Below are 136,071 nucleotides of genomic sequence, written 5' to 3'. Positions count from 1 at the left end.
CTCTGCTCTGGTTCTGGAAAAGCCGCCCCCAAGCCCCGGGGCGGTGCCGCGGCGGAGACGGCCCGCCGTGTCTGGGCTTTCGTTCGCTCCGTTCCTTCTGGTGTCAGCCGTGCGTGCAGGAAGGCGGCTGCGGAACAGCCAACAGGCTGATAATGAGCAGCTATCCGCTTTCCCAGCTTTGTCTGAAGAATTCCCGCGTAGGAGCCTCCCAGAAACGAGTCTCCCTTCTCCCGCCCCAGGGTGCTGGCCGGCGACCAGGTACGCCGACCGAGGGCTGCGCGGAGGGAGCTGGTGATGGAAAGCGGCACGGTTGGTGGCGAATCCAGTTTGCTGGTGGTTAGAAGCAATGGCAGCAAACACGTGGAATTCCCGGGGTCTGTGCTGGCAGCCGAGCAAGCCGTGGCATCCGGTGTTGAGTGGCACGTGGCACGTGGTAGTGGTACCACCAGATGGTTTTGTGGCCTGGGTTTGGCTGTGGCCCTGGCCACCCCAGACACCCCTGTTCTAGCCCAGCCTCTAGGCTTGGTCTGCAGTGTTCCTGATGACGCTACCGGCTGCCCAATGCCATTTCAGGACATTTTCTGCCAATTGCATCCTCCAGAGCTGTTTCTGGTGCTTAAGGCTAAGAGCCCTGGTGGATGTGGAGACTGTTAGCGGCTTAGAGGAGGCATGCACGTTCCCCTAATGATGGAGGACACCGAGAACGGTGGCCCGCATTTCACGGCATCTGGTGGAAGGCCTGACCATGACTTCGGTTGCCTTCGGTGGGAGGTAAAATAGTTGTAGTTGTGGGTGAGATGTTTGAGTTGAGTTCAGCAAAACCAGGTTTATATGGAGAGAGACAGGGAACATGGGTGTCCTGAGCATCCCAGGGGTAGAGTGTAGTGGGCACTTTGGGGAATTAAGCCCTGCCCATGACTCCCTCTCCTTTGAGAACTGTACCTTTTAGTAAAATGCCACATTTTAAAAAATATATTTTTATTGATTTCTGAGAGGAAGAGAGAGAGATAGAAACATTAATGACGAGAGAGAATCATGGATCGGCTGCCTCCTGCACGCCCCCTACTGGGGATCGAGCCCGCAATCCGGGCATGTGCCCTTGACCAGAATCGAACCCGGGACCCTTCAGTCCACAGGCCGATGCTCTATCCACTGAGCCAAGCTGGCTAGGGCAAATACTTTTTTTTTTTTTTAAGTACAGACTTTGCATCTTACTTCTTTAGTTCGAAGCACTTTATATTTCTTTCTTTTTTAAAAAATATATATATTTTTTATTGATTTTTTTACGGAGAGGGATAGAGAGTTAGAAACATCGATGAGAGAGAAACATCGATCAGCTGCCTCCTGCACACCTCCTACAGGGGATGTGCCCGCAACCAAGGTACATGCCCTTGACCGGAATCGAACCCGGGACCCTTTAGTCCACAGGCTGACGCTCTATCCACTGAGCCAAGCTGGCTAGGGCAAATACTTTTTTTAAAAGTACAGACCTTGCATCTTACTTCTTTAGTCCTAAGCACTTTCTATTTCTTATTGTAATTCTGAATGGAGTGTCCTCCCATCGTGTTTTCTAAGTTGTGAATGCTGAGAGACAGGAAAGCTGTAAGATTTTCCAGACTCACTGTGCACAGCTATGGGTACTGTATGTACAACTACACGTATCGCCCTGAGATTTATAATGGAAACATGCACATCCATGGGAACACAGCAGCTAGCGTGCGACCCGGAGGAACGCTGAGTAAATGTAAGACGCGTCCCACGGCGGGATGTCGTGCAGCTCTTCACGTCCGTGAACATGAAGACTTGCCACGGAGGTGCTTGTTCTCTCAACAAACTGAAAATGAAAGCAAGACGCAACGTCGCCGGCAGACCCGCGTTCGTTAGACGTGTAACTGCGCGTCAGGTGGAGGGGGTGGCGAGGAGGCACTGCCATTGGCGAGTGGAAGGTGGAGATCTTTCTGCCTGGATACGTTTTACTCTCTACAAGCCTTACTGGATCGTTAACGGAAAGAGATTCTAACCCAGGCCAGGCAGAACTTGTTTGCACAAACCAGCCATTGTCTCTTTGTTCCCACCCGTTGAGGCGTCTGATCCGCTTTTAACCGTAACCACATCGCAGAAAGCCAGCTGGGAAAAGGGAGGACGGAGGCGCCGTCACCCCATCCTCCGGCCGTAACTGGAGTCGTGGTGGCCGAGTCGCGGTATTTCACATGCAGCGTGTACACAGCCCGTGGCAGGCCCACAGCCCGTCACCTGATTTCGTTCCTGAACATCCGGTCATGAACGTGCTCCATGACCTCACCTCCTCCGTCCCCGGCGGCCGATAACACACCGGCGGCGGGGACGCCATCCGCGCAGGCCCGGTGGAGGGTGAGTGCGCTCAGTTTCTTTAGAGGAAACACGGCCCAGACCGCGTGTTTGTTCTGAGCCCCTCCACCTCGGGGGTCATCTCTTTAGGACGGAGTCCCAGAGTCGGGCGAGCGGGTCAAAGGGCACGCGCGGCTCCCGGGAGCCCCTCCCTCAGTCGGCTCAGCCGCCTGCCTTCTGGAAGGACCCGGGCTCTAACCAGAGGCCCGAAGGCCTCGGGTCCCGGCCGTGTGGCTGGGGGAGCCCCGGGCCTCTCCCAGCCCCGCCGACGTGCTAAGCGGCAGGGTCGGGCAGGGAGTCGCCGTGGGCAGTGTTTTTCTAAAAGGAACTCGCAGTCCTTTGCGTTGAGTCATGTTTTAGGAAAATCTGCGTAGCTGGGAGCCTTACGAAGCGTCTGCTTTGCTTCGCCGGGAGCGGGCCCGGGCCTCTCGGACTGGGGCTCGGGGGTGGCCCCTCCCGCCTACAGCCGGCGGCAACGAGAGTTTATGAAGTGCCCCATCGCTCTGGGCCTCAGTGGGCCCCATTCTACAGACAGAGGAAACCGCGTCTCAAAGCGGGGAAGAGACTTCAAGTAGCAAACACTCCAGGAGCTCAGAGTCGGGGAGACGACGCCGGCCGGTGCCAGGGAGGCCGAGGGCCGCCGGGGCAGGTCTGTCCGTGTGGCCGCAGGAGGGCGCCAGGCAGGTGCCAGGCGGGCAAGGAGAGGAGCGAGCAGGACGGGAGGGCCTGCGGTGCGTTCAGGCAGGTGAGCCGAGCCTGGCTCTCCGGAGAGTCGGCTCCCACCTCCTGGATAAAGACAAACGTGTAAGCACACCCCGACGGGGCTGGATCAGGGCTCCCTGTGCGCACAGAGCCCGGGACTCGGCCACCTGGGTCGCACCTGGCTCTCTCCTGATGGCTGAGCTCGGCCCTCAGCGGCCTCCGCACTGGCCGGAGGACCGGAGGCCAGTCACTCGCCTGCTCTGGGCCTCATTCTGGGGTTGGGGGGTGGAGCGGGGAGGAGCGGGAGTTTCTCAGCACGTGGAAAGTGGTAGCTATGACGAAGGAGGAGAAGGGGGGCACGGGGGCGGGGAGGGGAGTCTCGGGAGACTTCGTGGAGACCCTGACCTTGAGCTGGGAAGCGGATGAAGAGTTCCCAGGCCGAGAAGAGAGGGAGGAGGCGCCCGAGGCTGGAAGAACAGCAGGGTTTGGGGAGAGGCCGGGGCCCTGCGCGTGGCCTGCCGTCTCCATCGCTGTGTTTAGCCGTGTCCCTGTACGTCTTTGTGGGGCCCGGACCCAGGGCCGGAGGGATGTGCCGGGACACCGCTCGCTGGGCTCTGTGGGTCCCGTGGGCTGGAAGCTGCCATTCCCAGAGGCAGGCGCTGGGGTCAGTGCCCCCTGCGCCAGGCGCACACCGTCCGGGCCCAGGTGGCTTCCTCTGGCCGGCTGGCCCCTGGCCTTCCTTCCGTGCCTGGGCTTCGCTCCCATCTGTGTGGCCACGGGGTGGGTGTGGCCAGGAGAGGCTCGCAGGCACCACGAGCTTTACTGCAAGGCCCCGGAGGACTGCGGTGTCGGCGGCGTGGCCGTGGCCGTGGCCGTGCCCGGGCTCCAGCCCGCCCCACACCACCCGGGGCAGTTGGGCACCAGCAGAGGGACTCGCTGCACCGCTGCTGGCTCCCTGCTGTGGGCGGTCCACGCCCGGGGCCTCCGGCTGCCACGTGAGGCCCTGGGACACGCGGACTGTCGGTTTTCTTCTGTTTCATCTTCGGTTCTTCTCTCTGCGCATCCGGTGCGTTGCTCACTCACCCAGTCACACAACACGTGCTTTCCTGCACGCCTACTGTGCGCCAGGCACTGTCCTAGCGCAGAAGTGACCCGGACAGACAAAATCCTGCCTCCGTGAGGATGATGCTATGGGGGCGGAGTTTCCATTCGCCTGAAACACCCTCCCTCCGCCTGTGGCTGCCGCTCCCTGGCCTGGCTGGCCCTCCCCCCAGCGGACCCTCCCCCCCGGCAGGCCCTCCCCTCCTGGCGGGTCCATCCCCAGGTGGCCCCGACTCTCCGGAGCCCTGTGCTGACAGGGTGGCCCACTCAGCATTGCCCGTCCCAACCGCCCCACGCGAGCTCCGGCCCCCGGTCCGTGGCGCTGGTTTCAGCCTGCACGTAACAGCGCCGGAGTCACCGAGCCGGGAAGGCGGCCTGCGTCTTGGGTTCCGGTTTATGAGGCTGACTTCACCATGACCACATTCCGGTGATCACCAAACACCTCTCCTTCCCTCCGGGATTTCGGGGTGACGCGGGGCCCGGGCTGGGTGGTCTGTGGGGCACGTCGGCTGCTGGCTTCCCCTCCCATCAGCTCGTCTGACCTCTGTAGGCCCCTCTCCCCGGCTCTCGCACGGCCAGCCTGCCCGGCACTGACTGTTGCGCCCCCGCCCTCCTCTCTCCACTGGCCGGGCCGCCCTTTCACCTCAGGGACCCCGGCCGGGGCTCGCCCGGGCAGGAGCGCCTTTGTCCTGCTGCACCCACACAGGGTGTCTCGGGCACGTGGGGGATGCGCGGCAAGCCTGACCGTGCGCGTGTCTGATCAGATCAGCCGCCTGCCCGGGCCATGCGCTTGTCCCTCCAGCGTGGCCTGGGCCTCCGCAGCCGCCGTGGGCTCACGCCGGGGTCTCCCGGCTCAATGCAGACCAGCCGAGCCCAGCCGACGGCCCGGGCCTCCCACAGCCCTGAGACGGGAAATCGGCCACGGCTCCGAGGAGAGGGCTCAGCAGGCCCGTGCGGCCGGGGGAGGCCAGGCCTGCTCCCCTCCCGGCCTCCGGGCTCCACGTCTGGAGTCAACCCGCTGAAGCACAGAGTGGCCAGGAGGCTCGCCTGGGTCCGTGGTTAACCTCCCAACTCTGTAAGGCCTCAGCGAGGAGAAAGGCGGGGCTGGGCGGGGCCAGCCTGGGTATGGGACTCTCGCGAGAGCAGGGCATCGCCTGGGGTGACTCAGGGTGCACAGTGGGGAGTAGGGGACAGTAGCCCCTCAACCAGAACCTGGACACCACTCTGCAAGCCTGGGTTTCCAGAGTGACATTTGTGGAAATGCGGTAAACCGCTTTGTAATCACATGAAAGGAAGCAAAACCACGGAGGACAGTGCCGTCCCACCTCCCGCCCCCCAGGCTCCTGTGTCCACGCCGCCCTGGCTCCCACTCGCTTACCCCGAGGGCTTCCCCCAGGTGGTCACGGCAGACATGCACCTGTGTGCTTAGCGTTTCCATGCCAGCACGGTTTTATACAAAGCAAATCCATGGGCAAACTTGGTAGGACATTCTTTTCCTACTTTGTATTTATTTATTTTTAAATATATTTTATTGATTTTTTTTTTACAGAGAGGAAGGGAGAGGGATAGAGAGCTAGAAACATTGATGAGAGAGAAACATCGATCAGCTGCCTCCTGCACACCTCCTACTGGGGATGTGCCCACAACCAAGGTACATGCCCTTGACTGGAATCGAACCTGGGACCCTTGAGTCCGCAGGCCGACGCTCTATCCACTGAGCCAAACCGGTCAGGGCATCTTCCCACTTTTTAAATTGGAGTAAGCAGCAGATCATCCATCCCAGGTCAATATTCCCGTCGCATCCATTAGACAAACCTGGGTCCATTGCAAACACCCTATTTTAAGGCCTCGCAGAGCCGGGGAAGCGCCCAGGATCAGGCTAGATGACATTCTAGTGTGGGACGACCTGAGGTGAGCTGACAGCCTCCAGCCATTGCTTGTTCTGAGCACTGAGGCCTGGGCTGCTCTGGCCGTGAGCCTCTGCCCAGGGAAAGAGAAGGCGGCGGCGATTTGCATGGTCACACGGCAGTGTGGCAGGGAACACGAGGGGGTCCGGCCCCCTGTTCCTGGTGGCGCATTTGCTGGTTCTGGCGCTGTGCGGGGACCTGGGAGCCAGGGGGACGTCAGAAAGGCAGAGTGGGGCTTCGGGCACAGACCAGCCTGGGAGGAGACCTGCCTCAAACCCACCGCAGTCGCCTCTCCATGTATTTGCCAGATGTTGAAGCTACGTGGGCAGGAGGTGGGAGAGCCAGGGTGGGATCTCGGGAGGACAGAGCTGGCTCTCCTGTCGTCTGCCAGGGATGAGGAGACCAAGTCCCTCCAAGTTCTCAATAAAAAGCTCAGGAGGGCACTACCTGGGTATAAATATTTCTCTCTTTTCCGCATCCAGTGTGGCTAGAGAGCGGTCCGGTTCCTGAGTAGGGGCGGTTGGGGATTGAGAAAATGAAAGAAAGAGACAGACACAGAGATAGAAGGAAAAAGCTGGGGCCGGGTGGGACAGCTCTCCTCCGTTGGAGAGGCAGTGACCCAGCCGATACAGCATGTTTATTTTATACAGCAAAAACCAGGAAGTTTTACTAAAGCCCAAGACAAAGGAGATTATGTGCAGTCTTGTGGCTTCTTTGTAATCGTCACTTCTGGGTGGGCCTGGATAATGGTGTTTGTTCCTGGTGCTTGGCTGGATTTAGATAATGAAACCCAGCCCCTGGCGCCTGAGCTGAAGGTCAGGCTGACAACACACCTGCCTCTGGCAAGGTATGTTTTCAGGGCATGGCACTGCTGGGCACCGCTGGATTCAGATGACAATCAGCTCAGGGGCCTTTCCCAGGTGCTCTCTACACCTGGGGACAGGGATGCCTCAGAGACAGACAAGTTATGCCTGCAATTGCCACCAAGCCCCTCCCCCACTCCATTTCTGGTTGCATTGAGATGAAAAGCCCCTCAAGTTATTTATTCACAGGGACAGTTTTGTGTTTAGATTTTTGTCACTTAAGCGGGAATATTTTCAGGAGGTAAGGAAGAACCAGCTCCAGAGGGGCAGAGGGTCACCCAGAGCCTCCTGTTTTCCGTGCACAATGTCCAGCATTCAATCAAAATTACTAGACATGAAAAGAGTCCAGGAACTATGACAAGTAATGAAGAGAAAGACAGGAAGGATGCACAATCACAGGCGACCCAGATGTTGCAGTGAGCAGACTAAGACTCTGAAATAATAATGACTCATATGTCAAAGGGAATAAAGGAAAGTGTAAGCAAAATAATGAAAGGTAGTTTTTTCCAATTGGAATCTTCAGAGAAAAAGAACCAAATAACCAAACGGGACATTCCAGAAATGAAAAATTTAGAACCCAGTGGAGAGGTTTAGCAACAGATTCAGACACAGCAGAACACAAGGAAAATGAACTCAAAGCAAAGTCAATAAAAATATATGTATCTTGAAACAGAAAGAAAAAACAAAAATGGATAAAAAAAACAACAACCAGAGGCTAAAAGGCCTATGGGACATAATCAAAGGCCTAACTAGCATCCATATCATTGTAGCCTCCGAAGAAGAGGTGCAGAGGGGACAAAAGCAATACTCAGATTATGGCCAAGAATTTTCCCCAAACAATGAAAGACGCCAACCCACAGATTCAAGAAGCTCAATTGATCCCAAACGGGGTAAACACAAAGAAAACCACGTTTTAAGCACAGACTAGCAGAAAAGCAAACACAAAGAAAAATCTTGAAAGCAGCTGCGGGTGGGAGGCGGGTGAGGAAAATGCTTTATCTTCAAAAGAACCTTGGGGTGGGCACAGGCAGGGCAGAGGGGGCGGGGGGGGGAGGGGCGGGGACATGAACACCCTGTGCTGACCACAGGGACACGAAAATGCTTCAGACACGGTCCGTCCCACAGGAGCTCACAGGCGAGGCACGAAACAGGGCTGCCATTCTTGTGGTGAGTGCACGCCAGGTGGACACACGGGGGACAAGGAGACCCACAGGAGGAGAGGAGAGTGACTCAGACTGGGGTGCAGCAGAGTCTTCCCACAGCGAGCCTCCGCCTGGAGTCCTGAGGAGCAGGCGAGGGCCACCTGGGAAGAGAGAGGGTGCCCCGACCGACGCCACCACTGCCCCCAGAATGCCACCTCCGCCCCGCAGCCTGGGGCCCCAAGAGCGGAAGGCCCCTTTGCTCAGGACTCCCCAGAACGTCTCCTGGGAACCCATGGCCCCCAGCAAGCTCTGCGGGAAAGGGCGGAGCCCTCTCCTCCCGCACTCGGGCTCTCCCTGCTAGCAAGGCAGCTCCTCGGCTTGGGAGGCCGGCCAGGCTCAGAGCTACCAAGGTTGACTTTGGAAGCGAAGGAGGGCCGGCCTCCTTGGCCTGGAGGCGTGGGCCGGACTCCAGGAGCCAACGCCTCTGACTGCCAGGCAGTTCCAAAGAAGCCATGTAGCTGACAGCCTCCAGGCACCCAAGGCTGACCAGACAGTGAGCGGGGTGGGGGGGGGGGGGGGGGGCTGAACATGAGGGAATGGCCGGTCCCAGGCCTGCCCTTGGCGAAGGTACTTCCTGAGATAGATTTGGGGCCACCGGCGGGGTGGGGGCTTTTGCAACGCCCTTTCTTTGTTCCCTCCCCACAGGGCTGACTTTGCAAGCAGGCTCCCCACCCCACCCCCTCACCCAGCCTGCCTGCTCCCGGAGCAGTTCGTCGTCCTGATGAAGGAACACTGGGCCCGGCGGGTAGCTCTGGTGGTTAGAGCGTCATCCCCCTTGACACCAAGGTTGCGGGTCGGGTCCTGGGTCGGGACACACACAAGAAGCGACCATTCGATGCATGGATAAGTGGGACCACAAATCGATGTTTCTCTCCTTCTCTAATCAATAAAAAGCAATTTAGCCCTAGCCAGTTTGGCTCAGTGGATAGAGCGTCCGCCTGCGGACTGAAGGGTCCCAGATTCGTTTCTGGCCAAGGGCACATGCCTGGGTTGTGGGCTCAATCCCCAGTGTGGGGCATGCAGAAGACAGCCGATGGATCAATGATTCTCTCTCATCATTAATCAATAAAAAAACAAATTAAAATAAATAAATAAATAAATAGCAATTTAAAAAAACAACGTTGGAACCACGGTGGTCCAAAAGGCACGACACAAAACTGGTACCCAAGTTCCTCATCCGATGCCTCATCTCAAACGAGGCCGTTTTCCAGGTGTCAGTTTTGGCAATTTACCATCATGGTGGGGGCAGAGGCCAAACAAGCTGAAAACAGGCCCCCACTGAAAAGGGGGGGATGTGTGTGCATATTAAGGACTGTCGTGACCAAAGCAAAACTGAGCCCTGTTACAGAAAACCGGAGAAGAACCAAGCAACACTTAGAGAGATGGAGTTACATTTATTACGTGCGGATCCAGAGGAAAATGTCTCTCAAATTCTGGGCCCCAACATGGAGGAACTTTCCCTATTTATATGTTTTACCTTCTTTGTCTCCCAAATATGGGGTGTTTCCGGCCCCCTTTGCAAGTTCTTAAAGAGCCCCTATGTGCTGGGGCCTTGAGACCTCAACCAGAGGCCTGGCCTGGCGCCAGCACTGATAACCTTGTCTGGGGAAGGTTTAATGGCCTCTCCGAAGTAGGAGCAGTCTCATTTTCCTTATTATTTAAGCAAGCAAGCATTTACAGAAGCCAAAATAGCAGGGTTAACATTTCAAACAGCCGTGTTTATAGAAGATGGATGCTTCAGCCCCAGGCCCAATCCGAGGCCCGCCCCGGAACGGCGTGTGCTTCTCACGGCCGGCCCACGCTGCCTGACCTTCCTCCGGGCATGACCACCCCTTCAGTAAAACCTCCCACGCGCTCACGTTCCAGCAGGCGCACATCTGTTGGCAATCCCTGGGTCTTATGACTTCCCTGTGGAGCCAGGGGAAACGCAAAATACACTTCCTACACTTCGCCGGGAAAAGGAAACAGCCATAACGAGAGGAGGTCTACTTTGGAGAGACACGCACGAATTTGTTCCTAGGTACACAGAGTTCATGAGACTTCGGATCCGACCCAAAGCCAATGGTTCTGAACACGGCGTCTCCAGCGCGAGGGCCGGGCCCCCTGAGCTGGGACACAGCGGGCCGCGCCCCTCGGAAAACACTCAGTCCCAGGCCAGCAATTTCTCCCCGACGCTGAGGCTCCTCCCTCCCAGCAACGGGCCTTCTTTTTCTTATTTTGACAATTTTGAGCGGGAAGTTCCAAAATGTGGACGGCATTCCCAGGCCTTTAGGTACAGGGTGTGCGCTCACTGCCTCCCGTTTTTCTTGCGTGGTTTCTTTCTTTTTTAATATATTTTTATTGACTTCAGAGAGGAAGGGAGAGGAAGAGAGAGAGAAACATCAATGACGAGACAGAATCATGGATCGGCTGCCTCCTACACACCCCACACGCTGGGGACCAAGCCCGAAACCCGGGCCTGTGCCCTGACTGTGAATCGAACAGCCATCTCCTGGTTCCTAGGTAAACGCTCGACCACTGAGCCACACCGGCCGGGCTAAATATATTTTTATTTTATTCCAGAGAGGAAGGGAGAGGGGAGAGAGAGAGAAACATCAATGATGAGAGAGAACCATGAATCGGCTGCCTCCTGCACGCCCTGCACTGGGGATGGAGCCTGACCGGGAATCCAACAGTGACCCCCCTGGTTCACAGGTTGATGCTCAAGCACTGAGCCACGCCGGCCGGGCCCCCGCGCGGTTTCTGGCCCTTATGCCCACTGCGCAGGCCGGAGGCTTCAAGGGCGGGACTGTATCTGCCTCATTCCTCGGCCCGTGGCCACGGCCCAGCCCGAGACCCACATGCAGAGGAGGTTTGCTAATTGGCCCTGCTCACGAGGGAGACGAGGGAGATGAAGACACAGGGGGCGCGGCTCCAGGGTCCAGGGTCCAGGGTACGTGACGGCACGTCCTGGGACCTCTTCTCCGTGAGGCAGCTCCTGGCACTGGGGGTCTGAGCCAAGGCAGCGAGACCCCCAGAGAGAGGACCCCAGAGAGAGGACCCCAGAGAGAGGACCCCAGCGCACGCACGCGGCCGGCTGGCACGCCCGGGAATGCTGCCCCGCCAGCCAGAATCCTAACTGGACGGGCAGGCTGGTGACAAGGACGCCAGACTGACCCCCTGCCTGTGCCTTTGGCTAATCTCCACGTAGGATCATAGATTTGCCTATTCCTCCCTCCGCCCTCTCGCATACGCCGCCGCTCTGTGCCGTGGTGCGTACACGCTGAGGATCGGAATGTCTGGTTGGCGGGTTTGCGCTTTTGTCGTTAGACAGTCTCTCTCTGTCTCTGGCCCTTGGCTGAGACGTCTCTTCCTCCGGCATTCCCAGAGCCACCAGCTCTCCTTTGAAAACAAGTGCACAATACATCTTTCTTATGTTAACTGCCTATCTCATTGCGAGTTTCTTGCAGGCAGCATGTAGTCGGATCATATTTAAAATTCATCCTGCCCATTTCTGCCTTTTCACTGTGGGCAAATGGTCCAGGACCATCTAGTACATTTAATGTAATTATTCACAGATTAGGGCTCAGGCCTGCCATTTTGTTGTTGTTGTTGTTGTTTTAATTTGTTCTATTTTTGTTTCCCTATTTTATTTTTCCCGTCATCCTGGGTGTTACTTGAACATTTCTTAGAATTCCGTTTTCAATTCTGCAGTGCTTCGAATCCATTGCTTTGTGTAACTGCTCTAGCCGTTGCTCTGGGCACATTATATGCACAGAACGGACCACGTTCTACTGGTGTCATGTCACCAGCCAGAGGGAAGTACAGAAATCTTGCCTCCCTGCGGTTTCTCTACTCTCCTATTTGTAATTGTCTGAAATGCTTCCTCTGTATACATTTAAAACCACATCTGATAGCGTTACACTTTTTGCTTCAATGTCAAACATAATTTAGTAAACTCAAGAGAAGGGAAACATATTTTCCCCATTTAAAAAAAATATTTTTTTTTTATTTCAGAGAGGACGGGAGAGGGAGAGAGAGGTAGAAACATCAATGATGAGAGAATCATTGATCGGCTGCCTCCTGCACGCCCCGCACTGGGGATGGAGCCCGCAACCCCGGGCATGTGCCCTTGACCGAATCGAACCTGAAACCCTTTTGTCTGCGGGTCGACGCTCTATCCACTGAGCCAAACCAGCTAGAGCAATTGTCCCCGTATTTTTGCTTATTTCCCTGATTTACAAGGTTTCTTCTTTCATTGTTTCCTTTCTGTTTAGAAAACTTGCTTTAGTAATTTTTAAGGATAGAGCTACTGACAACAATATCTCTCTGTTTCCCTTAATGTGCTGGCTTTCCTTTTATTCTCTAAAGAACAGTTTCCCTGAGTCTAGAAGTCTGAATTCCCCGCCCCCAGCCCTGGTGAAATGTCACCACTTCCCTCCGGCCTCCAGGATTGCTGAGGAGCAATCTGCTGTCACTGTAATTGTCCCCCCTAGAGAAGGTGCTGCTTCTCTCTCGCCGCTTTCAGGGTTTTATTCTGTCTCTCATGGTCGGAATCTGGGCTCTGAGGTGTCGGGGGGGGGGGGTGTTTATCATACTTGGGATTTACTCAGCTTCTTGATGCTATAGGTTTATGTCTTTTGCCAAACGTGGGACGTTTTCCGTTCTGATTCCAGCTCCACCCGCGTTCTCGCTCCTTCCAGAGCCTGACATCACACACATCGGCTCTCACGCTGTGGCGCCGGGTCCGAGGCCCTGTCCCTTCTCCCCGGTGCTGTATCCGGGTTGTTCGTGTGAAGTACTTCCTGCTGTTCCATCTCTGGCTCACAGATTCCGCTGAGACCGTCGCTTTCTCCCTGAGCTTGAAGCATCGCCGGGCGCGTGCCGGGGCGCTGTTCCCGCGGCTGCTTCGGGGACTGTGTCCGGCACCCCATCTCCCGCCCCGTCCTCCCGCTGAGGCCTGCTTACTGCCGTCCTCCCGCTGAGGCCTGCTTACTGCCGTCCTCCCGCTGAGGCCTGCTTGCCGTCGTATTCCCTTCAGGGGAGAGCTTGCTGGTTCTCGGAGTGATGAATGATTTCCACCCGAAACCGGATGCTCTCCGATTACACGTGAGACAGACGGGGTCTGCTCTGAACCTCTGTCCTGCCGGCCGCCCTGCACCCAGGTCGGGGCCCCTCGTTCCCACCGGGTGGGGTGGGGTCTGGCTCCCCCAGGGGCCCCTCTGAACCCTCCGGCGGGAGAGACAGAAGTGCTTTGTTACTGCTCCCACCTGAGCCACAGGCAGGGGGAGGTGACAGCTGGGCCACGGGGACCTGGGCCTCCTCTGACCCCCGTGGGGAGAGGAGGGGTGCCTGTCACGGCCACGCTGGGTACAAGTCTCCACTCCCCGCGCGTCTCTGCTGAGCCGTGGGAGAGGGGCCTCCTCGCGCCCGGCTCCCCACCCAGCCCCCTGGGGTGGGGGCCCTGCCCGGAGGGGGTGGCGGGTCCTCCTGTGTGCGCCCCTGAAGCGGGGCAGCTACTGCGTGAGCTGGGGTCCCCCGTGCGGATGGGCTTCGGGCTGCTGCTCACCTGCCTGTGGGTGTCCGGAGACACTTCTCCAGCCCCAGCCCGGCCCCCGAGAGGCAGAGGGCACCTCAGGGACTCCCTGAGCCTGCTCTGTGGGTCTGGAGTCAGCCCACCTGCTTCTCTCTGCCTTCCAGAACCTTCTTCCATTTGTTTTGTACAAAATGTGCAGATTTCCTGTTGTACTGGAGGGAGGGAGAGGGAAGGGACTTCCGCCCACCGTCCCGGAAGTGGACGGGCCTCCTGGGGCGGTTTGCACTTCCTGTGAATCTGTAACTGCCTTGCAGTTCAAAGTTCAAACGAAGTTGCAACATCGGAGTCTCACCTATTTGTTCAAGTATCAGAATCCGAGGAAGATATTTACCCAAAGGCAGGGCAGGCAGGGGAGTGGGGGCAGATCTGGGGTGGGGGTTAGGTGGTGTGTGTTGGGGGGTTCGTGCTGGCCTCCCCGGGAGGGGGTATCAAGGCAGCTGGAACCAATAGCAGGACCCCCCCCCCCCCAGCAGCGCCCAGAGAGATGGGGCTGGGCAGGCAGCTCGGGTCAGACTGGTGGGGTGTTTCTGAAGATTGTGAAGCACTTTTCCAATTAAAGGCATCAGGGCTGCTAGCCCGGGGCGGGGGGGGGGGGGGGGGCGGGGGGAGGGCTCCGTGCCTGGCTTTGATTCTGGGCCGTCGCAAGCCCGAGGCACATGTGGAATGCTGGAGCCGGAGGGCCTGGGGACCCTCTGCCTGGCCCCGGGCCCAGCAGGAAGCGAGCCGATGCGCACAGCGGGGGCCAGCGAGCAGGGGAGGCCGCTGGAGAGGCCGCCGCGGGGCCCTGGCGGGGACTCTGGCTTCGGAGCGGCCGCATCTGGAAAGCATCACTCCTTCCACCAATCGGTGTGCAGAGGCCAAACAAAGCCGCAGTGAGGCCGCCAGGCGGCTTCTCCCCTGCCAAGCGGGCGGGCGGGGCGTCCGGCTTAGCTCCCCGCCGCGGGCCTCCGCGGACGGCCTGGGGGGGCGGGGGGGGGGGCGCCAGGGTTTCCAATCACAGGACACAGTCACCGTCTTTAACTCCCAGAAGGTGGGCTGATTCCTGAAGACAGAAATTCTCACCTGCCTGGAGTATGTCCGTGTTCCAGTCTCTTCCGTGCCTGAACCCTGAACCCGCCCTGGGGTGGTGCTGGGACTCAGAGCAATGCTAAGCCTCTAGTCCGACGCCCGCTGTCTTGTGGCGTCAGGAAACGGGGTTCACACCGATGGGAAAAAGGCACCCACCCCCACGCGGAGGCCATGCCCCTGGGACCACGCCCTGGGACCCCTGAGGGGACGCCACCCTCCCCGGGTTGGGTTCCGGGTGCTTGGTCCTGGATCTCTGCTCTTCCCCCCACCCCCTCTCCTGGACCGACTCCCCCACGCCTGAGGCTCCACTTCCCATCTCTGCCTCCCCCTCCCCAACTCCCAGCCCCAGCCAAGCCCCTCCCTGCACCCCAACACGTACCCAACATCGCCTCTCGGGTGTTTCCGGGGTTCTCAGGACTCGTCCTCCTCAAACTGCAATGCATTCTGGTAGGGGCTGAGTCACCCCACCCATTCCCCAGCCCAGGACCTCAGCAGGCACTGTGGGGGGACTCTGAGGGGTCCCTTCATTGAGGTGAGGTCTTCAGGGTACACCTTAATCAGCCCTGCCCGGCTCCTTATAAAAAGAGAAAATGAGGGCACAAAGGGGCGCCCCCGTGAGGGCACAGGGAGGGACTACACGCCGCGGGGAGAGGCCTGGGAAGGAGCCAGCCCTGCCCACACCTCCATCCGGACGTCCGGCCTGCGGCTGTGAGGCCGTGAGTGTGTGTTCAGGGCGCCGGGCTGTGCTCCCGTCACGCCGGGCGCTGTCAGTGAGCACACGCGTGGCCGGCTTTCCCCGCACCCTGGTCCCGCCTGTGCTCCCGCCTGTGCCAGCCCCCACCCGGCCGCCGCCAGGCCAGAGAGGAGCTCGAGATTCACTCCCGGCCCCGCGGTGTCGCCACAGCGAGCCCAGAGCCGGGCCCACGAACCGGGCCGCGGCTCCGTGTGGGGCTCCCCTGCAGCCTTGGCCCCGTCTCCTCTGGACGGTGCTGGTGCCAGCAGCACCCACAGCACCTGGGACACCAGAGCTGGCAGGGAACAGGCGGGGGGTCGCTAGTGTGGCACAGAGCGGACACCCCGAAATGCCACCATGCCCATTGGGGGGGGCGGGCAGCACAGCGCTTTCTACGCCCCAGAGATCAGGGGGAGCAGTCATGTCACCAGTGTCATGTGACTCGGCGGCAGCAGGAAAAGTGGGTTCGGGGGTGTGAGTGCCTGACGGCTCCCCAGGCGGCAGGGAAACTAGGAAATTGAAAAGGCAGCCCAGCGGCCCCCGAGGGAGAGGAGGGTCCCGTGAACGGAGCGGCGCGGAGCGGCCTAAAAATAGCCGCGGGCCTTTCTGTTGGGGCTCAGCCCGGCGGGACGGAAACACCGCTTTGGCCCAAAGCGCGCCCGGCCCTCTGAACCCAGGTGGCCAGCCGCCGGGGCGTCCACTGAGGGAGTGTCGCCCCATAAACCCAGGCCCTGGCGCCGCGGCCGGAGGTGCGGGGGGACAGGGCTCAGCGTGCCCAGCCCTCCCCGTCCATCCAGGCCCCGGCCCCGCAGGGCCCCGTCCTCCCGCCTCCGAGGGCCTGGCTTGATGTGCATCTTACAAAGGAAGCCCGAGCAGGGCTCCGCCAGGGAAGAGGCGGGATTTGGTCACAGGAAGCGGCTAATTGGGAACAGGTGGTGGGGGGGGGGGGCGTCCGCGGGGAGTGGCCACGTGATCTCCGACTGCGGGCCTCCCCCCGAATTCTTTCCTGCGACGTGGACAGAAACCAGCACAGCTCCATGCAGAACCAATTACACCCCCTCCCGGGCCCCTCCGTGCGGGGAGGGGGGGGATGGGGGCGCCCCGGTGACCCGCCCGAGCCCAGCGCCCACGCCTGCTTCCCCACACAAACCCCCATCACTGATCATGAGTTCACGGGAAGGTCCAAGCGTGTCGTGGGTGTCCCACAAATTATTGCCCAAGGAGTGGGAGCAGCCACAGTGTGAGCTTTGGAAAGGGTGAGGGGTCCGCTTACAGTAAAATGAGAGGAGAGCGAGGCCTTCTCCTCCCGGGCATGGCTTTACAGCCGCCCGGGGCCTTTGGTGCCGGCTCCCTGGGGAGGGCAGCTGCGGGTGGGGCGGGAGCCGTCGGTGGGGAAGAGGTTGGGCTCCGTGTAAATGGCGCTCCTAGCTTTCAGCAGAAGTCTGCAGAGTGCCCGCCAGTCCCGACCTCGTGCCGGGCCCTGTGACCTCCTGCCGGGCCCTGTGACCTCGTGCCGGGCCCTGTGACCTTGTGCCGGGCCCTGTGACCTTGTGCAGTCTCCGCCCCAGGGCTGGGAGAGGAGAACGTGCCGCCACTCCCCGCGCTGGGCCTGCCCGGCCTGGTCCCCGCTGACCGGCCGCGGGCCCCTGGGCGGGCGCTGAGCTGGCAGCCTGGTGTGAGCTCCCCGTGTGGGGATTCCAGGACCGAGGGGGACGCAGCCAGCGTCCCTGTCCCCCCACCCCGTCGGGATTCCCAAGCACAAAGCCCAAGCAAAAGGCCGCTGCCTTTGGGAGGGGGTGTGGGAGAGCGTGGGGCCTGCTTAGGGGCCTGACGCCCAGCTCTGCCCCCCGCGGTCCTGCGAAGGCTCTGCCCGCGTCCCCAGCCCGTGGCACCCGCCCCACCGTGGGCCTCCTCGGGGCTCAGGGTGCTTCTCTGGCTGGCCCTGCCCCCTCCGGCCCCTCCTGCTGGTAACTCTCCCTTCGGTCGGTTACTAACTACCCACCCTCAGAGCCCCTTGGGCCGGGACTGCGTCTGAGTCACCTCCATGCCTCCGGCCTGGGCCGCCCCCCAGTTTCATTACCGGGAGGTGGTGGACAGGAGGGAGGGGCACGTCCCACCCGGACGCCCTGGCGTCGGGCAGGCTCTGGGCGGTCCCTCCTCTTACTAGAGCCCAGCCCAGTGGTCGGCAAACTCATTAGTCAACAGAGCCAAGTATCAACAGGACAACGATTGAAATTTCTTTGGAGAGCCTCATTTTTTAAACTTAAACTTCTTCTAACGCCACTTCCTCAACATAGACTCGCCCAGGCCGTGGTATTTTGTGGAAGAGCCACGCTCAAGGGGCCAAAGAGCCGCATGTGGCTCTCGAGCCGCAGTTTGCCGACCACGGCCCTAGATTGAGTTTATATTGTTGTTATTTGCGTTTTCTTGGCAGGTGGAGTTCGGTGGAGGAACTGGTGGGTTTGGGTGCCAATTCAGGTCCCAAACGGGCCGCAGCCAGGGGGGCTGGGTTCTCCCGAGGTCCCAGAGGCTGGAGGGAGGGGGGGCGGGCCGTCCAGGGCGGGGGGCAGGAGGCCGCTGCAAGTGACCAGACTCTGAGGACCCGGAACCGGGCCGGGGCCAGGGCACACGGATGCAAGAACCCAATCGGTTCTTGATTGACGTGGGCGGCGTGGGGGTGGGGAGACAGGAATGGCTCCCAGGTGTCCGCCCGCCCGCCGGGGGCCAGGTGGTGCTTTCATCACGGTGGAATGTGCGGATAGAGCGCGGGTTCGGGGAGATGAGGAGAGCAGTTTGGACACGTTGAGTCCGCGATGCCTGTGGGACATCCAGGTGGGGATTCCAGCGGCAGGAGGGGCGCACGGAGGAGAGGTGGGCTGGCGGTCTCATGGGGCTGTGGGTAGTCACTGCCGCCCGGCCGCAGCCCCAGCCCCCCCCCGCCCCCCCCCCCCCCGCCCCCGGGCCTGGAGAGGGGCCGGGAGAGGGGCCGCAGCAGGAGACCGAGTGTTGCAACATCGGGGAGATTTATAGGCAGGACGTCTTGTGTGTTTGCTTCTCAGCCCTGCCTTCCAAGAGGCAATTCAAAACCCCACATTCTCGTCCTCGGTGTAATTTCCAGTCATTTCCCCCGACAACATGTGGTTCTTATTATCCCGCGATCCTCACCCAGATGCAGCACTCAAACCTTGGCTTCCCCGAGAGAAAACAGGCTCAGCGGAGGGATTGCAGCCGCCTCAGACGGTCACGGTTCCAAGAAATGGCCGTGGCCGCTCCCCCGGAGAGCGCGCTCCAGTGCGTTTCTGGGCGGGGAGAGCCAGCCACTTGGTACATGTCCTGGGGCCTCCTGATGGCGAAAGCCTCAGGGACAAAGGCCCGGGCGCCCCTCCCACCGTCCCCAGACCCCACACCCAGCCAGGCACACAGATGGAGCTCACCCAGGGTGAGCCGGATGTCACGAGTGAGGACACACCGGGTTTTCTCACTGGCAGTTCCTTCCGAAGGGTCCCCGGCCCGTCACAGGGAAAGGGGCTTCTCTGAGGCAGGAACGCAGATGCGCTGACGCAGAACTGAGGCTCTGAGCTGCGATGGAGCGGCTTGGCCCCCCGCCCCTACCCCTCCGGGCCAGGGTTCACGCTCGTGGTTTGGAGCCCTCTCAGATAACATTACTGGTGTGGGGTTCTCCACTCGGGAGTCCTGGGTGGCCCCGAATGTGCATTTTTTGCACATTAATAGCAGACATTTAGGAAGATCATCTTCTATGCCAAGCACTTTAACCAATTATCTCATTTAATTCTCATAATTCTGGGATGAGAATGTACTTATTATCCCCGGTTTATAGACGTGGAAATGCGGCCTTGGGACACAGCTAGTGACAGGCAGAGCGGGGAGCTGGGCCCCGGAGTGTGACCACGCCCACCTACCCACCGTCCCTGAGTCCTTCTGCGAGCCGAGGTGAGCCAGGGCTGGGCCCCTACCTGTACCCACCCACCCACTCCTTTCGGGAACCCCGAGGGGCAGGTCAGTGTCACGTTCCAGCTGGGGAAACGAGCCTCACCGACGGAAAGCCCCGTCTGACGTCCCGGGAAGGGCCGCCCGCCGAGCCTGGGCTGGAGAGGGTGCCAGCACTGCCCCCCGTCCCCCCAGGCCCCGGCCCTTCTCTTCCCTCTGCAGCCCCGGTCCCTGCCCGGGCATGAGGACACACAGGCGCGGACAGACAGCGGGTCTCCATCCGGTCCCCGGCAGTCCCCGCCCCGGAGCCTCCCAGACCTCGGTGAGGCCGTGGCTGCGCCGGGCGTGGCTCGGGGGCCCTGGGGAGGGGGCAGAAGAGACGGGAGCACGTGCGGCTAAGTCCCCTGCCGGGAGCCCAGATCCCACACCGGTGCTCCTTCCGCTTCTCCCACAGCTCCCGTGCCCGTGGCCCCCAGGGATCGACAGGGGCCCCACCCTGGCCCTCTCCCGGGCTGGCTTGCGTGGCGGGTCCGAGTACAGGCCCGGGAGGCCTCGACCGACAGTGCCCAGGGGCACTTTGCCCTGGCAGCTCCTCCGTCATCACACGACCGGGTCCCGGGGGACCGGCCCCCTGCAGGTCCCGGGGGACCGGCCCCCTTGCAGTCTGGATGCCCTGGGCTTGTCTGAACCGGGTGGACCCGCTCCGGCTGGGCTCCGGCTCCGTGGGAAAGGCGGTTCTGTTCTCTGCGTCTCAGGTCCTCGTCTGGGAGGAAGGGGGCGATGACACATCACAGAGCGCGGGGGTCAGTCACATGGCACCCGGAGTCCGTGTGCTGGGCTCAGGGAGCCGCTGCCCCAGGGGCTGGGATTCCGCTGGGCGCGCTGGTTGTTGCTGCAGGCCCACCCCGTCACCACCCCGCACCCGAGGGCGTTCCCCATGGATGTTCAGTGAGAGGGGGAGAGGGAGGGAGAGACAGAGAAACATCGATGTGAGAGAAACACAGCCACTCACAAGCTGAGCACCCCAGGACAGCAGGACCCCGAGTGAGAGACTAACGCGTGGCGGGCTGGGTCCCGGCCGGTGCCAGGAAGGCCGATGGCGGCCAGTCCTGTCCTCCAAGGTGTGTTTGCCGAGCCCCTGGGAACCTGGGCGCGGTTCGTCCATTGGAGGGAGGCCCAGCAGCGTTCTCCGGGGCTTTGGGCTGCCCCAGCCCCAGCGGTGGGCAGCGGTGGTCTCTCCGGCCCTGTCAGAGCAGACGCGGGTGGAAAGCTTCCCCCGTGGCCAGACAGAAAGGCCCACCGAAGGGCGGCACTCCAGCTGCCCGCGCCCACCGCGCCCACCGCGCCCACCGCGCCCACCGCTGGGGCCGTGGCCGCCAGGCAGCTCTCCTTCATTTGGCAAACGGTAAGGAAGGCGGCCCCAGACCCAGGACGGTGACACGGACCGTGCCAGCTCTGCGCAGAGGGGTGGCCAGGTCTCAGCGAGGGGGCAGCGCGAACCTGCGGACGGGGTGGGCCAGGGTGTGGGGCAGGCCTGGGCCCGGGCTGGGCGGGGTGAGCCCAGAGGAGGGCCCCGCGGCCGCCTCGCCCTCACCCTCCCGCTCTCGCTCGGCTTTGCAGCTCCCTTCACCCCTGTCTTTCAGGACCCGACGCGGTGCAGACGGCGGGGGAGATGCCACTTCTGGGAAATGCACTCTGGAGGCTCGCTCCATTCCCCCCACCCCTCCCCACCCCGCCCGACGTCCCCACCCGTGACCACGAGAGGAGCGTGGGCCCAGCCTCCAGCCCCTCTTCCCCCCCGCCCTACACACACACACACACAGGCCTCCTCTAGGGGCCTGCAGAGACGCGAGGCGCACGTGCAAGCACGGTGGCTGGGACTCTGGAGCCTGCAGAGGCGGGTGCACGCGAGGCAGAGACGCCACCTGCTGGTAGACAAGCGCACAGCAGGCAGCGACACTTGCTGGTTGCAGGTGTGTTAGGGCCCAGCCTTTGCTGTCAGGACACGGCGAGCGGGGGCGGCTGGGGGGGGGAGGGAGCATCTGTTTTTTCCTGCACATTCCCATCAGCCCATACGAGTTACCTCATGCTCCATGCAGTCAGCCCCACCGCCCCGTCCCAGCAAACCCTTCAGTGTGGCACACACAGCAGTGTCCTGTGTACACCCTGGGGGCAGGTACAGTGTTTCTGATTCCTGCCATGGGGCTGGCCCGTGGGGTGGTGGGGCGCTCACTGGAGGGGGGCGGGGACGAGCAGGGCTTTGGGCTCAGGCCATCTCCTTGTAAACCACGCCCCACTCCCATGTGTGACCTGGCGAGCCGGGAACTGCTCTGGCTCCAGCCTCCTCCTGTGAGAGGAGAAATACCCCGTTTTGTGCCGATTTGTGGGGTGTCTTTAGTGAGCAGTGCATCCCTGGAATCCTAGGGAGCCGTCTGCAGAGATACGCGATGAAGCGAATATTAACTGCACAATCTAGGGAGTGGGTGTTTGGGCCTAGACTGTACGGTGCTTTCCGTTTTCCTGTAGGAGTGAAATTTTTTGTAATAAGATGTAAAAAATAAAAAAGTGAAACAAAACAGAGCCTCTGGGCTGCGTGTGTCTGTGTCAAACCGTAACGGGGCGTTCTGAGGAAGATGGGGAGGGCGACACACCTGGACGCCGGCTCTGCCGTCCAGCCACGCTCAGTCAGAGCCGGCCCGCACCGGGCCTGCGGAGGGTGGTTTTAATCTCGGGGTTCATTTCCCTAAGAACCACAGGGAATGTGCTGTGCCACTGGAGACCAGCAGGGGGCGCGCTCACAGCTGGCCGGTGTCCACAGTTTTCAAGCCTGGCTTTCCTTCTGGAACCTTTTTTATAACGATGCAACATTCCCGGTGAAAGCAAGCCTCGCCACGCCGGCCCGGCGATCCCGGGCGGTGACCGTGTCACTGGCGCCCGCCGCGGCCTCGAGCGTCTCTGTGTGATCCCGCCGCACGCCCCTTGGCTTCTGTGCCTGCTTTTACATCCGTCCGTGTCTCCTGCGAGAGGTGGGGGTCCTGGCAGAGCTTCCCGGACATGAATGAGCCGACCTCGCCTCCCATCTCCCCCCTGACCCTGCCCAATGCGGGGGGTTCACTGCACCCCTGTGCTCCCCAAAGCTGGCGTATCCAGCCCCGGCACCTATGCTCCTAATGGGGTCATCTGGGAGGCGAGGGAGCCAGCTGCCCCGCTGGGTTCCCCCTTTGTGGGCTGCATCGTGTCCCTCCAAAAGATATGACCGCGCCCTGGCCGGTGTGGCTCAGTGGATAGAGCGTCGGCCTGCGCGGTCAAGGGCATGTACCTTGGTTGCGGGCACATGACCAGTAGGGAGTGTGCAGGAGGCAGCTGATCGATGTTTCTCTCTCATCGATGTTTCTAACACTCTCTCCCTCTCCCTTCCTCTCTGTAAAAAATCAATTAAATATATTAAAAAAAAAAAAAAGATATGACCGCGTCCGAACCTCCAGTCCCTCAGACTGGGACCGTGTGAGGAACGGTCAATGCAGGTGTCACTCGGGCTAATCGGATAGGCCTGGTGTCCTCATAAAAAGGGGAGATTTGGGCACAGACCGGCACACAGGGAGAAGCCATGTGGAGACGGGGGGTGGGGGCGGGCAGAGATGGGAGATGAAGCCAGCGGACCCCAAAGATCCCCAGCAGTGACCAGGCGCGGGGTTGGGGGGCTGGCAGCCATGCCCCCCTATGTTCTGGCCTCGACTGTGAGCACCCACACATTTCTGTGGCGTAACCCCCAGCTTGTGGCCCTCTGTCATGGCAGCCCCAGGAACCGGCACACCTGCACCCGGCTTCCCCAGAGGGAGTGTCCTGTCGCTGCTGACGGTCCAGGACAGGCCGCGGCTGCTCACGGAGCGGGGACCTCCCCGACCGGCACCTGCAGGGGCGGAGTGCGTGGCAGGGCGGCAGGGAGCTGCGAGCCCCTGCGGGCGGCAGACACAGCTCCGGGGGCATCTGGGAGCAACCGGGGAGCGAGCGCCCGCCCCGCTGCCTGTCTGACCGGGCAGAGCCCTCTCCGCAGCGTCCTCCTGGCGCAAGACTCACCGAGACCGTCTGCCCGGGCGCCCGGGAGCCCCACACGCAGGAGATGCTAAGGAACCCACTTGCCCGCTCCCTGCGCTCCCAGCGTAACATGGAGAAGCCGGTTTTAGCTGGAGCACCGAGGCTGCCCCTCCCAGCCCCACCTCAAGCTGGGGGCGGGCGCTACTAGGTTAACTCTGGGTGCGAGCCCTGCCCAGCTGGCCCCTGACCACATGCTTTGCCTCTGGGAGCCCGTGTGGGCCCGGCTTGGGAGGGAGGCGGCGACGTCTGTCTTCGGAGTTGGCCTCTCCCTCTCCCTCTCTCCCTCTCTCTCTACCTCTCTCCCCCCTCCCCCTCTCCCTCTCCCTCTCCCTCTCCCTCCCCCTCTCCCTCTCCCTCTCCCTCTCCCTCTCTCCCTCTCTCTCCCTCTCTCTCTCTCTCTTTCGCCTTCACGTTTCTGAAACGCACATCCACCCCTGTTGCTGCCTGGCCATGAGCGCTCGGTTAAGTCCTCCGCCTCCTGGATCTGTCCCTGCCTGGTTCTCGGGCCACAGCCACAGGCCCCCCTCCACTCCCCCCTGAGCTGCCCCAGGCCCGCCCTCCACGTGCCGACCACAGCGGTAACGCCGTCACTTCTCCCTCAGCCCCGGTGCCTGTATGCGCCCGGAGCCCAGCCCCGGTGGGAACCTGGGCCCTGCCAGTCCTCAGGCCCGGTGACATCGGCCAGCGCCCGGTGTGAGCAGGGGCAGGACGCGAGCTGCGCTTAGTGGGGGGTGGGGGGGGGGGTAGGGAGAGCTGGGTGGCCAGCACGGGCCTATCCGGCTGTCGTGGCTAACGATAAACTGCCACCAGTCACCGGCCCTGCGCATCGGGCCCTCAGGAAACCCCCGGGGAGGAGGGGTGCCTGGCAGAACCCAGTCATCCTGGGCCTTGGAGCTGGAGACCCCATTACTGCAGACACCCCCCAAGTGCAAAGCACCCCCCTTCACCGCCCTCTGGCAAACTCCAAGTCGCTCTTCAGGACGAGCCCACGGCCAGTTGTCCCTGATCTGCATCCGTCCATCTTCCGTCCGTCACAGAGTCACTGCCCGGGCAGCCACCAGCGGGTCTCCCAGCCCGCCCTGCAGCGGGGCGGTCTCATGACGGAAGCCTGCCCGTGGATGTGACAGAGGGAACACCTTCCCCAGTCTCACAGCGGGGAGCACAGACCCCCTCCCCCCTCCCTGCTGCCCGAGGGACGTGGGGGGCAGCGGGGCCTCCTGGGGGCGCAGGCGGAGAGACAGCACCCAGCACCGCGGTGCGCCGCTCACCTTGGGGTTTCACAGAAACACGAAACGAACTTGTTTTGCTGAAGCCACGCCTGTTTTGGGTCTGTTACCAGGAGTGGGTGGGTGGGGGGGCTCCACCCCGGGTCCCCACTGCCCAAGGCGTGAGCTGGGCCTACCACTCAGCGCGCACCTCCGGCTCCGCCCTGGAGTGCGAGGAGTCCAGTCCCCACCCCGGTCCCCAGGGAGCGGAGCTGGAGCCCCAATGCCACCTCCCACCTCCGCGGCCTCTCTCTCTGGGATGGCCCTGGGGGCGAGGGGGGCGCTGCCCCCCCATCCCGGCTCCACCGCGCCCAGCGCCGCTCTAGAGCTTGGAGCCGCACTGACCGGCTCCTGGGGAAGGCAGGGGAGGTGAAGCTAAGGGGACTCTGGGCCAAGTAGTTTGTTATTTAACCTTCGCCTGAGGTTATGTTTTTTTATTTTTGAGAGAGAAAGAGAGAGAGAGAAAAAAACACCAGTGAGAGAGACATCGATCGGGGATCGAACCCTCAACCTAGGTATATGCCCTGGCCGTTAGTCACACTGCAGCCTTTGGGGTACGGCAGGGTGCGTGTGTTTTGGGATGAATGTGACTCTCCAAGGCGGCGGCGTTTATATGAATGATGGGGGGCGGGGGGTGTCTTTCTCATCATCGACTCCGGGTGTTGAACTGCGTGAAGTACTCGTCCGAGGCGTGGTTGGTACAGACTTCCTTCATGTACTTTTTCCTGGTGACAAAACGGGGAGAAGCCCTCAGCAAAGGCCTGGCGCCCCCGCCTTTTTGTGACAGAGCCGCCCACTTGTTGTTAATCCTCACCCCAGACTATGTTTCCCTTGATTCTTAGAGAGAGTGGAAGTGGGGGGAGAGACAGAGAAACATCGATGTGAGAGACACACCCCGATTGGTTGCCTCCTGCACACGCCCCAACCGGACTGGGACAGGGATCCAACCTGGGACCTTCCAGTCTGAGGGCCGGCGCTCTAACCACTGAGCTAAACCAGCTAAGGCAGAGCCCTCCCACTTTTTATCCCCAGGGGGCCTCCGGACCGGCTGCCGCTGCGTTTGGTCGCCGCGGAGCATCCAGACTACGGACCCTCGCTGATTCCAGGGTCCCGTCTCCACCGGCGTGACTGGGGGGCATCTGCTGTCCTAGCGCCCCGTTAGTCACAGAAGCGACGGAGGGACCCACATGTCTGACTGGAGGAACACGGGCGGGTCCCTTCTGAGTTCAAGCCAGGAGCGTGGTGGGTGGACGGAGACACAGTCCCCTGCTGACCGGCACGGAAGCCCGCAGCCGGAACCTGAGCCACCCTCGCGGCCTGTGCGTGCCTCCCCATGTCTCAGGCCCTCCCAGGCCCTGCCCTGGGCTCCTGGCGCCCTCCCAGGACCCATCACCAGCGCCGTGTGCCAGCCACTGGGGGGGTGTCCGCAGTGCCAGCCACTGGGGGGCCCGGGCCCAGGCGAGGAGCCCCAGGGAGGGGTGTCCGCAGGATACCCGCCGATGGCATTGCGGTCCCTGGTCTGTGCTTCCCAAGCCCTGAATTTCTGGCTTCTTCGCGCTGGGCCTGTCCCCCTTGCTGTTGGCACTCTCTGCCAGGAGGCCGTGCCAGAGCCAAGCCGCCGCCGCCACCACGGGGCCTCCTGTGGACGACGCACCGCGGACCCGGGACCCTCTGGGTGGGAAAGATCTGGGGCCGGGGGTGAGATGGGGGACAGGAGCCCGGGGAAGCACCGAGCCTGCTCCGTGGCCCTGCCGGTCAGCATCCCTGCCCTCCCCCCGCCCCGCCTGGCACCCCCGCCCTGCCAGCCCGGGCACCCACTGCAGGAGCTGCTCGGCGGCCAGGCTGCGGTTGCTGCTGTCCAGGGCTCGGCGCAGGTCGCGCTGCTGCCGCCGCTGCTGCCGCTCGCACAGCACAGCGGCGCGGGCTCTCTCCACCCTCTGCCGGTCCCAGTCCCCGTCTCGCTGGCGCTCTTCCTCCTGGAGCCTCTGGAGAGAGGCGACTCGTCACCACCTGTCCCCACAGAGGGGCCCCGGGGACGGGCCGGGAGAGCCCGCCTCTCATTGTACAGATGGGGAAGCTGAGGCTCTGCAGGAGCAGAGGAGACCCCCCCATACAATCCAGGTGGCCCGGCCCCTTCCCACACTTCGGAGGCACCGGGCACGCGAGTGGGCAGGCTGCTGCTCCTGGCTGAGCACTGGGACCACCTGGTTGCTTCTAGAACCTTCTGATGCTACAATGAGTTCATGATCTCAGGGGTACATTTCTGCATCTTAGCTCATTCTTCTTATTTTTTTTAATCCTCACCCGAGGTCATTTTTTCCATGGCTTTTTAGAGAGCGGGAGAGAGAGAGAGAAACGTCAATGTGAGACAACACATCGATTGGTTGCCTCCTGAACGAGCCATGATCAGGGCCCGGGCCTGGGGAGGAGCCTGCAACTGAGGTATGTGCCCTTGACAGGAATGGAACCTGGGACCCTTCGGTCTGCAGGCCGACTCCCTATCCACTGAGCCACACCAGCCAGGGCTCTCAGCTCATTCCTCATTGCCTGCCAGACCTTCTCTAAAGCCCACTGGCTCTCAGGAGAGGAAACTGGGTTAATGCCGCTGGCGGCGGGGGGGGGGGGGGTCAACCTCTACACGTGGGCAGTGTCATCGCCAACCTGAGAGTTACTTCGTCAGCTCCGCTGGCAAAGGTGGGGGGGGGGGAGCGGGCTGGGCCTGCAGCCGAGCCCTCCTTCCCTCCCTGGGCTCAGGGCAGGGCCTCCTCCCGCCAGAGAGAGGGCCACCAGGGCCCAGGCCTCACCCAGGGGCGAAGGCAGGCTGGGGCCTGGCGTGGCCAGCTGCAGGGCGAGGACGTTGGCCACCACGTGAACCTGCTTCCTCACCTGCACGTGAGGCCTCTCCCGCCCTGGGCCTGGCTCAGGTGCCTCATCCCCAGCTCCCTGCAGAGGGGCTGCGGGCTGGGGCAGCCTGTTCGGCGTGGTGAGACTTAATGTGTGTTTTTTCCCTTTTGTGCTTTCCCGTTTGCTGGTTTTTCATGAAAATCAGTGCAAATTGCTGCTTTCAGGACAGCGGCCCCTTCCCGCCTGGCGGCTGGGCTGCGGGAGTGGCCCTGGTCCTGGCCGCTCACCTGCCTGGTGTCCTTCCCCGGACGTCTGCATGCTCACTCGCGCTCCCCCCACTCAGGTCTCGGTTCCAATGTCACTCCTCAGGCCCCTGGTGACCCACTGGGCCCAGCAGCCCCACTCCCAGCCTCACTTTCCTCCCCAGCACCCACCACCCACCACCCTAGCATCTGGCTCTTGTCACCGCCCCTGCTGCCAGGTAAACCCCTTGAGGGCAGCTGTGACTGGCACCCGGGAGGGAGGGGGCTGTGGGACGGAGGGAGGGGGCGGGGGAGGGGGGAGGGGGCTGTGGGAGAAGGGGAGGGGAGGGGGCATCTGGGGCAGCACCATCTTCTCCTGCATCTGCTGCTGCTGAACCAGGCGGATGTGCCCCAGCTGGTCCTGGGTCATGCCCTTCCAGCGGTCGGGGACCACGCGGTGGGGCCCGAAGGAGCTGGCCGCCTGCTGCGGGTCCTCGGAGAGCAGGTCCCCGCGCAGCAGGTTGGAGATGTGGGCCAGGTCGTCCTCTTGTTCTTGTTTTTTCTCTAGACTTTTCCTCTCCGCCAACTCCGAGGCCTGGGCGGGGGAAGACATTAGGGAAGATGCTCCGAGTGACCCCAGGGAGAGGCACCGCCAATGTCCCCCGGGGCGGGAGCAGGGAGAACGGCTCCAGGGACGCAGGGACGCGCTGCCGGTGCTGGGCCTGCGGGCTGGGCTGAGGCGCGCCACCTGCTGGCTGTGTGCAGAGTTGCTTCAGGTCTTCACCGTTTGCAGCCTCCCCGGGAAGGCCATCCTCACCCGGGGCTGGGCCTCACCCACCGCGGGCTCTGTGCCCCGCCCTGTGGCCGGTCACCCTGATGTGGCCGCAGGCCGCAAAGAGCACCCCAGAGTGACTGGCTACAGCGGTGCCTTAAAGGTGAAAACACATTCCGCCTCGGAGCTCCCGGGGCCGCCAGCCACGGGCCCGGGTCCCGGTAAACGCCCGGCCAGAGCCCTGCTCCCGAGGGTGCGACGGAGGGGACGGCCTGGCCCTGCCACCTGGAGCCAGCCACCCGCTCTCCGGGCTGCAGTCCTTTCTCTGCCAAGTCAGGAGGTGGGCTGGACGTTCCCCAGCGTTACCAGGTCTCTCGGTGATGGGCAGGCGGGGCACTCGGCAGGGTGCGGGGCACGCCGCGGGCGCCCAGGAGGTGGCAGCTGGAGGCGCCACATGAGCACCTGCTTCGCCGGGCAGGCCGATCAGGCCCTGGGCCCGCTGGGCTTGAAGGCCCGTTCCCAGACTGGCCGGAGCAGGTCAGATCAGCGCCGGGTGTCCCTACGAGTCAGTCCCCCCCCCCCCCCCCCCCAGACAGACTCTACCAGCTACGTGGCTGGCCCCGCCCTCTGCAGGGCTGTTGAGCGCAGTGACGGATGAGGGCGGCTGCCTGTGGCTGGGATTTAAAATAAAGGCCAGGCTGATGAGTCCCGATAACAGGCCAGACGCCCCAACACGTGACCCGCACACCTGGCTTAATCCCACGACCTCACATTGACAAAATGGCACTACGAGACCATAAATAGCATGTGCTCCATGGTCACACCCAGGCGTGCGCACACGTGTAAGACAATGACCGGGTTGTCCTGGCCAGCATGGCTCAGTCGTCAGAGCGGCAGCCCACACACCGAAGAGTCTCGGCTTCAGTTCCCGCCAAGGGCACGTCCCTGGGTTGCAGGTTCGAGCCCCACCCCGGCCGGGGCATGTGCTGGAGGCAACCCATTGGTGTGTCTCTCTCTCATATTGATGTCTCTCTCTCTCCTCCTCTTCTCTCCCCTCCCCCCTTCCACTCTCTCTGAAAATCATTGAAAAAGTCTCATTGGGTGAGGCTTACCCAAACAATAGATAAAAAGACGAGGTTGAGAATCCACGTGAGCAGCGCTCCAGGTCCCCTCCTCCTCTGCAGGGACCGTCTCCCACGCTCCACGCAGACCGCTGTCTGGCCAAGCAGCTCACCCGGTAAAGGCAGGCAGGCTGACCTCCCGCCCACCCAGGAATAGAGCTGCGTCTGAGAAGAAAACCTGGCCCCAGCCGGTGTGGCTCAGTGGATAGAGCGTCGGCCTGCGGACTGAAGGGTCCGGGTTCGATTCCTGGTCAGGGCACACGCCTGGGTTACGGGCTCGATCCCCAGTAGGGGGCGTGCAGGAGGCAGCCGATCCATGATTCTCTCTCATCACTGATGTTTTCTCTCTCTCCCTCTCCCTTCTTCTCTGAAATCAATTTTTTTTTTAAAAAAGAAAACCTGGAGGGAAGTCTAATTTCCAAAAGGAACCAGAGAACCCCAAGTCCCTCAGCATGGGCCGGGCGGGGAGGGCTGAGGGAGGAGGGGCTGTCAGGAGACCCCCGAGTGTGCACCCCTCGTCGGCACAGCTGCCCCCGCTCCTGAGTGCTGTGCGCCTGCTCCTGGTGAGGGGTGACGTCGAGGCTGGGAAAGAAGAACCGAACCCAGACCCGGCGGCAGGGCCGTGCCCGCGGGCACCCCTCTGGGCAGATGTCACCGTCCTACGTCAGAGCAGCCCGAGGCTGGAAAGGTGAGCTGCCCCCGAGGCTGGAAAGGTGAGCTGCCCACCCCAGTGCGCAGGCCCTTTGCGGTTCACACCCGGATCCAGAGCTCAGGGGCCGGGCTGGAGCTCAGCCGTTTCTGTGGCTGGGCACCCCCTTCCTGTCGGGGTTCCGGTTCGTGTGAACGGGCCGAGCCCGGGACCAGGGGAGCTGGGCGCCCGGTGAAGCGGTGGGGGTGGGCCCCCCACCCGAGCCCGGGTACCTGCATCTTGTTGAATTCTTTCACGGCCGCACAGACCGCCTTCCTGGCGGCGTGTTCCCGGGTCTGCAGGTCCTTGGCCGTTTCATCGAACTGCAGCCTGGTCTCCGTGTAGCGCTCCTCTGCAGAAGCAGGCGGCAGAGCTGCGGCTTCCCCCACCCCCCCCCGCTCCCTCCCCAGGGTGCGGGGTGACCGTGTCCGCTCCCATCCGCCCTCACCCACAGGCCCGAGGGGCCTGAGGCTGCGGGGAGACCCCAGGAGGTAATTCAGTAAAGCTCCCGTCAGTGCCCGGCCCCGAGTGCCAGCAGTCACCACTGTGGACTGGCAACGCCTGCCGTGGGTGGGCAACGCCTGCCGTGGATGGGCAATGCCTGCCGTGGGTTGGTAGTGATGGCTGTGGTCCTGGGACAGGGAGCAGAGGGCTGCTTGGCCTCCACTTCTCAGGCCACGACATCCTCACAACCGCCAGGGACGGTGGGAGCCCAGCAAACAGGGAGCTCTGCCCGGGGACCAGCGGGGGCTCCGGAGGGGGCGTCAGGGGCAGCAGCACCTTGACAACGAGGAGGACCCGGGGGAGAAGGGTCAAAATTGGAGCCCCGGGCGCTCTCCCGTGAGGAGGGCGGTGACCCTTTAAAGAGTCAGCGATGAGGAAGGGTCTCCCACGGCGTTGGAGCCTCCACGTCTCCGAAAACAGGCCCGTCTACAGGGGACGGACCGTACAGTGCACGCCTGAGACCCACACAGCTTATTAGCCAGTTCACCCCGACGAATTCCGTTTAAAAGAAAAAGGACCAAACTCTCTCGCGGTGAATGCTGGCCTCTGCTCACCTCCAGCTTCTCCTCTCACCGGGCGTTACCGTCCGTTCAGTTAGCACAGAAGTATGGAGCGCCTTCCGTGGGCCGGCCCGCACCCCGCTGGGAAACGGGGTGGGGGGTGCCTTCCGGGAGCGTACAGCCCAGGAGACGAGCCAGATAACAAGCAGGCAAGCGCCGAAACAGACGCATCGCTGCGGCTACCGAGCGGAGGGCAAGGCCACCGGGAGGGCGGGGCGGGGAGCACCTGACCGGCGGGTGACGGTGGGAGTCGGAGAGCTTCTAGGAGGAGGTGGCACTGGAGCTCAGCCCTGAGGGACACAGGGAGCTGGGTGCAGAGGGTCGGAAGTGGGGAAGCATTTGTCAGGACCCGGAAGTGCACGTCAGCCAGAGTGGCTGGGACACAGGGAGTGGGTGACATCGGAGGGCTGGGCAGTGGCCCCGCGTGCAGGGCTCTGCAGGCTACGGGCAGACTTGGCATTTTATTCCAAATGTAATGGAAGCACTGGAGGGTTTAAACGGGGCTGGAGGGACTAGGGGTGACGCTGTTCACGTGACATTGTTTAGAAAGCAGCACTCTGACTGCTGTGTTGAGAATGGACCAGAGAGGAGCAAGAAAGAAGGGGGAACGAGAAAGCCTTGGTGTGGTCCGTGCAGATGAAAGAGGCGGGGCTTGCATCGCAGTGGCGACAGCAGGGATGGGAGACGTGGACAGTCCAAAATGTCTGCGGGAGGTAAGAAGGGACAGAAGCTGAGGAGACAAGACGGGGTCCAGGAGGACCCCAGGCTTCTGCTTGACTAAGGGAAGGAGGTGTCATTGCGGGAGGGAGGGAGGGGGCGGGAGAAGTCCAGGGGGAAACGCAGGGTTTGTCCCCGGGATGGTGGGAGATGCGCTGCGATGTCCCGGGGTCCAGCGCGAGGACCAAGCCCGAGGCTGAGGCAAAGGCCCAGCCAGAGATGGCCAAATGGAGCACCGGGAGACGGGTGAGCTTCGCAAAGCCCTGCGAGCGGTCATTCCAACAGATATTTCCCCATGTGCCAGGCACTCCGGAAGGAGCAGTGAATAAAACAGACACAGTCCCCGCCTTCATGGCGCTCAGGAGATGACACTGGGGAGAGGGTGGCAAACACAACCGGACAGCATGCCACTGAGCAATGCGACGGGGAAATAAAGCAAGGAAAGGGGGCGGGAACGGGGGTGGGGAGAGGACACGGTTGCCCTTGACAATGGCGGTCAGTGGCGGCCTCACCGGTAAGACGACATTTTAGCAAAGACCTGAAGGAGGAGGGAGGCAACCATGCAAATATCTGGGGAAATACGCTTCCAGGCAGAGGGAACCGTAGGTGCAAAGGTCCTGAGGCAGAAACTTGACCTTTCGGAGCCCCTGACGCACTTACATTCTAGGACAGCGAGGACGCCAGTGTGGCAAGGATGAGATGAATGAAGGGCAGCCGAGTAGGAGATACAGCCAGACTGAAGGCCTTGTTGGTCCTTGAAATACATCTGGTTTTTACTGAGTGAAACGTGAAGCTACTGGCAGACTGTGAGCACAGGAGCTAGCTTAACTTTTAGCAGGTCATTGTGGCTGCCGGGCTGGAGAGACGAGGTCCCCAGGGGACACGGCAGCAGCAGGGAGACCGGCAGAGGCCATGGCAGTGCTCCAGCTGGGACAGCTGGCCGCATAGGCCAGAGCGCTGACGGCAGAGGTGGGGAAAGGCGGTGAGATCTGGGTGACTGCCTGCTGGACTGGATGTAGCCTTTGAGGGAAACGGAAGAGTCAAGGTGACGTGGGGCTGGGGCCTGGGCAAGTGCGAGAACTCCCCGTGGACAGAGGTGGAAGGCCAGGTGCGGACTCGCCCTGACAGAGGCTGGACCCTTGTGGGTCCCCTGGTCTCCCCGCAGACGGTAAACAGCCCGAGGGCAGGGGCTGGCTCTGAGTTACGGGGGGCCCAGCACCCACAGGAGCTCAGACAGAGCCCGAGCTCAGGAAGTGTTTCCTGCATGACTGCCCTGGACCACAGGTTCTGACGCCTCTCTCCCTCCACGGCCCAAGCAACACATAGTAAAACTCAAATAGAACAAAAATGGGAGCTGGTTTGCTAAAGGACGCATTGAAATCAACGCGTGTGCTTTGTTCCCTCACCTGCGCGTTTCTGGTCGGCCCGAGCCTTCTCCCATTCCCTCTGCTGCTGCAAGGACCACTCTCGGTTTTGTTCCTGCTGGAATTTCTGCCTCTCGTGGAAGTTTAAATCCTCTCCCATGAACCTCTGCATTCCCGACACTGTATTCCGAACATCGTTATCTAACTGCCGTGCTGGGAACTCGCCCCTGCGGACGAGGGGGTCCGACAGGTCAAATTCCCGGCGCATCTCCGGCTTTTGGAAGCTCTGCTGGAAGTCGATGAGAGCTTTGCGGAGATTCCGCCTGCCCCTTCTTTCCCGGTTCTCTAAGATGCACATGGTTTTGTCATTGTGCCTCAGTTCAGCAGCTAGAAGGGACAGAGATTATCCGTAAGCTTAAGATTCGGTGGGAAAAATCAATTGGATTCCACTTTAAAAAATAATTTTTAGTGATTCTAAAAGGAATACAACCCTCCAAAAACCTAACATCCATTCAAGGATTAGAATCCTGAATGTACAAAGCGCACCTATAAAGCAACAGGAAGAAACACACAACCCAACCAAAAATGGGCGAAGGATAGGAACAGGCCAATAAAGAAACCTGAACAATCAATAAACTTGTGAAAAGATGACCAGCTTTACAAGGTGGTTAGAAACACCCCAAAATTGGCAAAATATTAAAAATGCTAATAGCACGTATTCAGAGGTGGGGAAATGAGATTCCTCATTCACTGCTTGTGGGAGTGTGACCTGGAGTGTACGCTTATCACTTTGGAAAGCCATTTGCCAATATCCCATAAAAATGAGAACACGTGTATCCTGTGACCTAACAAGCTGACTTCCAGGTCCCTTCAGTCAGGCACCCAGGGACATAGCGCATGGGGAGTCATTGCAGCGGTGTTTGCAATTATAAAAAACAAACAAACCCACACATAAAAAAACAACAGGAAACATCTAAATCAGCCATCTGTGGGGGGAAAGGATAAAGAAACTGTGTTTAATTCATATAACACAATATCAGAGAAAATTAAAATGAATATTCTATATGCAGGTCATGGATTAAATTTTAAAATACAACACTGAGCCCTGGCTCGGCTGGTTAGAATGTCATCCTGTACACCAAAAGGTGTTTGTTTTTTTTAAACAAATTTCTTTTCTTTTCTTTTTTTTAAATATATTTTATTGACTTTTTTACAGAGAGGAAGAGAGAGGGATAGAGAGTTAGAAACATCGATGAGAGAGAAACATAGATCAGCTGCCTCCTGCACATCCCCTGCTGGGGATGTGCCCGCAACCAAGGTACATGCCCTTGACCGGAATCGAACCTGGTACCTTTCAGTCCCCAGGCCGACGCTCTATCCACTGAGCCAAACCGGTTTCGGCAGGTTTTTTTTTTAAATTTCTTTATTGATTAAGGTATTACATATGTGTCCTTATCCCCCCCATTTCCCCTACCCCCACCCCCTCACTCATGCCCTCATCCCCCTGTTGTCTGTGTCCATTGGTTAGGCTGATATGCATGTATACAAGTCCTTTGGTTGATCTCTTCCCCTTACCCCCACCCTCTCCTACCTTCCCTCTGAGGTTTGAAGCATCGATTAGACCACCAAAAGGTTTTGAGTCCGATGCCTGGTCTGGGTACATACCTAGATTTCAGGTTCGAACCCTGGTCGGGGCTCATATGGGATGCAACTGATTGATGTTTCTCTCTCTCTCCCTCCCGCTTCCTCTCTCTCTAAAAAAACCCCAAAATGAATAAAAACATATCCTTGAGTGAGGATTTAAAAAAATACAAAATTGAATATTTTTAAAGGTCACAAAGGATCCATTCACTATTACACGAGTTATGTAAAATTAAAAAAAAAATTTAGACGGTCATGGGTACATACATAAACGGTACCAGTACAAAAAACAGGCATGAGGACGGTGCGCACCCCTGAAGAGGCAAGAAGAGAAGAACGATAGGGTGGGGAATATACATGTATTTTTAAAAACGTTCTTAAAATATATCTAAAGCCCATTTGGCAAAAAGATAACATCTAATCTAGTGGTGGGTGCATATGTATGTGTCACATCATTTTGTAAGTTTGACTTATTTTTAAACTAAAAACATAAAAGGTAAAACATTAAGAAAACATAGAACTGTATAAAGAAAATAAACTTCACTCCTAATTTAATCACTCCAACATTACCACATTACAACATTTCTGCATATTTACTTTCTTTTTCTAAGCATATCTTTCATATATTTAAAAACTTAATTGGGTACCCACTGTATATAAAATTTTGTACCCTTCTTTTTTTTTCTCTTTTTTTTAAACAGGAAAAAATAACCACATTTATTACATGTGTATATATGGGAGTTCTGTAAGAATATGGGGCCCCCTCTTCTTCCTATTTTAAAAATTCTTACAGTGCTTTACTAACATAAACGGAAAGTGTTGCACATGATGAGAATGCTGTTTGAAAATGTTATCTAAAAGCTCGAACACTATTATTTGAACTGTGTCTACTTCTGATTCACCTCGGGGGCGCGGGCTGGGAGTCTGAGTGTGTCATCTAGTGTAAAGGGCTGTCCCTGGCGGAAGGTCTTGAACGCTTGGGAGAGAATGTGTGTGTTTAAAGTTTTTCATATCCAGTTGGTGTGTTTTTTTAAGAAAACAGAGAAAACACGCTTCATCCTCAAAATATATTGTTTAGAACTCACATAGAATTCAATAGCTGTTTTTCTTTTAACAGGGGAAGAATTAGTGGATTAAGTTAACTGAGCACAACCAATTGTGAAATTTTAAAAGGAGGAAGAGAGTAAAAATGACCAGCTTTCACACAGGTGAAGAATGAGGGCTGGAGTCTAAGGCATGCAGCCCTACACTGCTAGACAGACATTTAGGCAACGCTCACCAAACGTTTCATGTCTGGCTTTTTCAGTGGCTTCTCTTATCTTCTGGTCACACACCTGAATATCCCAGGTTTTTGTATCTCCCTGGAATGGAAAATGAGGGGAGAGGAGTTAAAACCAGATAAATGTATCCCGTTATTTTTCTACTTATCTCTTTATCCTCGCCCCACTGTCTTAGTTTCACACCAGGTCTTTTCATACCTGAATGCCTCTGCTTATAGTTGGTTCTTCAGCCTGTCCTCTTAACTTTCCTCAGAGCTTCCTTCCAGCTTACCTTAGTTAACAGGTACTCATCCTCATAACACCGCTTAGGCGTCACCTCCTCTGGGAAGCCCTCTCTGATTCCCTCTTCCAGCCCCAGTCTGTGTTCCCCTCCTTCACTACATTTTAATGTGACCATTTTAATGTCTCCACTGGGCCATAATCCCTGAAGGTCAAGAATTGCCTTACTCCTCATCTCCTGGGCCCAGTTCAGGCTTGCCACAAAATAGGAATTTTGTCAAATGAATGGACTGGAAGGAACCCCTGACAATGTAGAAAATCTGGCTCAGAGAGAGGAGAGCCCCATTCTAGTCTCCCCTTGGCCACAAACCCCGGGGCGACTCCCTCTCGCTGCAGGACTCCATTTGCCTGTCTGGCAAGTGGGAGGGAGTATAATTGTTCTGTTAAGGTTTCTCTCATCTTCAGCAAAGTCAATATATCCTCAGCCTGCTGCCATTTGCAGCTGTGCCTGGATCAAGTTTCATTCGAGGGATTCATCTCTTCTCCTCTCCCACGCCCACCTCTCGCTCCCACCTGCCCCTCCACGTCCCCTCCTGGCCCCTTTCCCTGTGGGCACAAGCGAGCGTCTTACCCCCAGGATCCTGTTCCTGGCGTTGAAGATCTGGTTCTGCCTGCACAGCTCCGCATGTCTCCTCCTGGCCAAGCAAAAGGACTGTTCCAGGTCGTCCGGCTGCACTACATCCATGACTGGGAGTCCTCAGGAAGCTCTAAGAGCCTTTAAAACGCACGAGTTAAAAAGAGAAGACCACAAAAATCAAACAACTGCAGCCCGATCGATGGATGGATGGAGGCTGGCTCCCTAGGAGGTGAGCCGGTGGGGTATGAGCCTGCTCCCCAGGCTTCCCACACAGCCTTCTGCGACCGCGTCCTGACGCCGCGTTTCCTCGGCAACGTAAACAGCCCGGTTGCTAAGGAACGGCGCTGCTCCCCCGCGTTCTCACTATCCTCTCGCGAGATGCTCTGAATGCCTTCCCGCGCTTTTCCCGCCCGGCGTGTGAGGACGCCGCTGAGGCGCGGAGGACGCAGCCATGGGCCGTTTGGAGCTGCTGCTCGTGGAGAACTTCAAGTCCTGGCGAGGCCGCCAGGCCATCGGCCCTTTTAAGAGGTTCACCTGCATCATCGGCCCCAACGGCTCCGGTAACTGGGACCCAGGCCCCCTCCGCCCACCCGAGGCATCCGGGCCTCATGTGGCCTGAGGGGACCTGAGGGTGGCCGCTCGGCCTGGACTCGGGCACCTGCGGCCCGCAAGCCTCGGTCTTCTCGCGGGCTCGGCCGCGCCCCCCCACCCTTACCCCCACCCCATGGTTCTGCTGAGCCTTGAACAGCACTCGGGGCCCAACCCTTGACCTCGCCCCACCCCAGGGTCCGCCGGACCCCACCCCACGCCGGACCCCACCCCTCGCTGTGGCCCGGCTCCTCCTGCCCGCGGCCCGCAGGCTGCCCTCCGCCCTCATCACCTGTGCGCCCCGCCCTTCCTCACGGAGACACAGCGGACCGGACCGGAAGTCCTGGTCCCACCCGGGACTATGGCGGCCATGACGCAGTTCGCTGCGCTTTGGCCAAACTCCGTGCTTTCGCCCTCACGAAGGGCTGTTTGTTGCCGCCTTTTTACAGTCGAGGCAGCCGGGTTCGGCGGCTCCTGGGCCTCCCGGGACGGCAGACATGCCTCGGGCCTCTCAGCCCGGACCGGCCTCCCGCGTCCACGGGCCTGTGCGGGCGGCACACGGCGGGCACCTCGGCCACCAGCGCAGGTGCGAACGGGCCGGCAGTGGTGCCTCCGGCCCCGGCGCCGCGGTCGGACGGTGTGCGCCGCCCGTTCCTGCCGCTCCGGCGCCGTAAATGCCCTCGTTCCCCTGTGTTCGCGTGTCCGCACTCTGGTGCGCTCTCCACCCGCCTGCCCGGTCCGCCGGGAGGTGGCCGGCCCACCCACAGGCGCCTGTCGCCCCCGACTGGTGACTGCGTGCGGGGTGCCGGTCCTCCGCCGGGCTTCCCGCGGAACAGGCACCTGCCGGCCCTCGGCCCTTCCGCCGCCTGAGCCGGGAAAGGGCGGGGTCTGCGCGTGTTGTAACGGGTTTCAGAAAACCAGTGCTTTTCGCAGTTAGAAACTGCATATTGTTAGCGACAACCTATCTAAGGTCACTGCGAAAATACCTTTACCAGCCCCCCCCCCCCCCCCGAGAGCCCATCCCCGGGAAGCTGGACCCCCCTTTCCGCACCCCACGAAGCCGGTCTCGGACTGCGGGTGCTGCCTGCAGTACCTTCTGGCAGGCAGCCGGCTCGGGGTTACATTTCCCCGGAGCGCTGGGCGCCTTGAGCCCTGTGAGGGCCCAAACTCGGTGTGTCCCGCATCCCTGACTCACTCAATGAGCTACTGACGTTCATCTGAACGCTTGTCCTTTTCTTAAACCTTATGGAACCACTGAAACGTTCCGACAGCTTTTATGTTGTTTATACAAATAGCTCAGGCACATGAGGCATTCTTACCAGAGGAGTGGAAACCCTCCCCGGATCCAAACCCAGGTGCCGGCAGGCCTTTCCGACACGGCAGGCTCGGACTTGCGATATGATTTTCCTTGACCACCAACGCGTACCAATCACACATATTCTAGCTGCTTTAGTCTAGCGCTGGGGAGAAACCCGGATATAGTTAGCCCTTTAAAAAAGGTGACAGTTGCCTTGACCGGTTTGGCTCAGTGGATAGAGCGTTGGCCTGCAGACTGAAGGGTCCCAGGTTCGGTTCTGGTCAAGGGCACGTACCTTGGTTGTGGGCACATCCCCAGTGCGGGTGGGTACAGGAGGCAGCTGATCGATGCTTCTCTCTCATTGATGTTTCTAACTCTCTCCCCCTTCCTCTCTGTAAAATCAATAAAATACTTTAAAATAAAAAATGTGACAGTTAATATTTATTAAATGGGTATAACTGAAATTAGGGAAGTTAAATGATTTGCCGTGGCATAATGCTTAGATCTATATATTAAGATTCTTAAATTTAGACCGTTTAATACTCGACCATAGCTGCATGGAAGAAACCAGTGATCTTCGTAAAGTTGTCCAGTCACATGCAATTTGAATGTAGACAAGAGAGTGCTCTTTAGATGTGTATTGGCTATATTTCACTTCCATTGGCGGCCTGGCTTCTTTGCCTCTGGGCAAGGTGGGGATTTTTGTTTTAATCATTAAGAGTGAATAACTCCTCTCTCTCCTCCCCTTTCCCCTCTTTTTGTCCCCAGGAAAATCTAATGTAATGGATGCACTTAGTTTTGTAATGGGAGAGAAAACAGCTAATTTAAGAGTGAAACATATTCAAGAACTTATTCATGGAGCACATATTGGAAAGCCTGTTTCTTCTTTTGCAAGTGTAAAAATTGTATATGTGGAGGACAATGGAGAAGAGAAGACATTTGCGAGAATTATTCGAGGTATATTTCTGTAGATGTTTGCTTATGAGTTACTTGATTTTTCCAGAGTTAAGTCAGATTACCTGTTCAACTAGCATAGTGAACTAGACTTTTTCCTCTTGGATAACAATTCTCAGAAGTAATAGAACCTGTTTGGTTCTCCACTGGGACTCTTCTTTAAGCAGATATATTTGTTCAAACTTCTCCATTGTTAAATAGCATTTTTCTACCTGGTTATTAGGTTAAAATAAAAGAGAGCCCACCTTAAAGATAGAGAAGTTATAAAAGTCCTTCCTGGGGTTATTTATGCATATTTATCGTTTTTTCTTAATGGTGAACTAATTATATGCATATTTTTGGTTTGTATAGAAAGTTTTTTCTACCATCGAAAAGCAACTTCAGTGAAATATTTGAATTTGTATTTTGTGATTTATTCATGAAATCCCTGTTTCCTGAGTAAACAATATGTATATGCTAGGAGTTTACAGAGCCGCTATATATAAGTGTTTCTTGGTGGGTTTTGTTGTTGCTCTTTTCATTCTGGCCTACTAGAACTTGGTTTTAATATTCTAATATATAAATGCTGTTTTATTAACTTTCCCCAAATTTAATCACAGGTAATTTTAGAAATACTTATATACTTGTACCTTAATGTCTAATTTAAGCATTTCTCCACTTTATACCTAAATATCTTCATTTTCTCAGTTTCTTTTGGATTTTACTAAAAAGTTTCCCACCTCACTAAGGATTCCTTAGTCTACTCTATTTATTTAATAAGCCATCATAAATTTATTTTTCCCCTCTTTATTAAGGTATAATTGATAAAATATGTGTATATTTAAGCTATACAACTTGATGTTTTAATAAACATTGTGAAATAAGTGACATAATCAACCTAATTAACATATGTATCACCTCACCTGGTTACTGTTTTCTTTTGTGTGTGTATGGTGAGAACACTTAAGGTTTACCCTCTTAGCAAATTTAAAGTGTGCAATATGTACAGTATTGTTAACTGGAATCACATTGCTATGCATTAGATCTCCAGAGCTTACCATCTTGCATCTTACCAACTGTGTATTCCTTGACCATTTCCCCATTTTCCTCTCCCGCCAGCCCTGGCAATCACCATTCTATTCTTTGCTTCTGTGAGTTTTAACTATTTTAAATTCCACATATAAGTAAGGTCATGCAGTATTTTTCTTTCTGTGCATGGTTTATTTCACTTAGCATAGTGTCCTCTGGATTCCTCTTTGAAATTGCAAATGGCAAGATTTCCTTCTTTTTTTAGGTTGAATAATATTCTCATGTTTTCTTCCTTTACTTACCCATTGATAGACATTTAGATTATTAGCTATTGTGACTAATACTTCAATGAACATGGGAGTACAGGTATCTCTTCAAGGTACTGATTTTCTTTTCTTTTCTTTCTTTCTTTCTTTCTTTATTTTTTATTTTTATTTTTTTTTATTTTCTTTTCTTTGAATATATACTCAGAAGGGATTGCTTGATCACAAGGTAGTTCTGTTGTTTTTTTTTTTAATATATATTTTTATTGATTTCAGAGAGGAAGGGAGGGGGAGAGAGAGAGAGAGAGAGAGAGACATCAATGATGAGAGAGAATCATTGATCGGCTGCCTCCTGCACGCCTCCTACTGGGGATTGAGCCGGCAACCCGTGCATGTGCCCTTGATCAGAATCGAACCTGGGACCCTTCAGTCTGCAGGCCCACACTCTATCTACTGAGCCAAACCAGCTAGGTAGTTCTGTTTTTAATTTTGAAGAAACTTCATATGGTTTTCTATAATGGCTGTACTAATTTATATCCCCACCAACAATATACAAAGTTCTCCTTTTCTTCATATCCTCACCAACACTTGCCTTTTTGTCTTTTTTATTATAACAGGGTTGAGTTGATATCTCATTATAGTTTTGATTTGCATTTTCCTAATATTTCCTGATATTGAGCACCTTTTCATATACCTGTTGGCTATTTACCTGTAATTTTTTGAGAAATGTCTATTCAGGTTCTTTTCTCATTTTAAATTGGGTTATAATATTTTGGTTTTTTGCTACTGAATTGTATGAGTTCCTTATATATTTTGGATATTAACCCCTTGTCAGATATGTGGTTTGAAAAGATTTTCTCCCATGCTATTGATTTTGTTTTACACTCTGTTGGTTATTTCCTTTTCTGTGCAGAAGTTTTTTATTTTGATACAATCCCATTTATCTATTTTTGCTTTTGTTGCTTGTGCTTTTGATAGATGCAAAAAATTACTGACCAGAGCAAAGTCAAAAAGCCTTTCCCCTGTGTTTTCTTCTAGTAGTTTTACAGTTAAGTCTTTAATCCATTTTGAGTTAATTTTCATATGTAGTGTGAGATAAGGGTTCAGTTTCACTTTATTTGCATGTAGATACCCAATTTTCCCAATACTGTTTATTGAGGAAACCATCTTTCCCCCATTATATGTCTTGGTACCCTTGTCGACGATCAGTTGACCGTAGATGTACAGATTTCTTCCTGGACACACTATTCCGTTCTATTGTTCTGTATGTCCGTTTTGATGCAGTACCATACTGTTTTGATTACTGTAGCTTCCTAATATATTTTCAAATCGGGAAATGTGATGTCTCCAGCTTTGTTCCTGTTCCATGCCCATTTGTCTTAGTCCATTTGGGCTGCTGTAACCAAGTATCACAGAAGGGGAAGCTTATAAACAATAGTACTTTATTTTCATAGTTGTGGAGGCAGGATGTCTGCGATCAGGGAGCCAGCATGGTCGTGATGAGCGCTCTCTTCCAGGTTGCAGACTTCTTACTGAATTCTTACATAGAGGAAGGGACACGGGAGCTCTATGGGAGCTCTTTTATAAGAGCACCTTCCTAGCCCTGGCCGATGTACTCAGTGGTTAGAGTGTTGGCCCACCCACTGAAGGGTCACGGGTTCGATTCCCAGACAAGGGCACGTACCTGAGTTGCAGGTTCGATCCCTGGCCCTGGTCAGGGCGAGTGTGGGAGGCAGCCAATTGATGTGTCTCTCTCACGTCAGTGTTTCTCTCCCCCTTTACTCTCCCCTGCCACCTCCCTCCCTTCCATGCTTTCTAAAAATACAATCTCGGGTTAGGAGTAACAAACAAAGAGCACCTATACTGTTCATGAGGACTCCACCATCATGACCCAATCACCTCCCAAAGGCCCTACCTACTAATATCATCACCTTTGGGGTTAGGATTTCAACATGAATTTGGGAAGGACACAAATATTCAGATCATAGCACCACCCTATTTAAATTTGCAAATGCGTGATTCCAGCATCCAGAAACTTTCATACCATCTTCCTAACTATCTTACTTAAGTCATAGCACTTACCAATTTCTTTCATATTTATTTTACTTGCATATCTTGTTTTTGTCTGTCTCCATTACTGGGATATAAGCTCTTTGAGGTCAGACTTTGGTCTGTTTTGTTTACTGCTGTAGGGAACTCATTGGTATGTAGTATACGGTATTTGTTGACTGACTAAATGCTGTGTTAACATGTATATTATTGCATAACTGGCATTTTAATAAAAATAATTTTTAAAAAACTTTCAGCAGTTGATATATGTCTGACATTTATACTTCCTATAACAGCCTTTATTTACTTTAGGGGGATGCTCAGAATTTCGTTTTGATGATAATCCTGTGAGTCGTTCCACTTATATAGCAGAGTTGGAAAAGATAGGTATAATAGTCAAAGCACGGAACTGTCTAGTTTTTCAAGTAAGTAGTTGTAAAGTTTATTTGATTCATGATTTTGAAAATACATCACTATATTTTACATGTTGGTGTGCTTTACTGTTTTTAAAAGGGAACTGTAGAATCGATTTCAATGAAAAAACCCAAAGAAAGAACCCAGTTTTTTGAGGAAATCAGCACTTCAGGAGAGCTTATAGGAGAATATGAGGAGAAGAAAAAGAAGTTACAGAAAGCTGAAGAGGATGCACAGTTTAATTTTAATAAGAAAAAAAACATAGCTGCAGAGCGCAAACACGCAAAATTAGAGAAGGATGAGGTAAGGTGTCATGAAGGTATAACCAATCAAGTGTTGGATACAGAAACTGCCAGTATTGCTAGATAACAGCTTGGGGTTACTAATGAGACTCTCTTAATACTATCAGACAAATAAAGCCCAATGTTCATTAAAGATAAGCCTTTTGAGCCCGGCTGGAGGGGCTCACTGGTTGAGTGGCGTCCCATGCACTATGAGGTCACCAGTTCAGTTCCTCGTTGGCACGTGCCAGGGTTGCGGCTAGGTCCCAACTAGGGGGCGTGCAGGAGACAGCCGATAGATTCATCCACGTTTCTATCTCTTCCTCTCCCTTCCTCTCTAAAAACCAATAAAAACATATATTTTTTTAAAAAGATAAGGCTTTCAATATGTTTTTCACCATTTGGGTATGTGTGTTTTTTAAATAGGTCAACGTGAACTAGAAAAATTATTTTCCCAACTAAAAATAAGCATCAAGAGTTTATACCTTTCATGGCAGTGGTTCTCAAACTTGTGCTTCTTTTTCCCTTATATTCTTAAAAATTACCGGGGCCCTGGCCGGGTTGCTCAGTTGGTTGGAGTATCATCCCATACACCAAAAGGTTGCAGGTTCTATTTCCAGTTAGGGTGCATATGGGAAGCGACCGGCGGATATTTTTCTCTCACATAGATGTTTCTCTCTGCCTCTCCCTCTCCCCCTTCCTCCGTCTCTCTCTAAAATCGATTTAAAAAACAACATATCCTCAGATGAGAATTAAAAAAAAATATTGGAGACTGCAAAGAGTCTCTGTTCATGTGGGTTATACCTATCTACCAGTATTTATTGTATTTGAAATTAAAATGGAAATTTTAAATATATATTTTAATGATCAATGTATAAGTAATAATTGTGTTATATGTTAACAACATTTTAGTGAAAAAACTGCGTTTTTTTCCTTATTTTATTTGGGTGACATTGGTTAAGGGGATCATATAGGATTCTGTATATTGCATTATGGGCCCACCACCCAAAGTCAAATCATCTTCCATCACCATATAATTGGCCCCCTTTACCCACTGCTACCGCCCGACTCATTTCCCCCTGGTAAACAACACTCTGTTGTCTGTGTCTGTGAGTTTCATTCTATATCCCACATACGAGTGAAATTATATGGTTCCTAGCTTTTTCTAACTGACTTATTTCACTTAGCACAATATTCTCAAGGTACATCCATGTTGTCGCAAGCGGCAGTTTTTCATCTTTTCTTACAGCTAGCTAAGTAGTAGTCCGTGTGTGTGTGTGTGTGTGTGTGTGTGTGTGTGTGTGTACTCAGTCATCCATTGAAGGACACTGGTTGTTTCCATGTCGTGGCCACCGTGAATAATGCTGCAGTGAACACAGGGATACATATATCTTTGCGAATAAATGTTTTTGAATTTTTCGGGTAGATGCGCAGAAGAGGGATGCTGGGTCATGTGGTAACTGTTCTTAGTTTTTTCAGGAACCGCCATACTGTTTCCATAGTGGCTGTACCAGTTTACATTCCCACCAGAAAACTGTCTTTTTCTAAAACTAAATAATTAGAACTGTAACATTGTTTTACATTTTTGTAATCTTAATATCTAGCTTAATAAAAGACATGAATTCTCACATCTGTTTCTGTATTAAATCTTATTTGTATCAAGGCCTAGCAGCTTTATTCAACATTGGCTTTTGCACCATCAATCAGTGCAGATATAAACACAAAGAAAAAGGCAAGTTTTAGTATTATTTTGAAAATACTTTTGACCTCAGGGACTCCCTAAAATAGTGTGGGGGACCCCTAAGAAACCATGGCCACACTTTGCAAATGCTGTTCTGTGGTATTTTCTTGGTACCCTTCACAATGCCTAGTAGAGTGCTGTTTGTATGGTTGGTAATTATTTGTGTTTAATTAGAGCGATCTTTTTAAAATGCAAATCACATTCTGTCTTCCTCTGGCAGAGAACCACTTCCCGTGCAGTGCTTCCCACGACCCTGAGAATCTAGTCTCCTATCCAGCCTTCTGACTTGGCCCCTATTTACCTCTCAGGCCTTCACTTCCTCTCCTCTCCTACCACATTACTTATTGAACATGCACACTCCATTCTAGCCAGAGCCTTTGCTATTTCCTCTGCCTAGATAATTGTGTGCCTGATTTTTGCATGGCAAATCCTCTCATTCAGGTTTTCATAAGAAGCCATTTTCTTAGGCAGGCATTTGCTGTCCATGCCCCCAATCTAAATTACACCCACTCCCTGGTGCTATTGCACTCCTCTCTTTTGTTTCTTTTATAGCATATATTGCTATATGATATCTTGTTTATTATTTGCTTGTTTACTCAATGACTCTTCTTCACCCCCACCCCCCATTAGAATAACTATATTTTAACTTACAAGACCAGGGACTATTTTTATTTTGTTCTTCACTGTATACCCAGCACAAAGAATGGCCTGGTACATAGTAGGCAATTAAAAAATATTTGAAGAAATAAATGAGAGGTAGATGTGTTCCTTATTAGTGGTTATTTTTGTTTCTTAGTATTTTTACATGTGTGTATATCACATGAAATCATTTGTTGGCATTATAGCTGAGTCTATGAAAAGTCAGCTTAAATATGCTTCCTTTTAACTCCTGTTGAATTATACTGTTTCATAGGCAGAACGTTACCAGACTCTCCTTGAAGAACTTAAAATAAACAAGATTCAACTGCAGCTTTTCAAGCTATATCATAATGAGAAAAAAATTCATTTTCTGAACACTGAGTTAGAGAACGTGAATAGGAATTTGAGTGACACAAAAGAATCTCTTTCTCATCATGAAAACATTGTGAAAGCCCAGAAAAAGGAGCATGGAATGCTAACTAGACAGCTACAACAAACAGAAAAAGAATTAAAGTGAGTTTTTAAAAATAATTAACAGTTGGATTTTATGTAGATCAATAGAGAAAATAAAATAAAAGTGGTGTTTTGAAAGTTGATTATTTTAAGTTTTTTACTTTAGATGTACAGAAAAATTATAGAGTACAGAGAGTTCCCATGTTCCCCACACTTGGTTTCTCCTACTTATATCTTACATTATGAGTATGACACATTTGTCAGAATTAATGAACCAATGCGGATACATTACTCTTAATTGAAGTCCATGCTTTATTCATGTTTTCTTAGTTTTTACCTATTGTCCTTTTTTAAAATCCAGAATACCGCGTTACATTTAGTTACCACATCTCCACAGGCTCCTCCTGCCTGTGACAGGTTTTCAGACTCTCCTTGTTTGTGATGACCTTGACAGTTTTGAGGAGTATTGTTCAGGGTTTTTTTGGTACAGTGTTCCTTAATTGGGATTTGTCTGATAGGTTTTTCATAATTAGACAGGGTTTATAAATTTGGGAAAGAAAACCACAGCAGTAAAATGCCATTCCCATCATATGTATCAGGGATGTCAACAGATCATTTATGTTATGTGACATATCTAATGTATCATCAAGTTGACATCACTTTTGATATTGACCTTTTCTTGCTTATCTATAACCTCCCACTCCAACAGTGAGAAACCTGCCTTTCACAAAATGCCAGTCATTTGCTTAATTGTTCAATTCTAGTAATCACATATGGCAGCATCAGAATTGTTACACCCTCCTAGGAAGCAACCTTATCAACTAGAGTCGGATGCTTACGTACAATTTCTTTTGCTTTTAGTTTTACAGACTCCACTCATTTCTAAAGTTACTTAGGTTAGCACTTTTTATCCCCACCCGTTCAGTGAGGTGGTTTAATGCATATGAAATACAGTTAGACTCTTTTGTCGCTTTCTATATTCCATCTAGGATGTCTTGACCTCCTCTAAGTGATTTTTTAAATTTGCATACATTGAAGTGCACTCTTGGTGCTGTAAGTTCTGTAGGTTTTTACACACATGAGATGGCTTGTGTCCATCATTACAGTGTCATATAGAGTATTTTACCACTCAAAAAATTCCCCTATGCTTCACCTATTCCACCCTCCTCCTAACTCTGACAGCGACTGCTCTGCTTACAGTCTCTGAAAGTGAGTTTTTAGAATTTGGTTTTAAATGTGTGATTTGGTCAAAAGAACTTCTTCCCTTTATATATCACAACATTTAATTTCCTTTAAAGCAGACTTGATTTTTCTTTTTAGATCTCTTGAAGCACTTTTAAATCAGAAGAGGCCCCAATATATTAAAGCCAAAGAAAACACTTCTCACCATCTCAAGAAATTAGATATGGCTAAGAAATCCGTGAAGGACAGTGAAAAACAATGTTCTAAACAGGAAGATGACATAAAAGCCCTAGAGACAGAGCTGGCTGATTTAGATGTTGCGTGGAAAAGTTTTGAAAAGCAATCGGAAGAAGTCCTACAGAAAGTGCGAGACATTGAATTAGAAGCCAGTCAGGTGAAAACTTCAGCACATGGGAAATCTTTCGTTTCTAGTCTTTCATCTTCTTTTAATTAGAAAAAAAGTTTGAAGAATTACCTCTCTAATCCTTTAAGAGATTGTCCTCCGAATCTAAATTATGAGGATTTAAAATTTTCAGCCTGTATATGGAATCTAAATTTAATCTTTAGGCTATTTTTTGTAATAAGTGTTAGGTAATTCTTGTGTTTTTAAAATAACTTTTTTTCATGAATATTATAAAAACTTAAAAGTCAGATACATATGGCTTTGAAGAAATATGTTCACTTAATTGACAGGGAAAGAGATTACCTACTGTGATTTAAAATATTAAGTGATGAATTAATATCCCATTTAGTATATAAAATTTACGTACAATAAATTGATGGTAGATATCCAAACACTTGTAATTCAGAGTTTTTAAACATTCCACTAAATTTTTATCATTTATCTTTTTCATTAACTTTATTATAGTCTAACATTACAATATATGTACTAAAATTTTGTGACTATATAAATAGGAAAAGTATATAATTTTCTCTGAGTTCTTCTTTTGGATTTAATGAGGTTTAATCTCCCTGCTCTTTTAAGCATTTCTTAAAGAGACCTGATAGAGTTGATTTTGGATATCGTACTGATATATCTAAACTGTTTTAAGTAAAACATTCATTTAATGTTCACATCTTATCTGAAGAAGATGGCCAATTCTGATCTAATTTATGTAAAACATACTTTTAATGAGATTAAACATCTGTTAGTAAAGGCTATCACAGAAAGACTTTCCTCTCATGCTTCTTTGAGTTAGCAATGTTTAAATGCTCTTTACACAGCTGGATCGTTATAAAGAACTTAAGGAACAAGTAAGGAAGAAGGTGGCTATAATGACCCAACAGCTGGAAAAACTGCAGTGGGAACAGAAGGCTGATAAAGAAAGGTTGGCGTTTGAAAAGAGGAGGCATGGAGAAGTTCAGGTATTTGGTTTGTACACTCATGACTTAGAAATATTTTCAGTGAAATTTTATTAGCTTTTTATAAGCTTTTCAATATAGAAGTGGATTTACATCAGACATAAGCGATTAATCAACAAATTCTTGGTTACCTGTTACGCTGTTTGTCTCATATAGGTGCCACTTTAGGGTCTAAGGTACAGATAGTGCCTTCATTCGTATAGTCAGTAAGCATTTTCTGTGCATCTGTATAGTGATAGGGATGGACAGATGATACAGCCTCTATTCTTATATGTATTATAAAGTTCAGTGAGGTTAGGAGTAGAATAGATAAAGGGGAAAAAATTAAGTATCAAATAGAGGTGAATGCAAAATTATTTGGAAACATTAAGGCCATTGCCCAAGAGGAGTGTAATAGTCTACATGGGAAGTGGCCATCAAAATAGCATTTTATTTATTATTTTCAATTACCAATAATCACGCCTCTGATAAACCTCATTGGCTACGAGACTGCCACTGCGCAAAGCTCAAAATAGCATTTTAATGGTCTGCCTTAGAGTAAGACAGACCTGGCTTCCAGTTAGTCTTGTTATTACTGACCTGTGTAATCTTGGTAATTAAATTATTTAACTTGTCTGGACTTTGGTTTCTTCATTTGTACAGTGAGGATAGGTATGTCTACCTCATAGAGATGGGCAGGTTGAATAAAATGAGAAGGGGTGTGATACTACCCCAAGCATCTGATCTTTCCCTTAATGCCTCGTGGTGTAGTATATGGTAATCACATGAAGAGACTGAGGGTTTGATTCCCAGTCAGGCACATAGCCAGGTTGTGGATTCAGTCCCCAGTCAGGGTGTGTATGGGAGGCAACTGATTGATGTTTTTCTTTCACATCAATGTTTCTCTCGCCCTCTCTCTCTCCCTTTCCCTTTTTAAAATCAGTTTTTTAAAAATTAAGAAAAAAGGCCTTGGCCTGGTGGATTGGTTGGAGCATTGTCCCAAAAGGTGTGGGCTCGATCCCCAGTCAGGCACACCTAGGTTACAGGTTTGATCCTCAGGGTGTGCACAGGAGGCAACCAATTGATGTATCTCTCACATTGATGTTCTCCCCCTGTCTCCCCCTTCCTCTCTAATATCAATGAGTATATCCTCAAGTGAGGATTAAAATAAATTTTAAAAACAGCAAATGTAGTAACATAGCAGTAATTAATTTTAAGATACTTGAATAATTTGTATTGCATTGTAAAATTGTACACTGATTGCTATAAATTCTCATTGCACACTTTTGCCTTTGTGCATGCTAATTTTAAAAAAACTTATCACTACATGTTAAATTCTATGGTTATGACAGTACAAAGCCTTACCTAGCCTGCCTTTTCTCCCTACCCCACCAAAACTGAGAATTTCTTCTGCATCTAATCACTCATTATTCTTAATCTATATCTAAAGAATTTCATCTGATCGAAGGAAAAGTACAGTTAGTTGGTTCAGCTTTACTGGACTGGAAGCTTCTTAAAGGCAGGATTCATAATAGTGTCCACTGTAAGTTTTGTACTTAGTACATGTCAGTAAGTTTTGGTTGAATTGCTGTTGTCTTTTGAATATGAAAACACTGACAGGAGAAGAAATAGATTGAGGTCAAGAAAGATGGAGAAATATGTACTCACACTCAGTGTCCCATAGGACTGGTGGCTCCCTCCATGGACAGGAGGGGCTATAACTTTCCACAGATTCCGGATGGCTAGCTGCTGGGCAGTGGTTGGTTTTCCAGACACTGGCACAATCAGCTGGCATCTCAAATGCAGAATGCCTGCTACCAAGGCGGACTGATTTCCCCCATTGTGTCCAGCAGAGCACCCAGTCCCTGACCCCCTCCCTGTGGGGTGATGACCCTGGTCTTTCACATTTCCTCCAGGAAAGCCTATTCCTCAACCAAAGCATGTCTGACGTTTCTGCCAGGCTCTTTGCAGAACAGGGAGTGATCCCTCAGAGACCCACCTGCCCAGGGAAGTAATTGCCACAAAGAAACCCCTCCGGCATGACACAAGCCTTGGGAGTGGCCAGAGTAAAGGCAGAGGCAGGTTTCCTAGTTGACTGAATTTTGTATTCTTTGTTAAGTAATCTTGTTTTTTTCTCTTTGCATGGAATTTTTAAGTGAGATATTAAAATCTCAATAGGGGAGCTCTCATTTTAAAATGATTGCGTCCTAGAGAAAAATGAACTGTGTCTTGCTTATTTTTACAACTCTGGCACCTAGCATAGTTGTTTGTTCAGTGAATTTGTGTGATACATGAATACAATGAGATCAGCATCTCATAGAATATGTTTGTTCCTTTCCACTTAAAACTTTCGTATTTCTTTTTCCTGGTGTGGTATAATGAAAAAGATTTGTGTTTTTGACTTTTGTACACTCTGGCTTTAAATTACTTAGTAATGGAGTAAGATTAGTCTTGCTGTGTGGTGCACAAGATGAATTAGACGGGAGAGGTTAAAGACATGAGCTAATTGGAGACTGCCACTGTGCTGAGATTTAGTGATCATGTGAATGGAGCAAGACTTGGGTGAGCCCTCCTCCCACAAGCCGATAGTTGGCTTATATGTCCTGTACTATTGCAGCACTAAGCCACTCTGCTGGGGTTACTTACTTAATACCTGTCTCTCCCACGAGACACTGGTCCTTGAGAGCAGAGACTGTGTCCTGTTCTGTTCTTTTATTTATCTTCATTGTTGAAAGTATTACAGATGTCCCCCTTTCCCCCCCCCCCCCATGGGCCCCCTCTATCTCGCACCCCTTCGGGTGTCCTGTTCTTTGTATCTCTAGTTCCTAGCCATGTTAGCCAGTGAATAATAGTTATTGCATGAATAGTGCAGCACAGGGAATATAGTCAGTAATATTGGGAAGAGTATGTATGAGGCCAAGTAGGTACTTGAAGCGGTGGGGGGCGGAGGGGACTACTCTGTAAAGTACATGGTTTCCTAACAACTTTGCTGTGCACCTGAAACCAATACAGAATAATATTGAATGTAAACTGTAATTGAAAAATAAGTTTTAAAAAATTCATTATATATAACAAAGCACAGATAGTTTATATTAAAGCAGAAGTCCCAGGAGAAATTACTGATATTCTCATGAAATACTCAATTTATACTATATTATATAACATTATCAAATGGCATCTTTTCATTTATGAACTAATTTTATAATGCGGGATGATATATCTCTTAATTGCTCAGAGAGGGACACCTTGTTTTTATTTTTCTGAGATTTAGTTTCTTTTAGTTGTTAATTAAGTTGCACATTCAAGATTAGATTCTATTGTTATTTCATTGTTTTTTATTTCTCTGTGGATGACCTATTTACTCCATCTCAGTTTGGCACTAATTTAAAATATTTTAACAAAAAAAAATTCCAGATATGTGAAAAAGAAAAGAACTGTATCATCTATAATAATAAAAGTGTAATATGCTAATTAGACCGGACATCCTTCCAGTCGACCTTCTGGATAAAGCCTCAGCGGGGGCTGAGGCTGAGGCAGAGGCAGAGGCAGAGGCAGCCGCTGCGGCAGCAAGGGCCAAGCCTCTAGATTGAAAATAACACCTTGGAGGGAGTTTGAGTTTACCAGAATAAACTTTGTAGAGATATCATATATTTAGTAAAGGGTGGAGCCAGGATTTGAATCCTGATTCTTATAACCTCAAAGCTCTATACCATCCTGCCTTTTCATAATTAAAATTTGCTCGTATGCGTGTTTTCATGTGGTTATATTTGATATATTTCAAATTCAGAACAACTAAGGATATTACAGTAAGTTCTAAGCAGATTGTGAAAAATCAATTTTATTTGTTTGGAGTTGCTGTAATTGATTTTAGGTTTCATTTCCTAATTTAGGAAAATCTAAAACAAGTAAAAGAACAAATAGAAGATCATAAAAAGCGAATAGAGAAGTTGGAGGAGTATACAAAAACATGCATGTGGGTATTGTTAAAGGTTTTTGCAGCTGTCTTAGTTCAAGCATCTGGTTTATTTGTGGTATATTCATCAAGTAAATGCTTTCATTGTATCATGTTTTCACTCTTCCTTTGTATATAATTAAAAATTATACTTCAGTACATAAAATATTTAAGTTTTGAAAATATAAATGCTTATCAGTAGTGAAACTTAAAACTCTTTTGGTATTAATATTATTTACTTATTTATTTATTTATATTTTATTGATTTTTTACAGAGAGGAAAGGAGAGGGATAGAGATTCAGAAACATCGATGGGAGAGAAACATCGATCAGCTGCCTCTTGCACACCTACAGGGGATGTGCCCGCAACCAAGGTACATGCCCTTGACCGGAATCAAACCTGGGACCCTCGAGTCCACAGGCCGACGCTCTATCCACTGAGCCAAACCGGTTAGGGCATGGTATTAATATTTTAAAACAAAAGTTATGTCATGAAAGCTAGTACAATCTAAGTATTCTCCCACTAAGAATTTTTTAAATTGGCATTTACTTATTATTAAGCTCATGATGATTGCTCTGGTTATATTGATCTATCTTTACTTTTTCAATATCCAGAAATATGTATCTTTTGAATCAATAAAGAATGATCAAAATCTCTTTTGCCCAAGTTTGGTACTAGGTTTATTTTATTGCATTTTTCATCACTTAAAATTGATAGAGCACCATTCCATTCCCCTGCAATGCCAGACCTGAGTATATTGTATCTTGTCATTTCTAAATTTTTGTTTTACTTTTTGCTATATAATTTATTTTTGCTATTACTATGTAGGGATTGCTTGAAAGAGAAAAAACAGCAAGAGGAAATACTAGTGGATGAAATTGAAAAAACAAAATCAAGAATTTCGGAAGTTAATGAAGAGATGGGTCTTATTAGAAGTGAACTGCAGAATGCTGGGATTGATAACCACGAGGGAAGACGGCAGCAAAAGAGAGCAGAGATCCTGGAACACCTTAAAAGACTTTACCCGGATGCCGTGGTAATAGAATGCACAGTTAATTTAAACAAAAAGGCTAAGCTTTCTTATTTGGGATTTAAAATGTTACCATTATTTGAAAGAAAAATTATTTCAGAAATCTTTGTTTTATTATTTATTTTTAAAATATAGTAAATATTTGGGGTAGAAATGTAAATAACTTCCAGTAGTGTCTACAGATAAGTAATCTTGGGGAGGAACATTTCCATGAACACGTTACCAGAAAGTCCAAGTTATGGCCAAGATCCCCAAGGACTTGGTTGTCATGAGGTAGTTTCTCTCCCCAAAGCACAGCCTCACACCTCTTCCTGGTTTTATTTTTTTTAATTATATTTTCAGTAGACATCATTGGTATACTTTGGTAACAGTGAACTTTTATTTACTAAATCTGACTTGCATCCAGTTTTGCTATTATATTTCATTAGTCCAAATACAGCAACATCTAATCTGTTGCTTAGAGTGTCAACTTCACAAAATTATTTCTTTGGTATTGGGGTCTGGCATTTCACTCTTTGGTCACTAACACCAGTGTTCACTGCCCAGTCCTTATTTTATGATGGCCTGTTTTCTGCACTTGACATTGTTCACCACTTGCACTGTTTTGAAATCCCTGCCCATTGGTTCTGTGATACCAGTCTCATGATTTTCCTCCTATCTCTGGCCACCCCAGCTTCTTCTCCTTTATACCATCCTTTTTTACTTTTTGACTTTTAATTGTTGGTCTTCACTTCTGAATAATGATGAAGGAGTAAGTCTTGGTCACAGAATCCTTCCCCCAGTATCAAACAAAATGACAAAAACTAGTTTAAAAAAAAATACACAAAAAACTAGGCCAACAAAGGTTCATATACATCTAATGCCACAAACTTCAGAAAATAGTAATAGTCCAGGATATTTTTTAATTGAAGTATATCCTTTTAAAGCATTTATTTTTGTTATTAAACTTATTGGGGTTACATTGGTCAATAAAATTATATAGGTTTGAAGTGTACAGTTCTACAATACCCCATCTGCACATTGCATTGTTCACTCCCCACCCAAAGTCTAGTCTCCTTCCGTCACCATTTATCCCCCTTTTATCCACTTCCACCTGCCCCCACACCCTTCCCCTCTGATAATAACCATACTGTTGTCTGTGTCTGTGAGGCTTGGTGTTTTTGTTTAATTAATCCCTTTACCTATTTCACCCAGCCCCTCAGACCCCCTCCTCTTTGACAGCTGTCAGTCTGTTCTCTATGTGTCTGTCTCTATTTTGTTCATTCGATTCCACATATAAGTGAAAGCATATGGTATTTGTCTTTCTCTGACTGGCTTATTTCACTTAGCATAGAACCCTATATGTCAGCAGTTTTCAACTAGTGTGCTGCAAGAATTTTTAATAGTCAAAAGGTGAAAGGAGAAGAAAAAAACAAAAAGAGCAGGATACTAAGTATTAACAACAGTCATGATCTATCATAAAGAAATTAGTATTCCTGAAGTAGAACCAAGCAAATGAAAAAAAGAGTCTAAGACCCAAAATTGAATCTTCAGATAGTCTAGGAAGCATTGATATAGTATGGTTGATGTTCTGCCATTTTTAAGAAAACTTATTGAATCGAATCTAATCAATTCTTGACCTTCCTTCAGATCTCAAATAGCACTTTGTGGGGAGCCGTCCCTGACGTCTCAGGCCCACCTAGCCCGTGTAATACATTCTCAGCATTCTGTGCTTTGTCACGGTGTCTGTTATAAGTCTATTTTGTACACGTGCCTAGTAATTGATTATTCATGTCTTTCTTCCCTGCTAGACGGACAGCTCTGTGAGATCAGAATGTATCTGCTTTGTTCGGTAATGTTTACCCAGTGCCAGCTCAGAACCTGCATGTGGTGATGAAATGAGGGGTCCTCATAATTCTTACTTAGTAAATGAGGGAATGGATAAATACCATTTAATTACTGTGGCTTTGTAAAAAATACTTTAATACCTTGGTAGGGCTAGCCCCTCATCATTATTCTTTTCTTAAGTGAAATATGACATACCTCAATGAATATTTCATAACAAAACTTATGTCCATTTGAATGAGACTCCATGAAAATCTGATGTTTATAATTTTATAAAATTAGTTTTTGGTTTATGCTGCTTTGTTACATTAGAAAACAATGAATTATATGTTCCTCATGAATGTATTTTCTGCTCTCCTTTTTTGAAACCTGCTAAGTTTGGAAGACTGCTTGACCTGTGTCATCCTATTCATAAGAAGTACCAGCTGGCTGTTACTAAGCTTTTTGGCCGGTACATAGTCGCCATTATTGTCACCTCTGAAAAGGTAGCAAGAGATTGTATTCGATTTCTGAAGGAGGAAAGAGCCGAACCTGAGACATTCCTTGCTCTAGATTACCTTGATGTAAGAAATGTATAATGTTTAGTATTTAGTAGTGATAAAATCTTGTTTAAAGTATGTCTTTATTGCCTAAAACTATGGTAGTCATTGAAAAAAATCAGCCTGTATGCCAGTCAGTCGTTCAGATGGCTGGTGTTAATGTATTGGCAGGCCAGGAATAGTATCAAGTGGGTGCTGTCTTTTCTGACTTCATATCATTTCTTCCATAGCTAGTGTGCCATCATTCTACCTTGATGATTTTGAGGACATTGTTTTAGCCTACTAGACAGCAATATTTTTATTCAATAGCGAAGTGTAAGAGATGGATAAGACATAAGGTCTGTTGGAGAAATGCCCACCAGAGTCTCAGTTGTAAATGTGATCCAGTAAATATGCCTCAGTCTTGGTAGAGCAGGCGAATGTGGAGCCTTGGGGCATGTGTTGAGTGTCCAGAGTCTAAATCCTGAGGCAGGAGCTCTGTCATTGTCAAGATTGATATCCTTTCCCTGGCCGGGTAGCACAGTTGGTTAGAGCATTGCCCCGATCAGTATGCCAAGGTTGCAGGTTCCAGCTCCGGTCAGGGCAATACAAGAAGCAACCAATGAATGCATAAGTAAGTGGAACAACGAATCTCTCTCTCTAAAGTCAATACATTTTTTAAAGATTTATATCCTTCATTGATTTTTTTTCTTGGCTACTAAAGAAAATGTCCTGTTGGTCTTGCCTTCCAGAACCTGAACCGAAGGCAGCGGTCAGGAGCACATGCCCTAGACCCGTGGTCGGCAAACTGCGGCTCACGAGCCACATGCGGCTCTTTGGCCCCTTGAGTGTGGCTCTTCCACCAAATACCACGGCCTGGGCAAGTCTATTTTGAAGAAGTGGCGTTAGAAAAAGTTTAAGTTTAAAAAATTTGGCTCTCAAAAGAAATTTCAATCGTTGTACTGTTGATATTTGGCTCCATTGACTAATGAGTTTGCCGACCACTGCCCTAGACTAGGATTGACCTGAGTATGAATCTCAGCCCTGCTTTTAATTAGCTCCCACTCACTTGTTAATTGCTCTTAACTGAGCTTCAGTTTCTTCACCTGTGCAGTGGAGGAAGTAGTCCTTACCTTATTAGATTATCGCAGAGCCATCACCTGGATAGCACTGGCACTGCCGGCCCAGAGGGCTCAGCAAATGCTAGCTGGGTGCTAATGGTCCACACTTGCCTTTTGCACTTCCACTTGTTGCTTATATCTTCTGCCCACGAAAATTACTGACCTAATTCATCTGCCTGTTAAATCCTGCTTTACTTATTTCATGCTTAACGTTTTTTTCAAGGCACCCTCATTTTTAAAAAACCTAATACAGAAGGTTAGAAATGTAAAGGAAATATTTCTACCCCTTCTCAATGTCCAGATCCTTAGTTGTAACTATTTTATATTGCTTTCATACATTAAATTTATATAAACATATATTCCCAGGTGTATGTGTCTGCACACATTTTGGTTGTATATAGGGTTTTGCTTTGTTTTGTTTTACAAAAATGAGACCATACTTTCTGGTTCCCAGTAGTACATTGCAGGTACTTTTTTTTTTTTAAGCTATTGGTAGACTCAACTTAAAAGTCAAAGAAGGTCTGATGGCTTTCCTGATCCTTTAAACCTAGAGTGATTTTTTTTTTAGCTCCACAATGCTGTGCCACTCTTTTGACACACACACATAAATGGGTATTATCTCTCACTAGATTTTATGATTTTGAGAACAAAATCTTATGCACTTATCATGCATTACTTTGTCCCAGCTGGCTAGTGATGCAGTTGAATCTGGAAATTTTATCTTCTGGATTTTGATGAAGTGTATTTTTTTAAATTTAATTCTCACCCAAGGATTTTTTTTTTTTTTTTTTTAGAGAGTGTGGGAGTGGGAGAGACAGAGAGAAACACATTGGTTGCCTTGAGCCTGCAACCAAGGTATGTGTCCTTGGTCGAAATCGAACCTGGACCCTTTCTGTCTGCAGGCCAGTGCTCTATCCACTGAGCCAAACTGGGTAGGGCTGATGAAGTGTATTTTTTTTTATTTTTTTTTTTTATTTTTTTTTTTAAGTGTATTTTTTAAAAATAGTACACAGGCCAATGGTGGGATACAGTTTGACAGGTTCTTGTCAAACTTTTATTGTGTATAAGTGTATACTGTTAATCTCTTACTGTCATGCTTATGTATGCTTTTTGAGAAAGAATGTACTGAGTACTGTACTTGGTTTTTTATTTTAGTTTATCTAATAAGTATTTTTTAAACCTTTTAGATCAAGCCAATTAATGAAAGGTTACGGGAGATTAAAGGCTGTAAAATGGTGATCGATGTCATAAAGACTCAGTTTCCTCAGCTGAAGAAAGTAATTCAGTTTGTGTGTGGGAACGGCCTTGTCTGTGAGACTGTGGAGGAAGCAAGGCATATAGCCTTCGATGGGCCTGAAAGGCGGAAGGTGAGATGCTCAGACTGTACTTTTGGGTAATCTGAAGCAATATTTATAGGACTAACATATTGCACAAATATTAATATATGCTTTCATATGACTCTTTTAATAAGGAAAACTAACATAGAACCTAAGATGGTTATGGCTTTAGTAGTTTTTATAATGTTGAGTTTTCAAAAAATTCACTTCTGTAGCATTTCCCTATATCATAAATTATATTTTGGAAATTAGGTTTATTTTAATAATACCTTCAAGGCAGTTTATTTTTTTTTCATATGCAATATATGTTCTGTCTGAATCTCGATATGCCCTGCATTTAACGGTGTAGTACATGTATTTCTGAGTATCAGGAAAAAATGTAGGTGCTTATTTTATATTCTGGGTTAATTCATCCATAGTTTAATGGAAGAATTCTGACACATTCAAGAGTTTAACACATTTGAATTTATAAAAATGGCACAATTAAAATTAGGGTACTAAATATTTATCTTTCAAGGAAATTTTGGTTTTAAAAATAAATATTGTTTTAGTCTTAGTTGAATAGAGTTTGTATTTAGTTAACAATGTTTCATTTCTCAGTTTATCTGACATACTTTTTTTTAAAGCTATATCTCTGATGAAGCTTACATAGTACCATAGGGCATAAGCCATGAAGCAAAACCAGTGATGCTGCTTAGGAATTAATTATGTGACTTTAGACAAATTTCTAAACCTCTAATTTTAGTTTTCTCATCTAAAATTGGGGAAATAACAATACCTATCATATTTCATAAGAGTTATACGGGTTAAATTAAGTAATAACGTGCAAAATATTATTATAGTGCCTAGCAAATAACTCTCAAGAAATTGTAGTCTTTTTTTTATTTAGTGAATTAAAATATTTGATCTGGAATGCCCAGTATTGCAAATGAACACAAAACAGGCTATTACTATGAAAGATAGTAATTTTTAGTTTTTTATTGACTGGCTAACATAAATAACTTCTCACATATTTTAGTACTCCTATCAGTAATAATTTTAATGATAATGTGATCACGGTCTTAGGAAACACTGTCATTGATTTCTACATATTAAATTTAAGCAGCTGGAATAAATGAGCTAAGATAGCTTCTTTATTTTGCTATCTAATTAAATATGTTACATTTTATTTTTGTATGTTTGTAAAATATATTTTATAAAATTGATTTTTTAAGATGTGTGAGGTCATTTTAAAGAACTCCCATGAAGATAAGACTGTGTTTGTTCCTTCTTTCATTTAACAAATATTAATGGCTTATATCTGTTCACATAAGATGCCTTTCCCCTTTAGGCTACATCCTCTTCTTATCGTTATTTCAAGTTTTAATCAGCTTTGTCATTTGTGTCTTACGTATATTACAGAGACCTTATCTTCTCCCTATTATTGTTATGCCACTTCAGGAATTTTCTCTGTGCTTAAGGATATGTAAAACCTTTGAATAGATGTCATATTTTCACAGATATACGTCTTCAGTTTGTGCTTTTGTTTTTTTCATGGACTTCATCTTTTCATAGACTTGATATCATATTTTAGAATTTTCTTTATTCAAATACTGCAAGTGACATCACCAGATAACGTTTTGGTTAGTTTCTAAACAACATATGAATAAATTAAAAAAGACATGGCAACCAGGGAAAATACTTGCAACTTATAGTAAAGATCAAATTTTTCTACAAATTAATTAGAAAATGAACAAAAATAAACATGGGCAAAGGATATGAACAAATTTTATAAAAGGAAATACAAGTGCTCTTAAATATGAAAACTCATCCTTACTTAAAATATGGGAAATGCCTAATGAAGGAGCACCGAAATCGTATTTTCACCTGTCAGATTGATGCACGTCACAAAGTTTGACAACACTTGATGGGGAGAGAGGCCCTGCCATTCACTACTGTGATCTTGTAAGTTAATATCAGCACTGTGATGGGCAATCCTACCAGTTATACTTCTTAGGAACTTCACATAGATAAACTCACATGTATGTGAAATGATGTATACATGAGATTTACTCATTGAGCCATTTGTGTAACAGGAAAAATTGGAAACAAGACTCACTCAATAAAATTATAATGTATTCACAGAATGGAATATTCTGTAACCTTAAATAAGAATGAACTTCTTATGTATACAAGTCTGAGTTGAGGGTCAGTACTGTATTTCACGCCCTCTGTCACTCCAGTCCGCAGTATGGAATCTCAAACACAGCAGTCATGCAGGGAATGTCTGAATGAAGGAATCAGTGAGACTCCTATTTGTTGGCTTTTTTTTTTTAACCAGCTCATGTTACATGGTTTTAGTCCTTTACAGGTGGTCTCTTCCTGCTTTGACTAAAAACATTTGCAAAACATTGAGAATTTATTGTATTTATTCCATAAAGCCTGTGCTTACTCAGGACTGTAACTTCAAGCTGTTTTTATACCCTTGACTCAATTTAAGTTTTTGTTCTTGGTCCCAGGTCATATCCATTTTGGCAAATGATATTTTTGGTGTCTTAAAGTTGCTAAGATTTTCATAATATGCCATTGATGTGTGATTTCAAAATCTTCAAAATACAGCATTATATAATGCAAACTATTTGATATTAAATACAAATATCCTTGGTTTTTTCTTCTCAATATTGAATATGTTTGGAACTAATATACAATTTACTTTTGAACCTTTTTAATTTCTAATTTGTTGCCTGGAATTGCTCTGAGCCTTAGTAAAACAGGGTTTGTGTTTGTGGTTTATTGGTTAGTCTTTTCATATGCTAGAGATTTATTATGTGGTTTTTCTTATCTAAAAATTCTCAGCTATAAAAATTGCCCTATTATGTCCTACTTTTATCTTCTTCATGTACATTTCTGCAATGTAAAATATTTTTAATTTTACAGACAGTAGCTCTTGATGGAACATTGTTTTTAAAATCTGGGGTGATCTCTGGAGGTTCAAGTGACTTAAAATACAAGGCTCGATGCTGGGATGAGAAAGAGATAAAGAATTTAAGAGACAGAAGAACCCATCTAATGCAAGAATTAAAGGTAAATTCATATTATAAAAGTTATAGAATACTAAGTAGAATAATGATGTTTTTAAACTAATTTTCCCTATATTATAACATACAAAAGTAAATTCCAGATAGATTAAACCACTTGAATGTTAAAAATAATTTAATGAGGATAAAGAGCCATTGTATATGTTTTCTTAAAGTTTAAAATGAATACTATTGGTTCTGTACTATCAAAGAACTTCTTACAAATTGACTTGAATAACAACATTATGATAGAAACATCTGGGCAAAGGATAGGTTTAAACAATTCAGAGAAAGAAGAACACCGTATGGCTAATGCACATGAAACAATGCTCAATATAGAATACTAGAGGCCCGATGCACGAAATTCGTGCAAGGGGCTCAGCCCTTGCAGCCCCGGCTTCGTCCGGAAGGTCATTCAGCTGTCCAGTCTAATTAGCATATTATGCTTTTATTATTATAGATAGTACTCAGGGGAATACTCATTAAATTAAGATTACTTCATACCTATCAAAGAGACTTGGAAAAACATTATGCTGGTGGAGATGTAAAGAAACGTGAGCTCATACATTATTTATAGAAATGTAAATTTTTATGGTCTTGGGGAAAGTGATCGGTACCAGCTTTTAAGAACATGAATACCTTTGACCCGTCAATCTCACCCTGGGGAATCTATTGCAGGGAAATAGAAGCACCAGTACTTAAAGGCATACACACAAGGATGTTGTTGCAGCATTGTCTGTGGTCGAAAAGTGAATGCCCTTTATTTAGGGAATAGTTAAAGAATTTTGGTACAGACTCACTCTGGAAAAATACGTGCTATTAAAATAATGAATTTAGAGCTTTATCTAAGTTGACTCTTGTGAGTAGCTGAATGAAAAAAGCAAGAGCCAGGAATGCATGTTCAATATGATTTCTAATTTGCAAAATAAAAATGAAAAAAACATATAGGTAGATATGTATACACATGTTCATGTAAGGCCTTGGAGTAAAATCCAGAAGAACATACACTAGGCAGTTAATTTGAGTGAGAGGGTAAGTGAAGGCAGAAGGGAGTGGATGAGGCAAGCAGAAAGACAGGTGCACTAAACACCAGGCACGATGTATCACATGGTCCCATTCATGTACCTTGGGTGGAATCCACACTCCCCATTCCTCCATTTTCATTCCTGTTTCCTGCTAGGAAGTGTGTAAGTTTTTTGAGGATGCTATATGGCATCTTGGTTACTCCACATGGCTTATATTCTTAACAGCCCGGAAGAAGGGAAGATGGAATGTGGGTGTGGCTATATGTAAAACGTCAGTGAAATGACGGCTTTTGAAAGCACTTTGAAAAGTGAAAGTGCTTTTTCTGCTATAAAATGTTCTCATTATATTTCTCTTCCTCTTTAGGATTTAATGAAGCTGCTTCGAAAGGAAGCGGATTTGAAACAAATACAGACTCTAGTACAAGGAACTCATACACGACTCAAATATTCGCAAAGTGAACTAGAGACAATGAAAAAAAAGCACCTGGCTGCCTTTTACCGGGTAATATGGACTTACATAAAATGTTATGGAAATTAGAACCAGGACATAGAGTTTCAGGAGTTACATTTATATAGCTCCATGTGATTTTTACACTCTTCCTCGTGATTTGAGATTATATTATAGTCCTTTAGTTACTTTATTTTTATGGTTGTTAATCTTATACAGTTGTACCTGAATTTACCCAACCTCATGGATTCCCCTTTTATTCTAAAAGATACCTATCACATTTTTTGCTTCACTATATAAAACTAAAATAGCCATGTTAAAAAAGAATTTTTTTCCTCTTGTAATTAGGAACAATCTCAGCTACAAAGTGAACTACTAAATATTGACTCTCAGTGTTCTATGTTGAATGAAGGAATCAAAAAGTGGCAACAAAGGATTGAAGAATTTCAAGAAAAGATAAATAAGGTCATGAATGATATATTTATTATTAAGTGGCATGTAGAATGTAGTTCTATGTCAGATTTAGAGCTTCTTGAACATGTACTAAGTTTTACTGGTTTGCAAAATTGATTTTCTTGGTCTTTTGAGAACCACTATTGCCCATCTGAGGGGACAGTGACCAGTGCATACTTACTTTCTTCTGCTCTCCAACCTTTCCTTGCTCATTGTAAAAGTTACTGCCTCTTTCTCTCTGCCATTAACATCAGGAAAGAAAACTTCGTCATCTGGGTTATCTTTTAAGATAACTTATTTAGTCCAGTGGCTCAGTTGGTTGGATCATCATTCTGTGCACCAAAAGGTTTCAGGTTCAATCCCCAGTTTGGGAGGCAACCAGTCTGTTTCTTTCACATCGATATTTCTCTCTCCTCCTCCTCTCCCTTCCACTCTCTCTAAAAATCAATAAAACATATCCTTGAGTGAGGATTTTAAACCAAAAGACTCGCTCAGTAATTATTTCTGGAACATTTATTGTATTTGCCAGGCACAGTGGTTGGCTCTGGGGAAACAAAGCATTGGTCACCTAGCCTCTGCTTATTAATAGGAACTTTCTGATTTAATTCATTTTCCTGTTGCTTATCTTTAACCCTTAGAAAGTTGTTTGTCACACCATCACTCAGTAATTTTCACCCATTGCTTTTAGTTCTACCTTTCATCACATGATTTGAAACCGTACTCGTACAGCTCCTTAATGTCTCTTTTCCAGTTCTGGTAACATCCTCTTGGGTGCTCTGTTGTTTGTCAATGCCCAGGACAAAGCATAATGTCCAAGTCCTGTCTGCCCAGTACAGAGTACCTGGAACACCACACATAGAACTGTCACTTTCATGGTTTAGATTATCTACTGTGTAACTCATAGCTCACCATTGCATCCGTCAATCACATTCATGTTTCACTTACAGTCAACTAAAATCTGAAAGTTTTAAACATGCCTTGCTGTAAAAGTAGGTCTGCTTGTTGTATAATTTTACATAAATGCAGGGCTTTAAAAATATTGAAGTTAAATGTTATTTTGTTGGATTTGGCTTATTCTAGTTTTTCCAAATCTTTTTGAGTCTTAACCCTTTGCACTCACTTGCTTTTTTCTCGATTCCTTTATTCTAATGCTAACCGTGTCGAGTCACACTCAACATCCGAGTGCAAAAGGTTAATTCTCTTCTCTAGTCAGGCTTTATTCTGCCTAAGACACTGTGGTATCACTCATAAAAAGAATATTTTATTTATGTGTAATATTACATTTTGGTATGGCTAATGTAATTGAAATGTTTTTCATTTTAAACACTTGATGAAGTAAAACTCTTAAAACTAATTTTGCGCATTCTTAGTTTTTAGAATAAGAAACTTGAAAATAGATGGGTGTAATTTATGGAGTTGAAGAACAAGAAAGCACAGGCTCCTCAGAGTACAATAATGCTTGTTGGGATTAGTTTTTTGCCTAATCCAGGAAAACCTTGGAGAGGAAAATTTAGATTTAAGCATTGTCTATATACTTTCTTAAAATTAATTATTAAACCAATTGTTTTGAAATCATGTAAAAGGTTGAAGATGATATTTTTCAACACTTCTGTGAAGAAATTGGTGTGGAAAATATTCGTGAATTTGAGAAAAAACATGTTAAACAGCAACAAGAAATTGATCAAAAAAGGTATTTTTATTTAAAATGTTGGGGAGCAAAGTACACATATAAATAACTATTACTTCATAATTCAAAGGATGCCTGAGGTCTTTATTTCAGTGTATCAAGAAATAGCTAGTAAATACTCATCCTACCTAATAAAAGAGTAATATGCAAATTGGCCACACCTTCGCTACGCCCAAGCCACACCCACCAGCCAATCAGGGCGATGCAAATTAACCCAACCAAGATGGCGGTTAATTTGCATATCAAGACAGTGTAGAAAGAAGCCAAGCGCTGCAGAAGGGAGTGAAGCTGTGGAGAAGCAAGCAAGCAGGGCAAGGGAGAAGGAAGAGAAACAGGTGGGGCGGGGAGAAGGAAGGGAAGCAGGCGGGGCGGGGAGAAGGAAGAGAAGCAGGTGGGGCGGGGAGAAGGAAGGGAAGCAGGTGGGGCGGGGAGAAGGAAGGGAAGCAGGTGGGGCGGGGAGAAGGAAGGGAAGCAGGCGGGGTGGGGGAGAAAGAAGGGAAGCAGGTGGGGCGGGGAGAAGGAAGAGAAGCCGGCGGGGTGGGGGAGAGCGCAGCAGGAAGCCCTATTGCAGGAATCTTCCTGCAACGGGCTACTAGTATTCTTATAAAGAGATCTAATTCTTTCATTTCATAATTTTTTAAAGTGAGAACACAAACATGCAAAATAAGAGAATGGGAACATAATAACACAGTGCTTATCAAAAGAATAATAAGACACTAATTTACTTAGTTCTCTGTGAATATTTATATATGTAGATAAAATTGGTAATTTTCAAGAAGTAATATATTACTAAGATAGAAAATTCTAAGGAGGCCAGTTACCATAGAAAAGAAAGTAAAAAACTTCTACCCACTCCCATCCCCAAATTCACCAGGACATATGGTTCCACAGAGGACATTCCAGCGAACTTTAAAGACACAGGAAACTTCAACAGTTAATATTTAAGAAAACCTTCAATAATGAAACTGTTTCATAGTATAGAAGAGGGAGCAATGCATCTTTTTATGAAAATTGAAGTTCTCTTCTATTTCCAGTTTGCTGAAATGTTTTATAATGGAGTGTTGAGTTTTGTCAGATACTTTTTCTGCCCTCTATTGAAAGGAGTGTATGGTTGGATTTTGGGGGGGTTGGTTATTAATATTGTAAATGACATTGTTTGACTTTAGAAGGTTAAACCAACTTTGCATAACTAGAATGAACCCACTTGATCTTGTATTGTCCTTTTTAAATGTTTTTGGATTTGATTTGCTAAAATTTTGTTAAGAATTTTTGCATCTACATTCATGAGTATGTTGGCCTATAGTTTTCTTTTCTTTCAATGTCTTTGTCACGTTTTTGTATCAGGGTAATGCCAGACCCATAAAATTAATCAAGAATTGTTCTCCTCTGTATTTTTTTCTGGGAGAGTTTCTGTAGAATAATATTTCTTACCTAAATGTTTGATAAAACTTACAAGGGAGGCCAGTAGGGCCACCCACCTTTCTTTGTTGGAAGGTTTTTTTGGTGTTTTTTGTTTGTTTTCGTTAATCCTCACCTGAGGATTTTTTTCCATCGCTTTTTCAGAGAGTAGGAGGGAGGGAGGGAGGGAGGGAGGGACGGAGGGAGAGAGAGAGGGACGGAGGGAGGGAGGGAGGGAAAGAAAGAGAGACATCGATGTGAGAGACACATTGACTGGTTGCCTCCTGCACTTGCCCTGACCAGGGGCAGGGAGCAAACTGCAACCCAGCTACATGTCCTCGACCGAGAATAGAAACCGTGACCCTTCGGTGCGCAGGCAGACACTCTACCACTGGGCCACACGGGCCAGGGCATGTGGGAAGGTTTTTTAATTACAAATTCAGTTTTCTTAATAGATATAGAGCTATTCAGGATATCTTTTTTCTTGAGTGAGCTTTGGTAGTTTGTGTCTTTCAAGGAATTTGTGTAACATCCAAGTTGTCAAATTTATAAACATAAAGTCATTAATAATATTTCCTTTTATCCATTTTAATGTCTAGGGTGCTGATGTTCACTCTTTCATTTCTGATGTTGGTGATTTGTCTCCTTTCTTTCCTTCTTAACGTCTAGCGAGAAGTGTGTTAATTTTACTGGTTTTTTTCCAAGACCTTTCTGGGCTTCATTGATTGTCCCTTGGTTTGTCTTTCATTCGTGTTGCTTTCTGCTCTTAACTTGATTATTTCCTCTATTTATTTGGGTTTAATTTACTCTTCTTTTTCTAGGTTTTAAGATAGAAGCTTACATTGTGTATTTTAGACCTTTCTTTCCTAATATAAGCATTTTAAGCTATGTATTTCTCTCTAAGCACTGCTAAAGCTACATCACACTACTTCTGGTATATTATATTTTTATTTTCATTCTACTCAGAATATTTTCTAATATTCCTTATGATTTCTTTCTATGACTCATGGGATGTTTAGAAGCATGTTGTTTAACAGATATTGGGCAGATTCAGATATTTTTCTGTTACTGATTTTTATTTTATTTACATGTGATAGGAATATATTCTGCATTGTTTCAGCCCTTTTACATTGATTGAGGCTCGTCTGACTCCCCAGCATGTATTCCATCTTCATAAATGTCCGTGGACACTGGAGAAAAACGTTCCTCCTGCGGTTGGGTGGGTGCTCTCTCTAAGGGGCAGTGAGCTGGTTCATGTTCTCGTGTCCTCGGCGGTCAGCTCTTCAGCCGGTCACTGAGAGGGAGTGCTGACCTTCCAGCTACGCTTTCCAGTCTGTCCACTTCTGCATCCAGTTTCTGTCAGTTTTTACTTCATGAATTTTTTTGAAATCTTTTTTATTGAGTGATTGGTTTTTTTTTAGAGAGAGAAGAAAGAGAAACATTAATTTGTGTTCTACTTATTTATGCAATCATTGGTTGATTTGTTGTTGTTAATCCTTCTCAAGGGTATTTTTCCATTGCTTTTAGAGAGTGGAAGGGAGAAAAGGAGGGAGCGAGAGAAATATGGATGTAAGAGACATCGATTGGTTGCCTCCTTCAGGCACCCCACCCCCGACCACATTGGGAACTGAACCTGTAACCCAGGTATGTGCCCTTGACTGGGAATCAATCCCATGACCTTTTGGTCCTCGGGCCAACGCTCTAACCACTGAGAAAGCTGGCCAGGGCCATTGGTTGATTCTTGTATGTTGACTGACCGATGGTCAAACACGCCACCTTGGCGTATCAGGATGACACTAACCAACTGAGCTACCCGGCCAAGGCTGCTTCTTATATTTTAAAGCCTTGTGATTAGGTGCATATACACTGAGTGGCCAGACTATTATGATCTCTGAACGCATAATCATCTGGCCACTCAGTGTATACCCTATATAATAAAGGGCTAATATGCAAATTGTCCCCTCAACCAGGAGTTCAACCAGCAGGCAGGCCAGCCAACTGTCCATGTCCCCTCCCCCTGGCCAGGCTGGCTGGATCCTACCCATGCATGAATTCATGCACCGGGCCTCTAAAATATATACACACACACTCATCTAGTGTATATATATAGAGAGGCCCAGTGCATGAAATTCGTGCACGGCGGGGGCGGGGGATGTCCCTCAGCCCAGCCTATACCCTCTCCAATCTGGGATTCCTTGAGGGATGTCCGACTGCCCGTTTAGGCCTGATCCTACCTGGGTCAGGCCTAAACGGGCAGTCAGACATCCCTCTCACAATCCAGGACTGCTGGCTCCCAACTGCTCGCCTGCCTGCCTTCCTAATTGCCCCTGTTTCTGCCTCCCAGCCTGATCACCCCCTAACCACTCCCCTGCCAGCCTGTTTGCCCCTAACTGCCCTCCCCTGCAGGCCTGGTCACCCTAACTGCCCTCCCCTGCAGGCCTGATCACCCCTAACTGCCTTCCCCTGCAGGCCTGGGTCCCCCCCAACTGCCCTCCCCTGCTGGCCATCTTGTGTCCACATGGGGGCAGCAATCTTGTGTGTTGGAATGATGGTCAATTTGAATATTACTCTTTTATTAGATATGATATACACACACACACACACACACACACACACACACACACACACACACATACTGAATGGCCAGATTATTACACATTCAGAGATAATAATAGCTCTAACCAGTTTGGCTCAGTGGATAGAGCATTGGCCTGCAGACTGAAAGGTCCCAGGTTCGAATCCAGTCAAGGGCATGTACCTTGATTGCGGGCACATCCCCAATAGGTGGTGTGCAGGAGGCAGCTGATCAATGTCTCTCTCTCATCAATGTTTCTAACTCTCTATCCCTCTCTCTTCCTCTCTGTAAAAAATCAATAAAATATATTTTTTTTTAAAAAGAAAAAAAAATCTGGCCACTCAGTGTATATTTGGGATTGTTATGTCTTTTTGCTGAGTTAATTTCCTTATCATTATAAAATGCCCCTCTTTAACCCTGTCATATTCCTTGTTCTGAAGTCTACTTGAATTTCAGTAGATTTTCTCTGTAAAGAATTCGGCCTATTGCTTTTTATTGAGCTTCTCGTAAAATGAACCTGGGATTCTGATTGAGATTACATTGGATTTATAGATTTATTTGAGGATAACATCTTCAGTCTATTAAGTCCTCTTACTAAGTACATAGAATATCTCTTCACTTACTCTGATCATCATATTCTTCATTATAATTTTAAAGTTGTTTTCCATAGAAATATGAATGTTTTTATTCAGTTAATTTCTAGATTTTTTGTTTTTCTCTCTTGTGAATAATATCTGTTTGTATGGTATTTTTCTGGTTGTCTTGTACTGATATATAAAATGGTATCTAATTTTAGATTGATCTAACATCTAATAACTTATTAAAACATTGCTTTTAGTAGATTATCCACTATGTATCCCAGGATGCCTCTGCCATCCAATCGGAGACAGAGAGCAGGCAGTGGAATGTACAGTTAAGAGCTCCTGGGAGAGGTCCAGCCTGGAAGAATAAAGTTGGAAGTTATTGGCATTTAAGTCATGTGACTGGATCAGATCAACAAGTGAATGGATATAGGTAGAAAAGAGATCCCAGGCGCTGTTCACAAACTGATGAGAAGGAAGGAACCGTTAAAGGAGCAGTGAATGAGGGGAAGGAAAGCCAGAGTAGTGTGGAGTCCCAAAGCCAAGTCAAGAAGTGTTTCCCTATTCTGCAGCCTGTGTGTCTTCCTGCTGCAGCAGAAATAAACCTCTCAGGAGTTTGTTCTTGACCACTCCTACAGGCATGGCTAAGAGCAGGGACTCTGGTACCTCATAATGTGTCCTGCTGGCTCCATCACTTCCTAAGTGGGTGGCCTGGAGCAAGAGTCTTACCTCTCTGTGCCTTGGTTTGTCAGATAAATAGGAACAGTGGTATTACCTGTCTCAGAGGGTCATACCACTTAAGTGAGTTACTTCATGTAAAAGCATGTACAACCTGTCATTAAATAGTATTTTCTTTTTTTTTTTTTTTTTTTTTTTTCTTTATTTTTTATTTATTTTTTTTTTTTTTAATTTCTTTATTGATTAAGGTGTCACATATTTGTCCTCATCCCCCCATTCCCATCCCACCCCTCTCCCCACGCATGCCCCAATCCCCTGTTGAACTTAACCGTTGGATAGGCTTATATGCATGCATACAGGTCCTTTGGTTGAACTCTCCCCCTCCCCCTACCCTCCCCCTACCCTCCCCTATCCTCCCTCTGAGGCCCGATAGTCCGATCGATGCCTCCTTGCTTCTGGTTCTGTTCTTGTTCCTCAGTCTATGTTGTTCATCATTTCCCCTAGATGAGCGAGATCATATGTCACTAGATATATACTAATAAGCACTGAATGTGAGACGAGCAATAATAGTTATGCTGACAGGCAAATGAATCAGTCTGTAGCGAGCTTCCCCCTGGACCAACAGTTCTTTTGAGACTCAATATCAATGTCCAGTAGTTCCTTATGTGTACATGTCAGCACTGACCCCCCAGCTCTGGATGGTGGACAAATGGCGGTAACGGAGGTCCGACTCCCTCTGGTTTGGTCTCGGCCGAACCCAGGGGCACGGCGTCACCCGGACTAAGGGGCACGTGGCCTCACCCATACCCAAGGGGCGCGTGGTCTCACCCGGGCCTGGGACCCAGCCTCACCCGGATGGATCCAGGGGCACACGGCCTCACCCGGACCCAGGCTCTGGCTTCACCCGGACCCAGGGACACTTGGCCTCTCCCAGACCCAGGGCCACTTGGGCTCACCCGGGCCTAGGTGCACGAGGCCTCATCTGGATCCAGGGACACATGGTCGCACCCGGACCCAGGGACGCTTGGCCTCTCCCAGACCCAGGGCCTATTTTCTTTTTGTCATTACAGTTGTTTTTGTTGGTCTTTGTATCAGTTGTATCTAGCACAGTATCTGATACACATAGTGCTTAAAATGTTTCTTGAACGAATGACTCCGTTAGCAAGATATTAGAGGGAGAGAGGATGGAAAGGGTGAACTACTGTGATATGGGATTCTTTAGAGGACTTTACGACTCTGGCAAAGTAGGGAGTGCAGGGAGCCGGCTGGAAGAGGTTGGGGCAGGGGTGGGGGGAGGAGGGCCTGTGTAATACTTTCAACAAGAAAGATTAAAAGAAGAAAAAAAGGTAGTGCATAAGGAAGGAACATGTTCTTAAATTCCAAGTTTGGAAGTTTCTGAATAAATAGCTATTACAAATGACTAAATAAGGATAAGTACAAAATTGTAACTTAAAAGAAAAAGAGGGGAGGAAACCTGTATAAAAGAGTTAAGAAACATATTGTATGCAATGTATGGCTACTGATTCAAACAAACCAGTTTTAAAATAGTGAGACTTAGGAAATTTGCCAATGATAGCAATTTGATATTTAAGGAATTGTCATAATTTTTATCTATAACAGTGTATGGTTATGCATTAAAAATCACTTCACTTTCAGAAATACTAGTACATATTAAAACATTTACAGATGAAATTACATATGTATGAAATCTGCTTCAAATAATCCAGTGAGGGAAGGGAGTGATGAGGGGGGTAATATTGACTATGAATTGGTAATTATTAAAGTTGGATGATAGCTATATGGGAATTCATTATAGTACTCCTCCTGCGTTTGTATTTGTTTGAAATTTTCCATAATAAACAGTGAGTTGAAGGACTATGTTTGCTACTTATAATGCTTGACTTTATTACTCTAGATTAGAATTTGAAAAACAAAAAACTCGGCTTAATATTCAACTAGAATATAGTCGAAATCAGCTGAAGAAGAAACTAAATAAGATCAACACATTAAAAGAAACTATCCAGAAAGGTAGAGAAGACATTGATAACCTGAAGAAGGTAATTAATAATGAAGTGTCTCATCATTAAAATAATTACTTCCTTCATTGAATGCATCTTGTTGTGCTCCTAAGTGTTATAGAGGGATGGAGTGCGGGGGCAGATTTGAGAAATAACTTGAAGTAAAATGGGCACAGCTTCACGCATTATTAGATGTTGAAGTGGGAAGAGGACGTAGAGGGAGATGCCACAAATGACTGGTCCTAACTGGGGCAACTGGTGGGTAGGAAAGCAAGTAAAGGAGAGAGAATTCTGGACCTGCGGGGCTTGAGTTGTCATGTGACATCTAGGTAGCAATTTCTGTCGGGTAGTTAAAGAGCACACGGATAATGGGAAGGCTGGGCTGGGTTACAGGTAAACTGATACTGTATATGAGAGGTTGAGGCTCCCAGGCACAGAGGAAGGCAGTGGAGCAGGGATGGGATTCTGGGGTAAGGTCACACAGTACTGCTATGAGGAGAGCCAGAGGGGTGATATCCTTGAAGCCCCAGAGAGTCTGAAAGGAGGAAGTGATGAAGTAAAATTTATTTATTTAGTTATAAAAGTAAAGTCTATGTCTGTGTAGTTTGCTAATTAAGATTCGTAGTAGCACGAACATTTTCACCAGACAATGGGAAGAGAAAGCAGGTGGCAGTTAGGACTGAGTCCGAAGTGAAGGACAAAGGCAGGGCCATGATCGCCAATTTCCAAGAAGTGTACAGTGAAGGTCACCTTCCGTGAGAGCTTCAGGAATCACACGATAAGGGTGGGTCTCAGAATGACTGGTTTGATTTTACTGATAAGATGAGCTATTTAGAAAAGAAGAGTTATTGACATGACTGATGTGAAAGATGGTAAGTCTGCAATGCACATCATCTCTGTTCAGGTTGAAGAAACTTGTCTGCAAGTTGTGGATGAGCTCATGGTGAAGCGGCAGCAGCTGCAGGACGTGTTTGCCGCCCAGAATGCCAAAGCTGAGAAAGTCCACGCCCAAACTGAAGAGGAGCGGAAGAAGTTTTTGGCTGTGGACAGGTAATTAAGTTCATCAGATTGAAAGGCCATAACCAGAGTTTTAAGGATGTTTACTATGAATTTGAATTTGACATTTATTATAGGACGTTTTATTATTTGAATATGTGTCCTTGGTTACGTTTGGTCCCACATCACACCTTTCAGACATTCTAATTTAGGGGAAAAGCAAGAGAGACCTTAGTTGTTGAGAGCGAGCGGTTCTTGTAGGCGGATGAAAACATGGAGCTGCATAAAGAGTCCCTTAGCCTGCATTCCTCTTGACATTGGAGTTTTCCTGTTGCAGAGTCTCCCTCTAGTCTGTTTGTGTGACACAGCATAACAGGTGAGGCTATGACTACATGTCCCATCTCTGCTACTTTAAGACTGTGCCCTCATTTCCTCGTCAGTAAAATGGGAGGAATAGAGCCTATCTCAGTAGTAGGACTAAATGAGTGATGGTTTACATGGCTCTCAGAGCAGTACCTGCCACCTGATCAGCATGTGTATTTGCCATGATGATGACGATAACACTTTGAATCAGTTGGCTTTGTTGCACTACCATGACATCGACCATCCTGTATGATTGACAAAATATTTGAACCAAACTGATGACAATTGCCGGAAAGTGAAATCTGAACCGATTGAGAAAATGCTCAGAAAATAGCGGTTTTATAACTTATTTATACATTAGAATCAGAGGAGGAGACATAAGAGGGTTTGGTTTTATTGATAAGAAGGACATCTGCCTGGTCTGTCTCCTGAAAAACTAACAAAGACCCACCCCCTGATATCTGCTCTATTTCAGTCCCCAATCCTCCTCCCCTTCCTTGTCACCTAGCAACAGCAACCAAGGCTTTAAAAAGGGGAGCAGCTTTTTGTTCTTTGCCCTTGTGTTGATTGACAATACACGTGCCCTTTCCCTTCGGAGAAAGCAAAATAAACTTCCTTGTGTGATCCACGTCCTGCGTGGTTCAGGGTTCGGGATCTGGAGAAGGGCCATGTGCAAATGACAGAGACAAGAAATAATAATTTGGAAATACTGGGGGCCAGGCGGGAAGCCCAACGCAAAGAGAAGGACTTCCACCGGTGCTCAGGCCTTGCCAACCTTTTATTCCATTTTGGATGCACATCTCTCCCTTAGGCAGGCAATTTTGGTAACAGACAGACTATCTTAAAGGCCAGTAACTATTAGAAAGACTTACTCTGAGACTATTTGGTTCCGGGCTCTTTGTTCACATTCTCTGATAGTGACGACAATGGGTGGCTTCCCACACTTGCTCTCTGCATCTCTCCTTTAAGTTGTGAATTATTTCACAGCCTGCGTAAGAACCGGAGGTTACTTCCAGTCTGAGTGTGTAAGGCCAGCCATGTAGGCCTCCTCTGAGCTTGTCAGGGTTAGTGTGTGGCCCTTTCTCATCCACACAAGATAGAGACAGAAAGTTTTTGTCCAAGATTCTTGATTGCAGTGAAAGTTTGTTTACTCTTGATTTTTTTTTAAGTTTAAACAGAATCACATATTTGTTGTCATATTCTTGAAAATCATATAATTCTTATTTCATTTTTTGGTTCTGTTTCTAGCTTCTCTTTAAAATCAGACATTGTTTCAGCTGATAAAATTCCCAAGCCCTTATTTAAGACAGAAGGCACACCTGGCCAGCATGGCTCAGTGGATAGAGCGTCAGCCTGTGGACTGAAGGGTTCCGAGTTTGATTCCAGTCAAGGGCACATGCTCGGGTTGTGGACTCAGTCCCCAGTAGGGGATGTGCAGGAGGCAGCAGATTGATGATTCTCTCTCATCATTGATGTTTCTATCTCTCTCTCCCTCTTCCTTCCTCTCTGAAATCAATAAAAAAAATTTAAAAAAAGACAGAAGACATTACATTAGTGGTGGTAGTAAAAAAGTTCAGACTGTTAGCTGTGCAGGGACTTAATTAGCAAGAGATTTCTCTCGCTAAGAGACTTTCTTGGTTTGAGGTTCTAAAATGTAGAGCTTAGCCCTAGCCTGTTTGGCTCAGTGGATAGAGCATCAGCCTGAAGCCCCAAGGGTCCCGGGTTCAATTCTGGTCAAGGGCATGTACCTCAGTTGCAGGCTCCTCCCCAGCCCAGGCCCTGGTTGGGGCTCATGCAGGAGGCAACCAATTGATGTGTTTCTGTCACATGGATGTTTCTCTCTGTCTTTCCCTCTCTCTTCCACTCTTCCTAAAAATCAATGGAAAAAAATACCCTCAGGCAAGGATTAACAAAAAAAAGAGAAATATCCTATATAATAAAAGGCTAATATGCAAATGGACCGAACGGCAGAACTGCTGGTTGCCATGATGCACACTGGCCACCAGGGGGCAGATGCTCAATGCAGGAGCTGCCCCCTGCTGGTCAGTGCACTCAGCCAGAAGCTGGGCTCACAGCTGGTGAGCGCAGCGGCAGTGGCGGGAGCCTCTCCCACCGCTGCAGCAGCGCTAAGGATGTCTGACTGCCGGGGAGCGGCCCTAAGCCATCAGTTGGATATCCCCTGAGGGCTCCCGGACTGCAAGAGGGTGCAGGCCGAGCTGAGGGACAACCCCCCCCCCCCCCCCCCGAGTGCACCAGGCCTCTAGTTCTATATAATAAAAGGCTAATATGCAAATCGACCAAACGGCTATGACACACACTGACCACCAGGGGGCAGATGCTCAACACAGGAGCTGCCCCCCTGGTGGTCAGTGCACTCCCACAAGAGGAGCACCACTCAGCCAGAAGCCCAGCTCACGGCTGGCGAGCACAGCCACTGTGGCAGGAGCCTCTCCCACCTCCGGGGCAGTGCTAAGGTTGTCCGAGGGCAGACATCCCCCGAGGGGTCCCTGACTGCAAGAGGGCATAGGCCTGGCTGAGGGAATTTCGTGCACTGGGCCTCTAGCAGAGCTTGTATTCAGGGGAAAATGCAGCTTGATGGGGTGGTGAGCACACAGTACAGTTACACAGGTGAAGTATTATAGAATTGTACACCTGAAACCTATGTAATTGTATTAACCACTGTCACCCCATTAAATTCAATTAAATACATAAATAGAAATGCAGCTTGAAAATTTGTACAGATTTAGAATTAAAGCAAGCAGGAAAAAAACATTATTGTTGCTAGCCTGATTAAAGGAAGAATACTCAGCCGAAACCGGTTTGGCTCAGTGGATAGAGCGTCGGCCTGTGGACTCAAGGGTCCCAGATTCGATTCCGGTCAAGGGCATGTACCTTGGTTGCAGGCACATTCCCAGTAGGGGGTGTGCAGGAGGCAGCTGATCGATGTTTCTCTCTCATTGATGTTTCTAACTCTCTCTCCCTCTCCCTTCCTCTCTGTAAAAAATCAATAAAATATATTATTTTTTAAAAGGAAGAATACTCATTATTGAATATTCTCCCTTGGATTAACTAATCACATTAGGATCAGTGGATCGCTTGAGAACTTACAGCACTCATAGAAAAAAATAATTTCATGTAAGCTTATAACACATTTTTCTTCTTTGGTACAACTTTACATGATGAGTGAAATATAATCACTTTTTCATATCTGTGTGTTTGCAGGGAAGTGGGAAAATGGCAAAAAGAAGTTGTGATCGTTCAGTCTTCTCTGGAACAGAAACGGCTAGAGAAGCATAATATGCTGCTTGATTGTAAAGTTCAAGACATTGAAATCGTCCTCCTGTTGGGGTCACTGGATGACATCATTGAAGTAGAGGTACCCTAGCCAGTGGTTTGTAAACGAGTACATTGTGTCGAACTTACTGTCGTGCCTGTGCGGCTTAGTGGCCCCCAGCTCCGCGGGCTGTCCGTGTGCTCTGCAGCCCCTTCGCAGGCAGGAAAGACCTCCTCCTCCTGGGACCGAGAGAACCATCGGTCATCACTCCCAGGACCAGGAATTTTGTGCAGTTCTCCCCTGTCCCTTGCTCATCCGGGCCCTTTTAGCCCACAGGAGGGACCAGAGTTCCTGACCTGTATAGAGATGCCCAAGAGAAATCGGGGCGTTAAAGCTGATGGAGTTTGGGACATTTGGGAGGTGCCACCGGGGCTGCAGGCAGCACGCAGGCCACCGGCAGGGGCAGTTCCCTGCACTCGGTAGCATTGCATGTGCACCTTCACCAACAGCTCAAGGTGGTTCTCACAAGAACATGCCTCACTGAGTCCATGCACGTAGTGAGCGGGCAGGGGAAGCAGAATGGACCCCCAAGGAATCAGGAGATAAAGCAAGGTCTACTGGACATTTGTTTGCTTTTTCCTCACTGCATTTGAATCACTCGACTCTAGGTTCATTGGAAGTATGCACCCTTAGGTCCGTCTCCCATGTTAGGAAAGATATGACTGTGTAGTTCAGAAAGACTATCTTAATATTAGCTATTCCAGAAGATGCTGGAAAGAGTTGTTTTGCCTCTTAAGTCTATCTCTGAGTTCTTCCTATGTTAGTGAACCACGTCTCTTCTCCGCTTTCTACATCCCTCCCCTCTGCTCTGCCCTCAGAGAAAGTCCGTTCGGTTCCACCCAGCCTTCCGCTCCAGACAGGCCTCCCTCCTTGGGGATCTCCGAATGGAGCACCTGTAAAACCGTGCCTCTCCCGCTAGCATGGACCACTCCTTACAGCCTCAGTCTGAGCGCTAACGTGCTCAGAGTCTTTGTTCTCTTTTAGCAGAGGTCACGTGTTAGGCAGGAGGTAAGGGAAGGAGAAAACCGTTTCTGGCCACAAGTGACATAAACCCACTTCAAATGGCTTTGGGGGCGGGGGGGGAGTAAATGGCTAGGGCTAGAGGGGAGGTGGTCTCATGCATGACTCAGTCCAGGAATTTGAACACCGTCAAGAACTCCCTCTGGCTCGGCATCTGTTGGCTTGATTCTCTCAGGTCAGCTTTCCCCATAGGCTGCAGCTGTGTCCACGAGCTTTGACCAGAGGGAAGGAGGCTTCCTGACCTCAGAAAAAGTCCTGAGGAGGAACTCTGGCTCCTTGTGGGTCCTGTGTCCACTCTTATGGGTGCAGAGAGGGGAGGGATGGGTCTGCTAACAAGCAGATGGAAAGCAATAGGAAGTGTGCTTAAAGGCAGTGTCGTTTCAGAAGAGGCGCGTCACCGAGCAGGAGAGGAGGCAGCAGCCTTAGTGACTGACTGAGTGGGCGCGGTGGGTCCTGCTGCTCTTTCAGTTGGCAAACCTCCAGTCACTGCGCCTTGCCACCCAGAGGGTGGAGTTATTTATGCTGAATTGGCTTGAAACACTGTCATGTTCCGTGAGGGGTATTTCAGAGCAGGTGTGAAGACCTTAAGCTGGACTAACACTGAATTACCATCTGAAAAGGAAAAGGGATAGTTTTGGTCCACTTTGTATTGCACTCACTTGTTAAACATGATGCTTTTTAAGAGTAACGTGACCAGGAGAGTGAGGAGGCCCAGGCCCTCCAGTGGAATGTCTTACCACAGAAGCAGGATCGCACGGGCTGTGGTGGAGGCCAGGGTCCGGTTTCTGCAGCTGCGAAACACTTTCTACTAGAAAGACGGGCGGCCTGTCATGGCGAGTCCCTGATTAAAATGTCAGCACGTCTGGTAGTGGCGTGGAATGGGGTTGCTGCCCAAGGTGTTCTATGGAGCCCAGGATGGCAAAGGCACGCCGCATACCGTCTCCAGAGGGTGAGCAGGGAGCCCTGGGCGGGCGTAATGGTCTGTACAACAGTGAGGTAGAACCTGAGCTTGCCTTCCCCTGGAGGTGCTCAGACAGAGGGAGTCCCCTGCACCTGCCAGGGTCCTCACAGAAGGTTCTTGTGCTGTGCGGAGCCCACACCAGATCACTGGTTCCGGATCGTTCTGGGAGCATAAAGCAGCCGGGATCTTGTTGCGCAGGAGCCTGCAGTTGTCACGGCTCCGGGTGAGGCTCATTGCGCCGGCCCTGCGACCAGGGTTTGCGTAGCCAGTCGCCAGATGACTCACGGAAGTTGAATACAAAATTCGATGTCAAATTAGATCATGGAATGGAGAGATTCAGGGATTCAGCATCACGTTTTGTATTCAGGGTCAACTTCTATGTGGACTATTTTAACATATTACATAAAATGTAGGCATAATTCCCAAAATAGTCTCATTTGTTTTTCAGAGAATATTTAGAAAGAAATGGTGACAAAGGTTTTCTCTCTTAATTTGTGAATCTTCGTGTTTGGTGTCAGCATTACATGAATAGGAAGCCTGCAGCTGAATAAGTGCTCATTTATGTGTTCCTTCTTTTCTCTTCCTTCCTTCCTTCCGAGGGGAATACATATTGACACTGAAGTAAGTGTTGCCAGGGGTTGCACTAGGCAGTCACAGTGAACACATATGCCCCAAATCCCTTCCTTCACGTTCGAGTGGGGGACAGACTGGCACACACACAAAATGTTAAACATACAACACTCGTGTGTTGGGTGCGGGCTGAAAAATAAAGAGAAAGAGAACCAAGAGCATTGGTGGGGGAGGTTTGCATCTTAGATGGAGAGGCTGTTGGTGGCCTAAGCAAAGGTAGTTGGTAAGTAGGTGAGTGGCTAAGTGTCACAGACATCTCGGGGACAGTTGTCCGGGGGAGGTCAGTGGGCCGGCCCTGGGACGCTGTGCGCCTGCCCTGTGCGGCCGGAGCAGTGAGCGCAGGGAGACTGGCACAGAGGCCGGCGCCAGGCCTGCATGGTCTCGAGGCATCGTCGAGATTTCAACTTCCAATCTGAGTGAGAGGACCGGCAGCTGGAGGTGGGAGCAGACAATGCGCGGAGACCGCCATTTCAGGTAACAAGGACAGGGCTCCTGTGTTTTTCAGTTGGGAACTGAAGCGGAGAGTACCCAGGCCACAACGGACATCTATGAAAGAGAAGCGGCCATTGAGATAGACTACAGCTCTCTGAGAGAGGACTTGAAGGTAATGGGAAGGTTCCGTTGTCTGTGACCAACAGTATATTGAAAATTTAAAGCAGAATAGTTTAGTCCATGGAGGGTAGATTTCCTATGGCTTATGAAGAAATGGTGTAGGTAGGTTACATCTTAAATGTGTATCAGCCTCTCTCCCCGAGTGCTCTGTAGGACACTGCACCATGAAACGTCTTGCCAAAGAAGAAAGGTGTGTGGCCACCAGCTGTTTGGAAGGCCATCCCCTTCTCGGAGGTTCCCAATGAGCATGAAAGGCTTTGGAGAGTCCTGCCGAGGACAAAAGGAGCCCACGCGCTCCGCATCCTGAATCTCCCTGGCAGGTCCCAGGGCAGTGCCCAGTAGGTGGCGCCTGCCCCGCTGGGGAGCACAGACCAGGGCTCAGGGCCTGGCCTCTAGCTTAGCAGCTCTGCGCTCGGTCACCTGTGGGCATGTGCTCTTTGCTCTTGGCGTCTGACTGTCCTGAGGCTGCTGCTCTCAGGAGGGCACAGCCACGTCGGCCATTCTTCAGAGGAGAGGCCTTCTGCAGTGGCGCTGTTCCTAACATCCAGGCAGGCTGTTCCTACAGCGCTTCAGCAAGTCCCCTCATCACAGTGGCCTGAATTGGGACACATGTTCATTCCTGACCAGTCCCTCCCCCACCCCGCCAGGTACATGGACCTATGTGGGAGAAAGGTCCCCATGGGCTTGTGAAGGAGGGTGGGGGGGACATGGTGAATGCAGGGATGCAGAGAGCAGTACCCTCCACAGCTTTTCCTTTCATGTGTTGTTCTGTTTTGTTACATTTGTTGGGCTCCCACCGTACTGTGGTATCTTTAGGCAATCAGAAAAAAGCTTTTGTTTTTCTATAGTCTATTTAGTGCTTTATTATTTAGAAAGTCCTTCCTACTTCATTATTGAATAAATACATATTTTCCTGTTTATGGTTTTAATTCATCTGAAATTGATGTTAGCATATGGTATGAAATAATCTATTTTTAACCATGTACCTAAGTTAAGCAGTTTACTCCATGTTTTTCAAATCATTTTCCCAATAAATTGTCACCTTTATCATATATTAATTAACGCCCTCTGAGAGGGGAAGGTGATTTTCCTGGAAGGTCATGCCTGCACCACCCCCTTTCCCTTTCCTCCTCGCTCAAGTTAGTGCTGTTCGTTGTTGGGCTTTCGGCTTTGGTGATGCCCTCCAGGGGGAGGGACGGCCCCTCCCTGCCCCTTGGTCCCTGGGCTGCCTGCTAGGGGCCCCACACTGCTGTAGATGCTGTGTGTGTCTGCCTTCCCTGTGAGCTCCTGAAGGGCAAGTTTTTACCATTGCATCCTCGGTGTCTAATAGATGGTCAGTATCTTTAATGAAAGAGTAAGTGGAGGTGGTAGCTGAATTGTTGCTTTCTAGACAGATTAAGAAAACGGAGGTGAAGCACATCCCAAGAGAGCAGTGTCTGTAACACCAGCTAAAGCCAGTGAGGGCGCAGCCCACTCGGGAAGCCACACACAGGGCTCTGCCTGATCCCTTAGCAGTTGGGATCTAAAAGGCGCGCTCACCATTGCTCTTCTCTGCCAATAACAGGCTCTACAATCGGATAAAGAAGTCGAGGCCCACCTTAGACTCCTTCTGCAACAAGTAGCATCGCAAGAAGAAGTCCTGTTGAGGACAGCAGCCCCGAACCTCAGAGCCTTGGAGAACCTGAAGACTATCCGAGACAAGTTTCAGGAGTCCACCGATGGTGAACTTTAGCAAGATCATACTCCTGGGTGTCTGGGTTTTGATTTCTATAACACTTCTCAGCAATCCCACCCTGGATTGTGCATATGTTTTTATTATATGTCTATTTTTCTCTGTTGTCTTATATTAATACTAGAGGCCCGGTGCATGAAATTCATGCACTTGGGGTGAGGGGGAGGTCCCTCAGCCTAGCCTGCACCCTCTCACAGTTCGGGAGCTCTTGGGGGATGTCTGGCAGTTGGACATCCTTAGTGCTGCCTCAGAGATGGGAGAGGCTCTCATCACCGCCACTGTGCTCGCCAGCCATGAGCCGGCTTCTGGCTGAGCAGTGCTTCCCCTTTGGGAGTGCACTGACCACCAGGGGGCAGCTATGGCGCTCAGCGTCTGCCCCCTGGTGCTCAGTGCGCATCATAGCAACCGGTTGTTCTGTTGTTCAGTTGATTTGCATATTAGCCTTTTATTATATAGGATGTCCTTTTAATACTGAATCACTAATTGCTTCCCTTTTGAAAAGTGTTCTACTTTAATTTAAAAAAAAGTTTATTGGTTATTTTTGAACAGGTAATATATTTTATATTAGCATAATAGGCATATTAGATACTGTATTAAAACTTGTCATTATTTTAAAATTCACCCTTATCAGAAAAGGGGCTTGTCAGTTGTTAGAGCCATATTCATGGAGTTAATTGGGTTATTTTCCATGTAGATTTTATTCAAGGCAATCAAAATCTAATTTAAAAAATAACTTATACCTTAAAGTTGAAGAGAAGTCCCTCCCTGGTCTCTAAAGTAAACAATACTGATTCTCTCTTAGCTTTTGAGGCCAGCAGAAAGGAAGCCAGAATGTGTAGGCAAGAGTTTGAACAGGTGAAAAAAAGGAGATATGACCTTTTCAGCCAGTGTTTTGAGCACATCTCAGTCTCAATTGATCAAATCTACAAGAAGCTCTGCAGAAACAACAGTGCCCAAGTATGTATCTTTTTACCCCAAAATGTTAGTAAGAACTTTGTGTTATTGGTAGTGCTTTTTTTCTGATCGAAAACAAAAGTCCACCACATTGAGTGACCCACTGACAGGACAGTCAGCTGATGAAGACTGGTTTTCACAATGGCCTGTGCGAGGTCCCCTGACACGTCCAGATCGCTCTCACCCCGTTTCTCCTTCTGCAAAATGAGTGGCTTCAGCCATTTGGTTTCCAAGTTCCCTTTACTTCTGGAATTGTTGTCTGGTACTAATTTAATTTCAGAGAACTGCCAGTGGTCTCTGAAGTGTAGGCAGGGTAATGTGGAGGGTCTTGGGAAATGGTTGATCTGAGCTTAGGAAGTTGACCTGAGTAACAAAGGGAAGGAAAGAACAAAAGGCCAATTCAAATCCAGATATGTCCGTTGTAATGGTGGTTTTTACTAGAAGCACTCCTTCTGTTGTCAAAATCCACAGCAAATACTATGGAGCTGAACATGGAATAAAGATGTAGATGGGGTCTTAGGTATCTGCTTTTACTCTTACGATGTTCCTTTATGCCTGAGAGCTGATCCTAGAGCAGATCTTTAGAATTTCAACCAGAAATAATTTACTTTGTTTCAATAAAGTAGGACTATAAAAGTCCCATTAACTCTTTGAGGGCAGGATTCATCTCTGAGTCTACAGTACATGGGCCAAAACAGGTGTTCCATAAACGGTTAATGAATGGACCAGTGAGTGATCTGAATGGAGACTATTTAAAGACTGTGGCATGTGCTGCTGTGGCTTGAATGGCAGTGTGTGGAAGGCCTGATTCTTCATGTATGTTAGAATGCTTTCCCTCTTCTCCCACCCAGACAGCCCTGTTGCCTGTGACTTCATGTAGAGCTAAGTACATTATTTACAGGCATTGATATTTTTCCCCAAAAAATGGAGGAAAACCTAACCAATAAAGTATTTTGCAGCTAAGCCTGTTGCAAATCCAAGTTAGAATTTACTAATTGCTTTCCTGGTTTTGCTCAAGAAGTGACATGTGTTTCAGGCATTCCTTAGCCCGGAGAACCCAGAAGAGCCTTACCTGGAGGGAATTGGCTATAACTGTGTGGCCCCAGGCAAACGGTTCATGCCAATGGACAACCTGTCGGGGGGAGAAAAATGTGTGGCAGCTTTGGCGCTGCTGTTCGCTGTGCACAGGTAAGGTCACCGTGAGCTATGGGGCTTTTGCATCAGCACAGAAACCAAATGGACCGCCTGCAGCAGGCATGTCTCGCATGCCTTGTTTATTTGGTTCGTGTTAGCCTTTGAGTTTGACATGCTTGTCCTACAGAATCCTGTTAATTGCTTGTCTTTAGTTGTGTTTAGCAATATGTGAATACAAAACTGTTTTCTCCAGCCAGACAATTCAGATGATGTTTTATGTCTATAACAATTTAGACAGAAAATCTAAGAGAGAATTCAGATTTTTATTAAATTTTTATTATCAGTAGCTTCTGATATTTTAGATTTATAGAAAGAAAGAAGAAAAATAAATATTTGGAATGGCCAGATGTGACATCAGAATTGCAAGAAAAACAATAACAAACCCCAATCAAACAAAAACACACAACTTGTATATTATTTTCCTAGTCCACATTTGGAGATCTGCTGTTGAGTAAAGAATGTTAAGCAAAGTATTTCTTCTGAAAAAAATGTTTCACCTCTCATTTCCACTGATGATGGTGGCACTGTTTATAAAATAAATCAAGGAAAAGTTAGCTAATATGAAGGCCATTAACTTGCAGCATCCAGAGCACTAGGTGAAGATCTCAGGAGAATATGCTACCTCTATTCTAGTATCAGGAAGAATGGCATGACAGTTCTACAGCTGGTTTTTATTGATCTCAAGAAGGAAGAGGACTAGGCCATTACAGGCAAGAAATGCCATTAATGCAGGGGGCTTCGGGAAAGCCGCGCAGGGCCTAACGGGAGCTTGTGTTGAGTAAATCTTGCCAGAATAAGATGATTTCTGGGTATCACCCCCACCCACTTATTCAACAGATAAGCATCATATATTTACTGTGCCAAGTGGTGGTTAGGCATTGGAGAGAGAGCAGAGAACAAAGCAAAATCCATCTCAAAGATACTTCATCCTAGGCGGGGAAGACACATGATAAATAAGGCAGACCAACATGAATTCTCTAATGTGGAGACTGACAAAATAGCAAATGCTGTAGGGAGAAAAATTAAAGCAAGGAATGGAGATAGTGGTAGGGAAGGGTTTGCAATATTAAAGAGAGTCAGCCGGGAAGGGCTCTTTGAGAAGGTAACAACTGAGCCAAGATCTAAAGGAATTAGGGAAGCAAGAATGTTGTAGACGTAACGGTCAGCAAGTGCAAAGGCCCTATACGGCCAGAGTGAGCCTGGCATCTGTAGAGAAGAGACTGCAGCAGCGGCAGGCACGGGGTAGGGAGCTATTGTGGGACCAGGTGAAAGCAGAAGGGTCAGAGACAAGCATGGAGGAGTAGGATGGCTCCAGGGGTTCTGGCCTAATCAGCTGGAGTGATGACAGCTGCCGTTAACTGAGGACAGGGAAACCACAGAAGGGATTGGGTTTGGACAGGCAGGTGAGGAGTTTGATTGTGGATGAGTTGAGCTGTTTATTAGACACCCATGTGGAATTGCTGAGTAAGTGTTAAATGTGTGACGTGAGAGTTGAGGAGACCAGAACTCTCAGGAGTGGGAGCCATCGCACGTGGATGTCATTGACAACCCTGGGATCAGGTGAAACCACCAAGGGAGCTAATCAGGTAGAGGAGCGCTCTGAGCACTGAGCCCCATGGGCCCTGCAGTGTTCAACAGGGAGACCAGGAGTTAGCAGACCAGACTGGGAAGGAGCAGTAAGGGGAGGGGGGGACCCTGTCACCCTTGACATCAGAGGAACAGGCGAGAGCACCGCCCCAGGTACTACCTGCAAAGGACACTTGGAACACGGACTGAGAATTGATCATTGGATTTAGCAACGTACAGCTCATTGGTGACCTGGACAAAAGCATCCAAAAGGCTATGTCTGCATATGGTTAACCCTCTCCTCCAGGTCTTTGTAAAACAGATGGAAGTGGTAACTTGTCATTTCTTCCAGTTTTCGGCCTGCTCCATTCTTTGTTCTGGATGAAGTGGATGCAGCCCTGGACAATACTAACATTGGCAAAGTAAGTTTCTTTCTGCTTTTAATTTCCAACAGGATGCCTGTAATTGAGTGTACCCTGAGCAAAAATTGTTTGGTAACTATTGGATAAAAATCAAATCCAAATTCAGTATCTACAAACATGGTTCAAGGGAGTTTCATTCAAGGTTTAGGGGAGCCTCAGAGTTGTTGGGGAGTCTGCATGGAGTCGAGGGAAGATTACAGTGCTGGCCTCTCTCCTAATCTAGAGGTTGGGACATGAGGGTCACTAATAGACCCCGTGGCAAGCAGGACCAAATTAGTTGTTTAATAAAGTCCCAAACTAACACCTCTGACTAAAATTTCAGAGGAATTGAAGTTTAAAACTGTGCCCTCCCATTGTACTTCCTAACATTTGTCCAGCGGCTGCCCTTGTGCGGGATCTTGTTTTCAGTGTTTAAGACAATGAGGGAACGAAGGAACAGCTAGCTCCTGAGAGTCCAGTCTCAGGTCCGCCTGGAAGATCAGTGCATAGACAACAAGCCACCTGGAAGAGGCTCTCGGGCCACACATCTTGGCTTTTTGACATGAGAATGGTTCAGCCATGGAAGTATGGCCACAGGACAGAGGCACATGCTGGCAGGACCCATCACTCCCCAGGGGAGGGGTCCCTCTGGCCTGCAGACTCCTTCCTGCAGAGAGAGAAAACCCACTTCTGAGCATGGATGAACTAGACTCCTGCTTCTGATTCCAGGCACGCCCTTCCTCCAGAAACGGCTGGGCTTTGCTTTACAGCTGCTGATTGACCAGGAGGCTGCCCTGGTCCTGCCGACCGATGTGTTTCTCATAATTAATTGGCAATCTGGCGTCCTGGTTTGCACCTTAGTCTTGTGAGCTTGGTTAATGAGTCCCCCTTTGCGAGATGCATTTGATCTTGGGGTGCTATTCAGGTTCTGAGTCTCTGAAGCTGACCTCCGACTTCTCCTCGGAGTCTCTGTGAAAGGCTTGGGAGTTGGGACTTTCAGGGGCTGCAGCCTGAGGCACCTTCGAATGGCATGAGGTTGCCTCTCAGCATTTCCCAAGGGACACTCGTCTCACCCACATCTCTCTGGGAGCCTGCTCTCTGAACACGTCACAGTGGGCATAGAACAGCCAGCCTCAGCCCCACAAACTGGTCCCTGAACCTTGTAGGGGACAGGAAGAGCCACATCTGTGACCTGCCAGGCTTTCGGATAGAAGAGTGCTAGGAACCAAATAACACCTTGAATGCCGACCAGCCTGCACCAGCTACCTGGACTCCGGGCCTGACTCATGAGAGAAATCGCCCTTTGGTGAACTTGGGCTCTTCGTATCCCCTATTCTTTGTTAGAGGGAGGGAGGAGGGGACATCTCATTTTGGTGGACCGCATCTTCTCTCAGTGGCATTAAGGATGTCCATATCTGCATGGCATCTCCAGGAACTCGGTCTTACTTGCGACCTGCCATCACCTCTCCTGTGTATTAAAAGCCTCTTCGCTCCGTTTCCCTTAGAGGTGTGCGCTCCTGCACCCACTGCACTCAGGGAGCAGTTTTGTAGGATGAACCGCTAAGCAGCAGCTCCAGCACTGCTTGTGATCAGGGTGCCCGCCCTTACCCGCAACTCTCCAGGCATCGTGCACGCCCTCCGTCTTTGCATCGCCTCCTCTCCCAGTCCAGTCAGTACCCGGGACTTCAGTCCTGCGTCGTTATGACTACTGCTGCCTCCAAAGTCAGCGTTCCTGCTCTGAGTCAGCAGTTTCCCTCCTCACAGGACTCAGCTCCCTAGTGACTCAGTCCTTCCCTGAGGTTCGCCGTTCCTGCCTCCAGCGCTGCGTCCTTAGTATCGCGGGTCAGCCAGGACCAGTACATCCGGAGAAGACCCATTCCAGGCCCGGGGAGAGCCAGGGAGCTGGCAAGCGTCTCAGTGAGCTGTGGCTTGAGTCTCGGGTCACCATTCTCCAGGCTCTGAGCAGGCGCTCACTAGACCACTTCTGTGCAGTCGGTATTCTGTTCTCAGTCCTGGGAAGTGACCTTCCTGAAGACCCACCTCCAACCTGCTGGCTGGGTTATGAATACATGTCATTGCCATGGTTTCCCCCTTTCAGGCTTTGAGTTGGAAGTTGAAATACCAGCCCTTCTTGACCCTCATAAAATATCTGAGTGGTAGTTTTCATACTGTTATAAAGACTGTTTACTTACACCGTATCGTAGATAAGGTAGAGTTTCTGTGGTTGTAGTGCGTTTACCAAATTACCAGGGAGGCCAGTAAGCTCCTGTCACCTAAAATGGGCAAACAGACCTGCAGGGTCACTCCCCAGGGCCCAGGAACGAGGCCTGCCTTGCTGGTGACGTGTGCTGTTTCCTTCCTCCCAGGTAGCCAGTTACATCAAAGAGCAAACTCAAGCGCAGTTTCAGATGATCATCATCTCCCTCAAAGAGGAGTTCTACGCCAGGGCTGACGCCCTGATCGGCATCTACCCGGAGGTAACGATGAGCACACCTCCCCGTTCTTCCTTCCTGGGGGAGAGCTCAGGCTTACATTAGTGTTTCATGAAATAAGACTTAAAAGTAACTATTCGGGTGTTTTTCTGTGACGGTACAGAGAGATTTAAGTTCTGAAAAAGCAAATCAAAAATTATAGAATTTTCTTTATAAAATAATAGTACATATTTACACAAAGTAAGCTGCAATATTGTATTTCTGTAATGTTTGAAGGTTTTAGGCAAAAGCAAATGCACTGTGGTAGAACTAACAAGGAACCGTTCATCTTCCAAAAGTACCAGAGGGAAAAACAAAGAAATTGACTGAAAGGTCCCAGTTGTATAGTAACTTTTAGAATGTGAACAGATCTTTCTTAAGCCATGCAAAACACGCGAGGTAATGGAGTATTTCTGATCATTCCATTTTTGGACAGTGAGTTGCTAAGATAAAAGCAGTTTCCCTTCCTGTGCCTGCAAATTGTTGGGGGACCCCTGGAGACAGGCTGCAGCGGAGAAATGAATTCTCACGCGGTGTAAGGGAGGAAAACCATCTAACAGTCGCCTGCCCGTCCTAGGGGCTCCGGCTGGGCCTGCGAGTCAGACTGGCAAGACAGAGAAACAAGCAGAGCATCGTGGCTGAGGAACCCGAAGGGGGGCTAGCACTTGGCTCCTCTCCAGTCTTAGGCTGACGTGAGGCAAGGGCAGGGGGCTGGAGGGGAGCAGAGGTGGAAGGTGACCAGGAAAGTGTGGTGAACAAGCCAGGTTTGCTCTGCAGATCACATAGGTGCCTCTCATTGACAGCGGTGTTTAAGAGTAGGGAAGGGGTGAATTTAGAAAGGAAGGCTTGTGGCCAGTGTTCAAAGCTTTTCCTGCATCTCAGTAGCTCAAACAGTCCATATGCCAGAGCCATATTTTGGCGTGGCACATCCTGATACCCTGTACCAGGTAATACAGAAAATAAGCTAAGAAAGCCGATGTAAATGCAACCATTGATACCTTCTGAGGTGGCCATAAGTTTCCTTTCAAATGCAAATCCAGATTCACTACTGGCTCTTGTTTTCGGCTTAGTAGCACCTTTTTCCTCCACAGAAGGACTACCTTTAACTGTCTGCTCTCCATTTCAGCACGACGACTACATGTTCAGCCGAGTCCTGACGTTGGATCTTTCTCAGTATCCCGACACGGAAGGCGAAGAAGGCAGCAGGAGACAGCGCGAGTCCCGCTAGGGTCAGAGTGCCCGGCGCGCTGCCGGCTCTCAGAGCGGATGCGGTAGCTGCGGCCAGGTCATCGCTGCTCAGTTCTCCCTCTCCTGTTCACTGCTGGTAACCAACTTCTGGAGCCCGTTACCAGCAACGGTGCTGCTGCTCACTGCCGCTAGGAGTGCTCGGGCCCCGCTCCCGCAGGGAAGGTTTCCTGGGAGAGTTAGCTTTGAACAATTAAAAAAAAATAGGTACAGTTTGTTACCATAGTTTCACGTTCCGTTTTGAGACCCAGCCAGAAAAATGTTGAATTCTACATCCTCTTCCCTCTGGTCTTGCCTTGTCCATTTAAGGAACGTTTAAAGGATAGTCTTGGTTTCTGAATATGCTAATTGTAGGGTGTTAAACCTGGGTTTTGAGAAATTATTTCAGAGGAACTGATGTCAGTATGAAAATATCAATAAAAATATTCTAATTTCCAATGTTTCCAATTTACAATTTTATAAACAAAAAAATTTTAAGGAGAAAATGAATTATGTCGGCTTCAATGCAATCTGCATTTTCCTAAATGTCATTTCTGTTGGAAACGAACAGACTTTCCCAAGTAACAACGGACTTTCCACTTCGGTGCCTTGTTCCGGGCGGGAAAGAAGGTGCAGCTTGTCAGCTCGACCGTTTCCATCGCGGGACGGAACAGCATGCGGAGGTGCTGCTGGTCTGGTGGCGACTGCGTGGGGCCCGAGTGCCACCGAGGAGGAGCTCCGGAAGTAGCGGACTCGCTTCCGAACTACACTCACGTCGCGTGTAAACGGGACGCACTGCACCATGAAGTCGGCCTTGCTCCCTGCTCACAGCTCCTCTGTGAACTGGAGAGCAGAGGCCTCGGTCTCCCTGGTTCCTTGTTTCCGTGCCGGCGGTCTCACCTCAATCTCCGACTTCCTGCCTTGAAAGACGTCAGCTAACACTGGACTGTCCCCTCAGTGCCACTGAGCTGTGTCCCTTCCTCTTCCTGGGCTGCCTGTTCTCTCAACTTGGACTCAGGAGGCAGGCCTAGGGCAGCAGCCTCGCGTTCCTGAAACCACCTTCTACGCAAACCACCAAGCAACAGGAAGCGGGTTGGAACGCCACTCTCCAAAAACAATCGGAGCCCGGTAAAAGTAACAGCTAGTTTACACACGTCACACGGTTAAGAACCACAGATACCAGAGCACATGGCACTTGATCTTGAAAATGCCCAAAGTCGGCCTGTGTCGTGGGCGTCGCCGGGTCCAGTGGTGGAAGAGGAGTCTGAGGGCGCTGGTTGGCGCAGCTCCGTTCCGCTGGGCGAGTTCACCTGCTTCACTAGCAGGTCAGCGACCTTCCTTATGGCCGGAGAGCAAGCAGTTCAGGCTTCGGTGAGGCAGCAAAGCGGCTATTGTGTAGGTGCCCGTATAACTACTTAAAATACCACCTTTTAAAAATGTCAAAACGTTGTAGCTGCAGTAACAGACGGCCAGGCTGTCCCCCGACCTAGTTTCTCAAGGACGGAGCCTTACAGACGCGAAGCCGGTGTGCTCAAACTGTTCCTCGCTCGTCAGTCACGTTGCTTTAAGTGCATTTTAAACAAGCGTGACGGCGGAACTGGCTACGGGCAGGCTCGCTCCTCGCAGCAAGGCCTCCGCCCCGGCGTGGCGCTCAGAGTGGCACTCGGCTGTCCTGAGCGGGCCCTGCCGCACTTCTCCCGGCTCCCCTCCTCCCACGTCCCTCTCCCTGCTGTGACGTGGCCACACCTGTGCCTGCCCAGCCTTCAGATACATCCGTCCCTGATCGCACTTCTGCGAGTCCTTAAAAACTGTCTAATGTTTGCTTTTCAAACACTAAACATTCAAGTAATCACTTATTTCACAGTTGAGTGGCAACTCACGGTAAGAATTCTCATGAAATGAAACAAGCCTTGTCATAACCGGAGAAAGGCTGAGCACGCAGAGCTGAAGTTAAGACTGTGACCAGAGCAGCAAAGAAGATCGGTGTTTCATGCTTGGAGAGCAGACAGGTCTTAAGCAGGTGCAGCTTCTCTGCCCACACATCCCAACCTCACGTTTCTAGTTCTTGGTGCCTGAGGGAGCGCCAGCGCCACAGCGGGGAGGGAGTGTCATGGTGCTTGACAAGAAAGTCACATGAAGTAGGCAGCCGCTCAAACAGACCAACAGGGCCTTTGCCAGTCACAGAGCAACCGCCCACTGCGCCCACCGTGCCCTCTGCCTGCCTCACGCTGTGCCCCTGCCAGCGGGGAAACGAAGAGGCGGGTGCGGCAGCCCCTTCCCCAGGCCTGCCTGCCTCGCGCTGTGCCCCGTCACGAGAATGTTGGGAGGGGAGACTTGGGACTTACACTCTAACTGCAAGTTTAGAACCTCTCTGCTCCACTCGTAACTGCTCATCAGCCTCAAGGCGGACTCGGACCACCGTGTAGGGCACTGCTGACAAGGCCCTCTGCCCTGGCCGGGCTGCTCGATGGTTAGAGCACCATCCCGTGCACCAGAAGGTTGCGGGTTCAATCCCTGTTCAGCGCACTCACGGAGGAAAAGCGCCGTTCTCCCCGCCTCCCTCGCGCTCTGTACAAAAGAGGCCTCTGGTTCTTCGCGATGACGCTCTAACGCTCGGGGACAGCCCCGCCGCTCTGGAACTGAGTCACAAAATTACGGCGCTCCAAAGCAGCCCTTTGGCCCAGGCATGCTTTTCAGACATCACTCTCACCGGCAGATTCAACACCTCGAATATTCTTTACTGTTTAACAACGTAACAAACATACCTTAAAAGTGTCCTCTATGGTAACAGATGTTTCCGCATAAAAATTATAAAATTTAAGAGTCTAGTTTCTTATTTTCTCTTTGGCAACTACTGTTGCTTGTGGTCTCCACTGTCCCCTTTATTAGAAAAGCCACCTGACAAAGGGCGTCGGGGAGCCCGGAGCACCAGGCACCCCCCTTCCCGCCGCCGGCCCTGAGGTAGTTGTCCGCCCGTCCTCACGGAGGGACCTGAGGTGTGCGCTTCACCCCGAGCAGTTAGACACACGGTGGGACTGTCACCCGGCCTCCGCGGGCCACACCCCACAGGGCTCTCTTGGGGTGCATGACGGTTACAGGTGAGAGGTCCATGGGAGTTCCCGAACATTCCTCATCATCCAGGCACGGCACTGTGGTCACAGAAGGCTGGTTTTCAAGTTGCAGGTTTTGTTGGTTTTGAAGATTTCAAGATGCGCCAGCATCGTCTGTGTAAACAAAGAAAGGAATACAAGGTGTGAGGCTCAGCTCGAAAAAGTATTTGCCGTCCGATTTCTACTTCAGAAAACTTAGTTTTTCTTTTGAGCTGAAGACTCAGAAAATGCCTCCATCTTGGGGGAGCAGTAGCCGTTGTCCAGAAATGGCTGTGGGCTCTGGAAGAGCTGTGGAACCCGCCCGTGACCGTGGGTGCTCCTCCCTTAGGGCAGAGGCGGTGGCAGCACACGTGATGGCTCCCGCCTGCGCAGATCGGCCAGCAGCGCCAAGATGAGCCCGGCCTCACCCTCCCGCAGGGCAGGGCCAGCTGGCTGCGGGAGACCAAGGCCTGTCGGGCCGAAGCTGCGGGGAGAGGCAGGCGGTGGGCGCTGCGGCTCGCGCCCTGCTCCCCCAGCAGGAAGCCCTGCCGCCGGCGCCCCGCTCCGAGGCCCCGGGAGAAAGGCTGGGTGCGCGCAGCAGCAGAAACCCAGGTCCAGCGAGACCGCCACCCGGGCCGGCCTCACATCTGCGGCCCTGAAGACACGGCAGGAAGGGGACACTGGCCCCAAGGAAACGCTGCGAAGACACTTGTCGTTGGTTTTGTTTAGTTGCGCGTGTCTCCACTAGCTGAATTCACGACCCACGAGACCGCCAAGCATCTTATCCGAAACGCCCTCACGGAGGGCTCCCCTCCAGCGACCGCACGGTGAGCTCTACGTGCCCTGAACGTGTACACAAGCGGGGAGGCCGTGGAAGCCGCTGCCCCCGCCACCAGCTCCCAGCGCCTCCTCTTCACCCCGAAGGACAGAAGACCGTCCCTCTCCAGCCACCGCCCTAACCGGGCCGCCCCTCCGTCTCAGGCAGCCAGCGTGAGCCCTGCCGCGCCTGTTGCCGTTCTCGGACCGAGTGCCGTCTGCATCCATCATGGATCTTTCTATCTACGACAGACACTCAGCAGCGCTCGGCCCTCGGGGCGTAGAAGGAATGCAGTATCGCAGGGTGGCTCACACATACCCCGAGGAATGCGTTCACATGTTAAATAAGTCGGCAACTGACACGGTACATGCTTCAGAGCTCCAGAAACTCCTGGTTGGTTACTGTGTAGTGTCTAAGCGTGTTTTACTGAGGTTTTCTTATAAAGTAATAAGAAATCAACTCTTATCTGAAAACCCTCCACTCCAATGGAGTTTTCCGGGATGGAGGCGCGCCAGGCACCGAGGGAAGCCTCTGCTTCTGAGAGACCCGGGAAGGTGTCGCCGTCCTAACAAACAGATGCTGAGAAAGAGCAACTCGGGAACAAGAGCCCCTGGAAACTGGCGATCACACTGTCCGAGTCCCCGGACCCCAGGCCAGAGGTACTTTTGGAACTCTCACAGAAAGGTTTTGAAACATGGAGACGGAAATGCAGACTAACGTTCCAGACGCAGTGGACAGCGGTGTGAATCCAGAGGGGGCGGAAGACGGGCCCGATCCAGGAAGCCCCAGGTGGTCCCAGAGGGAGAACGGGGGGTGGAGCACGCAGACTCCACACACAGACGTCCTCGTGCAATTCCTCAGCACCAGGCGCCCAGGGCCCTGGGAACGGGGTGGCACCGACCCTCCTCGACAGGAAACCTGGGCGCCTAAGACAGCGGTCACCCTTGGGTGGTGGTGGGGTGACTGACAAGTGTGTGGGGAGAGGGGTTCCCAACGCTGCTCTGCGTCACTTTGTGAGCATTCACTGCTGACCTCACATGTTCTCTACGTGTTTTTCCAGCAACACGCTAATGTGCATGAGCACAAGTGTCTGGAGGGGTCCCTCCGGGCGGGTGGAGTGACACGCATCCGCACAGCGACTGCCCCGCCCACAAGTCAGCAACCCTGAGGGCGCCCCAGGAAGCCTAGTACCTGAGGGCCGGAGCTGTTTGGAAGCTTCGATGCCGTTCTCCTCCAGCTTCCTCTTGGCGCAGTCCTGGCACCCGCTCCCTGCGAGGAGACGCTCGTTAGAAAGCTGCTCAGCCCTCCCCGGGCACCCCCCAGCCCAGCCCGGCCAGGGGCGTCCATGGAGCTCCTGCTTTTCCAGGAGGCGGCGGCGCTGGGAGGAAGCTACATAACCAACGTGTCCCTCACGCACGCAGGGCAAGGGGGAGCTGAGCACACGGCCGCTGCCATTCCTGAGCTGCTGTGATTCCTGAACCGCTTTCAGTCCTGCACTGAGCCCACCACTCGCAAGATCCGTGTCTGGGCTGCTGAGCCCAGCGGTAGGGAGGCGGGGGCTGCACATGGACACCCCGCTCCCAGCTGAGCCCCTTCTGACCCACAAACTGCCCAGCGTGCAGGCCAGAGCCCAGCGCACCCCAGGCGGCCGCTGGCAGCCGAGCTCAGCCACCTCGTGTACAGACAGAGGCAGGCAGCGTGGAGCAGCAGAAAGAGCATTTGTATTTCAAACACGTTAAATCGGACATTTTCTAGGAACGCTTAGAACCTCTGCAGTTAAACTTCGGAAGGGGCCGGGTCCATGACCTCGCCTCAGCTGATGCCCTGAGCCGGGCCGTGGGACAGGAGTGTCCTCAGGCCGCGTCCCACTACACTGTGCTCCGGGCAGAGGGGGCGCTGTCGCCCCTTCCCGGTGGCAGGCCTGTCCCGCCCTGCTGTGTCCTCAGGCCAGTGTCCCTGTGAGGCCGTGTCTGTGATTTACAGCTCGTGGCAGGAAGACAAGGACCGTGCGGGCAAACCAGGCGGACGACATCCAAGACGCGCCTTACCCAGCGTGGTGCTGTCCACCCGGTCGGCATCTGGAAGAAAGGAAAACGGTCAGAGACCAAGCCACGTGCGCCCCCCCAGCTGGGGGCACGGTGAGGCTGCTGCCCAGCCTGACCACCGCCGGCCCCAGGCTGGTTAGTGTCCTTCCTCTCCACCTCCCAGGGCCGCACACGAAGCCCTGCCCTGCAGGGGGCACGGGGGGCACAGCTGTCACTACTTCTGTCATCACCGTGTAAGCTCACGGTCCCCACGCGAGCAGATGTGTCTGAGGCACAGATCGCAAGGCCCCGGCGCGCTCCGGGAGCCGAGCGCATGCAGGTTGGCATCGGCCCTGGTGCCGGGTGCCTGTGCGTGCGGAGGCGAGAGGCGGCGGGCAGGGGCAGAGGTGGCGAGCACACCGTCCCTCTCCAGAGCCAGCAGAGCCCCGCTCAGGGACACCGGAGGGGGACGGCTCCCCCTGCTCAGTCCAGGACCCCATTCCAGCTTCAAAACACCTGGGCCCAGCCAGGCACATGGCTCATCTGAGCTCGGCCCACGCCTCTGGTCAGCCGCCGGCCGCACTGGGGACCTGAGCCAACAGGAAGGAGGGCCACGAATGTAGACGTCACAGCCGCGGCCACAGCGCAGCGCCCTGCTCCTCGGGAGGAAACCGACCCTCCAGCGGTCAGCTCGACTCGGGCACAACGGCAGCGCCCTCAGGCGCCCCTCTGCGGCTGTTTACGAAAAGGGCTGGTGGGGACACTCCGGTGCCGCCCCGCCGCCATGGTCTTGGCGTCTCCAGTCCGCACATCACAGCGGTCCCACTGGCCCCGTCCCCGTGCTGCGCCCAAGGCCGTGCGGGGCGGGTGCCTGGGTTTCCCGTTACCCTTCGGTGACAGTCGCCGTCACCCGATTTGGGAGACTCGAAGCCGGCAGCTGCCCTGTGTGAGCTGACCTGTGGGCGTCGCTCACGCCTCGGTCACTGCCGGCAGGGGAGCGCCCCCAGGAGAAGGGCCGAGGGCCAGTTAACGAGCTCGGAAAGGCCGATGGGGAACGAAGCCGCCGTCCTGGGCGCACTCCGCCCGTCTGACAGGGCGGTGGGCAGCTCTGCGGACGTGGCCCCTGAAGCGTGGCATCTGCACCTGAGCCGGTGTGCGCGGCTCCACGCACAGCTGTCGGCTCCGCAGACGACTGTCACCCGGGCCTCCATGACTGAAGTTCAGGGGGACAGTTTGGGGAAATAACTACAAACGGGTGAATTGAATGGTATGTAAAATAAGAGCTCAAAAAGAGTCTCCATTTTATTTGGGGGGTGTGAATCATATCTAAAAAAAAGGGAACGCGGGCAGGCCCTGGTCTGCGCGGCGCGTGAGGCTGCGTACCTGGGCTCCGCTGCCGGCAGATCTGCGCGGCCAGGTCCTGCACGTACCCCGGGAAGTGGTCGAAGCAGGCGCCGTAGGACACGACCTTGATGCCGTGCAGCAGCATGTCGGCCTGGTGCTTGAAGAAGTGGTCCTCGCTCTCCTTGAGCACCACCATGTAGTGCTCCAGGTCCACCTTGTTGGGCACCGAGTACAGGAAGAGCGCCTGGAAGATCTGGTCGCGCAGCGTCTCCCCGCAGCCCACGAACAGGAAGGACCTGGTGCGGTACAGGCTCTGGAACACCTCCTGGGCGACAGCGGGGCACGAGCTGCTCGGCGGGCTCAGCGGGGCCCGGCCGCCCACAGCTGCGCTCCTCCGTCACCCGCTCGCAGCCCCCCCGGGCCCCTGAGGAACAGGCACAGGCAGCACCGTCTCGGCCCCGGCAACGGCCAGGTCACAGGAACCGAAGTGGGCACAGCCGGCCCACCCTGCCCACCAATTCTGAGCTGAGCCCCGCTCAATGCAAATTTCCTAAAATCGTGCACAATTTTAAAACACAAAATAAGGACATGAAATGTTGCTGTTCACAACTGCACATGCCACACCCTGGAATTAACGTGTCTCAATGGATCAGAGACAGAACCTTTGGGGGTCAGGAGGCTGGCATCGGGGGAAGAGGGTTTGGGGAGTGAGGCAGCAGTGCTGAGGTCAGTGACGCAGGGGAGTGGGCACAGGGGAAGGAAGAATGAACGGAGTCACTCGGGCCTGCAGTGGGGCCCGGGCCCAGTGTGGGATGTGCAGGAGGCGGCCGATCAATGCTTCTCTCTCATTGATGTTTCTCTCTCTTCCCTCTCCCTTCCTCTCTGAAATCAATAAAAATATATTTAAACGAAAGGAAGGAAGGAAGGACAGACGGACAGAGCAGTGGCCAGAGAACAGCATCACAGACCCTGCGGGCCTGCACGTCAATCGGAAGAAACTCAACTGCGTCCCTGAGCAGCGCGCAGGACAGTGGGGGGCGGAGTCAGGATGGACCCGCTGTAACGAGCCTCACCGAGCGCCCACTGAGCACCTGTGCGCGTGGCATCCCCGGCCAGGCCCTGACCGCACAGCCCTGAGGTCCCCAGGGGCAGGAATGCCTGGAGGTCTGGAAACCAGGCTGCGGCCACCCGAGTCCCAGGGCCGTACCATCACTTCCGGGTCTTGCGTGACGTCCTTGTACCCGGATGGGTCCAGGACCAACCCGCAGGGGTCCGTGTAGAGGCCGTGGATGTGGAGGACGCCGTACTTGATGTGCCCGCGTGCCCACTGGAGGACCTGCCAGACATCGGGGCGACAGGGGAAGCTGGTGTCACTGAAAGCGGCGTGAGGGAGATGCCCAAACCGGATCCGGGTCTTCCCAACCGACTCGGGAAGAGTGAGGTGTCTGCACTGATGGTGCCTGTACAGCCTGGAGCAGCTCGGCTGCGTGCGCTAGTCCCCCTGCCCATCGCCTCAGAGCGCGCCCTCCACGCCGCGGTCACAGCAGCCGCGGGACTGACCGGGGCGAGGGAGCGGAGGCCGCTCTGTGGCCTGGGACATTTCAGAGCTGCTGGCCCCTGCCGTCCCCACCCGAAGGAAGTGGACGGAGAACGACTAGCAACAGCCTCCGGTGACGTCCGGCCACGGCTCAGAACAAAGGTCCTCAACAGACCACGGCGTGCCCGCTCCAGCTATGCCAAGGCTTCAGGGGGGCATCAGGATAATAATTTTATATATTGCAATCCCAATTTGCGGGGTTTTTAAAACAAATTAACCGAAATTCACAGCACTAGGCCTGCGTGCTCTGCTTCCCTTAGCGACTTCCCACACCAATGAATGGATGAGAGGAGACACCGGGCCGCAGGACGGGAGGCAAAAGACAAGCGCGGCCCGAGACGCTCCGGGGAGGGCGGGCGAAGCCCCGCACGCGAGCTGCCCGCGGAAGGGACGGCGCACAGGCCGGACCAAGCGAGGCCGTGTCGCTGCGGAGAGGAGCGAGGGCCTCCACGCCCGCGGCGACGCCCGCCCTTCCAGCCTCTCCCGCCCGCCGCTCCCGCCCCCGGCCCCTCCGCCGGCACCTTGGTCTTGTCCTTCAAATCCAGGGACTCCATGGGCCTGTTCTGCTGCTGCCCGAAGATCTCCAGCAGGTTGTCGTAGTTGGTGGTGAGCACCATGGTGCCCCGGTCCATGAGGCTGAGGATGGGCTGCAGCACCTGCGGGTTCTGGAGGTGCTGCTCCAGGCTGTCGAAGATCTCCATCAGGCAGTCCTGGAAGAAGTTGGGCTTGGTGTCGCCCGTCCGCTACGGAAAGGTGGACCCGAGTTACAACAGCATCACCTCTCGGCAACACGAGCCCACCCAGGCAATCCTCCACCCAGGCAATCCTCCGGGTGCCAGGGAGGGCGGAGAGGAGGGAGGGGACCCCTGACCTCGCAGTTAATTAAACGCTAGAGGAGGAAAACAGATAATTTACAAACACATGATCCATCAATGGGCTAAATGCTCTGGGGCAAGTGAAGCCAGAAGAGGCGGGGCAGCTACTGCTGGGGCACGGGTAGGTGGGCCGCAGGCCTGGGGGGCCTCTCTGATGAGGGGCCTTTGGCAGAGGCGCCTCTGGAGAGCATCCCAGCCGAGGGGAGAAAAGCGCAGGCCCTGAGGGAGCAGCACAGGTGGGTCTAAAGGTGAGCAAGGAGCCCCCGCGCAGGAGTGAGGGCTGTGTCGGCAGGTGCGGTCAGGTGACCCAGAGCCAGACCACGGGGGTCCTGGGAGACCAAGTACAGAGCTCCCCTCTGAGAGCTGCCACAACGGGGTGCTCTTCGTTGGGGTCTAGGAAATGGTGTCTCAATGGCCTCCTCGCTCAGGGGAGTCGGTGTGGCACACGCAGCGGAGGACTCAACAGGACGAGGATGGCGTGTGGCCCTGGGGTGGCACCAAGGGTGCCGTGGCCGTGACAGAGCTGCCGCAGTGGAGCCGACGGGATGGGGGTGGGAGAAGCAAGCAACTGGCGACAGGAAAGCAAACGACGCCCGTGAAGGGCTGTGCTGTGGGCCGGTAAGCGGGTGGGAGCTGGGGGGGTGCACTCCCAGGAAGACCGCCCTCGCCAGCCACCCGCGCAGGGCACCGCGGGCAGTGCAGCCGGGCTGTGCCTGCGTGCGGAACCCCTCTGCCCACCCTCTGCCTCTCCATCGCCTGCTGCTTCCGCTGTCCCTCAGAATTCACCTCTGTCCCTGCCCTGAGCCCGCGGATGTCAGCTGTCACAAGACTCAGATTATCTCCTATCCCGTGGCTCCGGGTGTAGGGAGCGGCTCTAGGGTCAAGCCTCGGGCTGACCTGTGGCAGGGCCACAAGTCCCAGCCTGGAGGGCAGAGCCCTCTTAGCATAATTAAGCCTGACCTTGCAGCCCTCCCTACTTCCTTCCTGGGAAGCTAATGGGCTGTGGGAGGTGCAGCAAGTGCTGCCCAAACAAGGTGAAACGCACGGGAACATTGTAACCATGCTGACCACGTCCCGTGTGTTGCTTTGTGTGCTCTGACCAGAAAACACAGCCTCGGCTTGCAGGCTGGGTCTGTGTCCTCACCCAGGCACGGGAGATCCACCAAGCCCCAGCTGTATTCCCGTCTGTCTTCTTTAATCCTTCCCGCCCCTCCTCAGGCTCACCCTGGGCCGTGCTGGCCCGGCACATCTGGGCACTCCCCTTTCTGACCCCCTCCCCGATTCTGAAAACCCTTCCACCGTTCCTGGGGGTCTGCCTTCACTACGCCCCACACCTCCATCCTCACCGCCTTCCCCACCTCAAAACTGGCTCTCCCACTCCCTGACCCAGAGGGCGTGGGTGGCTCCCGGTCACGGTCGCCTCCCCGCTGTTCTTCCTTCCACTTGTGCCGAGGGATCCTACTGCACCAAGGCCTCGACACGCCTCCATCTCTCCTGCCATGTGCTGGTCCCTCCCACCCATGGCCACCTCCCCAACCTCACCATTACCCTTTCCAGACCTCTCCCTCCACCTGCCCCGCTCTCTAGCCCCGGCAGCTCCCAGGCCGTCCAGCCCAACCAGACCTGCAGCCAGTCACCTGCCCCCACTGGCCTGGTCTCTTCCTCCCTCGCCGGCCAGCTTCTCCCAGGCGCAGCTTAGATCCCACAACCACCACAACCACCACCTGCAGGCGCTTCCAGTCCCTCTGCCTGCCCTGCTCTGGCTTCGCTGGAACTAATTCCCTGGCGAACGAACCCCAGCCCTGACTCCCAACGCCCCACCGAGGCCTCGCCTGCTCTCAGCCTGCTGAACTCGGCTGGAAACACAGGCTCTGACAGGCGGCATTGTAACTCCTTTTTTACGAAGTTTTCAAAAGTAAAAAGAGAAGAGAAGAAAGCTCACCTCCCGGACTAAACAAGCAGCAGCCCACCTGGCCTCGCCTCAAATGCACGCTCCCCTGGCCGGGCCGGTCTGCCCAGCAGCCCTGCCGCCTCTCAGTCCACTGACTCCTCCCCCTTCTGCCCACGACAGGCCCAGCCGCTGGCCCTCACGGACCAGAGAGGAACCACGCTGGGCTCCCCGGCCAGGCTCTGTGCCACTGCCGAGCTCTGCGCACAGCACGCTCCGACGGGCAGCAGGAGGGCCACCGCCCTGGGACCTCGCTGCCCCTCATCACAGAACCCACATTCGGCACAGACACCAATGGGAACGCTCCTCGGACCCTGGAAAAATAGGCGTGGCCACGTGACACTGGCCAGCATGGTGACAACGGAAGGGGTCCACGTGGCTTCCACGCAGCCCCTCCCACGCGCTGGAGTCACTGGCAGCAGCGTGGACCTGGCGTGGAGCAGGAGCAGCGGCTGCGCGGAGGGTGGCGCAGCAGGAGAGGGGCGGGCCCCGCGGTCTGGCTGCCTGCAGGTTTCCATGTGAGAAGCCAAGTGTGAGCCCACGGAAGCCCGTGGCTGGGTCCCCTCCACAGCAGCCGGACGTGCTGTAGCTCCTGATGCCCACCTTCTCCTGTGCCGGGCCTCCTCCTCCTCCTCCTCCCCCCCCTCTCCTCCTCCTGACCCAGCTCCCAGACGACAGCTGTGCTTCTCCATAAGCACCGGGGTGACGAGCGGAACCTGCCCTGCCCTGCCGTGTCCGCTTCCAGCGTTTGCGCCTGGGCTGCAGCCGGCCCGTGTGATGGGGACCAGGGTCACCCCCACTGCTGCACCGACCCCGACCCCAGGCATCACTCAGCCACCGCCTCCTGCAGCACCCAGTGCTTCTCTCCCCGGCTCCCGTCCACCCGCAGACCGCCAGCACGGCTCCCACCTGGACGTGCTTGGGAACCACTGTCATCGCACGGACGGGCTGGCCAGCCCGGCCCAAAGCGCACCTCAGGCAACCCCTTCCCTGCGAGACAGGAAACCACAAGCTCGAGCCAAGCGCAGCCAGGCGACACCCGGCAGCTCACAGCAGGCTCCCCGGACACGGCTGCTCCAGGGCCCACGCTGCCCCGGCATCGCTGCTCAGAGGCGGGACTCTGCGGGAAGGAAAGACTGCTGGCTCCCCAGCCGGACGCTTCTGAGAAAGACACACGAAGGCTCGTAGGAGCTGAACGTGAGCGCTACGGACTCCCCCCCGGCCCAAACCAAGGTCCCCAGGGCCACCTGAGCAGCACTCACCGGCGACATCTTCCGGATGAGATCGTGGGCAACGACCAGCAGGTCCCGGTCCTTCTGCACCTTCCTGCGGAACTGGGCCGCGTCCCCGGGGTGCAGCACGTCCAGCTGCTCTGCGGTCTCGATGACGGCCTCCAGGCAGCTCCGCCAGGAGCACAGCGCGGGGACCCCGGGGGCCGCGGCCGCACTGACGCCCGTGCCCATCACCAGGAGCAGTTCCTGCGGCTGTCTCTGGATGAGGCTTTTCAAGAACTTTCTGCTTAACAACCGGAGGGAGAGGGAAAGTCAGCGTGAAAGGACCGCCCCGAACAGAAGCCGCGCATTTGGGGAGACCGGCAAGGTGCTTGGTCCTGTCGGCCTGGGCTGCGCTCAGGCACACGCACAGCACACACGTGTGCGCACACACACACACACACGTGCACACACGCACATGCACATTTCCCCGTCTCCGCTGCTGCAACAGGAGGCATTGTTTTCTGTCTGTCTGTCATACGTGGTCTCTCCTTATTCCACAGGGGACTTGGGGACAGCAGTGTGTTGTTCATCGAGTCCCGGGGTTAAGCGCCCATGTAAGTGACGTGTGTCCCTCCACAAAAAGCACGGCCCTTTTCATTCCCCGAAGCCGCCGAGCTCGCAAACAATGACGAGATGACCCCGCTCCCGTGCAGACAGAACTGGCTAATGCCGGGCTCCCGCCACCATCACACCCGCGCGTTGCAAGGGCAGCGCTCCGACCTGGCGCCCCTTTAGCAGGCAAACCTGGGTCTACGGGCAGACTGCTCCCCTGCGGCCACAGCCCGTCTGAGGGGACCCCTGCTCTCCTGGGAGACCAGGTCCTGGTCACGCCCTGGGGCATTTCTGGCTGGAGCGGAGGCTTACACAGCCCCTGCGGCTCCGTCCGACCGGCTCCTCGCCCCGGTCGGTGACAGAGCCACACCTGCACAGGCGGTCGCTGCACTTACCTTGACTTCTGTTCACTTCTGTGGGTCGTCTTCTCCAGCGAATCCATCTGGGAGCCCTGAAGAGAGAAGTCAGAGCGGCTTCCGTCTCCCAGACGGACGATCGGTGATGAGGGCCCTGGAAGAGGGAGGCGGGAATGGAGTCAGGTCCTGGGCGTTCGCTTACACCGGGCCCCTGGGCAGCGTCTCCTGCGCCCCATCCCTAACCCGGCTGCCGGCTCAGGCCGGGCCACGGCTCGGACGCAGGTTCCGGCCTCTGCACTGGCCGGGCAACGGGTTCTCACGCTGCCCCTTCAGGACTGGTTCCCGAAGAGCTTCCAGCAGGAAGGACGGGGGGCGGGGGGGGGGGTGGGGGGGAGACGGAGCGCAGTGCAGGCGGGGCTGGGTGCTCGCCGGCACCGATACGCGTTGGCCGGGGCTCGTGACCTTCTCAGCAGGTTCCGGGTGCCAGGCCTCCCCGTGCCGCACTGACATCCGGTCCAAAGACGTCAGCGCAGTCAGAGGGCAAGCCCTGGCCGGATGGCTCGGTTGGTTGGAGCGCCATCCCGTACACCAAAAGGTTGCGGGTTCAATTCCCAGACAGGGCACATACGTTCCTAGGCTGCAAATTTGATCTCCGGACAGGGCGCATAAGGGAGGCAACCAATCGATGTTTCTCTCTCACATCAATGTCTATCTGTCTGTCACTCTTTCTCTCCCTTCCGCACGCTGAAGTCAATACACATACCCTCAGGTGAGGATAAAAAAAAAGGTCGACGGTCAATTCTCCACTTACACAAAACAAGACCTAACCAGCTAGGTCTCCATTGCCAAACTATCTCCACATTCGATCGTTTTCCCAGAATCCCATTCTTCCCCCCGCCCCCCCCCCCCCCAATTCCAGAACTATTTACTGGAAACAAGAAAATATACAGAAAAGTAACGTCTAAAAAAACCATGATCCCACCACGAGCAACAGCTGTTACTACTGTCCACGTTCCCTCCACACGTTGCACTTCAGATTGCATGCTCATTTGAGACCACAGTTCACATCCCCCTTTTCATGCATTAGAATCACAGCATTTCCTGCATGTTATGGGCATGATTCCTAAGTGTTAAGTGTAAGGCCACATCCCTGGAATCCTACCTCCGACATGCCATCACTTCCCTTATCTCTCTCCCCAGCCCTAACCCCGCATGCAGGCCGCTGCCAGACACTACCACCACCCTGTGCACGAGTGTCTCCCGTCTGGGGAAGGGATGTGTCGGGAGTTTCTGAGGAGCAGGGTGCGAGTCACAGAACGTGCGTCTGTGAAACACGTCAGCTCGCGCCGCCAAACTGCTTTCCAGACGGCGGAGAGCGGGGTCTGTAAGCGCCTCTTTGCAGTACCCTAACCAGCACGGGGGGGGGGGTGGGGAGGGCCACCGTTTTTAGATGGGTCATCTTTTCCCCTCAATTAGAATCAGGTCACCTAAAACAATCTTCCAAGATGGGTTTCTAAGACATGACGCTCCAGAGCACACGGAGCCTACAATGTCCCTGAAGGTGCCTGCACTCTGCCCCGAGGGGCTGCCCCAGGGCACGGAGCGGAGCCCCCCCCAGAGGCGCCTGCGGCTTTCTCCAAGTGTGAGGAGCCCCGGTCCTCTCCCACCGAGTTCCCATCTGAGCCACCCAAGGTCAGATGGGTGTGGGCTACTAGCAAGGACAGGAACAGGTACTGCGGCTCTCCACTCGAGGAGCGCTGAGGGCCGGCCCTGCGCTCAATGGCTAACTCACTCCTCGACAGTCCTCCGTTAACAGGATGAAATAAAATTCTTACTAACGACCAAGTTGTGAAAGCTCAAGGTTATGAACGGAGCTCAGGGTTCAAACTGCTGAGTCAAAGAGCTCAGACTGTGACCTGTCCGTGAGCCGCACCCCCCCCACCCCCGGCCTCCCCCACACACACTTCCTTCACTTAACCTCCAATGCAGGACGGAACTCAAAAAATCATTCCTATTCAACCCTCTTTGTAAAATTAAATTAATTGGGGCAACATTGGTTAATAACATTACACATGAACTTCAGGTTTACAACTTCATAACACAACGAGTTATGTTATGTTATCTACCTACTCGGGGACTTCTGTGAGGATCAGACTGGATGAGGCTGAGAAGACCTTCCCAGACATCTGGTTACAGTGCGGCGTTTCCAGCTGAGGCTCCGCGTTGCTAGGGAGAGGAAGCCAGGTGTTGCTACTTGACGTCATTACCCAGATGGCTGGACGCTTAGCACGTCAGCCTTTTATAGAGAGGAGATGGATACCTGTATCCTCTATGCGTGTTGGTTTGAAAAGTTACTGTCGGAGGCTTATCAGTGGACCTGCCCAACTGCCCCCTCACCTCTGCCCCCCAAGTAACCCTCATCCACATCACTTTGAAACAGGTGGCCCGTCCCACCTACGGGAAGCAGTCTTTTCTCTCAGCCTTCTCCACACACCTTAGATGATTTTTTAAACAGTCACTAGTCAACCAAAGACGCAGGAAATGCCCACCACTGTTTCTGTGGCGCCCTGGCCGGTGTGGCCACATGGTTAGAGCGCTGGCCCGCACACCACAGGGGCTCAGGTTCGATTCCGGTCAAGGGCACGGACCTGGGGTGCAGGTTTGATCCCCGGCCCCAGCTGGGGCACATGCAGGAGGCAACCAGTCGATGTGTCTCTCTCACATCAATGTTTCTTTCTCCCCGCCACACACACACACCCCCTTCCTCTCTCTCTCTTAAAAAAATAAAAAATAAAAAATAAATTTTAAATGGTTTTGGATTTGACTCTCGGTCAGAGCACATACTTAGGTTGTGGATTCGATCCAGAGTCAGGGCACGTATGGGAGGCAACCACTAGCTGTTTCTCTCTCACATCAATGTTTCTCTCTCTCCTCCCTCCCCTCTCTAAAATCAGTATATATATATATATATATAGATATATATAGATATAGATATAGATATAGATATAGATATAGGTATATGTATGTATGTATATATATGTATGTATGTGTATATATATGTATGTATATACATACACACACACACACACACACACATATCTTCAGGTGATTGATTTAAAAAATAATGTCTCTAATTCTTTTAATTATTGTTCAACTGCTTTTGACCCTCCATAAATTCATGGTTACAGTGACACACTGGAAAACTGAACACTGCACTCAACATCTGCCAAAAGGTGCGAACCATTGAAACTTTTACGGCTGGACTGCACTCCGCATGAAGTGATTCCGCGTTTCCCCGAAGAACAAGTTCTCGCGCTGACAACTGAGCCCCAGCGGGCGAGCTTCCCCGGCCTGTGCAGGGTACCGGCTCCCACCTCTTCTGGGGCCCGAGCTGGAGGCTGGAGCCGGCTCAGCTTCACAGACCCTCCCCGACCCGCACTGACGTCACCCGGAAGGCTCCAGGGGGCCACCGTGGAAGCACCAATTATCCCGCAGCTCAGCTCCCAAACTGCAGTGAGGCCGGCTCAGCTGCCCATATTTAGGCATTAAGTTTGCTGACCAGGACCTCTGAAGACATTACCTCATTTCCTGTTCTCCCAGCAGCACAATGGCCAGACCCTAGAAAGCATCCAAACCGCTCCTGGTTTGCAAACCAAGGCCAAGCAGGAGACGCCCACAGCACCGGGCCCGGACCCCACAAGTTCTGGAAGCACAGCGAGCCCGCGTGCCCCCATCCAGCCCTTCTCGGCCGGCGGATTCCAGATAACAGTCACAAAAGCCTCCAGACTTTCAGAAGCTGCATCTTTTGGTTTCCTTGGTGATTCTGTTGTCACCACAGCTTGCAGGGCCAGAGCCAAGTCATCATAGCAACCCACTTTCCCAAGGCCCCAGCGGCCCTTTCTGGCAGCCCCGGCGGCCCCGGCACAGATCCGCGCGAGCAGCTCCTGCCCGTGTCACCTCAGCCCAAGTAAGTCTTAAGGACGCTTTCTGCGTCACTGGTGAGATTGAGAGTATTTTATGAATTAGCTTCCGAGTAGCCAGAGATCGCCTTATTCTCTGAATTCCCAGCATCCAGCACTAAATAAATGCTCATCTAACTGAGTCCCGAAGCAGAAAGGAGTCAACTACAAACATCAGACTTGTCATTTACAGCTGGCAAAACAAAGCCCCGCCCTCCCCTCCCTAACCCAATGGCTAGACTGAAAGACCCCCCCTCACCACGTACCTCCTGGAAACCACACCCTTGTACAGGCCCCTCACCCAGACGCTAGGCTCGGTCATGTGACTTCTTTGGCCAATGGGACATCAGCAAGGAAGCAAGAGTTTGATAAGTGCTTTGCCCAGGTGTCAGCTTGGGCTCTGAAGGGCCGTGGGTTCGATTCCCAATCAAGGGCACATGCCTGGATTGCAGGTTTGTTCCCAGGCCTGTTCTGAGCGCATGCAGGAGGCAACCAACCACTGTGTCTCTCTCACATCAATGTTTCTTCCTCCCTCCCTCCCTTTCACTCTCTCTAAAAATGGAGACATATCCTCGGGTGAGGATTAACACCACCACCACCACAAGGAGTTCTGAGGCGAGCGCCGCACTAGGGAACTCTGCCCTCCGGGGAGGGTGAGCCAGGGGTGAGCCCGGCACCAGAGCTGACAGCCCCGCCCGCCCACCCGCCCCGCCGGGGACAGAGCCCTGCAACCAGCCATGGCCCTGACCCAGAGCCCGCGGGGGTCGGAAGCACTCACCACCCCGCTCCACAGCCCTGAGGACTGGAAGGATGAGAAAGGAAGACAAGAGTGTCAAGAACACGCTAGTGACCACGAGAAAGACGTGCTGCTGTTAGTACACTGTGCTGCACACAGCGGACCCCACACTGGAGGTGCCAGTTGTGATCCATGTAACCGGTGTCCTTCCTAAGGACGGGAATGTCCTTAAAGGGGCCACACCCATCAACTGTCCTCGGACCACCTGGCAGGTCGGGAAGCCTGGAGCCACGGAGCAGGCACTTCCCAGCACCCCCACACGCTGACGCTGCAGGTCCTTCACACCACGCCCCATTCCTCGGGCTGGATTCCCACAAACTGCCCTTCTCAAGGCGACCTGGTTCCCGCGGAGACTTGGGAGGGGCCCCAGAAGCAGCAATCACTGGGCCACAAGAGCAACTGTCAACCCCCAGTGCCACGTGACGCAGCTATGGCTTCAGGGGGGCGGGTTAGCATGACTAGCTGCACCTGCGCTGGGAACAGGTGCAAACGGACCAAGAGGAAGCTTCCAGAACAGCCAGGGACGGCAACATCTCCACGGAAGCAGCGCGGCCCGCGGGGGAAAGAACACAGGTCTGGGGTCAAGGACACCCCTCCGCATCCCAGCAGGGAGACCTCGCTGAACCTGTTTCCAAATCTGTCAAACGGGAAGTCCACTGCGCACATCACTGACGCGTGCGGGGCAGACGCAGCGCTGAATATAAATGTCCACCTGCCGCCCCGGCCGCCGCGGCAGCCAGCTCCGCCCTCGCTGCAGCCGCTTCCAGCTCCACTCCTCCGGGCGCCACCAGCACTGCCATTAATTCACCCGCTTGCGGGGGGAGAGGGGAGCAAGAGGATATAGGGGAGTAAATGGAGATGGAAAAAAATAATTTAAAAAAATTTAACCACAGTTCTGGTAAAACGTAATTTACAGAAACACAAAACCTTGATTTGAACACATGCTACTAAACTGATCACTCCTATTGAGTCGATGAATTATGATGGGGAGGGAGGCTGTTCATTTTGTAATAATCAAATGTGCTCACTTGCTTCTGGAAACCAGTGCCTCCAGAGTTGCTTGGGCATAAATGCTCACACCAAGAAAATAAAAAAATTATGAATAAAAAATGTAAAGGTCACAGTTTAGTTCAAAAAACAACATTAATTATGGCCCGTGGCGCCCTTACTGGGGTGAAGGGAAAGTACTGAGCATTTTACACGCCTCGCCTCATCCAGCCGCCCTCTCCGTGACCCTAGGAGTGGCCTCTGTCATTTCCGCCGCTCACCTGGCCGGGGCCACCCAGCCCTCTCAGAGGCCAACCACCGCGGGAACCCGTCACGCCGTTTTCTCCGAACGCCGGTGCCGCTCGGACTGGCACACAAAGACGTGGCGTTTGACTAGGAACCCTGCCAAGCGATCAGTCATTAACTGCTTTACAGTCTGTCCGTCAGCTCTGACGCGCGGCATAATTCAAACAGACGGCTCCTGAGCGATAAGCCAATGATGGTCAAACACACCGATTCAGAGGCCGGCACTCATCCATCCCCCGGAAACCAGCGATGCTCTAGATTCTAGAAAGTAAACCTCCGACTCAACTTAAAGGGACAGAGTCCTGAGCCAGAGGGGTCCTCGAGGTGATGCGACACCACATGCCCTCATTTAATAGAGGGAACGCTGAGACTCAGAGGCAGTGACTTGGTCAGGGTCCCCCAGGAATTAGGGCCCCTCGCTCCTGTTCCGCCACTTGCCACTCTGCTGGGCACTCATCCCTGGTCCACTGCGCCTCCAACCCTCACCCACGGCCCCCCCGTCCGCGTTACCACCAAGCCGCCCCGCAGTTCTGGGAGCACGGCACCTTCCAGGAGCACGCCGCAGCCTGGCTGACTGCAGTTCCACCCGCTGCCGAACCCATTCATTCTCCAAACCTGAGCGGAGCCCGTGGGAGACGTCGAGGTCGAGGCGTCGGACAGTTTTCCGTTTGCTCTTTGCGTTTGCCACGCGCCTCAGGGAACAACTAAGGGGCCCGGGCGGGAGCAATGCCACTCGGGGCTGCTCGCTCCCGGCCAGCCCCTCGGCTCCTGGGGGCAGGAAGTGGGAGCTCCTTGAAAGAGCCCAGCCTTAGAAGTTCAACCACCCGGACACCCCTCGTTGGAGACACGAAGAGATGACATTTAAAGGAACAAGCCGAGAGCAGCCTGCTTCCCACCAAGCCCTTTGCATTTGAAAATTCCATTCCCCAGCCACGCTAGTCACATTTTACCCGCGTGAAAGCCACGCGGAGCGCAGACCCGGCCCTGCATCAGCTCAGTCTCCCGTGAGCACCTCCCGTGAGCATCCTGCTCTCCCCCTCCCTCACCGAGTCGACTGCAACATCGTCCTGTGGGTTTGTCTTCCTGAGTCTCCCTGCGCCACACCCCCTGCCACTGCTCCCGGCCACCAGCTGTCCTTCAGCGCTCTGGTCCCACTGCCTCCGGAGTGACCGACGAGCTGCAGGTCTGCCCTCCCAGGGCTTTCCAAATTGCCCCCAGAGCCCTCAGGACCCTGCCCCGCGACGCCTGCCCCTCCGGTGTGGGTGCTGGGCCCCCTAAGACACCCGACGTCACCCTGGGGCGGCCCTGAGGACCACCTGCCCTTTGGCATAAAGACGACTGGGTGAAAGCTCCCGCGGCAATGCCCAGAACTCGCGGGCTCAGGCAGGAGAGCGCGCACCCTCTCGGCGTCTGGACTTGACGCTTGGCTGTGCCTTGAAGCCCAGGCCCCCACTGCCACCGCCCTGCCCAGGTCACTGCCGCCTCTCACGTGGCCTTGCTCCCTCCAACCGTTCTCCTGCACCCAGACGTGACTGTCCAGAAACACACCGCCGCCCTAGCCTACTTGGCTCAGTGGATCCAGGGCTGGCCTGTGGACTGAGGGTCCCGGGTTCATTTCCAGCAAAGGGCACGTAACTCGGTTGCAGGCTCGACCCCCGGCCCAGGTTGGGGTGCGTCCAGGAGGCAACCAATGGATGTGTCTCTCTCACACCGATGTCTCTCTCTGTCTCTCCCCATCCCTTCCACGATCTCTAAAAATCAATGGAAAAATATCCTCGGATGAGGATTAACAACAACACGAAAACCATCTTCACTCCCCTCCTACACCCTCCTCCTCCGGGCCTCCAGAAGGTTCCATGCTCTGGTCTTGACTCCCTGGCCCACCTCACACCCTGCACTCGGCCAGACTTCCCAGTTTCTGTAGTCTCTCCGCGGGACACCTCCCTCACCCCCTCCGCCCACCAGCTCCTCTCCCTCCGCGCTGAGGGGAATGTCACTGGCTCAGGGGGTGGTAGAAGCCACAATTCAAGAAAGGGCCACGGGCATGGGGGCCTCAGGAACCAAGCTGCCCCCCCCCCCTTTAAAAGCCCCTCTAATTCCACCCTGAGAACCTTTTTCCTTCCGGGAGACCATACCGCTCCAGCCACTCACCCCAGGATGGGTCAAGGCTCCAAACACACTTCTTGGTTTCCAAACGTGGCTGCTCTGTGGCCGCCTCCCGGCCTTGCCTCCTGTCCCCTTTGCCTGGAATGGCCCTGGCACACTTCTCCTCACCCGCAACCTGCAGGCATCAGCTCACCCCTCTGTCACTTCCTCCTCCCGCCCCAGGAGCCCTCCCGAACAGCCTCTGAGAACCGACCCCTCCCCCCTAAGTTCAAGGCCGCTGCACTGTCATCACCATATAAAACTACCTACTTGCTTCCCCCCCCCGCCCCACACCCCCCCCCCCCCCTCTCAAAGAGGCCCTGAGCAGGGACTGAGCTGCCTCTAAGTCCAGTGCCAATTCCTGGGAACTGGCGGCCTTCACAACAATGTTCGCTCCAGGAGTGAAAAAGTGAAGGCAACCTCCGGCATCCTCACTCGCCTGAGACCCTCACCTGCCCCCCCTCCTCCTCCGCGGCAGCTCGGACTGCACTCCTCCAGCCCAGCGGCATTAAAAGTTAATCACGGGCCGCTCTGGCCTCCTTGCAACAGTAAACACGGATGCAAATGCGGGCGCTGAGAGCCCAGCCCCTGCGGGGTAACAAAGGGTCATCGGGTGACCTATTAACGCCTCCTCCTTTATTTTATCACCAAGAACTCCCAAAGCCCGGGGCACCGGACAGACGCCCCCGGTCCGAGGGCCGAGGGCCTGAGAAACCCGCCCTGTGACCGGGGCGGAGAGGGAGCCCAGCGGGCCGGAACCTGGGGCGGGGGAGAGGCCGAGGGTGGGCAGGGCCGGGACCGGGCGCTCTGGGGGGACGGCACCAAGGCCCCCGCGGCCCAGGGGGATTCTGAGGAGGCTGGGGCGGGACGGGGAACCTGGGCTGTCTCGGGGTCCTGAGCGCATCCTTGGGGGGTTCCTGGAACCGAGGGTCCTGGGGGACCTCGGGCCCTGAGGTGGGAGGTCGTCTCGGGTTTGGGGTGCGAAGAGTCCTGAGAGGGGCAGGGCCGGAGCGGCTGGGGACCCCGGCAGGCCAGGAAGCCGGGCGGACCCCGAGGAGGCTCGGGGGAGCGGGCTGTTGGGAACCGAGGTCCGCCGGGGTCGTGGAGGTGGCCGGGGGTCCCGGGAGTGTCAGGGGGCCCGACGGGCTCCCCGCCCGCCGCTCACCTGCGGCGCCGCCCGGACGCTGGTCGGAGCTCGCGCCCTCGCCGCCGCCTCCAGCTCAGCGGTCCCGGTCTCCGCGGTGCCGGCCGCACGCCTGGCGCTGGGCGGGGCCGCGGGGGCGGCTGCGCGGTGGGGGCTGCGCGCGCACCCGGGAGACAGCGGAGCGGACGCCGCGCCGCCCTCGGCTGCGACTCCCACGGTGCCGGCCCCGGCGCCGCCGCAAAGCCTTCCCCCCGCGCGTCCGCCCCCGCCGCGCGAAGGTTCCGCCCCCAAAGCAACGGTCCTGCGGGGGGCGGGGCCAGGACGCGCGCCCCGCCCCGAGCTGCCAGCCCCGCCCCCATGGGAGGCTCCGCCCCCTCGGGACACAGGCGCAGGTGGGTCCCGCGTGCGCAGACACCCCGCCCTCTGAGCCTGCGTGTGAGCCCCACGTGCCCCCCTGGCCGTGCAAATCGGGTTCCTCATCTGCAAAGTGGGGGCGGACATCAGTTGCGATCGGGAGCGCCCCTCTGCAGCATCCCGCGCCGCACTCAGGCACCCGAGCCGCCCCGCTGCCCCAAGACCCCTGCCCTCCTCAAACCGCCATCCCCCTCCCGCAGCCCGCGTTCCTTCCCTTCGGAGTTCTTATCTCCGGATGCAGTACACTCGTTTTCTCTCTCCCTTCGAGCGAGAGCCGAGATTTGTCCGTCAAGTCTACCCCTGGGTCCCCAGAAGCCAGGACGGGGCAGAGCACAGGATGGGTGCCCAACTGTTCATGAATGCGTGAGTGTCCTCCTGGTGTGCAGCCCTCAACCAAAAATCCTCTCCCCCAGGCTGGTAATGGGGTCAGCGTGGGTTCGGACCCGTCAGGTCCTCTGACCTGTCGCCCATCAGTGCCCAAGTTCCCGCCTCCCCGGGTGTTGAGAGGACTACATGAGACGGCCTTGGCACTGGGCGGGCAAGTGGGTCAGTGTGCCCTAGTGGTCCTATCATCCTCGAGGCCGCCTCCTCCCTTACTCCGCCCTGGAACAGCCCTTCCTGGTCGGGATCAAAAGCCACTTCCTCTGCCCAGCCTTCCTGGGCTGCCCTCCCGCCCCGCCCCGCCCGAGCCAGCAGAGTTCACGATTGTTTCCTCTCTCCTTAGCACATGTATCCCTGCCTGGTTTATAAAGTGGCTGTTAACACCCCCCAGCTCACACGGAGGAAGCACCCCGTTTGTGAGGGGAGCTGTGCTGGGGAGTTTCAGCAGCCTGTAAACTTGGGGGCCTGGAGCCCAAACCCTGCGGGGGCCAGTGGCTCGGGAGTGTACAGGCAGGCCCGGGCTTCCTGTGTGGGGCGAGGCTCTTCCTTAGCACGTGGCACGTGTTCCTTCGTTTAGTCCGGGAACAACCCTCTGAGGAAGGTGCCAGCCTTATTCCAACTGACAGGGGGAAGCTGAGGCCCTGCAAGGCTGCCAGGCAGTCCCATGCCAGCCCCACATTTAACCCCCACGGCACACAGCTCGCCGTGCCCTGCATGTAGGACTGAAACGCAATCCAGTGTCGTTCCTGATCACCCACTCTGTGCTGAGTGACGGCCCCAGACCTGCAGGAGACATGGCCCGCTTGGACCTCGGAGAGCATGGCCCGGGGGGGTAGGTGCTGGCAGAGGCCAGGCCAAGGTGCACCGGGGCCCCGGGCGGGACAGCCCAGGTGGTGGAGCTGGAGGCTAATCAGTTCAGCCCCAGCACAGGCTGGAAGGCTCAACCCCTCCACCCGAAAACTCAGCCCAGAGCCTTGGAGGACAGGCCAGCAGAAGGGGCGCCTTAGGGACAATGCCCCCTCCCCCGTGTCCACGTGAGGCGAAGCTCCTCTCAAGCTGTGGAAAGTTACTGAGAGGCGCTGCACCTGGCCGCCTTGAGCGTTCTCGGAGGCGATAAGGGGCCGGCGCGGCACTGGCGTGTGGGTGTGTCACACGTTGCTGAATGCTGAGGGTGTAGGCGTCCGTGTCCCAGCCCCCCTCCAGCTGGCACGAGCACCTCTTATTGCGTGTGTACTGAATGAACAAAGCGTGAATATGTGTGTGCTGCCCAGAGAGGCCGTGTGTGTGTGGAAGGACATGCTTGTGTGTGTCTGTGTGTGTATTTATAGAACACCTACTATGTGCTAACTTCTTCATCTTACTTCCTCCTCACACTCACTGTATGCAATAGGTGTTATTCCCCTTGAACAGACTGAAGAACAGAGAGGATTGATCATGACGAGGCCAAGCTGGAAAGCGGCATCGGAACTGCTGGCAGGGGCTGTGTGGCTGCGGAAGGGGCTTTACGTTGTCAGAAAAGAGAGAAGGGCCGAAACCGGTGTGGCTCAGTGGATAGAGCGTCGGCCTGCGGACTCAAGGGTCCCAGGTTCGATTCAACCTTGGTTGCGGGCACATCCCCAGTAGGGGGTGTGCAGGAGACAGCTAATCAATGTTTCTCCCTCATCGATGTTTCTAACTCTCTATCTCTGTCCCTTCCTCTCTGTAAAAAAATCAATAAAATACATATATTTTTTTTAAATATATTTTGATTTTTTACAGAGAGGAAGAGAGAGGGATAGAGAGTTAGAAACATCGATGAGAGAGAAACATCGATCAGCTGCCTCCTGCACACCCCCTACTGGGGATGTGCCCGCAACCAAGGTACATGCCCTTGACCGGAATCGAACCTGGGACCCTTGAGTCCGCAGGCCGACGCTCTATCCACTGAACCAAACCGGTTTCGGCAAATAAAATATATTTTTTAAAAAAGAAGAAGAAAAGAAAAGAGAGAAGGGACAGGGTCACAGGCGGGCCCCAGGAGGGCTGCTCCAGAGAGTGAACAGAAGGACACCAGGGCCGGTGACAAGCCTTCCGCCCTGGAGCGGAAGGACGCGTTGCTTTGCTGCGTGGAGAGATCCACCTCCTAATACACAGACGCCTGCACCCCTGTGCCCCAACCACACCCGCCACGCATAGCACACCACACAGCCTCTCACGGTGCAGACATCCCCTTACACACACACATGCTGCAGACATGCTGATGAAAGGGAGTTAGTTAAGCCTGTTGGACACACACATACACTCACACATCCCATATCACATTTCTGTTGCCCCAGGGGCTGGGCAGGTGGCTGCAAGGACTGTGATGCGGGCGCTGGGCAGCAGGTGGGGTGCGTGGGGTAGCCCAAGGCTTTGCTGGCAGGAGAAGGGAGGAGGGCGGCCTGACCTGTGCCCCTTGGGTAAGTCTGCCTGGCCCTCCTTCTCCAACCTTGGGTCGGCCCGCACCCCAGCCCAGCCCAGCCCCACCCGCGCTCCAGCTCAGCCCTCCTCACTGGGCCTGCGAGTTTGCAACAGGCGGCTCTGAGGTCCCCACTCACCAATCCGCATCCGCCTACCCCACCCCCACCCCAGCCTTGCGAAGGCCAAGGCCGGGGGACAGGCAGGAGCACCCACAGAGCCAGCAGCTGACAGTGTAGATGGCGCCCACAGCACACACGTGTGTTGGCGTGATGAGGCCGTGAAGAGAAAGGGGGGTGAGGGGCGGACACCTTCGGAAGTAAAAGGGCAAGACACAGACTGGGAGGTGTTTGCAAAGCCCTAACGGGATCACACGACAGGCAGCCCAATCCCGTAAAAACTGGCCACAATATGTGAACACAATAGTCACCAAAGAAGATACAAGGATGGCAGATAAGAACCCGAAAAGAGGCTCAACATGGTTATACATGGGGGCAGCGCACCTCAAAACCCCAGTGAGGCGACCAGCACACACCACCGCACGGCCCGAGTCTGGCCATCCCAGCCCTGCCTGGACCGGGACCGCGGCTGGGAACGTGGAGTGGTCCCCCCTCCCCCCATCGGAAGGGCTAGAACAAAGCAGCGATAACCCCAAATGCGGGTGCGGGTGCCCAAAAGCCGGGCCGCCGTGTGCCGCTGGCAGGAACGGAGAAGGATCTCCAGCAGGAAACCGTCTGGCAATTTCCCTCCAAAGCGAACACGCTCCCTGTGCCGCCGGTAGCACCGGTGATCGTCCCGGGACAGCGGGGCCTGTGTTCACGGGAAAACCTCACACGACTGTTCACGACGCTGCAGTCACGGTCGCCCCAAACTGGAAGCACCCCGATGTGTCTCGTAGCCGGATGGTTCAAGGGCGGGGCGTGTCTATCATGGAATACTGCCCACCCGTTAAAAGGAAGGTCCTGCTGATGCTTGCGACACTCGGATGGCCCAGGAAGCTGTGCAGAGGTTACAGACTGCACGACCTCACTTCTGTAACATTTGAAATAAGGAAATTGTAGAGAAGGAGAGCAGATCAGTGATGAGCGGGGGGAGGGGGAGGGGGAGGGGTGGGTGTGGCAACGAGCCTCGCGGTGAAGGGCCAGTTCTGTACTTGACTGTGGTGGTGACCCACACCCACAGCGGCGAGAGGATTGCTGGTAAACGGAACTGGGAAGCAGCTCCGTGGCGGGCGGCCCGGTCCCTGGCTGTGCTGTGCTGACGCTCCGGTTACAGGAGCTGCTGACAGTGAGGAGACTGGGTGAAGGCTACACCAAGCCCCCTGCACGCTTTCTGCAATCTCCTTCGAATCCACAATTACTTCAAAACCAAGTTGTTCTTCTTAATGACACAATCATGTTGGAAAACAATTTGGCATTTTTTTAAAAAAAATGAGTCAAGCCGAAACCGGTTTGGCTCAGTGGATAGAGCGTCGGCCTGCGGACTGAAGGGTCCCAGGTTCAATTCCGGTCAAGGGCATGTACCTTGGTTGCGGGCACATCCCCGGTGGGGGGTGTGCAAGAGGCAGCTGATCGATGTTTCTCTCTCATTGATGTTTCTGACTCTCTATCCCTCTCCCTTCCTCTCTGTAAAAAAATCAATAAAATATATTTTAAAAATAAATAAAAAATAAATAAAAAAATGAGTCAGGCCCTGGCCCGTTTGGCTCAGTGGAAAGCGCGTCGGCCTGCGGACCGAAGGGTCCCGGGTTCGATTTCGGTCAAGGGCACGTATCTCGGTTGCAGGCTCCTCCCCCACCCAGGCCCTGGTGGGGCGTGTGCAGGATGCAGGAGGCAACCAATTGATGTGTTTCTCTCACATCGATGTTTCTCTCTGTCTTTCCCTCTCTCTCTAAAAATCAATGGATATTCAAAAAAAAAAAAAAGAGTCAGCCACCCTGGCTCGCTGGGCATCGCCCCGTGCACCAAGGGGCTGGTCACCAGATCAATTCGGTTGTGGGCTGATCCCTGGCGGGGGGGGGGGGGGGGGGGGAGGTGTGTAGGAGGAAGCCGATCAGTGTTTCACTCTCACCTGGATGTCTCTCGCTGTCAAAGTAAAATTACAATGAGTTGTCCACGTCATTCCACACCCAGGTGTTTACCCAGGAGAAGTGAAAGCAGCTTGGCTGGTGTGGCTCAGTGGCTGAGCGTTGACGCATGAACCAAGGTCACGGGTTCCAATCCCCATCAGGGCACAGGCCCGGGCTGTGGGCTCCATCCCCGGGAGGGGGTGTGCAGGAGGCCGCCGATGGATGATGCTTCTCTTTCATCCATGTTTCTATCTCTATCCCTCTCCCTTCCTCTCTAAAAAATCAATAAAAACATTTTTTTTTGAAGAGAAGTGAAAGCAACTCCCACACGGGGATGGGACTGTTCACGAGGCTCTCTCTGTTTGGAATAACCCCAAACTGGGCACGGCCCCCACGAGGTCAGGGAGCCCCGAGGGGTGGCTTCCTTGCCTGTCACACAGCCTGGCTGCGGGGATGAGCTGCGGCGGCTGCCGGGGGGGGGGAGGGGGGAGCGGACCTGGGTTGGGGGGGAGCGCCCAGCTCCGAAGGGCCGCCCTCTCAGCCGCGGGGAGGAGGCGGCCCTCAGCGCCTGGGCGTGAGCTGCAGCAATGGCCTCTGGGCGTTTATAATTAGCGGTTCCTGCGCAGCCAGCCCAGCGCCCACCCACCGCCCACCAGCTCGGCTCATCCTGCGAAGACGTTACCGCTGCTTGGAAGTCGAAGGCTTAACCCCCCTCCTCCCCGCCACCCAGGGCCCAGTCGCCCGGGCGGATGGCGGTGTCGCCTCTCCCGGCGCCCCTCTGAGTGGCAGCCACAGCCACAGGGGCCAGCGGTTGCAGGAGGGGCTGCTGGGGGTGGGTTAGGGGACACTGAGTCTCCGTGGCAACGAGGCTCTGGGACTCAGGAAGCCAACAGATGCCGGGGTCAGGGGTCACCCAGGGAGCTTCCCCGTGAGCTCTTCCTGCCTCCGGGTCCCCATGCCAGGCCTGGCTCTGCCTTCTCTGCATGGCACCCTGGAGGCTTCAACCACCCTGCGAGCGAGGGAAGGCCTGGCTGGTGTGCTGCCCTCTAATGGCACGTGCTGAGTTGGAGGGGAGGGGAGGTATCACAGAAGAGGATCCGACCTTGAACCTGCCCTCCAGTCAGTCTAGACCAGTGGTTCCAACCTCGTTTTGGCCGTGCCCCCTAAGCATCTCTAACATCCTGATGCCCGCCCCCCCCCCGCCGTGACATGGAATTCTCATTATTCAAAGAGTGACTCCTACTCATGGGGAGGAAGCCTGAAAGGCATTAGCTTGGTCTAAACAGGCTTCCAAAGAACATGGCAGCCATGAAAGAGAAAAATAAAAGAATGAAAGGACAGTTGAAGTCCTGAGGAAGAAATCACTGAGAAATTGTTAAAAATAATAATAGGAAGTGATGTGAAACAATAGCAAATAAAGTTTCAAAACATATAACAGAGAACTGAAATGCATAAATACGTCACAATATATATTTACATGCTGTACATGAGGCCCCTAGAACCATAAGAAATGCACAAAATTCACTGATAATAACTCATTCTCGAATTGCCCCCTTAAACATCAAATCGCCCCCCTGTGGCGTGCGCCCCACACTGGGAACCACTGGTCTAGACGCTGCTTTAGACAATTACAGCTGAGAGCAGGGGGAGGTGATGCCAGGAGGAACAATAATGAGGGTTGAGCCTGGACCGTGTGCTCAATGGTTAGAGCATTGGCCTGACTGAAGGGTCCCCGTTCAATTCCTGACAAGGGCATGTGCCCTAACTGGTGTGGCTCAGTGGATAGAGCGTCGGCCTGCGGACTGAAGGGTCCCAGGTTCGATTCTGGTCAAGGGCCTGTACCTTGGTTGCGGACACGTCCCCAGTGGGAGGTGTGCAGGAGGCAGCTGATCGATGTTTCTCTCTCATCGATGTTTCTAACTCTCTATCCCTCTCCCTTCCTCTGTGTAAAAAAATCAATAAAATATATTTTAAAAAAGGGGGGGGGGGGCATGGAAGTGGGTTTCAATGCCCAGCCCCGGGGCGAATGTGGGAGGCAGACAATCCAAGTGTCTCTCTCACATCGATGTTTCTCTCTCTCCCCCATCCCTTCCCCTCTCTCTAAAACCAATAGGAAAACCCCCTCAGATGAGGATAAAAAATAATGATAATGAGAGTTGACAAACACGGTTCCCATGATGCTGGGGCGGGGGGGGGGGGGGGGCGGATGGGAACTGCCTCGTAGCGGGGAAACCGTTGGAACCAGACAGCGCTGGCAGCCACGCAGCGTTGAGAATGTGCTCAACGCCACAGAAGTGTTCCCTCCAATGGGTGACTGTACGTCCTGAGACTCTCACCTCCACTTACAGGACGGAGCGGAGACAGGCACGCTGCGAACCGGAGCGCGAGCTTGCACGAGTTTTTGACGAGGACCCACTTGGAGGAAGCGCGCCCTCCCTGTGCTGCGGGGTCTCCAGGAGAGCTGGCAGGGCTCCGGGGAGGGGTGTCGGGGCCCCAGGCCGGCCTCCTGGCCCCCAGGCGGTCTGGAGGAGCGGTAGGCGGTCTGGGGCACAGCACCCACCACTCCTTCCTCCTGCTTCCGGGCCCGGGGCCTCGCTCCCGTGGGCTCCTGTGGCTCCCCCACCCGGACTGACCCACAACTGCCTGGGCCTCTCCGGCCCCCGCCCAGCCCGAGGCTCCTTCTCACGGCCTCTGCTGCCTGCCCTTACAGCTTGGGGCCCCTCTTGTGCATGTGTGCCCCGGAGCACCCCACATGCCTCCCCCGCCCAGCACCCGTCAGCCTGCGGGCTGTGCTCCTGCCCTAACCGCCCCGCTCTGACAGACGGCTTCTCCTCCACGGTGGGAGCCGGCCTGTACCTGGCTCAGGGACAGAATTCAATCATCTGAGCAGAGACCGGGACTGGAGAGACTCCGCACCCCTGAGTGAGACCGTGGGGCCCTCCTCTGTGTCCAGCAGCCTCTCCTGTCCTCCCTCTGGGACCGGGAAGCTGTGAAGGAGCCCAGGCTTGCATGGCCTGGAAGTTAACCGTTTACATCAGCCCATTTCACAGACGAGGAAACTGAGGCCAGAGAGAAAGAGGTGACTGCGGAGCGAACAAGGTGAGGTGCCAGCAGGCTGCACCCAGGACTCATTGCGGTTCCAGGTGTCCAGTACCTCGCAGCCAGCAAACCCCAACGACATGCGATTGCTGCGCGCACAGCCCGGCTCAGGGCCCCTCATCCTCACGTGAGGCCATCACAGCGGGCTTTCCTCTCACAGGGAGGGCGGGCGGCCGGGTCCCCCCAGCCCCACTCAGCCCTCACCACCTTCGCTGTGAGCGAAGACCAGGCCCCCGGCCCCGGCCCCGGCCTCGGGAGACACAATCCACGCACTCGATACACACGCATTCACTCATTGACCGGCTCACTCTTTCTGTAAATATTTATTGAACTCAAGTTCTTGGGAAGATTTTATCAAAATTGCTCCTGCAGCTGGACCACGGGCCCTGCCTCGCCGCGGGTGGGCCAGGGTGTGACCGGCGGCTGCGGCGCAGGCCCCGCCGGCTCAGTCCGGGAGCTTGCCGGCGTAGACCTCGGCCCTGTCCAGCTGCAGCCCCCGGTTCACGGCGGCGTACGAAGGCTCCGAGGTCCCCAGGGACTTGGGGACGGCCTCCTGCGTGATCTGGGAGTCGTGTGTGATTTCCCCGTCAGAACCGCCCATGTCCCTGACGGAGAGGATGGAGAGAGCGGGATTAGGGGCGCAGAGCAAGCCCGAACCCCGCAAGCTGCTCAGGGGCCTTCCTACTCAGGCATTGCTTTCACGAGGCCTTCTCACGTGTCCGTTCATCGACCCGTCTTTCCCCGGCACTCACGGTGTGCCAGGACCCGGGTAAGGAAAGCGTCACCCTTTTGGAGCTAAGGGAACCACCTACAGGGTTTGCCATTGCCCCTGTCCCTAAAGACTGAGATTGTACAGGGAGACAGACCACAGCAATGACCAGACAGAAGGGACAATTCCAGGAGGAAGCCACAGGGGGCTTCCTGGAGGAGGCGGCAGTTCACCTGGCCCTAAAGGAGAGGAGTGAGAGCATAGGAAGGCATTTGGGGCAGTGATAGGAATGGCTGGGGGTCCGGGGCAGAGGTGACAAGCTCTGTGCAGCTGGAGCCAGAGCTGACAGCAGGGACATAGGGAAGAATCGGGCGAAAGTCAGGTAACAGGGCCTTGGGCCAGTTAGGGTGTTGCCCCAAGGGAGGGAGGGGATCCCACCTCCTGACTGCTCCCAGGCTCACCTCACCTATTATTTATGTTTTTATTAATTAATTTTTAAAAATATATTTTTATTGATTTTAGAGAGGGAGAGAGAGAAAAAGAAACATCAATGATGAGAGAGAATCATTGGTCAGCTGCCTCCTGCACGCCCCTTACTGGGGATCAAGCCTGCAACCCGGGCAGGTGCCCTGACTGGGAATCAAACCCAGGACCCTTCAGTCTGCAGGCCGACGCTCTACGCACTGAGCCACACCAGCTAGGGCTGTGTTTTTATTAATTTAAATGTCAGAAGGCAACTTGATTTTCACGTTCACAGCCCTATCCCCATCCCTGACCCTCCCACATCGTTTCCTGCCTGTCTGGCTGATTTCTGCCTGCCCTCTATTTCACCTGCTCCAAGGACTTGTCCCCCTGCTGTCCCACTCCCACTGCACAGGCACCCTCCGATCGCCACAGCCCCGGGGCTCCCTCTCCCTGAGCGGCACCTGCATGTGACTTCCATCCACCCCGGACCTGAGGAGAGAGGGCTCCGGCCGTTCCATCCCCCAGGGCCCCGCCTGATGCGCCAGGCGTGGTGGGCAGTCAGACAGACGTGAGCAGAGCAAGGACGATGGGCCAGGTACAGAAGGTCACCAGGGTGGAAAGCCCAGGTGACAAGGGTAAGGTGGGACCTCACCCCCAGGGTGGCTTTTTCTCCTGAATCATATCAGGGGTCACACGGTTTAGAGCACCTGACCTTTCCTCCCTGGAGATAGCATCGGGGCCTCAGCTGTGTTTCAGCTCCAGGCCCAGAAAAGCAGCAAAACCAGACAAGGGACACCGTGGCTGCCTCAGGACCAGCTGCGCTGACTACTGACCCTGCCCTGGTGCCGCCCACCAATCAGTGGGGACCACGACCCTGAAAGGGCACCTGGGAAGCTGACCTCCCCTGGGCCTCCCCTAAATGTCCACCCTTAACACCCTCAGGACGGAGGACCCAGGGAGCTCTCCCTTCCCCTCCCCCCCTCCCACCTCCATCACCCTGCCCCTCCCCCAGGCAGGTGCGTTACCATTACCTTCCCCATCCCACGCTCCCAGGACGCCTCCTTTACCTCTGTAACTAACAAGCCCATTTCTTCGAGGAATTACTTTTTCTACCTCTGTGATTTTATTCATAAACTTGGGGCCCAGTGCATGAAATGTGTGCACGGTTAGGGTCCCTAGCGGCTGCCAGCTGCTGGCTGCCAGCTGGGGCCTTCCATTGTTCCGCAACGCCCCCTGGTGGTCAGCATACATCAGAGCAAGCGAGCAAGGGAACTCCCAGTCTCCCGGTCAAAGGTCGACCTCCCAAGGGGACACTTTGCATATTAGGCTTTTATAGAGAGAGACTAGAGTTCTAATGCACGGAATACGTGCAAGAGTGGGCCTTCCTTTCCCCGGCTGCCAGCACCAGCTTCCCTCTGGCACCCGGGACCCGGGCTTCCCTCCAGCTGCCAGCAGACACCCGGGACCTGGGCTTTCCTCCCAGCCCCGGCTTCGTCCCGAAGGATGTCCAGTCTAATTAGCATATTACACTTTTATTATTATAGACGAGAGGCTCGGTGCACGAATTCACGCACGGGTGGGGTCCCTTGGCCTGGCCAGTTATCAGGGCCAAAGGTGGAGGGGTGGGAGGAGGGGAGGGCGGCCGGCCGGAGGGAGGGACCACGGGAGGTTGGCCGGCCGCAGGAGGTTGGCTGAGGGAGTGCACTGAACACCAGGGGGCAGCTCCTGCATTGAGTGTCTGCCCCCTGGTGGTCAGTGTGTGTCATAGCGACCGGTCGTTTGGTTGTTCGGTAGCTTAGGCTTTTATATGTATAGATGTTCTCCTACAGTTTGGGTCTTGGCTCTGAATTCCTTCCTAGCCAGAGCCCAAGTACAGAAGTTGCTGAACCCGGGACTGGTCTGACCCCAGAGGTCAGACACCAGGTGCCCTTCCTGCCAACAACACAGGCAGGGTCTGCCCCGCCCGCCTCGGGTTCCCGCAACACCTGCTCCTGCCCTACTTCACCCCGTCCAGTCCTCCCAGGAACAAGGGCTGCGCGCACACCTGTCTGCCACCAGGCAGCCCTGATGGCTGCTCCAGGTCCCCTGGAGGCCTGAGCCTGACCCAAGCAGACACACATCAGAGCTGGGAGTGAAGTCAGGAGACGGGGCTCTGGTCCTGCCTCTGTGCTGACTGGCTGTGGGACCTTGGGCCACCCTTCTCCCTCAGGCCTCAGTTTCCCCACCTCTACTGCAGTTGGATGAATTACAATGACAGCAAAATCCACTACTTGTTCAGCTCCTGGGGTGCTTCCTTGAAGACTAGGGGTTATCTCACATGACCTTCACCACCTCCCACGTGACCTCCACGACCCCAGGGAGGGTAACATCTGTTAGTTTCTGCGTTCTCCGGAAGAGGATCCTCAGGCACCGGAGATAGGACCCGTGCCCAAGGTTGTGCAATTGTAAGTGTCAGACCTGGCACCTGCCCGCAAACCCCTCCTACCAGGCTGACCTTGGCCTTGGGAGCCCCAGGACTCAGCCCCCCACTCCCAGGCCCCACCCCGCCCAGGGTGGAAGGCGGCTCCCTGGCCTGCTGGGCTCCCCCTGCCTCAGAGGACCCTCCCAGGGGAGCGTGCCCGCGTGTCCCCGAGTCCTGCCTCCGGCTGCGGGTACTCACACGAGGCTCAGGACGATGGCGCCGGCAAAGCCCAGGAGCAGGAAGAAGGGCAGGGAGCCCAGGATGGACGTGATGACGATCATGCCGCCGCTCCGCCGTCCGGGCCACGTGTCGATCGCCAAGTACGGGGTGACTAGCAGGACACAGGCCCGTGACTCCCCAGACGCTGCATCCTCAGCCCTCCCAGGATGCACAGCGTCTTCCCAGCCCTGGTGGCAGCAGGCCCCAGGGACGAGGGGCACCCAGTTCCGGGACGGCCTCCCCCTGCCTTGAGGTGCTTGTCCCCACATCCCAATTCCCAACTTTCTCTTGAGTGTGTCTGGTCTCTTCCTCCTTTTTAAAAAAATATATTTTATTGACTTCAGAGCGGAAAGGAGAGGGAGAGATAGAAGCATCCATGATGAGAGAGAATCATGGATCGGCTGCCTCCTGCACGCCCCCCTACTGGGGATGGAGCCCTCAGCCCAGGCCTGTGCCCTGACCGGGAATCGAACCGTGACCTCCTGGTTCATAGGTCGACCCTCAACCGCTGCGCCACGTCGGCCGGGCTCTCCCTCTTTTAACTGTCTTTGTGCATAACTTTCCGCTACACAGGCCTGCAGCCTTCGGTGAGGTGGGTGGGATGCAGATTACAAACTGTTAAAGGCGCAGCAGAGGGCCTGGGCGATGGAGCAGGTGCCCAGAGCTCTGCCTGCTCGGGCCAGTGTCAATCAGTGTCCAGGTCCTCCCGTGAGCTGGCCGTGCCCGGCCATGGCCCGCTGTGGACCCCACAGACCCCGTTCTGCCGTTCGCTCACAGCCGCTCACGGAGCCGAGTTCCCGGTCAAGGGTGCTCGGACCCAGCCTCAAGCCTGCAGGTCTGTTTGCTCCCAAAGAGCCCGCTGTCCCCACACACAGACTGCCCTCGGGCCCAGAGCTTTCGTCTGGATTCCCAGGGGAACCCTGCGGGGGAGGCAGAGCCCGGATTTTTTTTTTTTAATATATTTCAGAGAGGAAGGGAGAGAGAGATAGAAACATCAATGAGTCCCAGCCAGTGTGGCTCAGTGGATAGAACACCGGCCCGCAGACCAAAGGGTCCCGGGTTCGATTCCGGTCAAGGGCATGTACCTGGGTTGCAGGCTCCTCTTCGGCCCAGGCCCTGGTCTGGGCATGTGCAGGAGGCAACCCATCGATGTGAGATGTTTCTCTTTGTCTTTCCCTCTCTCTCCCACTCTCCCTAAAAATCAATGCAAAAATATCCTCGGGTGAGGATTAACAACAAAAAAATTAAAAATAAAAATATTTTAAAAAGAAAGAAAGAAACATCAATGATGAGGGAGAATCGTTGATCGGCTGCCTCCTGCACGCCCCCTACTGGGGACCCAGCCCGTAACCCGGGCATGTGCCCTGCTGGGGAATCGACCCTGGGACCCTCAGTCCACAGGCCAATGCTCTACCCACTGAGCCACACCAGCCAGGGCCGAGCCCAGATTCTTCTTCCTGCATCAGAGAGGAGGAAGCGGAGGTCCTGCAGGGCTCACACTGCCGAGAGGCTCAGAGGCTGGGCTTGCACGCGGGACGCTGGGTGCCAGGGCAGTGTGGTCCTGGTGGGACCCCAATGCATGGGCGGGCCTCAGGAGGGCCGGCAGGGAGCAAGAGAGGGAAGGAGCCATCCTGGTCACAGGCCCGTCTATGCCGCTCGCTAGCCGTGGGGCCTCTGGCCGCCTGTCAGAGCCGCTGATGGGCGCTAAGGTTCCGTGGGTGGCAGGAGGCTCCACAGGAAAAATGTCTTGCTCCAGGCCGGGCCCATCTCGGGACCAGGCGGTCTTATCTTGGGTCCAAGGTGTTGTGGGGGGGGCAGTTGTAAAGTTAGGGTCACACGTCATTGCCCGGCCGGTGTGGCTCAGTGGTTGAGCATCAGTCCATGAACCAAGAGGTCACTGGTTCAATTCCCGGTCAGGGCACATGCCCGCGTTGCAGGCTCAATCCCCCGTCGGGGGCGTGCAGGAGGCAGCCGATCCATGATTCTCTCTCATCATCGATGTTTCTCTCTCTCTCCCCCTGTCCTTTCCTCTCTGAAATCAATAAAATAAAAATGTATTTTAAAATAAATAAAATAAAGTCAGGGTCATCCGAGTTACCCTTGCAATCTCTTTTGCTGCCCCCAGGGTTCAGCAGACACCATTCCGAAAGCGCGGCTCTGTGCTGAGCCCTGAGATGGAGGCTCCCGAGGGCCAGGGCGGGACCACGGGCAGATCCGGGGCCTCGGAGCTCCCGCCGCCTCGGGGTTCAGGCCCCGCCGCTAAGGACACGGTGATGCCGCGTGTTGCTGTGAGGAGGCAGCCAGGGGGCTGCGTGGGCTCTGACGCGGGGACCGGCACGCCCCGCGGAGGCCGGTGCTCCGTGAGGGCTGGGGAAGCGCTGACTGCTCCAGCCACAGGGGTCCAGCCGCCCAGCGCCCCCCCCCTTCCTGTCACAGCACCTGGCCTCGGGGAAGGAGGGTGGGTGTGGGGACGGCTCCATCGTTTTAAAATGCGTTTTCCTCATAACCCCATGGCCTGCCTGTGTCTGGGAGTGTTTTCAGAGTGACAGCCCAAGTCTGCTTTCCCAGGTCCCCCTGAGGACCCCCCACACACCGCCATCCACTGCCGTCCATCCGCCCGCCCGCCCCCCCCACCCCTGCCCACTCCCACCACTCACTCCGGTTGGTTCGGATGGGGTCAGACCACAGGGTCTGGTCCTGCACCAAGCCCGAGGACATATTGACCAGGACGTACTTGAACCTGAAAGGAGACGGGGAGCTCGGATGACTTCTATCCATCCTGTGAGCCCGGCCACCTGGAGGTGGGAGGGACTAGGGGGGCTGGAGTGGGGGACAGAGCGGGGACTTCTAGAGGGCATCCAGGCGGCCACGGTGGGCTCTGGGTAACAGGGCGGTGCTGGGCTTTGCATCAGCACCTTCGCCGCATATCACTGCCGGGACCCTTTCCTGAGCTCGGGTGCCACCTCCTCCAGGCAGCCCTCAGCATCAGGGCCTCCCCAGACTCCCCCCGGGAGCCCCTCTGCTTCTCTGTTGCGTACACGACGCGTGGAGTGTGTCTGGTGAGTGTGGACCCATTCCTCCTCCCGCACTCTTGCCTCCACTGCTCCCCGCCTGGCCGTTGGTCCCACAAATGGGACTTGAATAATAGCACCCATTCCCACGTCCACGGCTCTGGGATAAGGCCCACATTTTACATGAAGAAAACCCCACCCAGCATTCGAATCATAAAGGAAGATCAGGAGCTACAGTACAGAATGCCCACAGCCGACGGAAGGTCAGTTTAAAATGAGGGTGTTCTGAGCACTAAGAAATGGACAGCCTCTAGCTTAACATGGAAAAAAGCAAAGATACGACTCTTAAAACGTCTAATCCCCACTCCTCTAGGGTTAGAAGAGGCTGGGACCCAGATTGTCCCCAGGTGGTGAGCTTTGCGATCCAGGAGGAGGGAGAGGTCCAGGTCGGCAGGGAGGGAGGGCTGAGGCGGGCAGAGGAGCCAGGGCTCCTGACCTGTCTGGTGACTGGGGCCAGAGGAAGGGAGGGGAGAGGATGGCAGGTGAGTGATGGCCTGGTCCCCAAGTGCAGCCTGGAAGGTACGGAGAGACCCCAACCTAGGCATCTCCATGGTAACAAGAGGGGCTTTGGCACCAGGTACTAGTAAGCCCCCTGGCCATGGGTCAGGGCTGAGCCCCCATCTGTGGGCATGGCTGAGGGACCCACTGTGGCGGGTGGCCACACCCAGGTGCTCTGGAGGGGGGCGGGAAAAGCAGAGGGTGGGCTGGGAGCTGGAGAAGCGTCAGCCAGGCCGCCGGGTCATGCTGGGCCCCAGCTTTCCACCAGGGGGCTCCCTCCCGCTCTGGACCACAGTTTCCTTCCCTGCCAAGAGAAGGGGGTTGCGTGAGGGAGTGCCACCTGGGTGATGGGCCGGGACCAGGTGCACAACTTGTGCAAAATGAGAAGTCAGGACCCTTGTTACAAAATTAGAATTTCAAGCCAAGTGGGGCCCTTCTGAGCACGGGGCCCTGTGCACAGCCGCGCACCCCGGAAGCCCCTTACGGGACCCGAGACGGTCTTGGCACATAGTAGGCTCTTCAGACACGTGGCCTCTCACACTTCACCAGCTCGGGGTCTGCCCGAGTCAGGCGGGGCCGGGGCCCAACGGCTGGCGAGCAGGTGCCCACACCCACCTGTATTCCGTGGCTGGCGACAGGGGCGGGTTGCAGAGGCCCTGGAAGTTCGGGTCCGACAGGCAGGTCCCATTGTCGCCCACCCTGACCAGGTATGCATGCAGGATCTCCGCGGCCCGGGCCACCTCCCCCACGGCGTCCAAGCTGGGCAGGTCGCTGCAGGGGGTCAGCTCAAAGGCGGCGGCCTTGTAGGGGCCGGTCCTCCCTCCTGCCGTCTGCTGGAACGTGGCGCTGAGCGGGGCGTTGGCGCCGTCCTGCACGGAGGCGTTCCTGGCGCTGGCTGTGGGGGCGGTGCCGGGAGTGAGGTCCCTTCCCACCCCAGCTCAGTCACTCACTCAGTCATTCATCAAACGCCCCCGAGCACCCTCTGAGCCAGCGCTGTGCTGGGCCCTGGGTCGCCGGCACCCACAGGCTCAGTCCCCTCCCCCCCAGGGCTCCCTGTGCAATGGAGGTGCCGGCCCTGGGTGCAGCTCCCAGTACCCCATCCTGTCACAGGCCTGTAAGCCTCCCACCCCGACAGACACTGTCACTTCCTTGCCGGGAGCCCTGGGTTCCACCTTGTGTGAAAGGGGGAGGGAGGGTCACAGGTTCAGGGGAGCAGCCGGACCTGATGGGCCCCCAGTCTCTTCCTGACCAGCTGGTGATAGAGGCCTGGGAACCGGGAGAGAAAGCCCGCCAGCCCCCAGCTCGGGCCCCGGCAGGCGGCCAATCAGTGTTCGCTGGCAAGTGAGTGGATGACCTGAGTGAGGGGCGGTGAGGGGCCGGCTGCTAGACATGTCAGAGGCGGACCCTGGGTTCCTCTGTGACCGGGAAGGCTGGACCGGAGCCAGCAGGTTCCCCGGGAAACACCGATCTGGAGCCGCCTCGGGGAGAGCTGGGCGTGAGGACCAGAGCCTGGCTCGCCGTCCCGCTCCGGCCCCGGTGAGTCTCTCTGCCCCTCTGAGCCTTCCCTCTGTGCTCTGTGATGGGCAACGTGATACCGGTGGCCCCTGAACAATGTGGGGGGTGGGCGCACGGGGGAAATCTGCATACAACGTTCGACTCCCGAAACGTAACCAATAGCCTCCTGTGGAGGGAAGCCTCATCAGTAACATCACAGTCCGTTATATGGGTTCTAGACTGTGTTCTTAGAATAAAGGAAGAGAGAGGAGCTGTCATAAGAAAAACACAGTTACGGTATTTACTGAGAAAAATCTGCATCTAAGCGGACCGTGCAGCCCAAACCCTGCTGCTCAAGGGAGCTTAGTACCTTGCGGGCGGCCGTAAATCTCAGCTCTACGGGGTGCCGGCACCTGCCTGAGGTGGGTGCTCGGGGGCCGGTGCCGTCATAACTCCCCCACCCAGGGTGTCCCTCAGGGCGCAGACACAGTGCAGGCTGGTGAGGTGCGGGGGTGGTTTCCTCACAGGGAGGGAGCACCCCTCCACCTGCCCTCCCCCCGCCCCCGCGGACAGGTCAGACCCGTTCAGCGTGGCTGGAGGGGAGCAGGGCCCTCACCCGAGTCGCGCAGGACGTAGAGGTAGATTTCATAGGTGCCGTTGAGGGCCTCTGCGCTGTCGAACATGCAGAGCGGTTTCTCCAGGGCCACGGTGCTCAGGGTGGGGTTGTTGGTGGCAAAGGTCACACTGGCCAGCTGGGGCTGGAGGGTCACACCTGGGGGAAGTAGTGCGGACAGGACCTGACCCCCGCAGAACTGTCCACACCCCTCTGCATCCTCCTAACACACACGCGCACACACACACACACACACACACACTCTGCGTCCTCCTAATACACACACACACACACACACACACACACACCCTCTGCGTCCTCCTAACACACACACACACACACACACACACACACCCTCTGCGTCCTCCTAACACACACACACACACACACACACACCCTCTGCGTCCTCCTAATACACACACACACACACACACACACACACCCTTTGCGTCCTCCTAACACACACACACACACACACACCCTCTGTGTCCTCCTAACACACACGCGCACACACACACACACACACACACACCCTCTGCGTCCTCCTAATACACACACACACACACACACACACACCCTCTGCGTCCTCCTAACACACACACACACACACACCCTCTGCGTCCTCCTAATACACACACACACACACACACACCCTCTGCATCCTCCTAACACACACACACACACACACACACTCTGCGTCTTCCTAACACACACACACACACACACACACACCCTCTGCGTCCTCCTAATACACACACACACACACACACACACACCCTCTGAGTCCTCCTAACACACACACACACACACACACACACCCTCTGCGTCCTCCTAACACACACACACACACACCCTCTGCGTCCTCCTAATACACACACACACACACACACACCCTCTGCGTCCTCCTAATACACACACACACACACACACCCTCTGCGTCCTCCTAACACACACACACACACACACACACACACACCCTCTGCGTCCTCCTAACACACACACACACACACACACCCTCTGCGTCCTCCTAACACACACACACACACACACACACACACACCCTCTGCGTCCTCCTAACACACACACACACACACACACACACCCTCTGCGTCCTCCTAAGACACACACACACACACACACACACACCCTCTGCGTCCTCCTAACACACACACACACACACACACACACCCTCTGCGTCCTCCTCACACACACACACACACACACACACACACCCTCTGCGTCCTCCTAACACACACACACACACCCTCTGCGTCCTCCTAACACACACACACACACACACACACACACACCCTCTGCGTCCTCCTAATACACACACACACACACACACACACACACACCCTCTGCGTCCTCCTAACACACACACACACACACACACACACACACACCCCATGCAGTGACCGAGCACCTGCCGTGTGCCAGGCACTGGCTTCACCCTCCCCGGGCGTCCCAGGCACCTGCCTGCCTCAGACATGGGCAGCACCCCTGCCCCCACCCAGCCACCCAGGCCAGGCACCGATGGGCCAGCTGAACCCGCTGTCCCCTCTCTCCCTCCGCAGACGTTCACCCCACTGCCCCTCCTAAGCACCCCTCCCCCGGCAGCCCAGTCATGGAGCCCCCCCTCTTCCCCTGAGCCCTGGTAACAAGCCCTCCCCATCCTCTGCCCCGGTGTGCCCATCCGACCCTGTCCTCTGCTGCCAGGCCCTGCCCTGCCCCACTGCTCTCCAGTGCAGTCCCGCCTCCGGAGGGGCAGCGAGGTCCGGACGGTCTGGCCTTGCTTCACCGGGTCTCCAGCCTCACCTCTAGGCACACCCTTCACCCCGAGCTCCAGCCCCCGAGCTCCAGCCCCCGAGCTCCAGCCCCTGAGCTCCAGCCCCTCGCCCGGACCATGGAGCGGTTCCCAGGTAGCCCATGCCACCTCCCTCCTCCTGAGCCGCCCGGGCTGCTCCCTCACCCGAGCATCCCTCCATCCCCCATCCAGGCAGCCCCCCCAGTCTAGTCCAGTGCCTTCTCTGCTCCCCCACAGCCCCACTCTGTCTGCCTTCTGCGGCTCCCACCACAGGGCTCCGCCCCCCGGGCCCTGGGAGCCCCCCCAGAGGAAGCTGGTACAGCAGTGCTGGCTGTGATGAGTCCTGGGCCCCCGAGCCGCGCCGTTCCCGGTGAATCAATGCACTTCCCCTCCCCGCCGCCCCGTCCAGTCCCGGCTCCTCTCCCAACTCCTCGGGAGGGTCCCGGCGCAGGACACGCCCCGGGGCACAGCTGCCCGCCCTCCCGGGGCCCGGCCCCCTCCTGCCATCAACCGCTTACCCAGGCACAACCGCAGGCAGCCGAGGGCCAGCAAGGCCCAGAGCGCAGGCATCGCCCGGGACGAGCCTCGACGGAGCGGGCGGCCGGTCCAGCGGACGAACTCCGCGCCTCTCCCCGCCGCACACCTGCCGGCCCTGAGCTCTCGGCGCGCCCCGCCCCCGCCTGCTCCGGCCAATCCGCGGCCGCCTGGCGGACTATTTACATACTCCCGCCCCCGCCTGCTCCGGCCAATCCGCGGCCGCCTGGCGGACTATTTACATACGCCCCGCCCCCGCCTGCTCCGGCCAATCCGCGGCCGCCTGGCGGGCTATTTACATACGCCCCGCCCCGGGCTCCCGGGCTGCAAGGTGCCCCGGGCAAGGCCTCAGGCCTCAGTCTGTGCGGGAGCTGTTACCAAAGTGCCTACTGTGTGCAGAGGCCTGGGCAGTGCTTTCACCGTGTCTCTCACCTGATACCTGAGGAGGGGAGGGTGGGGGGGAAGCCACCCCTCTCTGAGCCTCAGTTTCCATCCTGTAAAATGGGGACGCTAATTCCCCCAACTGTTCATAAAGACCCTACTAAGTATCAGATCCGCACTGGCTCTTGTGAAGACGAACCAGGTTAACCAGTGAAAGCGCTGCCATGGGCCCTGGTCGGGCACTCAATGGTTAGAGCATCATCCCCATCCCCATCCCCGTAGGCCAAGGTGCAGGTTCGATCCCCCATCAGGGCACATACAAGACTCAACCAGTGAATGCAAAAATAAGTGGGACGACAAATCGATGTTCCTCTCTCCCTTCCTCTCTCTCTTTAAAAACTTTTTTTTTTTAAGTGCTATCATGGAAGCCTTGGAGTCCTGGGTCTGTGCGTGGTCCGGAGATCTGTGGCGGGACCCTTTCAGCTCACCACAAGGCCAAGGCCGCACTGGACTTCCTCCCAAGGCCCCGCTGGTGGAACGCGGGGCGCTTCAGACGCCACGGAACAGGACTTAGGCCCGCTTTCTGGGGGAGCACCGGAAAATAGTGCCGGAGCCTCGGCTGGACTAGCGGCTCCTTCCAGCATCAGGACCCGCGCCCCTGTCTGAGTGCACCTTCAGGATGCCATCTTACGTCTAAGCACTAAAAGCAGACCTACAGGATGGGGGGCTGGCACCGGAACGGCGGACCGTGATACCAGGAGGCCCCTTGCCCACGGAGCCAGCGCGGCCGTCCCAGAGGAGCGGCCGTCCCAGAGGAGCGGCCCGCGTGTGTCAGACCTCACACCCGGAATGTGGAAACAGGGCAGCATAACCTTTGGACGGGGCCCAAGCCACCGTGCCTCCCGAAGAGCTCTCTGCGAAGTCATAACAAGGCGGCAGTTATGACCACGCACCGGCCGGCGGCTACCGGACTGACCTGAAACAGTGGTTCGAACTCGTGGCGCTGTGCTGTGCTGTCTGCACCGGCGGAAGCGCCTCCCCCCGGGGCTGCACGGCTCCCCTTCCCTGTCATGTACATGCCCATCGCCTGTCTCCCCATAAGAGAGGAGGTGGGTTCTGCCGGAATCGATGACCCCGAATAGCTCTCCCGAGCGATCTCCATAAATGCCGCGCCCCTCCGTGAAAGGCCCTTTCCTGTTTGGTCAACCGAACCCCACAGAGACCGGTGAGTCCGTGCGCTGCGGTGATGACAGCCGTGCGCAGGAACACAAGAGAGGAGACTGCCCCAGAGGACGGACCGAGCGTGTCTGCCTGCACGGCCGCGGGGAGATGCTCTGGACCAGGGGCCTGTCACAGACGCGGGGGAGGCAGAGCCGCTCGGAGGAAACTGGGGACCCAGGTCTCACTCACTGCGGGTGACGGA

The 136,071-nt window shown here is 52.9% G+C and overlaps 4 protein-coding genes and 1 pseudogene across 10 annotated transcripts; 1 reads left to right on the top strand and 4 right to left on the bottom strand.

Annotated features, from left to right (window-relative positions):
- Positions 1-25,222: 25,222 nt before the first annotated feature.
- Positions 25,223-37,705, bottom strand: RIBC2 (RIB43A domain with coiled-coils 2). Of its 2 annotated transcripts, XM_008155411.3 has the most exons (7): positions 37,410-37,705; positions 36,559-36,640; positions 33,681-34,025; positions 30,727-30,845; positions 28,280-28,507; positions 26,645-26,811; positions 25,223-25,551 (listed from the first exon to the last, which is right to left on the bottom strand). In XM_008155411.3, the coding sequence occupies exons 1-7, from the start codon at positions 37,521-37,523 to the stop codon at positions 25,473-25,475; spliced, it is 1,134 nt and encodes a 377-aa protein (XP_008153633.2). In that variant the 5' UTR covers positions 37,524-37,705; the 3' UTR covers positions 25,223-25,472. The 2 variants fall into 2 exon arrangements, with proteins under 2 accessions (XP_008153633.2, XP_054574554.1); XM_054718579.1 differs by lacking the exons at positions 25,223-25,551; positions 26,645-26,811; positions 28,280-28,507; positions 30,727-30,845 and adding exons at positions 32,010-32,261; positions 32,935-33,028; positions 33,104-33,294.
- Positions 37,706-37,845: 140 nt separating this feature from the next.
- On the top strand, positions 37,846-90,789 carry SMC1B (structural maintenance of chromosomes 1B). Its single transcript, XM_008155409.3, has 25 exons — positions 37,846-37,975; positions 40,069-40,257; positions 43,887-43,999; positions 44,088-44,291; positions 46,924-47,162; positions 48,423-48,678; positions 49,509-49,649; positions 53,516-53,598; positions 54,407-54,614; positions 56,810-56,995; positions 59,259-59,438; positions 62,325-62,471; positions 63,854-63,991; positions 64,286-64,402; positions 65,974-66,080; positions 73,225-73,366; positions 74,232-74,377; positions 77,909-78,062; positions 81,137-81,235; positions 82,808-82,964; positions 83,778-83,932; positions 84,966-85,117; positions 87,042-87,111; positions 89,457-89,567; positions 90,688-90,789. Exons 1-25 carry the CDS (start codon positions 37,867-37,869, stop codon positions 90,787-90,789), a joined length of 3,705 nt encoding a protein of 1,234 aa, XP_008153631.2. The 5' UTR covers positions 37,846-37,866.
- LOC114227755 (U4 spliceosomal RNA) lies at positions 49,995-50,153 on the bottom strand (annotated as a pseudogene).
- A 2,719-nt stretch (positions 90,790-93,508) lies between the features above and the next one.
- FAM118A (family with sequence similarity 118 member A) lies at positions 93,509-114,144 on the bottom strand. Of its 6 annotated transcripts, none has more exons than XM_028130982.2 (9): positions 114,020-114,144; positions 104,701-104,756; positions 103,742-103,997; positions 100,178-100,399; positions 99,267-99,395; positions 98,099-98,384; positions 96,740-96,769; positions 95,883-95,960; positions 93,509-94,009 (listed from the first exon to the last, which is right to left on the bottom strand). In XM_028130982.2, exons 2-9 carry the CDS (start codon positions 104,745-104,747, stop codon positions 93,990-93,992), a joined length of 1,068 nt encoding a protein of 355 aa, XP_027986783.1. In that variant the 5' UTR covers positions 104,748-104,756; positions 114,020-114,144; the 3' UTR covers positions 93,509-93,989. The 6 variants fall into 6 exon arrangements, with proteins under 6 accessions (XP_027986783.1, XP_054575602.1, XP_054575605.1 ...); XM_054719627.1 differs by having other exon boundaries at positions 104,701-104,815; positions 114,020-114,093; XM_054719630.1 differs by lacking the exon at positions 114,020-114,144 and adding an exon at positions 112,861-112,994 and having other exon boundaries at positions 104,701-104,815.
- Positions 114,145-122,825: 8,681 nt separating this feature from the next.
- UPK3A (uroplakin 3A) lies at positions 122,826-134,335 on the bottom strand. Its single transcript, XM_008155456.3, has 6 exons — positions 134,252-134,335; positions 131,930-132,085; positions 130,435-130,714; positions 128,908-128,990; positions 126,230-126,362; positions 122,826-123,001 (listed from the first exon to the last, which is right to left on the bottom strand). Exons 1-6 carry the CDS (start codon positions 134,301-134,303, stop codon positions 122,842-122,844), a joined length of 864 nt encoding a protein of 287 aa, XP_008153678.2. The 5' UTR covers positions 134,304-134,335; the 3' UTR covers positions 122,826-122,841.
- Between the last annotated feature and the right edge of the window lie 1,736 nt (positions 134,336-136,071).

The sequence above is a fragment of the Eptesicus fuscus genome, chromosome 7 (assembly GCF_027574615.1).
Source record: "Eptesicus fuscus isolate TK198812 chromosome 7, DD_ASM_mEF_20220401, whole genome shotgun sequence".
Taxonomy (NCBI): Eukaryota; Metazoa; Chordata; class Mammalia; order Chiroptera; family Vespertilionidae; genus Eptesicus; species Eptesicus fuscus.
The sequence above is the reverse complement of the archived record's forward strand: the minus strand, read 5'-3'. Positions and strand labels throughout refer to the sequence as shown.

Coding starts and splice junctions, on each gene's coding strand:
- RIBC2 (XM_008155411.3), bottom strand. CDS start 37,523: ATGGATGTAGTGCAGCCGGACGACCTGGAACAGTCCTTTTGCTTGGCC. Junction 36,641..37,409: donor CCAGGAACAGGATCCTGGGG/GTAAGACGCTCG, acceptor TTTCCATTCCAG/GGAGATACAAAAACCTGGGA. Junction 25,552..26,644: donor GCCGCCGAGCAGCTCCTGCA/GTGGGTGCCCGG, acceptor TTTTGTCACCAG/GAAAAAGTACATGAAGGAAG.
- SMC1B (XM_008155409.3), top strand. CDS start 37,867: ATGGGCCGTTTGGAGCTGCTGCTCGTGGAGAACTTCAAGTCCTGGCGA. Junction 49,650..53,515: donor GGAGGCATGGAGAAGTTCAG/GTATTTGGTTTG, acceptor TTCCTAATTTAG/GAAAATCTAAAACAAGTAAA. Junction 73,367..74,231: donor ACATTGATAACCTGAAGAAG/GTAATTAATAAT, acceptor ATCTCTGTTCAG/GTTGAAGAAACTTGTCTGCA.
- FAM118A (XM_028130982.2), bottom strand. CDS start 104,747: ATGGATTCGCTGGAGAAGACGACCCACAGAAGTGAACAGAAGTCAAG. Junction 103,998..104,700: donor AGAAGTGAACAGAAGTCAAG/GTAAGTGCAGCG, acceptor CCGGTTGTTAAG/CAGAAAGTTCTTGAAAAGCC. Junction 96,770..98,098: donor CTGCCGGCAGCGGAGCCCAG/GTACGCAGCCTC, acceptor CCTTTCTTCCAG/ATGCCGACCGGGTGGACAGC.
- UPK3A (XM_008155456.3), bottom strand. CDS start 134,303: ATGCCTGCGCTCTGGGCCTTGCTGGCCCTCGGCTGCCTGCGGTTGTGC. Junction 128,991..130,434: donor TCGCCAGCCACGGAATACAG/GTGGGTGTGGGC, acceptor GTCTCCTTTCAG/GTTCAAGTACGTCCTGGTCA. Junction 126,363..128,907: donor CCCCATCCGAACCAACCGGA/GTGAGTGGTGGG, acceptor GTGTCCTGCTAG/TCACCCCGTACTTGGCGATC.